Consider the following 132,019-nt stretch of genomic DNA (forward strand, 5'->3'; position numbering starts at 1 on the left):
TTGGCACCGAGATACATAGGTCCCTACGAGATTGTGGAGAGAGTAGGGGGTTACGGCTTATCGTTTGGCATTACCGATGGAGTTGGCTTGGTTACACGGCGTGTTTCATGTTTCTATGCTTCGGAAGTTCGTGTGGGATTTGTCGCTTATTCTGGAATCGGAACCTTTGGAACTTTCTGAGAATTTATCTTACGAGGAGACACCGATTGAAATTCTTGATTGGAAGGAGCAGGTTTTACGTTTTAAGGTGATACCCTACGTGAAAGTATTGTAGCGGAATCATAAGGTTGAAGAGGCTACGTGGGAGGGTGAAGAGTCGATGAAACAAAAGTATCCACATTTGTTTTAGTCAGGTAATTCAATTTCGGGACGAAATTTTCTAAAGGGGGAGGGGGGGAGTTGTAATACCCGCCCCGGATATTTTGGTATTTCAATTACTTTTAATTGAACTATATGTTTTGGGAGTTAAAAATCGTAAACAATAGAACTTGCGAGGGTCTTGTGGGTGATTTATGATTAGAACATAAGTTAACAATAGGCCTCGCTTGCACATGATAATCTTTTTATAGGTTTACAAATATCGTGGAGGAGATATTTATCCCCATCCTTATCTCTTGTACATGTATAGAGAGAGAGAGAGGGAGAGAAAGAGAGAGAGAGACGGGTGAGAAGGGGAGAAGAGAAACAGGAAGAGGGTCTGTTCTTCACGAAATTATTCAAGGTAAAAAGCCGGTCATTCGGGAGGTGCCGAAACTTTAGTTTGGCATACTTCGATCGACACAAAGGTGAATGTGTTTGATATGATTATGTTCAATAAGGTATTACATGGTGGTGATTGTCTATCATGCTAATTGGGATTTAGTTAATGATATGTATTTGTTGGGTGTTGATTGTACTTGCTAAAGGATTGTGGAGTGAGTCACACTATATCGTTGGTCATGCCGTCTAATTAACGGTGAATGGAAATGTCGTGTGCGGGACACAATACCTTGGGTATATGGGATGTGGCAGACTTGCCACTATATATTGGTGTTTATACATGTGGTTATACAATTGAGTACTTATGTTGAGTTTTGTGTGGTTTACATTCAAGTGAGATATTCCTTCGGGTTCTGTGGTATTTTATTGAATGTATTCTATATCTCACACATTCTGATTTTCTTTTTTGGATTGCCAAGTCACAGATGGTCGTAAAGTTGGTCCACTACCGGTCGGCATTTTGGGGACACTTGGATTAGTATCGAGTGTTGGTTATTTTTGGTCGAGTTGGTTGTAATGGGTCAAACTCTAATTTTTGTTAAACTCATTTTGTGACTAATGTTGTCAAGTACTTTATGACTTCAAGTTTTTAATTATGTGGGAAACTCCGTTAATGTTTAATTATTTGTGTTAGGATAAGAGGCAACAACTTATGTACTATGTAAATTCGTAAAGTTGTTGACACCTTGTTTATATTAATGTTAAATCTTCCGCTAGGGTTTTACTCTGTTTCGTGTATGGTTTGTCGTTTAGTTGTTGTTCTTTTGTGTGGAATGCCACGTGGTCGTGTCGATGCGGGCCCACTTCTGGTGTCGTTCCAGGGTGGTGCGTGAAAGTAATGGTAACAATGAGTGGTGTCGGTGAAATGATAGTTGTGTAATTGTGGCATTATGGCGGCGGCGGCGGCGACGGTGTGGTAGTGGTGGTGGCAGTGTGGTAGTGGTGGTGGTGATGGAGTGATATGTGAGTGGGAGTGGGAGTGGTGGTGTAATGGTGGTGGTGGTGGTGGAAGGATGGTGGTGGTGGTGGCGAAGTGGTGGTGGTGGTGGTGGTAGAATGGTTGTAGGAGTGGTGGTGGTGGTGGGAGTGGTTGTAGTGGTGGTATAGTGATTAAATGCAAGTATATAAGAATTCAACTAGAATTAAGTAACTCAAAGCTACTTAATTTTTTTCAACTTTTTAGCCTACATTTTAAATAACACTTAATTTGTTAAGCAATATATAATGTCATTATCAAACTTACTGAATCACTTATTACTTATTTGATTCAGTTTTAAGTGCTGAATTTAGGTTATCAAATAAGTTATAGGTCTGTCAATGGACCAAATCCGATTCGAAAAATCCGATCCGAATCTGATCCGATAATGTCGATCCAATAATCCGATAATCCAAATAAGGATCGGATTAAATCCGTTATCAATCCGAATCCGAACTTTATTTATTTATTTTAAATTTTTTTTTAAAAAGTAAATTTTTTATTTTGAAAAAAAAATGTTTAAGAAGTTGTATTTTTATTTTTATTTTTTAAATTTTTTTTTGGAAAATATTTTTTTTCTGAAAAAAAAAATTGTATTTTGTTGAAATTTTTATTTTTATTTTTTTGCTAAAATTTTTGTAGTAAAAAAATTTTCGGATTCGGATCCGAATTACCACTATCAAATTCAAGTCTTATCGGATTTAGGTATTATCAGATCCGGATCGGATCCGTCCCATTAACAGGCCTACATAAAACAACTTGAAATGGGAAATTAAACATCCCCTCACAACTTCACTTTCATACCTCCCAAACCGTAGAAGTCCACACCACCGCCACAAACCCCACATATCTTTGCCTCCCAACTAATTAATTTAAAATCTAGAAGGAGAGGACTCAAAATTTTCCAATTTCAGTTACAAAAACCATTACAATTACTACCGATTTACAAGGAAACACTAATTACAATTACTACCGATTTACAAGAAAACACTAAAATAGATATCAACCTTTTGACCTTCTCCTTTTAAAACACAACTCTCCTGCCAAAGAAGCAAACTAATGTTACCTTTTCTTCTTCCAATGGTAAGGAGTGTCCGGGCCACAACCAAATAAAAAATACTCAAATAGAAAAAAGGTTACTCCAACCAAACAATAGCTGTGATTAATTCAACCATGTTTAAGGCCATCCTCCAACAGTACAATCGTGCCAGCCTTTAGAAAGGGGACCCCTCAAGCCATCCGAACAGAGGAAAGCAACACATCACATGGCCATGCGCGGGTTAGCAGGATATGCGCCCACACAGCCTCTCACTCTCTCTCATCTCCTTCTCTGTATTTGTCTGCGTATTTTTCTTCTGTGTTGAGAAGTTGATCCTTGTCTGCACTACAAATGTCTTGAGAGGTGGCCATCTCCTTATTGTTCTGCTCACGGTATACTTGAGTTAATCTCTCTATCTCTTTCCTTAATGCTTCTTGATGGGCTGCCAATTATGGCCAAAAAAAACCAAAAAAAAAAACCAGATTTTATTAACAGGTTCTCAAACAATTTTGACAAAATTGACACATTTCAATTTAGGAAATGAACCAACTGAGGCTAATTCGGTTGGTCAGGACTTTTGCATCTCACTAGGAAGTCAGGAGTTCGAATCTCCCTATCTGCGCGTGGGTGTTCTTCCCTTAGAGGGATTTTCCTTTCTTTCTTTGTTTCTACCTTACAATGAGTTTATTTTTTGTATTGGTTAAGTTGTTAAGCTTGGTTGTCTTGTGAAAAAATGTGGGAAATGCAAGACTCCTAAGTAAGATAATACAGTACTACTCCTACTAGAGACCCCCCCTTGTTGTGGTCAAGGCATTGAATACAAAGTAGTACATAAGAAGATGCCTCGAAGGTCAGTTGGTAGAGCAGGTAAATGACAGTTTATTTGGCGAGGATTCAAACCCCACCTCCGACTCTTCTTTCTCTAGGATAATATAGAGTAGGAATTTTTTTTATGCAGTCGTTCATAAAAAGAAAGAAAGAATGAGTAGAGAACATGATCCGGCTAGTTGCGACCACCCAAAAACCAAATCTGTGGGGTGCAATATTGAATGAGTAACACCTAAAAAAAACCCTCTCCCACACCAATTGATTTTAGGAGACTCTAGAAATAATCTAAAAATTAGTTTTATAGCTACGAGGCGGGCTGTGTGTTCGATTGCGGGAGAGCATCACAAAGGGATTGTTCAGAACACAATGTTGCTTCCCGTGGTCGCTCTAAAAAATAGATCGGGGTGAGATGTCGAATGACATATGACTTAAAGTGAAGTCCTCGATCCCTAACACCAATCAGTTACGCTACTCGATATTCCAGGACGAAATGATCTCAAGCTCGTGATATTTATAAATAAGCCCTTACCATCTTTGAAAATTTTGTCCTGAACAAGAGCAGCAATCCTTTGCTTGAGGGTGCTGTTGTCAACGTTAAGGATCAACCTTTGATGGTCGAAGAATGCAACTCTCGGAGACAATGCCGATACTTCAGACTTCATTGTGGATTGAACACCCAAAAACCAAAAAGAATGTTTGTAAATTCAAATTAATGAGCATATATGACTTAGGCTCCGTTTCGCTAAGGTTTTTATTTTATAGTAAGTAATTATTTTTCGTTCTACGAGACATGTCATTCTCTCACAATACATCACATTTAATTCAAAAAATAAGTAATTATTTGAACCTTAGCGGAACGAGGCCTTAGTAAATTCAAATTAATGAGCATATGACTTAGTAAATTCAAATGAAAAATAATGAATCAAACTAGATTTATATATACTATATATATATACACACACACACACGATTTGTTTTAAATGAGGGGGTCCTCATTTTAAGAGTACACGCGAGAAATTGGCAAAAAAAATTGATCGGGAAGGTCTTCATCCGAACAGTTTTTTATTGAACGGTTCAAATAATCATTGTTCAAATCAAGTCCTTCCTAGTCATTTTTTTTGTCGATTTCTTGCGGACACCCATAAAATCATGTTTTGATCACATTGAGCGGCTCGGATCATCGAAATTCGATCGAGAAATGGGAGAAATGGTGAGATCCGCATTTTAACTAAAATGAGGACCCCGTCATATGAAATATATGTACCTGTAATGAGGTAACACTGCGCTCGAGCTCTGAAATGTATTGAAGCTTCCTCACTCTGGACCTCTGAGCTGATTGTCTGTTGGCCAAAATCCTGATTGATGCATCCATTAACAACAATTAGTTGAAATGAAAAATGGCAAGAGTTATTATTGTAATGAACTGAAATTATAAGACGGGGGAGTGAGATGTTTATGTTAAAAGAAATCAAAATTCTTGATGCATGTCGCAGTTTTTTTCCTTTACCGTGGTTAAGGATTTTAGATTTACTAAAGCTTTTAGATGTACTGAAATATTTTTTACAATTACGAAACACTACGTCAATTATGTAAAGTACGCAACAATTGAATCGAGCTTTTCACACACCAATTGACTTATTCCCAATTGTTCGGTAAGTTGTTTTACCGATCAAGTGTTGATCATTCTGTTCAAGAAGGACACGCTTCTGTTTCTCAACATGTGCAGGCACCAATGCGACACATGTAGCATTCGTGCCTCGTCTCTTGCATTGCCCAGCCACGGGCATTCTAACTGGACCATTAGAATGGGTAACAACCGAACACCAAAAATTCAAGTTTAACAAAATCATTTTCCAGAAAATTGGTTTTCATGTAAGTTATTTTTCATGTAAAATATTTTACATTGAAACAAACGGAACCTTATTGTGACCACCTAAAATTTATCCAACCTCCACTCTTAGGGTTTTATGAATGGTGGGTCAGCCATGCAAAACTTTCCCCTTATGTGTAGGATAGGATAATGTCTACAATTGTACGTAGCATTTTTCTAGAGAAGTTTTAAATAGAATGACAGCTGCTTTTTGTGGTCCTTTGGTTTCAATCTAAAGCATCATTTTAGAGCATCCACAATAGCAATACTTCCTCCGTTTTAAAATAAGTGACCTTTTTGTGATTCCGTGTCATTTTAAAAGCTTATATCTTTCAATTTATGAAGTTTTATGTAATTTTAAAATTTTTGTTTAATAGAACTAATTAAAATCTATCAAACAAGATCTATATTATATATTTTTTAACACTCATATTGAAAGATATAAGCAGTTGAAAATGACAAACTTTCCCAAAAATGTTGCTCATTTTAGAATGGACAGAGTAATCAAAATCAATAACCAAAATGTGTCACGTCAATATTTGATTATTCATTTAGTCCATATCAAACTTAAACAATCTCTACCTCTATATTGGTTATTTTTGCATCTCTAATAAAAAAAAATCTGTAATACACAATGCACATTTGTCCAATCGCAAACGAATTTCAATCGCGCACTCGACCACACCAAATTATCAATGAGACGATTCCAATGTGGGGTGTTTTTGAGTTATTGAGTTTTGAGTTTGGTTATTGGTAAAAGTTGTTAAGATTGGTTATGGAATGAGTGAAATTTAGTTATTTGCTAAAAAACTTGTAATTTTACTTATTACAATGTAGGGTATTTTTTTTAGCATTATTGTTAAATTTGTTTATCCACACGCATTTGCTTATTACTATGGGGATGCTTTTAGATTAGTTTTTTTTCATATGGTATACATTAGCGAGGTGTTAGAATGTTAGTCAACGGGGGATTCAAAGGTATCCATAACCCTGAACACCAAATCTACTTTCCGTGGGACTCGAACTCAGGTCAATATTGAGGAGAGAAATGAGACAACTAACTTGACAAGTTTGGTACTCAACTCACGACTACTTGAAAGTTCAGGGGATAAATCAATCTTTAGTTGTTTCAATGTGTATGTCTTTCAAGTCAAGCTAACAATTAAAATCAAGTCTTTCTCACTTCACTATTCAGATTTCTTATCTTAGATTAGTTTTAACATAAAATTTATCGAAAGAAAAGAAATACTAGAGAGATTATTAATTTCCTTATTAGAGTTCTCGAGGAATTCTATGTTTGAGCTTAATATTTGCTCGCAAACTATTCAGTGAATCGTCGGTAAATCACCTTTTGATCCTCTTGGGATCGACGACGGTGTCGCCGCCGGCTGCATTTTTGGAAGGCTTGGTGGTTGGTGGGTCAGATTTGCATGAGCCGTCCTGTACCTCTCGTGGCTCTTCTTTTGGCCTCTTCTTCTGATGATCTTGTGGCAGCCGCGGCTTCTCCTCGTCATTGGTGTTATGATCGGACGGCGTTGTAGGATCAGACGACGACGCCGTTGGCCCCACCACCTCCACCGCCACCTCATCGGCAAACATGGACATGAGCTGTTCGTCGTTGAGCCGCTCAAATCCATCAGCACCTCCTCCATGCACGGCAGTCCTTGGTGGTGGTGAAGTTGGACACTCTTCAAGCAATGGGAGGAATGCAATTGAGTCGGTTTCCGACCTCCGGTAAGCGGTCCGCCTAACCGACGAGAAGTCGAGGAATTCGTCCACCCACGACGGGGGCGGTGTGGCGGCGGCAGTGGTGGTGGTATTGGAAGTAATCTGCATCATCTGGAAAGGGAGTGAATGCCAATTCTGAGTCATGTTTGGTGGTGCTTTGGGTGGTAAGTGCGCCATGCAAATAAATTTGCGTCTCCAATGAGAGAAACTCTTAAAGGAAGAAATACTACTGTGTGGTATGTTTTCAGTGATGCGCTTGAGTTATATGGTGTATGATACGAAGGAAGAAGTGTGAGGAACATAATCATAAGATAGCATCTCTCTGTTTTTAAATACTTGTTCTCTGCAAAGTCGTATGTTCAAATTTCACAAATGCCAAACATCGCAAATTTTAAGGCCATTTGAGGGTTTTTTCAATCGTTAACTCAGAATCGCGAAACTAATCGAAATGTGCATAATTTGACCTGGACAACTCGGTTATTAATAAAAAAAGAGTTGTTAATATTAAAAGGCCCAGAGGTTTGGGAGGGGTGGTGGGGGCACATGGTGGGGAGAGATTTTGGACAGCTAGCTACAGCTAGCTGTGGGATTGGGGCTAACTATTTTCAGTGGAAAGTCGCAATGAAAGAGTTTTAAATAACTCTGGAGAAAGGGGAATCAGCCACCACGTGCCGGTAGATGTGACCCTCTCCCTCCTTGGATACAAAAAAATTTTCTACTATACTATGGGATATCGATGAGATTATTTAGTCACCTTTACATATGCACCCACATTGAAAGATTTTGCATCCACCAACCTTGAATTAGCATGGGCAAATGAAAATTTCCAATTTAACCTGCTTATATACTCTCTCTTAGTGAGTGCGACGACGTGTCAATCTTCTTTTCTGGACATGACCTAGGAGTTTCTAGCTATCTACTTGCTGAGGAGTCTAAGAAGAGGATCGTAGTCGGATCCGATGAATCTAATAAAGCGGGAAGATAACAACCCATAAGTGCGTGCCAAGAAGAGTTTTGCAAATAATTAAAGGGTTTTATATTCTTAATTAAAGTAATTAACAATCAAATGGGTTGTGAGAGTTCCATTGATCACATGAAGATGGAATAGGATTTCATTAAGATTATAGGATGAGCTGGGATAGAAAGGGAAGCTAGGATTATAGGAGCCTGTAAAGAATCATGTCCTCCTCCTCCCCACCATGTGAATTGTTTCTAGGCACTTCCCCACCTCTTTTCTTTGTCCCCAAATCAAACTCACATGCTCAGTATATTCATGTCTCTGTCTCTGTCTGTCTCTCTCTTGCATAAAGTTTCTTTGTAACTTCTTCAATAATCAATGTTTTGTTTGGATGATATTTTGAAAAAAAAATTCTAATTCAAAAAACACTTATATAGTACTCTTATTTTTAATTATTGCTCTTATTTTTTTTATTTCTCTAATCATTATTTTCATTTCTTTCTTTATCTTTCTCCACTCATTACCCATATCTCCAATTATTACTTTAATTTATCTCTTTACTCATTACCGAAAAATCAAACTCAAATTTTTTCAAAACATCATCTAAACATGCACAAATGTTGGGAACTAAGGCTTTTTTTTGTTGATAATGCAGAGTGATCCGGACTAATTTGCGCACATTTCGGACTGTTTACCTCTACAATCCATCTCACAGTCCTTTCCATGCTTACACATACGGTGAGAGAACCGGGGGATGGTGTTGTGTGGGTGGTGCATAGCACTGTGTTGTGCATCATCCGAGCTGTTCGTTCAACAATCTAACGATCCAGATTTCATCTCGGCTATGAACTGCTCAGATGTTAAACAATGGAGATAAAATTTGGATCGTTGAATTGCCGAACAGACTGCTCGGATGGTGCACCGCACAGCATCATCCCCCAGTTCGTGGTGAGATGGCTCAAGAGTTGTTGACAATGAAATCGAACTTGAGACCTTTGGAGCTTCTTCTTTTTTTTGACTAAGGCTCGTTCCGGAAAGAAAAATAAGTACTTATTTTTTAAGAAAGCAATTTCAAGCTCAAAAATCATGTGCTTACGCAAATTATTTTCCTATCAATATGGATCTTGTTTGATAGATCTCATTGAAATTTTAAATACGGTGAAAAAAATTAAAAAATTATTTTTCATTTACATTATTTTTAAATTTAAAAATATAAAATAAATATTTATTTTTAAAAAAATTGTTCTGAAACGGAGCATAAAGAGACCTCAGGAGGTTGGGGACTAGAGTCGTAGGAGTATTATATAAATAAAATGCAAGTACTTAGGAGTGACACAAACAATGATTACTGGAAAGTTTAAAACAATGATTAAGTACCCTCTGTCACGCAAAAACTTGTCTAAATTCGGCTTTGATTCTTGACAGAGAACTAGGAAAAACATTTCCTCAGATGCAGACATCTTCCTGGAAAGCATCACCTTCGACGTTGTTTCTGATCCGAAAATGATATACCTACCGACTGTGTGTAGCGAAATCGTACCGACCAGTCGCGCCGGGTCGTCTCCGGTCACCGGACGGCCGTTCTGAGCTGTCTAAAAATTCTACAGTATTAAAAAAAATTGAGGGGCCCACACGGGAATACTACATATACATGAAAAAAAGAGTGTTTAAATCAAGCACCATACACACATCGGATGTCGTTGATTCCTGCGTTGGCTCCTCGATATTTTTTTTTAGAATTTTTGGACGGCTCAGAAAGGCCGTGCGATGGCCGGAGACTGCCCGACGCGGCCGGTCGGTACGATTTCCCTACAAATCTCCTTGGTACACATAGCATGACTCGTTTCTGATCCAATGAAAGTCTTATCGTTATGGTAATGACCTTGATTAAAAACCATTACAGTAAAAAATTGTTAGATTTTGCAGAGGGTTTCAATCTAAAATCAATTGGCAATAGGTGAAGTTAACCTCTAGAATATATTAACCAAGTTTAAGTGACTTAAATGAGTAATGTGGAACAAGTCTAACATTCTCTCTCACGTGCAGCCCGGATGCAAATGGAGGTGACAGAGACTTTCCCGCGGGAGGTGAGGCCACCCAATACTTAACTCTGATACCATGTTAGATTTCTTGAAGGGTTTTAATCTAAAATCAGTTGCAAATAGGTGGAGTAACATTTAGAATATATTAACTAAGCTTGGGTGGTTTAGATGAGCGATGTGGGACAAAATCTAACACTCCCCCTCACGTGCCAATTGGTTTTAGGTTAGAACCCTCCAAGAAATCTAACATGGTATCAGAGCTAGGTCTTAAGTGACTTCACCTCTCGTGGGAAAGTTTCTGTTGTCCGAAGCAAATCTCCTGGTCAGCTCAATTCGCACATTCACGTGCATCCGGGCTGCGCACGAGGGGAAGTGTTAGACTTTGTCCCACATCGTTCATTTAGGCCACCAAAATTTGATTAATATATTCTAGAGATTATTTCACCTATTGTCAATTGATTTTAGGTTAAAACTTTCCAAAAAATCTAACACAAATTACCCACTAGCTACGTGGAACTCAACTCGTTTTTTAGCTCAACCGTCTACGTTAGTTTGCGATGTAAACAAGTCAAATTCTTGCTCGAACTTGGCTCGATTAGTTTTGATGTTGCCGCTTTTAAAAGGATGCATTACTCGAGCTTGCCTTAATTGAAAACTCACTCTGAGTCTCTGAGATATGATCTATCCATAAGCTTCTATCTTTTGTGATGAAATTTCTCCGTAAATGCCGTTGGACATTCTTAAATGAATTTTTTGATGATAAAAAGTAGAACCAGATGCAGTTCCCTATTGAAATTCGTTTTTCTCGCAAATTAACCAATTTAGCATGAAAATCATACAAGCTCATTAGGATTTCAAGCAAAATTTAAACAAAAATGATATAGGTACCGACTAGGGGATATATACACGAAAAAATGGTGTTTAGATCAAACATGTTATACATATTAGATGTCGTTGATTTTCACGAAGGCCCCATCGATTTTTTTTTTTAGAATTTTTGGACGGCTCGGATCGGCCGTCCGGTGGCCGGAGATGGCCCGATGCGGCCGGTCAGTACGTTTTTCCTTCCCTTTCGGTACTCATAGCGATAGCATGACTCAAAATTAAAAACTTCAAAATTTTCAGCTTGTTGACGGTTGCATGGTTATTTGTAGAAAATTCAATACTTGGGATCCCAAAAAATTCTTGGGTAAATTTCGCTGACCTCCCCTGAGATTTCTGATACAAACAGATACCTCCCTTAATGTTTTTGAAATAACACTGCCCTCCCCTGCTTTAACTGACATTATCAACCGACCCCCTTGCTGTTAATTTGTCATGGATGGCGTTAAGATTTGCGAGAAAAGTACCAAAATTCCCTTATAACAAAGTAAATAGATTGCACAAACTTGATTCTTGGAATCACACCTCATCTCTTTCATTTTGTGAAATGAATCCACTTGAAAAGCATTAGGCATATTATTATTATTACTACTACTAATACTACTATTGCTGCTGCTGCTGCTACTACTACTACTGTTATTGTTATTATCATTATTTTTTTCCAAATGTTTTTGTTTTTTTCTATTTTTTTCAAACAAAATGATCAATGAAATTTTAAAAAAAAAGTTATATTAAAGCTGAAATTATGCAGCAAAAAATATTGCATTACTTGGTTTGTTTGGGCATTAGAGGATTTTACTTTTTGATGATTATAATAAATTTGTTTCCTTTATTTTTCCCACTTTTATTTTTAAACAAAAAAAAATGCAAAGATAATTTGTGCTTGGGGATTTATTTTATCATTGTTTACAAAAAGGCATGAAGGCACTCCATCTGTTGTGATTTAATTTTTTCCAATCTTTTTGTTGCTCTTATGTCGCCACCCACCTTATACCAAAATGATTTTTTCGCCTCTTAATCTCCACCACAACTAGCCCATTCACTTAGGCATGGTTTGGCTTAATAATCTTTTTTCATTTATTTTTATATCTCCATTGAAAAAAATGCCCTTGTTAATTCTGTGCAAATATATATATATATATATATATATATATATATATATTTTTTTTTATTTTTTTATTTTTTATTTTTTTATTTTTTTTTTTGCGGATGATTGGTTCACTAATGACAAAATATTCCAAATAGGCAGATATTGTGAATTTTTTTCATCTTTTCTAACTTTTTCTAATTTTGGTCCATGTGTGTGTGTGTTTTTTTTATCAAAATAAAACTCAGTGTTCTTTCAACGTGTTTTTTCTATCAAAAAATAATTTGTTGATACAATGAAAACTCATAATATCCTGGACTTCGTGATTTTAGAGAGAGAGAGAGAAAAGGAAGCATTATTGCACGTGGGAGGAGCATAAAAAAGACCCTACTTGTGTTTTAAAGCAGGGAAATGAGAGGCCTAAAGAAGAGGTACGTGGATATGAATTGCTATGCAAATAACAGTGGTGGGGGCTCACACCATTTCTGCTGGCCGAGAGAAGCAGAATTTCTTTTGAAACTGCAAAAAGTTTATTAGGAAACTCGATAGAGGACATCACGTGGGGGGAGAGGGTAATGTAATTATGAAGTACTTCATTCGCTACTTCCTAATGTAATGATACCATTATCGACACGAAACATTTTGAGTGGACATATGCTAATGGCCCTTGTTTCCTGCACTTGTCTGTGTTAGTCCTGTCACGGTCTATGCCAGCTGACCTGCTTAACTCTTAGGCTCCGTTCCAGAACATCTTCTTAAAAAATAAGTACTTATTTCACATTTTCAAACTCAAAAATAGTATAAATGAAAAATTATTTTTCAATTTTTTTTTCACCGTATAAAAGATCTCAATGAGATCTATCAAACAAGATCCATATTGATAGGAAAATTATTTACGTAAACACATAATTTTTGAACTTGAAATTGCCTTCTTAAAAAATAAGTACTTATTTCCGTTTACGGAACGGGGCCTTAGCCTAATTACGTGGTTCAAAAGATTAACTTCAAGTTGTATAGTAATTGCTCGCAATCTCTTATATATGGAATTCTCTTCCCACATATAGGCGATGTGAGACTCTACAATCTCCCTCTCTTGGCTACGTCTCCGTTGCTCCCCAAGATCCATTACTTCCACCCACCAAGTGTTGTGAGACAAGTCCCCGATTTAAACACACGATAAACACCTCAAGCTTGTCTCATGTGAGACCCGCTAAAGCATGACAAGCACCTCACCTTGCGCAACCCGCCACACACTTCCAGTCGGTGCAAGCTCTGATATCACCTGTCATGACTCGCACCAGCTGACCTGCTTAACTCTTAGCATAACCACGTGGCTCAAAAAATTAACCTCAAGTTATACAGTAACTGCTCGCAATCTCTTATATATGGAATTCTCTTCCCACATTTAGGCGATGTGGGACACTACTAGTCCTTAGCTGAAGCTAACTAAAAAGCCACTACATTACGCCCTAAAACTGACTTTTCCAGTTCCGGGAGCCTCAAATTTTATGTACCCTTTAATAGGTCTACGGTGGAAGATACTATAACTAAGCCTCCAAAACACAAAAGGGCTCAATCCAAGATGGAATGGCCCAAATACAAATACAAATACCAAAAAAAATTGGGTCGGCAGACTAAAGATGCTTGAACATAAAAATTCTTGAATGTAGGAGCATAAATCCAAACAGAAATGAGTCCAAAACCTTTCGATGCACCTGGTTTTCTCACGATAAGTGTGAAGCCCGCACGAATCGAATGGTTTCGAAAATTAATGTGTCCGATTTTGTGCACTTTGTCACAGTATTTTTTATTCCAAAGTTGAAAATTCTTGTACACCACTCAAACCAGTGCTCCACTAGATCTTACGCATGTGCCCAAATCAACATTTTTTGTTGTTTATGCCATCGGCCAACTATTTTTGTTGTTTTCCTTTTTTGTGAAGTGTTTTATTAATTTGATTTTACCTATGGAGTTTTTTTTCTTCCTCTCCCAAGAAGAGCCAAAATCACATCGGTTAGGATGGATTAAGTCAAATGATGGACATGTGCATGCAAGATCGCGATAATGAAAGTTGTTATTCAAAACCATTCTAAAGTATTAAAATTTGAGTGAGCGAGGAGTGACAGCGCAAGCGCAAACATAGATCGAGAACTCCTGCATTGGGGCTGATAGGCTCTCTGTGTCTGTTTTATATATTCACTGCCACAGGTCCGGTGGTTGGGAGGCCAGAGCTTACCTAGGACAATGGGTTGAATTTGTTTCAAAACACACCACCCAATCGAGTGATGTCCGACAACTTGTTCATTCTATAGGCCCCTCCATGTAAATCATTCAAGCAAAAAAAAACAGGTTGATGAGATATCAGTTTTGACTTCTAATCAATTGATACACAGTGAGAATTATAATAGGATTTTTTTTGTCAACGGAAGAAGCATATCCATTTAAAAAATCATATGACATCTACAGATTATTACTGGAATACAGATCAGGCTATACGGCATTTACAGATTTCCATTCAAATAAAGAGATATAGAGACACGGCCAAGCCCTAAAACTAACGATACATAGGAAAAGCAAAGAGATGAAACTGATGTCTAACGCCTAAGTAAGGGCCATCGCTCATTCCACACCGTTATCAACAAAGATCGGCTTACGTGGAGCCATTACCCAGACGCCAGATGCCTCGGGATGGCAGAGCTCTATATCAAAGACAGCATAAAAAACCGATGAAAATCAACAACCCGCCTGATTAAATCCAGACAGAAACCGGAGTATATTTACGAATGTCCAATCAATATGATTTGTCGACTGGATAATTTACATGTTTAAGGCATACAAATCGACAATTAAATAGTCAAACAGGCTGTGACGGTCACGTTATTATAAGAGATGAAATATGTTTGAAAGGTGTATGAATAAATTATCCTACATTGTACCGATTGTACGGGCATTTTTCAACTCAATGAGGTCACTTGATAACACTTGCGAAGCATTCCATCCGGCTTGATGTAGATCATTCTTTCATCTAATCTGATGAAAAGTATATTAGGGTATATACTTTTCATTTTTCTCCACATCTATGTAACCTTTTCTCTTGAAACTCTATATTTTGGGTAAGTCTTGAGGTTTTGGTCTTTTCTATTTTTTTTTTGTTCATTTGGTATAGTTAATTCTGTGTCTTGGGTCAGAGAAGTTTTTCAGTGCGGATGGGTATATTCCACCTGGTGTCCGTTCATACATTCAAGTCATCCAAAAGTGTTTTGGACGGTCCAGATTTTAAAAAAACTTTTTCAACAAAGAGTTTAACTTTTCTCTGAAAAAGTTTTTTTAAAATCTGAACTGTTCAAAACACTTTTGGATCGTCTGGATATGTCGAATGGACACCACGTGATACCCACCCGGCACTGAAAAATATCTCCTTGGGTCAAGTCTTGAGTTTGGCATAACCCATTAGGCTATACTCCATTAACCTTGTGTCTTGGGTCAAGTCTTGAGTTTGGCGGCATAACCTATTAGGTATATTGCAGTTTTTAAAGGGTAAATATCATTGACATCCCCAAGGGTTCCCTTAGTACAGACGCCCCATTACATTTGGAAAATGATTTTTGGCCCCTTGAAGTTTGGTATTGCAGTTCAATTATACTCCCACCGTTTGTCAATAGTTAGGTCAACTGTTTAAACACATTCAATTGTGTGGGATCCCAAGGTGGGTCCCAAACAAATGAACAGAGCAGTTCGATTTGTTTAACATTTTTTTTTACCAATCCTCATAAAAAATTAGCTTTGTCGAATATCGGTAAAGATTTGATCAAGTCATGCAATTTTTAGTCCTGCGAATTTAGAGACCAAAAATTGAATGAGTTGATCAAGCCATTAGAGATACCAGCCTGAGCTGTTTTGTTTTTCAAGGGTCTTTAAGAACAAACTTTAAACAAATTGAACGGTTTCGATCGTTTATGTGGGTCTTCGAGGTGGGGGTCCCACGCAATTCAGTGGGCATTTGGTGTACACAAAATGGTGTACACGTAGTTTTTTAATAGTTAAAATAGGCATTTCATAAGTTTAACAGCTAACCTAACTATTAACTAACGGTTAGATTTAATCGAAATACAGCACCGAACCTTAGGGGGCAAAAAATTATTTTCCAAACATGGAGGGGGCACATGTCCTTAAAAGAAACCTTGGGGGGTGTTAGTGATATTTACCCATTTTTAAAAAGGCAATAAATTTAATTTCTAATGATTCACGCAGTAATGCATTACGGAATGTAGTGTGCATTGTTGCGTTCCATCGAGATTTCATCATCGTAATCTGAATTTTTAAATTTGTATTGTTCATCGAGTATTGTATTTATATCAAAAACCAAGTTAATTAATCCTGCAACCACATGATCAAGATAGATTTGTCTCACCGTTCATTTTTCAAATTATACAAATTATACAAATAGTCCATTTTTTGCATAACAAATATCGTTGAATCAGGGGCTAACTGTACCCGATCAGGATAAAAAAAAACATTCCTCAATAATCTTTCCAACGAATTCTAAAAAATAATAAAAAACAGTTCAGATCACGATGATGAGATCTCGACAAAAGCACACCGAAACTCCTACACGCCTACAATACATTAGCACACCACGAGAACCCTTCGTCGCTCGAAAAGTAAGGGACAATGCTACTCGGATATCTGTGATAAACTGTGACTGCAAATAATCATGGAAGTAGCGACATATTTACAGAATAGCTCAAAATTCTAAATGTTATGCTTACAGAGTTACAGTGATTGATTCCCAAATGAGATATTCTTGTTTCCCCAAACCCGTGTCCAAATCGAGGCATTAGATAACACAATCAAAATTTGTGGACTGGAAAAAAAAACAAGAGAGAGAGATTTCTTCAGATTATGATTCCAACCGCATTGAATAAATGATACTGATATGCACTATTGTCCTTTGAACGAACCAAAAGGAATAATGAACCATCACACCATTCCAAGAACAGTATACCACTATCGGACAATAGCTTTTTCCATTCCTCTGGGCCAGCCGCCAGCCCATGCGGCGCATTGTATCTGCTTTAATCGGACCAGTTGTTAATTGACGGTGGATCAGTTGAGGTGCGTGTCAATTGGCATCGGTTTTAATCGGCCTAGTTGCTAATGGACGGTGGGATAAGGTCTCCGAATATCAATGTGTAAGGTGGTTCGGAGACTCGAGCTACCAGAGATAAACAAACTTATTTATCCCTCTGGATTAGGACTATCCTTGCAATCTGGGCAGTTCTTCACCAAACAATGGCTTAACTTCTTCAAGCTCTTGATCCCAGCAGCTTTCTCAAGCACCCTATTCCTGACCTCGTTCAATCTCCAATAATCCTCTCTGATATCCTTCCCTTCATCATCAATGACTTTGGAATGCAATATGTTAATCTCCTTCACAAACTTCAACCTCCCATCAAAAACAATATCCAGAGCATTACTAGACAGAGTAGATTCGGAAAAATCAAGAATTTGGAGCCCAGGAAACCCTTCTACTATGCTTGAGACTTCCTTTTCCATAATTGTCCCCTGAAGCCTGATCTCTTTCAGCTTCTTGCATCTATCAGCCAGTTGTGAAATCAGATGGAACCCGTTTTCCGGGCCGACCGGAGCCCGGAAAACCTTCAAGTTTTTCCAGTAAAGAAGGGAGACAAAGATTGCAAAATCCCCACAAACCCCAGAACTAGACAGCACAACAGATGAAACACTTGGAGTCCTCTCTGCTATATACAGAGTACCAAAGTATCCAAAAAGGTGTTTGGTGGGGAAATAGATGGAAACCCATCCATGGTATTGGTTCAAGGCCAGTTTGAGGAGGTGGGTGAATCTCAGCCGCTGGTTTTCTTCATCAAGGGTGTCGATCAGCCGGAGGTCAAGGCTGGAGTTTTTGAACAGGGTGTCCACGGTTGATGAGAGCCATGAACGGCAGACAAAAGGGGCACGGAATAGCTGGTCATTGAAATCAAGGAAAGAGAATATTTTCGAGAGGAGGAAGGGGTTTAAGTCTTGCCAAAGAGATGGGCTTTGCTTCTGCTTCTTCTTCTGCTTCTGCTTCTGCTTCTTCATCTGGGTTTGTGTGTTTAGTTTCTTGGAAAACAGAGGATGGTAAGACAACATAAAATAGGAAACATAGTAAGGAAAGAGAATATTTTTTAGAGGAGGGAGCGGTCAAGGTCTTGCCAGGGAGATGGCTTTTGCTTCTGCTTCTTCTGCCTCTTCTTCATCCGGGTTTTGTAGGTCTAGTTTCTTGGGATTGAATTGGTTTATTTATAGGAATTGGGGAAATTTCTGTTTGAAGAGGAAAAGGTTAGCATGGGCCAGGTTTTAAATAAAGGCTGTTATCTAACGGGATTTAGACTTTCGATACCGTCATAAATTTACGTATCGTTGACCGATACCGGCACTTATACCGGTAGATCTGTGACTGTATCACTGATACGGTTCCGTTTTCTGATACCACGGTTTAAAATCCTGAATACAGATAGATATACGGATGTATAGCTACCAGGTGGATGAAAATATTAGATGTAGAATATAACGTGTTCCATGCGCTCTACAAATTTAACGAATTGGGTTAAGATGATGTTGATGTGCGGTATCTGTCAACGGCGATTTCAGCCGTTCAAATGTATTTTGGACGACCCAGATTTATTCCTTCTCTTTTCTCTTCAACCGATCACTCTTTCTCCTCTTTTTCTCTCTCTAAAATTCAAACCGTCCAATACACTTTTGACAGACTGAAATCGCCAATGGAATACCACGTATGTGGTACCAGTCCGACACTCAAAAACTGTCTTAGACAGCGGTAGTGCGTCAACGCACTACGCAACCCTGACGCCGTGGAAAATTTGAAGAAAAATGCTCTACGGCAGCCCTGGCCCAGGGTGGCATAGTCTTTGGGAAGCAAAAGGACAAAGTAGGATCGTATAGTTTAGTAGTCACAAACTTATCTTGGGCAAGTGATACTGTGATAACAACGTGGACTCTTTGTTTTTTTAGTAGATTTCTGTTTTGGTCGACGGTCTGAGTGTCCTGCTTTGGTCGACTGTCTGGAGCGTCCAGATTAATTTACGTGCACATTATTTAATTTTTTCTCGGTCCGGTTGAAGACATGCAATCACGAAGGGATTAGAAAATTCACAAGAAATTATATTCGTGCGGCCTAACCCCGAGAATCGAACACTTGTTCATCGTGTGAGAAGCAAACCCATCAGCCAATCGAACTGATCCTTTTGAGCTGGACTTTTATTTTCTCACCGTTATTTAATTATTACTAGCAGTTGTATATATCTAAGCGAGCAGCCGACGGAGAAAAGAAAGGTTTTTAACACTCGCCTAAATAAAATAAGATAAGGATAAGAATATGGAGACTTCGTACTGTTCATAGTCATACTGTCTCCGTTACCCAAAAACTGTGTTATTCTTTGTATTGAAAATTAATTTAATTTTCTATATAATGGTTTTAAAAAATTTCGCACCAAATACACAATAACTCTGTTTACTTCTGAAAAACACAATACCGGACGTAACTGTATTCGGAGTCTGTTCGATACACTGTGTAATGCTCAAGTGTATCGAACGGTTTCGAACGGAGTTGTGTATCGAAACTCATTTATGGAAGATAGAGAACGTGAGATGATTCTCTAGCTGTATCCAATTCAGCTACTAATAGTAAGTTTTTTTTTAGTACTACTACTAGTAGTAACAAATAATCTTTACTTTTGATAGCTAAGTTCAACGGTTCAGGTAGTGGGGGCTTCCCCCTCATGATGGGCCCACATTGGCCAAACAACTAGAGAAGTTGAAACCCTTTTAATTAAATTGTAGTACTAGTCATTTTCGCTCTTTGCGTGTGATATGATATACGAGAAACAGACAAGAACATAAATGCGTACGAAAGTGTTAGGAATAAATTTAATGTTTCGCGTTTTTGACGCGGATGATCATTCGAATTTCCACCCTATCGACTTTTTCTAACCGTTCCTTTTGACGGTTTCATGACGACACATTATTCAAACATGTTTCTCTATTAACTTTTTTGACGGGTGCTCTAAATAATTCACGGTGTATTTTAATACTTGCAAGTATTGTACAACTTAATTTATATTATTGAAATAAGCACAATAAAATCTCAAAATAGCGCATTATTTGGTATTCGATATTGGTATTAAAGTTTTTGTTTGCATAGCATTATTTTTTATTTATAGGTGTCATTTGTGTGATAAATTCAAAAACAATCCAAGGGCTCGTCCTATGGAAAGGATAACTTTAAAGAATCGCACAAAATCATGTCATCTATCTGACCTTTTTCTTTTTCTAGGGCTTTTTGAAAGTAATTTTTTTTTAACCTATTATAACACAATGAAAGTTATAATTTTTTAAGAAATCATGAACGGCATTAATAAAGACACTGTCACGTGAAACTAATAAACTATAGGATATTTCACTTCTTTAAATACTGTATCATTACCATGTCATTCTACGGCTAAGTTCCACTAAAGGGTTTTTTTGGACTTTTTCTTATTTTGTCCTTACTCAAAAAAAAAAATCGTGTTTGTTAGATAGCTTTTTGGGTTTTATATATCGTGAATATTTCAAAAAATATTTAAGTAAAAGTCATAATTTTTAACTTTTCTGATTCGTCTTGACGAAGCGAATCAATAATTCACAAAAGTTAGGCGCAAAACTAAGAAACGCGATTTTTTTTTGAATAAAGACAAAATTTATAAAAAAAACCCAAAAATCTTAGCGGAACTTGACCTATATATCAGGTTTTGAATGGAAACCACATTGTGTAACTTCCCTTGAAAAAAAAGTCTATGAACACAATTCCTTCGTGGCCAATTGAAGCATGCGGACCCTTGTGCATTAAACGACTTCAGATGCATGCATACCAAGTTGTGTTTTAAAGTTGCGTTCGTAGCATTCCCCCGATTCTTGAATTTCAGGTGCACAGTATTTTGTGGCAAGTCCCGCTAAAAGCTACTAGAATTATAACTTGCACTAGGGTCAATCAATCGATGTGAATTTGTTTTTTTCCAAAACCGATAATAATATACACACAACAAAACAAAACTTAGTGTCTGAGTGACCTTTTAGCAGGATAAAGTGATAATTACAAATTGTTTCTCATTATCACTAAGGATTAGTAATTAACACTCTATCGACCTTTCTTTTACAGTGTTCATTCAGTTCATCCGAACATAATTTGAGTAACTAGGAGACAAAGCATGTTAGCATCATTCCATGAGGGAGTTATGACCTAACTGATGCATGGATCCAAATAGGACTGCTTTATCACCTAAGAGAGTCGGCCACTAGAGGTGCGGCCGCTTTAGACACCCTGAAAATTTACAAAAGTTAGGAGCCCCTCCTGCTGTAGTCTTTGTTACGATAGCCAATAAGAATTCCTTTATGATAGCCAATAAGAAAAAGCTCACAACTTTAATCTTTGCTTCAGGCCTTTGAAAAATCAGGATCTGCTGTGTTCCCGTACAAACTTTGCCCACACATGTAGAGAGTTTATAAAAAATATATATATGGATTCCTAGCCGTCTGAGGGTCTGTGCAATCTCGATAGTCCACTATTGTTTTTTATAGTTTAGATTTGTTGAAGATTCTTTTTAGTATTTTTAACCAATCTTTTATGTTCTTTTTTGAAAATCGTATCTTTAACAAATTTAAACCATTAATTGCTGCATGAGATGGGAGGTCGAGATGCGACTGCTTCTTGCCGTCTTTGTTTGGACGGTAGAGAAGTTGAGTCCTAATAAAAGTAATTGATGAAATACTTGACCAACAACTACTACAAAATAGTGGTGTGGAAGCTATCTTTATGCATCATTCTTTAGTATCATCTGATGTCATACCTTACATATCAATACTCTTGGAAATCAAGTCAAGGATGACATACATATACAAAACTTCCTATCCGGACCACCTTAACTTGCTAAAATGCGGATCTCCCCTTTCCCGATCAAGTTTTGATGATATTAGTTGTTCAATATGTTCAAAATGTGATTTTAAGGGTACTTGGGAGAAATCAGCAAAAAAAAAAGACCGGGAATGGCTTAATCTGTGTAGTTTTTAATAAAATAATTTCTGTCAACATTTATGAAAAACTGCTCAGATCAAGCCCTCTGCGGTCCCTTTTTTTTTCCGATTTCTCAAAGGTACACAAATCCAAACAGACCTTTCAAGTGAGTTTCGTAACATGGTACATCCAAAAACTCGTCTAAATTTAAATAAACGCGTAATTTGGTAATGAATTCTTACAATTTACTAAATCATTGCCGAATATAATCATACTAGTCTCAATACCATTACTGCTAAACGCGTTATCTATTGATCTTTCAGTCCTTCATGTGGTCAAAATGGGACCCGGGAATGCCACCGAGCACGTGCAGAGCGATCAATCCAGTTGTTTATTTTATCACGGACGAATTGGATGAAATATGAGCGCATACAAATTTAAATCTTTCATTGCTTGGTTAATATCCGAACCATTGATTACCGAACTGCTCTGCACCGCTCTACAAAAAGATGATCGGCAGCATCTCCTATTCCGTCAAAATGCGTGGATATCAACTTATCAATTTCATCAGCTTAAATAATTCGTCCATTAATAGTATTAAAGAAAACTAGAAAAGCTGACACAACTACTCCCGGAGAAGTCATACTCCCCCACGTCCCCAACTACTCCCGGAGAAGTCATATTCTCGCTCGTCCTCAAAATACGTGTTCGGCGTACAAACCTAAGTATTAAAGTACATGCATGTTTTTTGTTAAAAGATCTATTTTTTTCACAATTTAAAAAACTCATTGTTATCTATTGATTTGTGAATAAAATTTAATTTTTTAACGAAACAAATGTATCTTTTTAAAGGCCTAAATTTGCATGCCAAATATTTATTTAAGGACGGAGGGAGTACAAATTATGAGTTAATTTCTTTGGTTAGTAAATGGACCAGCAATGAGAAACCCTTCCTAGTCAAGGACGGAACCAGAGTTTCATAAACGCAGGGGCCGAACTATGAGCAACAAGATTTTAAAATTTCAATGTTGGGAATCTAATGGTTTGTTTGATTTAGGTTTTGAGAGATGTTCTTTGGGTAATGGATGAAGAAAAATAGAAAGCGAAATGAGATTAATTAAGAAAGGAAAAACTTATGAAAGACTGTGTGCTGAGAGAAATTGGGTATTGAAATCCAAAACGAACACATTCTAGATGTTTTTAACAAATTAAAAACACAACTAATTTTTAGTATTATAATTTGAAAAAAAAATCCCATAAACGGTCCCCGTACGCCCATACATGGATCCGTCTTTGTTCCTATTGGTTGTCTAGGAAGTTGGTTGTCACCACAGTGGAGGCGGATGTTCGAGCCCCACGGAAGGCGAATTTGGAGTTCAAAACTATGGACAGCCTCTGAGCCCATACTAACATCCACCCATTGATGTATACAATATTGGCCAAACAAAACAAAACAAAAAAAAAAAACAGACCAGCAATTAAAGACAATGTGATCTATGAAACAAAAGATAAAAGCCAGTCAAACGTCCACCAAACCCACCACCGTCGGCAAACCTTTTATCATACGGCCATAAACACAATTGTACTTTTCTCCGTTAATGGAATTTCTTACGCTTCCTAAAAAATGTAAATAAAAACACGTTCACCAATGGGCAATGGGCAGCAAAATAATCAATTTTGAAGTTTAGCCAACAACTTTTTACGTTCCACTTCATAAAAAATATATACATGGTGACATTATTAGCCCTCGATCCATGATCGAACAATCAGCGACAACTACGTATGTACGAGTTTAATAAACAGACATGCGGCAACAAAACATAGTTTTGAGCAGGGTCGACCCTTTGCCGGGTCTCTACGTATAAACAGAACAACATCGCCTCAACTACCTATATTCATGTAAATAATTTCGGAGCATAACGACAGGGAAGTGATTTTGAATTGATATTCCAGAAATCAGCCTTCTGTCAACGCCGAGGATTTGCAGATGGGGCAGGTGTTTTTGATGAGCAGCCACCTTTTCACGCAATCTACGTGGTACTCGTGTCCACAATCAAGTGTCCCGATTTTCTCTTGTTCCTCGTAGTCGGTCTGAAAAATACCAAATGGACATATACAAAAACACCCCATCAGTTCCAAACTAGAGCAATAACCTTCGCCTTGATTTAGATTTATGTTGATGATGACTATGGCAGTTTCTTGGAAAATCAGGCCAATTGATAAAGAGGGAATGGAAAATAGACTGCTTCAGGACCAGTTGATACGCCATAATCATGACAATTACTTGTAACTAAGAGGTCTATTCTTACTTAGACAAAAAAATTCATAAAGACTTCCTTGACTTGGAATCAGAAGACCATTCATAAAGACTTCCTTGACTTGGAATCAGAAGACCATTAAAGACTATGAGGGTAAAAACGCCTCAGCAAGTACTAACAGCAGACCACCGAGGTGGTAGTCCAAGTGGCTGAGGCAGCGGGCTAAGAACATTCCCTTCTTCCACCAGTCTCAGGTTCAAGACTTGGGACCAGATGGATGGTACAGGAGGCCTCAAGTTTAACTTGCATTTCAGTGGGATTCTGGTTACGTGTCTTGCGACATGGTAATGGAAAAATATTTCCTTCCCGGCCAGGTCAGCTATGACTCAAATCTGACCATTCCAGGGTGGGTGGAATCCCCATTTCCCCTATGGTCACACCTAAGGGGGTCAACTACGGACATCGCCCCAGCCCTTTTTACTCGGCAAAAAAAAGTACTGACTGCAGAAAACTCAGCATGTCAAGCATAGACTTACGTTTAGAACTTGAGGAAATAAATGTAGAGGAAGGAAAAATAAAAGAGAGAAATTAAGGAGAAAGTAGGTATTTTCCTTTGTTCGGGTTTTGTAAAGAAAAGGGAAAGAAAATGTGAAGAAAAATACTCTCTTGTTTGGGTTTGGAGAGAAAAGAGGAAGAAACTAATATGTAACGAGAGTAACAAAAAAGAGAGAAGAATATGAAGAGAAAAAAGATGGAGGACCACTTTCTATCATTCTTTGTTAGAATTTCTTACATTTTTCTTTCTTACCAAAAAACAAAGTAGGAGAAAAATAAAGGTTTTCCCTTCTGTTCCCATCTTTCCTCAACTTCGAAACAAAGGGCTTAATATTGGAACAAATAATTCAAAAGATGAGCAGAAGAAAACAAAGACGCGGTAGCGAAGTAAACTGTGAGAAAAACCATGTCTATAAAGGAATTTAACTTGATGGGTTACAGATGGTAAGCTGGCTGCCTAGCTCCTTGTTACAGGTGCCGTGTACAGGCGTGTCTAAGAGAGTGTATGTCAGTTTGCCCTTTGTTCATTCAGTATATTCGAACTTTTCGACCCATAAAAAAACATAAAGCCAGAATTATAACAATACCTGACATATGACGCAGAAATCAGTTTCCTGATCCTCACAAGGTGCATCTTCCAGGTTCATGGGAGTAGTGGGCAAATTATACGTTCTGGTTTTCATAGACCTAGAGATGGTCTCCTCCGACAATCCAGTGGCCACATAGCCAATTTGTTCTCCCAATGCAAGAAGCTCCTGGAATATAACTTAAGAATCACAGTTAACTTGTTTTTATAAGTGTGCTCAATTAACCAACTGATGGAAGTTAAGAAAATCGTATCGTTGATTACTTATTCTACTACACAATGATTTCTGTCATTCTTAAAGTCAGAAAGTAAATCCTCTAGTTACCTCATATGACATATGATCTACATCTAGGCGCATGTTTCTGTTATGATCAATGGAATTCCCTACTTCTAGCATCGCAACTTCCTACATGCGCAACCAACAATGTTTAGCCAATTTCCACATACGCGGTGAAACATAATGAATCATAATTTCATCTCGGACAAACTATATCATCGAAACATAGAGAAATATTTACATCTGCTGGGAGAAATCTCAAGTGAGGAAGGTCATGGTGCCTCACAGTTGCCTCAGGAAAAAGTGCCCTCTGGTGGGGCCGGTACATCCTAAGGCCTGTTTGTAGAAGAGGTCCCACATATCTAGGCCCCACCTCAATGCCATCTTGGAAAGGATGCATACTGGTGTTTGAAGTGCTATTTGTCGAAACTCCGTGAGAAGGTGTTGCTACTTGAGAAACAAAATTGATATTCTGGCCCCTCACTCCATGCATGGGTTGTGGTAAATGATGAAAAGTGGGGTGCCATTGGTATATGGGAGGAAGAGGGAGGAAAGTTGTGGAACTTATATTGCTAGCTGTCTCTTGATACCCCTGTGCACCCATTGTTCCTGCCTCTGTGCATCGATCATTAACACAGCTGCTCCCTGGAGAGAGAGAGAGAGAGAGAGAGAGAGATTCACAATTAGTTTCAATCCTGCTGAAGACCAATCATAAATACGGCAACACCACTGTACGATAAAATGAGACTATTTTCCTTGTTTTGTTTCATCTTACCACCGCTATGTTACATGGACTCGAGCACAATCCGGGTTTCCGTAAGTGTTGGATTCATCTTTCCTGGTATGAGATTCCTCAAGATCCAGCCCATTTTTTGGGCCACCCAAGAGGTTAACAACATGAGTTGCAAACTTGAACTTGGATCAATAATCAGTTCTTCATGTTACTTCTTATTTTCTAGAGTCAAATGGTTTTATAAGTTAAAATAGAGCATTCCATATTTATTGGGAGAGTTATATGCATAGTTTTATAACTTGAATCCCTAAATATGATATTTGGGATCATCCAACCGCTCTTATCCAACACAAATCCCATTCCCTTACCAAGTGTCATTGCTCTAAAGGAGTACATTACAGTCAGAACACAAGTAAAAGGAAAACGGAAAGCTTCTTCAAAAATTTCAAGGATAAAGAAGCACCGGAATGCTAGAGAATATGTCAAGCCCCAAAAAAGTTACCTTGCAAATAGGATACAGCAGGTGCCTGACTCCAGGGAGAACCAGCAGTCTGAAGAGCCTGACCTGGATAGGTTGCTCGAATAAAAGTATTCGAATTACGCGTCACAATAGAGTCCGGCTCAATAGTACCTGAACTGGCAGGTGGAAAAAATGTAGCATCCATCAGAGTAACCCCAGGTTGAATGGGCCTCGTATTTAAAGGGGCAATGGCAGAACTAGAGCCAGCCGAAGTATTACTATATTGAAAACTACCCGGGACCCCTTCTGCATTTTTTCTCTTAAATGGACTTCTGACACCATTCACAAATTGGTTGTTCCTTCCATAGTCATCTGTAGGAACTCCAACAATTTGATCATGAGACCCTTGGTTTATTGGAAGAGGGAACACTCTGGAACCGCATGGATTCATAGAAGCACCCAAATTGAGATATCTAGCGGGATGCTGCTGCTGAAAAGTGTTGTATTGTGATATTCCATAAAATAAAGCATTTTCATGACTGACAGGTAGATGACGACTATCAAAAGTAACCAGGGTCCGGGAAGCTGGCAATATTGTGTGGATGTTAGGCTGTGGGAAATATGCTACACTTCCAAAAGGAACACAAGGCTCCATACGGAGATGGTTCTGGCCTTGTTGATAAAGCTCCATATCAGTCATCTGACTGGTGCACATCACGTTCCTTTGTCCCATTCGTCGTATAAAATGAGTTTGGCCAATTCCTGCTTCAAGTGGAAATATCACAAAGTTCAAAAAAGCAATCAGATTTATCTCTTGCAATGGTTAATTATTTTCCAATAAAACATACTGCAGGAGATAAATAATTGAATGGTTGGTAGGTCTTATGACTCCTATTCACCAGGTTAATGATTGCAAGAGACCAGATCAAATTATTAAATAAAAGCTACAAAAGCAGAGACCATAACTGCACTTATATTTTACTTAAAAGGCCAAAATGAGGGATTTGGTTGCTTTTAATATCTTAGCACTGGTTAAACCAACCAAACCAGTGACTAATAGTTTGAGCGCAACAAACCGACAGATTCATCTTGATAGGAATCTTGCTGGTCCAACCAAACCACCCCTAGCTCTACCCAGTTAGGTAGTTAGTACCTAACTAATTTGTCCAACATCGAATACAGTTTCTTCACATTGCACCTTTACCATGCATAGAGCCCATTACATATGATATAGGTGGGACTACTCTATCCACTGTTTGTTCTTCTCAGTTCCATTAGAAGCATTTTGCCTCATAATTTTCTTTACAAGAAGCGATTTTGTATTTTTGTTTACTTACACAATTGTTCCTCTTCTGTAAATTATGCCATCCTCTGAATAATTATACGCATTTTTAGTGGTTAGGTGGAGATAACTTGTATGACTAACTGTTTTAACATGACTCTTGACATTATTGATAAAAATTTATCAACGTCTCATATTTGTTTGTCTAACAAAATTGGATAAATGGCAGAATTTAGAAGCATATAGCAGCTTCTCTCTCTAATGTGACTTCGAAAAACCAAGCTTATGCAAATTGATAGATAGACGTTTAGGGCTATGCTTTTTTTAGAGCGAATCGATTCCGCACTATTCTGGAACTACATTAAGGTAGACATTCGCCTTTCTTTCGTGTGTAAATCATATCTGCAATTTTTAGTACTTTCATATTTTTTAATGTTGCCTTGGTTTTAATTTGTTCTTTAGTGAACTCTTTGACGGTTTGTACTTTGTAGTGACTTCGCAAATGCACACAAAAGAGAATTTCAACAGAGCTAAAACTTGAGTTCAAAATCCCTAAAACTGCCAATAAGAATGGAAATATTCTCATTCCCTGGATCTTCAACCTAAAACAAAAATCCCCCGTTTTCAGGTCAACAAGACCTGCTATGAAAAGTGAGAATATACTTATGAGGTACAGAATCTCCAAAGCCTAAGAACATTTACTAGCAAAAAAAAAAACTACAATTATACTAATTTGTTAAATGATATATTCATCCAAATAAGGAAAGACATACAATCCATCAAGACATGACTATGATTCCCACAGCGATATTTCTAGTGGTATATACTTTGAATGCGATACAGCCCCAAGAGGGTATGTAACTGAAAGCAGCCCGAGGGAACAAGTTTTAATGCAATGGTTCCAACTTCCAATAACATCCAATTACCGCAAAACTTTAAACGGAGCCCAAATTTTGCTCTAGTAGCAACAACCCGAGCCTGTTTGTTAGGGGGAGAAGGGTGGGTGGGGAGAGCTTAACCTCTTGGAGGGGTCTTAGCTAACACCACCCCCCACCCCCCCAGGTTAGCTATTCCGGGTGGGAAAAAGACCGAATTACCCATCAACCTCTTTTGTATTCTGAGTGCAATGGTTGCAATTTCTCACATTATCCGCTCTTTTCCACCCATATCAACTACTACTCAACCCAAGTATATGCTAATCCCCCCACCTTAACTAATCACTTCTTATAATATATCCACCTCTTATCCACCCTTCTTCCTTAACCACCCAAAACCTTATCCAGCCAGCAAACGAGCTGCTAGTTGTTCCCTTTTGGAAGAAGTTTCGACCATATATCAAGAAGAAATGTGATTAATAAATCTCACATACCCATATACCATAAAGCACCCATTACCCTGGAAACTTCACATATCACAATAACTCAAGCTGAAAAAAGAAATCCCACTAAGTTATCAACAAAAACATCATCTTTTTGCTAGACAATATGGTGAAAATAATGTTATAAAGATCATATAGAAGAACAAAACCTGTTAAAGTCTATGAGATCAAGAAGGAGATGAAAATTTAACAAGATACGTTAACAAAAAATGAACGAGTGAAAAACTGGAAAAAAAAATACCTTTTCTACATAAAAAAAAATAATAATCCAAAGCCTTAAAATGTCAGCTTTGGGTATTTCCTGGCAAGGGTATAAAAGATATCACTCCTGCAAAAAAAAAAAAAAAACCCGTCAAATTTTGCATAAAAAATAAACTTGGATCATCGGAAATCACAATCTCTAGATTACCACAACTAAATTTATCAAGGAAAAAAGAAAAGCCCCATAACTAAACTTTCTGTCACAAGATATAGTAAATGTATACATAAACAGGGAAGATTACAAGAAGGAAGAAATAAATAATCTTCACAACAAAAATTGGGTTTTGGGAAATTTGAGAAGCATTGGGAGGACTAACCGAATTGGGGTTTGATCAGCGAGAATGGTCGAGGGATCTGGAGGAGACAGAGAAAAAGAGAAGTTCGTGAAAACGTATTTATCGAGAGAGAGTTCAATCCGGTGTGCCATGTTCTTGTAATTGTTTTTTTCCTACCGTTAACTGCAAAGTTTGCTGTTTGGTTTTGCGGTTAACCAGTATTTTCTTCTTTGTTTCTTTTTCCTTGTATGGGAACTAAGGGTGTGTTTGGATATAATTGATTTCCTCTGAAGACACTGGATATTTTTGTGTTAACTGATTTTTTCTGATTTTCATTGAATAATAATTGGTCTCAGAGAGAGAATTTTAAAAAGCACAAAATATTAATGAGAGTTGAAAAAAGTTCTAATGAGACGACTCTAAAATATGTGAAAGCAATCTTTTTCAAGCAAAATTCTCATTAGTTGACTCTCTTGGGACTTTTGATTGTAGTTTTTTTTTCCGTTCTTCGTCAAGATGAATGATTAATCTAACAAAATGGTCACGAATCTGACATTTTAAGCTGAATATTTATAAATGGCATTTTTATCACCCTGGTATAGGCAATCGAATGAAACTAGCTAGCTAGTGAAGAACTCAAAACAAGTTTTTTTTTTTTTTTTGGGTACAAATTGAGGTTTACTTAATTGTCAATTTCACCGTATCGATTGAAGTACAAGAAAACTGTAAAATATATGTACTTGTTGTGCTATTGCGAAACTATTTGATAGAATTATGAACGATCAAAATATATAGAACTTGAAAAAGTACCGCATGAAAAAAGATCAAGGCTAGCATTAAGACGCTATGTCCTTAAGAATGATTCATCATGTTATGGTGCATACGAAATCTTTGACGTCTATATCACAGGTTATAATCCCATCGAAGTAGCACTACAATTGATGGATCTAACAAACCAACTAATGTTTTGTTCCCTTTCGTATGAGGACTCAAGACTCAGATGAACATGGAAAATAAAATTCAGCAAACTACTGATGGAAACACACGCATATAGGCGTGTTCATGAGGAAACACGATTGTTCATCCAACACAAGTGTCAACGAATAGATACATCTCTAAAAAATAAAAAATAAAAACTCATCCATCACAAAAAATTTAATCGTTATTGACTTTCTTCGACCAATTATTACATGGAGATCAATGGAGTCAATTTTCATTTACTCCTAAATGGTTTTGAACAAACCAAATATAAATTCCAAAATCATTTTCCAGCAAAAACTAGTCCGGACGCCGAATTACATAAAATACGTAGTAGTACACTAGCAGGAGTATTTGTATTCGTCCTTTTTTGGCAAACAGATCCCAATCAACCCAAGCCTTAGTCCCACCCTTCATCCAATTGCCACCACTACAACTTTTCATTGGATGTGTATACAAGTTATCACTTTTTTCTATTGCAACAAAATTGGTACAAATCTTTTCAAACCACGTGCATTGATTTAGTACTAGTTTTTTCAAACCACAACAATTAGGCTCCGTTCCGGAAACGGAAAAAAGCCCTTATTTTTTAAGAAGGCAATTTCAAGCTAAAAAATGAGGGGTTTATTGAAATCTAAAAATATACATTATGGATCTTGTTTGAAAGATCTCATTGAGATCTTTTATACGATGCAAAAAAAATTAAAAATTTATTTTTCATTTACATTATTTTTGAGTTTGAAAATGTGAAATAAGCTGTTTATTTTTTAAGAAGGTTTCTGGAACGGGGTCTTAGTAGTACTAGTTTTTAATACAAGGTGTTTTGGGCCAGTCTATGCGCACCTCGAACTAATCTCTTCAGCTCATTTCGCACACCTCGAACTAATCTCTTCAGTTCATTTGACAGTCGTTTCACACACTTACGTGTTAGGGTGAGGTAGGCCCAAGAGCTATTGACGAAGAGAATTGAACCTGAAATCTTTAGATGAAACACACCCCTAAATCTCAGATAAGATAACTTTTGATTTTGTAATAGTTGTTAGCTATCATATCAAGTTGGTACAATCTTCAAAGATCACATGCCACATGGATGATTACGCTCCATTCCAGAATATTTTTTTAAAAAATAGGTACTTATTTTATATTTTCAAATTAGAAAATAATGTAAATGAAAAATAATTTTAAAATTTTTTTTACACTGTATAAAAGATCTCAATAAGATCCATATTCCTAGAAAAATTAATTACGTAAACATTTTTTTTTGAGTTTGAAATTGTATTTTTAAAAAACAAGTACTTATTTGGAGTGTTCTAAACAAATCCACCGGTGGGCATTAAAAAAATTCTCCCAAGTGATCGACACAAATCGATCACAAGTGGGTTGACAACTTCAGGTATTTGTAGTACAGTAACTATCAACACATAAAGATAATCTGTAAAAGAAAGAGGGATAAGGATAGCCGGATAGGAATAGTAGGAGGTGGGGGAACTGCAGTTCTTTTAAGAAATAGCAGCCTGCTGTTTCGGTCAAATGGGGTCTGCTTCAGTTTTACTTTGATGATCGGAAATGTTCACTTCGTAGAGCTCGTCGAGTAGAACAAGTGTACCAAAAATCAGCTTGAACGGATATCATTAAAAGCCTTATCAAAACAGTTTTATCTTGAAAAAAATAGATCCGAAACACGGGATCAAAGCTATTGGAACCCATTATTGACAAGTTATACGTGTTTCAATTAAGCACTTAATGATATCCGATTGAACTAATTTTTGATACATTTGTTCTACTCGACGAGCTCTACAAAGTGAACCTTTTCGATCATTGGAGCGAGACCTGAGCAAGCCCTGCTCAGCCGGAACAACAGGCTACTGCCCCTTAAAGAGACAACAACTCCCCTGCCTCCAAGATAGCGACAGGGATAGGGATGAAAGAAAAATGGGCGTGACAAGTTGATACACAGATTCCGTACATGTACAAGGGCCCGTTCTACTTTCTCCAATTACCTTCTTTTTTTTTTAAAAGAATGTAATTTTAAAATCAAATATAATAAAAATTAAAAAAATTATTTTCAAATTTTTTTGCACTGTTTAAAAGATTTCAATAAGATCTATCAAATAAGATTCATATTAGTAAAAAAATTATTTACGTAAACACATAATTTTTAAATTTAAAATTACCTCATTTTTTAAAAAATACTTTTGAAAGTGGAACGGCTCTTAATATCTAGCCATATATATATGTGTGTCTATATATATATATATATATATATATATATATATATATCAAGTTCATTATGCCTTGTTTGGACCAAGATTTGGAAAAAAAAATTCAACCAAAAAAATACTCATTATTCTTACTTTCAATCTCTACTCTTCATTCATTACATTTATCTTCAATTATTATTCTCATTCCTCTCTACATCTCTTTCCACTCATTACACCCTAATTTCAAGTGGGTTGACAAACTTCAATTATTTATAGTATAGTAATTATCATCACATAAAGATAATCTGCAAAAGAAAGAGGGATAGGGATAGGGATAGGGACAGGGGGAAGCGGGGGGCTGCTGCCCAAGGGGCGGCAGCAGCAAGCTGCTGTGTCAGGTTTGTGAGCCCACCCCGGTCTTGCTTCAATGATCGGAAACGCTCATTTTGTAGAGCTCGTCGAGTAGAACAATTATGCAAAAAATCAATTTAATTGGATATCATTAAATATCTGATCGGAGCCCATATAACTCTCGGTCCATGGGTTACAGTGGATTTGATCCAGTGTTTCGGATCCATTCTTTTCAAGATAAAAAAGTTTCGATTAGGCACTTAATGATATCCAATTAAGCTGATTTTTTGCAGAATTATTCTACTCAATGAACTCTACAAAGTAAACGCTTCGGATCATCAAACCAAGACTGGGGTGGACTCACAAATGGAGCACAGCAGTACGTTGCTGCCCCCTTGGGGCAGTAGCCCCCCGCTTCAAGGGACGGGGATAGATATGAAAGAAAAATGGGCGTGACAAGTTGATATACGGATTCCGTACATTTACTAAGGGCCTGTTCCACTTTCTCCAATTACCTCATTTTTTTAAAAAAAGAAGATAATTTCAAATTTAAAAATAATGAAAATGAAAAATAATTTTTTAATTTTTTTGCACCGTTTTAAAGTTCTCAATGAGATCTATTTATCAAAATCCATATTGGTTAAAAAATTATCTACGAAAACACATGATTTTTAAACTTAAAATTACTTTCTTTTTCAAAAAATACTTTTTTGAAAAAAGTGAAACGGCCCCTAATTTTCAGCCATCTATATTATATTGTTGGAAATTATGAGGGCCACTGCTAATATCCTGGCGGCCGCCAAATAACACCACGTCATGAAAGGCTTTAAAGAGGCAATGCATTAATCTCTCCCTAGTTTTTTTTTTTGATCCGCAATCTCTCCCTAGTTTATTGATGTTCAAAAATGAGTTAATATACAAATAAGCAGCTTCCCGTATCCATCTTTCGATAGTCAAATATGGGAATAACTTCGGTGTCCCCGGTCATTTTAGGGACACCGTAACTTTTGACATAACAAAATCATTATGAGTATAACCAAAACTCATTACAAGCATAATAGAACCAGAGCAAGGCATAACCAAAACCATAGCAAGGCATAACTTATTTGTTATGCCTTGGTTGGATTTAGTTATGCTTTGGTTGGTTTTTTGGATATTCCTCGGTTATGCCTTGTTTGGGTTCTGTTATGTTTGTAATTGATTTTAGTTATGCTCCTAATGGTAAAGTTATGCCATAAATTACGGTGTTCCCAAAATGACCGGGGACACCATAGCATCATCCGTCAAATATTCCTCTCAAATGTTATCAACGATCTTCTTCTTGTAGGATGATGCTATGGTGTCCCCGGTCATTTTAGGAACACCGTAATTTTTAGCATAATTTCATCATTATGAGTATAACTAAAACTCATTACAAGCATAACAGAACCCAAACAAAGCATAACTAAGGAATATCTAAAAAACCAAACAAGGCATAACAAACAAGTTATGTCTTGCTATGGTTATGTTATGCTCATAATGGTTTTAGTTATACTCATAATGATTTTATTATGCCAAAAGTTACGGTGTCCCCAAAATGATCGGGGACACCGAAGTCATTTCCCTTCTTGTGTGTGTGTGTGTGTGTATATATATATATATATAGGCGTAAAAGTATAACGACAAAGGCAAAAATATATGTAGTTAATAAGATCATGCAGATCCTTAGTAAGTAAAGTAAACTGAGTTTAGTAGATTGGAACCAAAGATTAGGTCAGTTTGACCTAAACACATGATCTAACTCGATTGCAGGTACAAATTAGGTGGACATATACATGACATCGAAAGATTCCTCTCTTTTTTCTTTTTTCTTTTTGGTACGTTTTTCTTGAGAAATTATTCGTTGCCCAAGGGCAATGCCAGGTGGTGCCTCCCACCCTTTTTTTTTTTATTTTATTTTATCCGCAGGTGCCTTCCACCTTAAATATCTATTGATACGCATTTTCTTCTCCCCTGTCCCACCAGACACAACTTTTTCTTCAAAATTCAGTGTTTCGAATTTCAATCCGTTTAAATGGGTGAGAAGATTTTATTTTTTTATCATTTAATTCTAAAAGGTCATAATTAAATTTTGATTATAGGGCTCTCGTTGATTAACCCTAAGAAAGTCGAAGAATCAAATATCTCTTAGGACTAACCAACGAGAGTCCTAGAGTGAAAATTTAATTATGACCCTTTAGAATTAAATGATCAGATAAATAAAATCTTCTCACTCATTCAAACGGATTGAAATTTGGAACACTTAATTTTTCGACCTTCAGTTTATATATTAAAAAATATGGTTAAAAAATTAAGTGCTTTAAATTTCAATCTGTTTGAATGGGTGAGAAGATTTTATGTATCTGATCATTTAATTCTAAAGGGTCATAATTAAATTTTGACTATAGGGCTCTCGTTGATTAACCCTAAGAAAGTCGTAGAATCAAATATCTCTTAGGACTAACCAACGAGAGCCCTACAGTCAAAATTTAATTATGACCCTTTATAATTAAATGATCAGATAAATAAAATCTTCTCACCCATTCAAACGGATTGAAATTTAAAGCACTTAATTTTTTAACCATATTTTTTAATATATAAACTGATGGTTGAAAAATTAAGTGTTCCAAATTTCAATCCGTTTGAATGGGTGAGAAGATTTTATTTATCTGATCATTTAATTATAAAGGGTCATAATTAAATTTTAACTCTAAGGCTCTCGTTGGTTAGTCCTAAGAGATATTTGATTCTACGACTTTCTTAAGCTTTATCAACAAGAGCTCTATAGTCAAAATTTAATTATGACCCTTTAGAATTAAATGATAAAAAATAAAATCTTCTCACCCATTCAAACGGATTGAAATTTGAAACACTTAATTTTAGAGAAAAGGCTGTGTCTAGTGGGACAAAAGAGAAGAAAACGCGTGTCAGTGGATATTTAAGGTGGGAGGCACCTGCAGATATAAATAAATAAAAAAAGGTGGGAGGCACCACCTGGCATTGCTCTTGGAGCAACGAATAATTTCTCGTTTTTCTTAATTATCAAATAGTTTACCTTTGATTTTGGTTATAACCTACATTGACCAACCATGAATCCGCTTTGATTAAATTATAAAGAGCATACAGTTCATGCAAAAGGCATGGCATGCAAGAATTGTTTATGCTTCTAGTTAAGCCGCCAATTGTCAAATGTATAAGTAAAAGTTATCTTCAGTTGTCCAGGATTTTGACCTGCTCTTACAGGAATGGTTTTGCCTCCATTGCCTATCGATAGAATATATTCAATCCGATCCGAATCCGATTCAAAAAAATTCCAAATTCAGTAACTTCAATTCCATAATTTGATAATCCGAATATTAATCAGATCAGATTCGGAGCCCAAGGGTTTATTAGAACTTGTGGAAGAGAAAAAAAAAGTAAAAATAAAATAAAAATCCTTCCATATTGTTTGATTATACGAGAAAAAGATGAGAGAAATAACGAATTCTAGTATTGTAAATAGTGAAATTTTCTCCTATGTCCCTCTCATTTTTTCACGTATTTTATTTGCCATCACTTTCACTAAGGCTTTGTTTGTTTCAATGTAAAATGTTTTTTCAGAAAAATAAACTTCAAACTTTTATTTTCCAGTATTTGGTTGGCGCATGAAAAATATTTTCAGAAATCGACCAAATAGTGTAGAGGGAGAAAGAGAGAGAGAGGTCTGAGAATAAGGAAATTGAATGTGGGTGACGATCAAGGAAACTGAGTAGTGAAAACTGCAGTAGAAAACAACGGGTTTATTTTGGAAAATAACTTATGAAAGATTTAAAAGTAAGTCAATTTCGTGAAAACTATTTTTTATACAACAAAACACAAGAAAAAATAGATAGAACAAATACCGGAAAATATTTTATGCCCAAACAATCAGAGCCTAAGGGCATGTTTGGATGTGGGATAAAATTGGAGGTATTAGTTATGAAGGAGATAAGATAATAGGGGATATTATGTAAAAAGAGTGGGCCCACATTGATGTGACAAGAGGGATTAAATAGTACTTGATTTGGATGAGGGTTAAAATAGGAGGATAAAGTTATTTTGTAGTTGAAATGGAAGAGAGATGGGGTATTATCCGGGGGTATTATGTAATAACACCCTTGAACCTCCTCATAAATAATCCCCCCCCCCCCCCGCCAGAGGCATTATGGGGTACAAGAAAATCTAGAGCTTAGCTAATACTCGGCAAAATGTGTTCCCAAACCATGGCTTAACTATGGGCCCACGGTCTTAGGAGAGGGGTATTACTAATATCCCTTTGGTAGCCCCCATCCAAACAGGCCTAAGTTCCAAACACAGCGTAAGGTGACAGCCCAGCCCAGCCCAGCCCAGTTTTTGGCCCGACTCTATTATATGTTTGTGGTTTCGAAATCCAGTTCATATCCGTATGAAACCGGCCCAAACAATGCCTTTGGGGATTTCTTGGAGGGGGTTTCCAAAATGTTCGTTGAGGGATGGGTCACGGCCCATATTTATGGCGCTCCAATCCTAAATGGGATTAGAGAGGGGTTCACTGTAAATCCTATAGTGCGCGGGTGAGAGAGCACGAGGATAAAAGTATTTTTGCAAATTTCCCAAACAATTTTATAAATTTGTGAATGCAAAGATAGAGAATGCAAGCGCAGAATGAAAATCAACCGTAGAACGGAAATTAAGAGCGGGAGAAAATGCTATTTTTGAAGAATTATGTGACAGACCTGTTGATAAGCGCGTAAATGTGCACATTAGTGCCCTCTAATTTATCTTTGTTAAATTCCATTTATATTATTATTTGGAGTTTAATGCTTAATTATTGTGATTGTAGATATTTGGACAATTTTATACAAAAAGCGCAAAATTGAAAGTACTTGAAGTTTAGCTCTTGCCACGACGAGCATGAGTACAGAAGAAAACGAGTAATACTTGCAAGTCAATTGGCCAAAGAATTAGGCTGTCGCAGGAAGTAAAAATAAGAATTGGACTTGAACTTCTATTAGGTGGCCCAAATAGTTCACATTTAGTTTGACTAAATGATGGGCCACGGCTGGGAATTTAAAAAGTAGGAGAAAGGTTTTTTTTAATGGGTGGGCTACAGCACTTATCCTAGGGCTTCCCACGGTACAAAACAGAGCAACTGAGCTGCCGACTACGGGGGTACAAATAGAGGAACGGGACTGCCGACTGAGGGGATTCCGAATTTTATTTGACAGTTCTAGATTGATTTCTTGTTTTCTTCTCTCTTTCAAGTTTGAAGCTTTGTTCAATTACTTTCTCTCCGGTAACTTATTTTAATTTATGCTCTTCATTAAAGTTATTCGTTTGTGTTTGTTTAGTATTGATCTCTTGTTTATTTTTCATCTCATGTAGTAGAAATCATGTTTCAATCTAGGGCTTCTTCTGTTTCTTGTGCAATGATTAGTGAGTAGTTGTATAGGTAAGGTTGCGGGGTGATTAGCACACCGTGCCCAGGTCGGACATGTCTTGCTCCTATTTTAAAATAAAAATGAAAAGGCAATTTTAGGTTATTAAAGAACATTCGTTAGACGAACCCAGGTATCGTTGGAGCCCATATGAACGGGAGAACGGGGGTCCAAAACCCATTCTTCGCTGCGCATGGGTGAACGGCGACCATAAGGATTCGCATCTTTCGGGGTATCTTTTTCTCTCTAAAGTCGAATGTTTTTAAGAACACCAAATGGAGCAGATTAATCCGGACTGGTTGCGAGTGCTATGAACCCTACGACTGTACCTCCTTTTAATTATCTAAAAAGTTCAATCAATTTCCTAGGTTTAGTTAATCTTTCATCAATCAACAAGGGGTGGCTACCTAAGAGCCCATTTAAATTATAACAATCCGAATTTTTAGTCAGCACACATCACCGTCTTTGTGGATTCGACTCCGGACTTACCGGATATTACGCTGCATCGGTCTCCGCCCTACGCTTGGGGCAACCCATTATTTTAGGACTAGGAATCGGTCAAGCACCTGTTCACAGGGAAGCAAACGAATCAAGTTGCTTGTGGCTCAGCTCGGCTTGATTCGTTTAGTAATCGAGCCGATCTCAAGCTCGAGCTTTGGCTCATTTGCTGAACGAGCTAAGCTTGACACTCAAAAGCTCAACTCTTTTGTATAGAATCGATTCGTTAAGTAAATTAATCAATCTCAACTCATTAAGAGCTCTATTCAATTACAAATAAATTGAGCTCGAACTTGACTTTTAGGCTCGCTAAGGAAACAAGTTTAGACCGAGGAGGACCACACAAAAATTGAAGTTTATCGTTCACAAGTCTGTTCGTATAAATATCCCTTCGATCCTCTCTCTCTCCCTCTCTCGCAAACACCCACACCCCTCTTCTGAAGTTGGGAACTGAGGATAATTCAGGTAACGCTTTCGATTTTCAATTGCTTCGTTTTGCTGTTGGGTGTTTGTCCCCTTTTCATCCGTATGTTTAAAGTTCTTCGTAATCTAGGGTTTTCTCTTGTGACCGCCGACTAATTGATCGAGTTTTTCCTGTTCTTTCAATATTAGGGTTTTATACGATACTCTTGTCTGCGACCTCTTCAGCGTGTTTTGTTCTTCGAGTTTTCTTGAAATTGGAGTTATTAGGATTCATGATCCATGTTCACTCTGCGTTTTTTAGGGCGTAAATTAAAAATTAGGATTTTACTAGAACCGCTATTGTATTTGCTACTTTTCTTTTTTTTGAACGGCGACTATTGTATTTGCTTCTGAGATTGAATTGTTAACTATTGGCCTTTGAGGAAAAAGTTTACATAGCTTTGCTACCTTTATTTTACCCCTTGTAAAAAGCGGCGTGGAAACTTGGATGTAGTTGTCTTCCTTTACTTATAAGTACCGAAACCCAAACGAGTCTTACATTCCAATCAATTGGGTTCAGCTACATAAATGCTGTTGTCTCCGTTGGATTCATTTCAGAAGGATCTAACAGGGTTGTTTTCTACGTGCTGGTTATCAGCTATCTAACACATAACCCTCCTACTTTACCCGGGCTTGGGGCCGGCTATGTGGCTTATAAGACTCGAAGCATGACACAGACAGTTCTTTATTTTCTTAGTAGATCTCAATTTTAATTTTCATTTGCACTTTACCTTTCTAGATTTGTGTAAAGGAAAATTATCTGTCATCAGGAGTGTCTAATGTCGAAAGCATCTCGGTGTACGTATGGTTAGCATGTGGTAACTAATTGGTTTATGAGTGGATGCTATTCTATTAGATCTAGAGAGCTTTTTATGCCGTAGCAAGGAGGGTCTTTTCTAGCGTGGATGTGATAGATGCCGTTAGACAAGTCAAGTTTGATGTTGTCACTTGTTTAGTGATATTTATAATGGTCTTAGAGTGAGATGCCTCCACTGCCGGAAAGAACCAATTGCTTTGAGAAGATCTTCTTGCTACTTATTTTGCATGAGGAACTAATTTAAGATGTGCTTTTGTATGAAGCATATGCTATATTCTGCAGATAGCAATTTATGTGGATCAAATGCTGTTTACAATGCATATACCTCAGTTATTGAATCCTGTAGATGGTGGTGTTGAGTTTGAAGTTTATCATTTTCGACCCAACCAATGAACTCATTAATTTTTTATCACACTGAAGGAAAATAGTTGAGTGACAACAGATGGGTAAAAGGAAGTCGAAGGCGAAGCCACCCCCAAAGAAGAGAATGGATAAGCTTGACACTGTTTTCAGCTGCCCCTTCTGTAACCATGGAAGCAGTGTGGAATGCCGTATGTAAGTGTCTATTGAAGAATTTTCCTATGATCACCAGTTCCGTATGCGCTTGGAGTGTGTTGTGCTTGCATGGCAATGGCAATTGATTATTTTGTACCTGCTATATGTTCCTGTGTCTCAATCTTCTTTGTTAGGAGACTCAAGTGACCTTAGAGATAGAGAGATTATCAAAATTCAGTTTTGTTCTTGTTCTGTATTTGGCTTGTGGTTTTTGGACTGAAACATGAGATTTTTTTTTGTTTACAGTGATATGAAGAACTTGATCGGGGAGGCTTTATGCAGGATTTGCCAAGAGAACTTCAGCATGACCGTGACAGGTATATATGGATTTGTTTATTTATTTTGACCTGTTTTTTGATATTAGAATTTGGAAGTTACTTAAATCATAAAAGAAAAGAAGAATGATTGGAAGTGCTATAGTTTGTGATCTGGACTCTGGAGTCTGTGATATGTTGGGTTCGGGCAGGGGCGCAAGCAAGTTTAAGGATTAGGGTATGCAATGAAAATTTTAGTACCAAAGATGTATCATATTGCAATAGGCCCGCTTAAAATCTACAAGGCCCTAAGTCAATGCAATATAGACAAACTGTATACTGACTTAATCCTCCTAACGGCGAGTGTTGGTCTGATTGGTTATGTTTTCGTATAGAATTTTATCATTCATTGTACTAAAATTGTCATAGTTCAATGATAAACTTGCAATGAAAATTGAGGAGTATAGCAATAATATCAATTGTTGAAAAATCTCTCCCGAGTTTGGGCATCCCAAAAACAAACTCTTGGGTCTGTCCCTTGGATCGGGTCTGCATTCAACTTGTCTTAGAGAGAAGATTTCTTCAAACTTGTGATATGAAATAAATCAATAAAGGAGAAGAAATGGCAAAGCCACAAAAGTATGGAGCTTTTTCCGGATAAAGGATGGTTTGACTCTTGCACATCCACATACACGAACACGATCATATGTTTGCCCATATTTTTCCTCCCAAAGGTTTGAGATGCCGATATGATGGCCTACACTAGTTATATTATCATTATCCTTTACACATACGCATGCACCAACACGTACAAGGGGATGCACGTTTTTTTCCTCCAAAAGGTTTGAGATGCTGATACAATGGCTTTCACTTTATCACAATTCTTTCATTCTTCTTAGTTTGAACTGACATTGAATTTTTTATTTTTTGCAGCTTTAACCGAACCTATAGACATGTAAGTTAATCTCTATTTGATGCTCTTCCTTCCCCCACCCCCCCCCCCCCCCCCCCCCCCCGGCATTTGCGGTGTATCCGTGTAATTGACATAGTTGTGTGGTCCACAGATATAGTGAATGGATCGATGAATGTGAACGGGTCAACAGTGTTGAAGATGATGTTGCTTAGAAGGGTTGTTCGGACCTTCAGATGTTCTGGTTTTGTCGTCATGGGGAAAACTAAAAATAAATGTTCTTCTTTAAGGCAGACTTTGATGTATAGAAATGCTAGGCTTGTATCCGTATCAATATCAGCATCTCTAAGGCTATTTATGGTATGTGGTGCAATATGCCGAACGTTGCTGTCCTAGGGAGGGGAATGGTTTGTATTTGAAATATGTATGCCTTTTCGCAATTAATATAAAACATGTATTGAGTATCAGATGTAGTGATCAAATTCTCAGAACTGGGTTTGTCAAAATGAATGTTTCTAGGAATTGTTAGATTTTCATCGAGTGCTTGTAGTTCTTATTTTCCAGGTTTGCAGGGTTCAAATCCAGATCCTATTCAGGCAGCGAGTTTTGGCACTATGCCAATGGGAGTTTACCGAAGTAGAAAATTTTTGCAACAAAGAAGCAGCCCCTTTCTAGGGACTCGTGAGGAGTTTTTTTTTTTTTTGATCCGCGACTCGTGAGGCGTTAGTTTGATCATTTTGCATGCAATGAACGATGAGAATAGAATGTGGGTGGTGGCTCAGTTGGTCGAGCACCCTTTGCCCCATTTCTTTGTCCTGGGTTCAATTCTCCCGACTACCACTCATGTGGTGGCCTCCCCTTTCCCTTCTCTCACTAACCTGCTGACGTATGACCCCCCCTCCAAAAAAAAAAAAACCCGATAAGAATATATTCATCTTTGGAACCTATACTGTTTTTTTTTTTTTTTTTTTAATAAAACTGTTTGGTACCTATATTTTAAAGTGCCTGTTTCAGTAAGCTATCTTTGCAAAATTAATTGGTGGTTTAAAATTCTCAAACCAAATAGGTATTCTATTTTTCCCAGAGCTGAAAACCAACACTCCATTTTTATAACAGGTTCCCCATTTGTCAATCTCCTTTGTTCGAACATTGTATCTCATTTGCTGCTGTGTTCCTTCCATGTGTAAAAACGCATTGCAATTACTGAAGTTTTCGGAAAATGCAGTTTTTTTGCCGTTCTTTTGAATTTTAAAACCTTTTTCAATAATTTTTTTTTTCATACGGTATACATTAGTAGGGGTTAGTATGTTAGTCAACGGGGGTTTCAGAGGCTATCCATAGCTTGAAATCCCAAACCTGCCCGCCGTGGCACTCAAACTCAGGTCATTACTGGGGAGAGAAATGAGTCAACCAACTTGACAAGCTTGGTTTCAATTTGGACGGTATTCTTTTTATTTTTCTGATTTCACTTATCCAAACAAATAATTAATCTTAAATTTTTTTGAAAACAAATCGCATACTAAAATATGTAAAATATTACTAACTACTACATATGGAAACACTCCTAGAATATGAGGTAGGATCTTCTGTGTCGAAAATTTCTGTGCCAAGGGATTTTTTGGAATAGTGAAGATTGGACCCCTAAGGCTCCGTTTGGAACTGAAGGAAAGGAAATGAAAAGAAAAAAAAGAAGGGAAATGAGAGAAAAATGGACTATTCATTAAACTTAAATTTTTTTATTTTCTTCTCTTTTTCTCTTCCAATCAAATAATTTTCTCTTTCAACCAAATAATATAAGGAATTTTTTTTAATTTTTCTTTCTTTTCTTAGATTTCAAATAGAGTTTTTCGTATTTTTCTGACATTCAGAAGGCCCCACAAAAAATTGCAGTAAATGGTGCAGTGTAACGACACAGTTTATGTATAGCATTTCTGTATCAGAAAACCGTTCCTTTCCCCAACCCCAACGGCCCAACCTCCATCTCTCTCTCTCTCTCTCTGCGCGAGTGTGTTTCTTTTCCCAAACCTCCATATCTGTGTGTGCGTCTCTGTCCCTGTGTTGGAGTGGATTGCAACTCTCGGAAGAGGACGCCATGGGGAGACCACCGAGTAATGGAAACCCCACCTTCCGCTTCAACCAAACCGAGGTTTCTATTTCCTCTACGCTCCTCTCTCCCTCTCTCTCTGAATACTCACCAGGTCACCATTCAAACTCTCTTTAATTCAATTTTATTTTGGTTGTTATATTTCATAACCCACACCCTAATTTTAGCAAAGATTTGTGTGGTTTTTTTTCTTCAAACAGTTGCAACCAAACCCCTCAAATTCTCGCGCTAACATTGTGTCTTCTGTATTGTATTGTGCTTTGTTCCGGCTTTACTTAGGTCCTGCTATTGGATCGTAAGATTGGTCCACCAGATTAGTCGGGGCGCGCGTGAGCTAGCTCGGACTGAGTTATCGGACAAAATTAACATTTTGCTCCATCTCAGAGACACACACACACACACACACACACACACATATATATATATATATATACACACACACACTCACTCCGTCCCATAATATTTGTCCGGTCTGCAAAACGGAGACGTAAAAATAATACAATTTTTGTAAGAAAAGTTGGAAAAAAATTCAACAAAGATCTTGACGAGTTCTTTTAACTTATGAAAAAAATTTGAATTTTTTCTTGAAAGAAATACATTATTTTATAGTCCTTGTTTTGTGGATCGGACAAATATTATGGGACGGAGGGAGTATATATATAGGTGTCAAATGGGATCCGGCCCATTTAGCTTCGTGCCAACCGTAATTCGTGCCATGCTGGCACGATTATTACGTTTACCTATCGAATAATCATGCCGGGTTGGCGCATTTACTTAATCATGCCGTGTCGGTTTTCAATTGTATCGTGCCGTCTCATCTCCAACTGAGTTTTGCCAGAAAGAAAAATTGTGTAACAACTAACAATTTAGTATTTGCCGTGTCCCTCGTCCTGTCTAGAAATGTGCCGTGCCGTGCTGTGACTTTCGTGGTGTGCCCGTGCCAGGCGACTGTGCTGTGACTGGCCCACTTCCGTGCGGTTCCACATTTAAATGTGCCGTGCCGTGTCAGCACTACCCGTTTGACACCTCTACATATATGCGTTGATATCTAGATGCACCACTGTAAATGTATACGTGATGCTGTGACCTTCTAAATGAGTTGATTCAAAATTTTGCAAGCTTGAAAAAAGGAGATCTAATTTCTCCTGATTAGAGGTTGGGTAGTAATTTCATGTATGAAACTTCGAGAAGGTAAAATAGTTGGATTTTTTTAGTGGTTTCATTAATAATTACCTAACTCTGTGATGAATTGATTCAAGTGAAAGTGTGTCCGATTATATTTCAAGATTCCAGTCATAAATAAGATTGCCTGATAGTTGTTTCTTTGCATCTTTCATCTTAGAATTATGGTCTTTGATTGTGGAACTTCCAAGTTGATAGGATTATTAGGTGGTTAGGTTTGGATGTTTGGGTCTTTTGGCTTCATTCTTTTGGTTCTGCAAGGAAGGTCTCTGCAGTTGTATGAAGCATATTAACGTTCAACGACACTAGGTCTGATGTTCAATGCAAACATCAGTTTGCCATTTGTGTATAGCATATGTTAATGCTTCTATAATATATAATATGACTTAGTTGAAAATATTATTGTTTATGATTGTTATATTTTCAGGGTTTCAGATACTTTTGAACAATGTCAATGACTTAATTCATGTTGTTTGTTTCTTAAGGTTGCGGAGATGGAATCGATTCTCCAAGAACACAATGCTCAGATGCCAACACGTGAACTTCTTGAAGCTCTTGCTGAGAAGTTCAGGCATGTTGTTAGTGCTATTAATTCAGTAACTCACATACTGGGAAAATTCTTGCTTGCTTTTTACCAGTTTAATTTGTCAGGTCTGACATGGTTGTCTTTGGTTACAGTAAGTCGGCAGAACGGTCAGGAAAGATTCTAGTTCAAATGAAACAAGTAATACACTGTCCCTTCCTGTATGTTTCATGACTCACAGAGAGCCTTTTGCTAATTTAGATGCTTTGACTAGGTGTGGAATTGGTTCCAGAATAGGCGGTATGCTATCAGGGCAAAAACAGCTAAGGCTCCTGGGAAGCTAAGCATATCGCCTATGCCTCGGGAGGATTCAAGTGTTGTGAGAAATGTTTCTCAAGCTCCTCAATCTGCAACTGTTCCGTCTGGTATAATTATAACTCTTCCAGCTTCCTTTGTAGCACACTTGCCTAGTGAGCACCTTTCCAGTTTGTATCTGGAATTGATGGTTCTATAATTCTAGATGGTAGACCCTTCTTTCCATCCTTGATAGCCTGTGGGATTCTGTATCAGTGTAAATGCCAGTAGTATCACACCTTTCATTGGTTTGAAATGGATGAGTTGTCTCTCTGTTGCCTATCCAATTATATGATTGCGGTTAATAATTTTGATAATAGAAAGGGGAAAATGCGTTTTAAACCCAAGGGTTGGATGCGTTCCCCACAACCCAAGGGGTCTAACCACGGGGTTTGATGTGTAAGGTCCATTTTTTTTTTTCATATTAGATTCCTGTACTTGTTGGAATTATAAGAATAGTGAGGTCTAATTAGTTGAGAAATCAAACGTGAAGCAGCTAGTAGTTGCTGTGTTTAAGGTTGCGGTGATGAAGCACAGGGTGAGTATGTAAGAACTCCCAAAATTTCTGTGGTTCTTGAATGAAATGCTGGTTGTAACGGCTCTCTTTCAATGGATTGGCCATTTTTTTTTAAAATGATGAGAGTTAAATTTTTGGGATGAGACTTGCAAGTTGGTGACTCTTTTGCAGCCAGCCTCTCTGGTTCCGTCATTTTTTGTGCCAAAACAATTAGGAATAGAGTCAATAGACTATATGTATGAACGGTTTATTGGTATGGCCGTATGGGTCCACTTACTCGGTGTAAAAGCATTCTGCCTGAAGTACAGTCCTGTGAGGCAGCCTGCTCGTCCTGTTGCTCTTACCAACTTCTGATTCCTAGTATTACTTTCAGAAGACTTATTTTCTTTCTTTACTGTTTTTGTTATTTTTCAGCTTTGTAATCTTACTTGAATTTGGTTTTGCTGTCATTATCTTTTTCAGCAGTCCAAAGTGCAGGAAGAACTGTTTCCGATAATTCTCAGATGGAGTTTGAAGCTAAATCTGCCAGGGATGGTGCATGGTTAGCATCTCTGGTCTTGTGTTTTTATAACTTATGGGTGCTGATTATTTGATGTTCCTTTCTGATAACAGCTAATGGTTATTTAATCACGTTATTATTGTTGTTTTGCCTTCCTCAGGTATGATGTTGCAATGTTTATATCTCATCGATCTCTCGAAACGGGGGAGCCGGTAATTCTTGATGTTGATTTCTCCTTCATGCGATAATATAATTTGTAACAACTAACAAGGAAGAATGAGATTGTGCTAATCATGTGTTTGATTCAATCATCATGAGGAGTGCTCTCATTGTTTATTTGGGGCACGTGTTACAACACATTATGTAATGTTTTAAGGATGTATAACAGATTCTGTGCAAGTATGTGAAGAAAAAGAGAGAGACCAAGTACGAAAACTACACCGAAATACACTTCGTGTGCATCTCAATCAATGGCACACTTCTTGTTATACCCTTCATGAACCATCTGGTTCCACCTTTTGTAGGCCGATATTGTACAATGCAAGGAGGGAAGTGTGCTTATACTCATGTACAAGTATGGTGAAGAGCTACACCAAGTGGACACTATGTGGCCATTTCCTTAAATGGCACACTTCTTGTTGGAACCGAAGTACCGAACTATCAGGTTCCACCTGATATATTGTATTCAATGCATGGAGTGAAACTGCCCTCATTTTAGGAAGTTAGGGTATGGTACATAAAGTTTGTTAATTCCTGAAATGGTTGCAATCCCTCAGGGACACCCCATCAGCTTAGGCTGCATTATTCCAAATAAGCAGACATGTTTTCAAATGGTGCAGTGTTGATGGGCAATACCTGCAACCAACTCTTGAACTCCAGAAATCCTTTACCTGGAACACTTGCTAGAAGTTAAGAACTACAGTTTCTTTACAAAGTGCTCTTTGTCTTGGGAACTTCTTCTTTCTTGACTGTCAGCCTTTTGTATCCGCATGATGTTTTCAACACTGCTGGCCATTTCAGGATGTTAAGGTTCGGTTCGCTGGTTTTGGACCTGAGGAAGATGAATGGGTTAATGTTCGCAAGCATGTCAGACAACGGTCTCTTCCATGTGAATCCTCAGAATGTGTTGCAGTCCTTCCAGGAGACCTGATACTCTGTTTTCAGGTGTCATTTGTCTTCTTAGAATTGTCACATAGAATACCCCTACATCTTGACTCTAAGAGATGATGGAGTTTTGATCTTCGTAATCCTCTTCTGAAGGCTTTACGTAACCTTTTCAGGAAGGGAAAGAGCAAGCTCTTTACTTTGATGCCCACGTTCTTGATGCACAGCGACGGAGGCATGATGTAAGAGGTTGCCGCTGTAGGTTCCTGGTGCGCTATGATCATGACCAGTCTGAGGTATGGAATTTAGTATGTTCTTGACCTGGACTTTTTTTGGTTCAATTCTATCATCTATGTCCTCCTTTCCTTTCGTTTTCCCTTCTGTATGGGTTTGGTAATTATGATTAGTCTGAGGTACGTTTTTTAATATGTTTCTTCTGTGTTTTTTATGTTTTAACTCATCTTTTCATCGTCCTTCCTTTTCACCCTTTTCACTCTTTTTTCAAGGTAACCTATGTCGCAAACTTCACATTGTTTTGTGGTGCGAGTACAATATAAGGGCACTTCACCCAGCTAATTTGATGGTGGCATTTGTTGCTCATTTTTGTTGCTATTGTTTGGTGGAATTGGAGCACCTGTTACCAGCTTTTCCTCTATTCCTCTTTTTCCCCCCCATGAACTTGTTAACTGAATGGAAAGTTTTAGGGTTCGTTTATTGGAGTGGAGGATACTTCTAAAAGAACGCTAAGTTTGCTAATAGTTTCAAGCAGTAACACGCACAGTTGACTTATGTTGTCATGGGTAAATGTCATGGGCAAAACTTCTATTCATGTTGTCTCTTCAAATTTAGTGAAGTTGGGTCTCCCAGGAAGCAAACTTCAGCCAAAATCAGCACTCCCTCCATTAGTTGAACTGACAGAACCATGAGCTTTCTACGAGGAACTTACTTCAGCCAAAATTATCAGAAGTGCAGAAAATGATGGGGTTGCTTAGCTTTTCATGCTAGGGAGGTGTTATTGTTCCTGATTCCAACTTGAAATGGGATTTGTTCCTTATTCCTTGGGACAGCATTTTGCAAATTCTCATTGTTAGCTGTTGACAGTATTGAGTTTGGTTTCTTTTTGCACATTAACTTAATATCCTTGCAGTTTTGCATCTAATGCTGCATGCGCCCATTGAAGCACATGCTAGTGTGGTGTTTAAACTTTAAACCAATTCTATTCACTGCAGTTCAAGGTGATTATGTTCATGAACTTCATGTTCGATAATGCCTATTTTGTTCTTAATTTTTGTGGTCCAGGAAATCGTGCCTCTGAGAAAGGTTTGCCGGAGACCTGAAACAGATTACAGGCTGCAGCAACTTCATGCTGTGAACGATTCTGGGTCCGTGAACCAGCAAAAGAAGACATCTGGTCCTCATACAGCCAACTCTTTGCGAGTGTATCCGCCTACTGAAACAACGCAGAAACAGCCAAAAGTAGAGGTGGTTGCCCCTGCTCCTCAGGCTAATGCAACTGTATCTGCAGAAACAAAAGTTCTACCACCCAAAAGTTCTGAGATTAGCACTGCGGGTAATGTGGGAACTCCAATAGCCCCACCACCGAATGTTGCTTTGACAAGTGGTGCAGCCACAAGCACCATCACCAGCGACTCTGGTCAAAATACGCCACAAGGATAGGAGTCCGTAGTTTGAGATTGCTTGTGTCCTGATGATCTCAGAATTCCGTAGTTTGAGATTGCTTGTGTCTTTCGGATTGTTTTGTAGGGCTTTCGGCCTTGGGCCTTCCACGTTAATGCTTGGATAGAACCAAAAAGCAAATCTTGTTAAATATTTTTCATCAATGTAAATGATTTCTTTTTTTTTTTTTATCGGCAAAAGATGAATTTTATTAATAAAAGGGGAAAGGAAAAGGGGATCCAACAAATAGTTGGATAATACACCATAAGGGCATAGCCCATAACATCCAAAGGTCCACCAGGGTCCACAACAGAAGAAATAATAAAGAACAACCAATACCCAAATTAAACAAAGAAAACCCAAACCCAAATCCAGCCCAAGCCTGAATCGGCCTACCCAAACCATCCCACAAAACCCTAATTATACCGGCAGCCACTATCTTTGCCACTATGTTTGGATCATGGGCTAGGGGAGAGATTTGCGTGGTAAAAGGAAGCACTAAAACTATGATCGTATGTTTGGATCATGGGCTAGGGGAGAGATTTGCGTGGTAAAAGGAAGCACTAAAACTATGATCGTGTATACCGAATTGTGTAAGACCCACCTCGGAATTCCACACAAGTGTTATGTGATAACTATGGACTAGTTTAATGTCAGTGCTAATTTACAAGGGAAAAGAATGTGACCGCTGCTCATGTGCTTAGTTTTAGAATTGGTAAACGGAACAAGCTATTTGAGTTTGAGTTCGTATTTATTTTTTTGAAAGCTCGTTCAAGATTGGTTTAGAAGATTGATAAGCGCGAACACTTTCATTCGAAGATTGTTAATTTTTCGATTAAAGCTTGAACACGTTGCAACTCTTTCGGCCTATTATCAAGAAGATTTTGGCATTCTAAAAATTGATGAAAACTAAACTGCTTAGATAGTCGTTTTGGAGTGCTAAAATCAATTTCTTATTAATAATGCATAAAAATTTTAAAATAAGTAAAATTAACTCGATTGAAACTTGTTTGAGATTGCTCGGCAACGAACCAAACACGATAAACAGTTTTACAATTATTCAGAACTTAATCGACACTGTGACACGTTCACACCTCAACACTGAACCCTTCTCCTGCGGATAAAATCACAAACACGTCCTCTCTCTCTCTCTCTCTCTCTCTCTCTCTCCATTTTCGACATTTCTCCCCTTCCAACTCGCTCACCCCTAACGACTCACTTTTCTGCTTGCATTCTAAAACTTCTGATACATACCTTATATAGCTCTTGTGATCGTGCTTACTATTACAAGATGCGCTTGTTATCGAGATACGGTGGATTACGAAGAAATGCGGCGGTTGGAGGTGCCGATTCGGAGTGGTACTCGCCGTCGTCGAATTTGAATAGGCTAGGGTTTAGGCACATCGTTACGAGTTGCAGAGCCGTGGTTTTGCCACGGTTCGGTGGGCCCGAGTTTCTCGAGCTACGTGATGACGCCAGCGTTCCTGATCTTAAGCCCAGCGAGGTCCTCGTCCGCGCTCGCGCTGTGTCCGTTAATCCTCTCGATACGCGAGTAAGTTTCTCAGTGTTCGCAATCAAATTAATTACTACTACTACTTTCGATCGTTTTTCAAATTAATTACTATTTTCTCAGATAACTTAAAAAATAATTGTGCGGAACTTGTACAGCTAGCTGAGATAAGTAGTGTGCGAAGCTAAGTTGTGCGATTTCTCATTGGCTCCAATGAAATCGCTTATGCATTTACGATTGGACCTTTTGCATGCCCTGTGATTATGGGACAACATAAAAATTGTGAGATATAGGAGTAATATCTTTGTTAGCTGCTGAATGTTTTAGGTGGAAGAATGTCGTTAACCCTCTATTAGAATGCATTTCAACAACTATTTTTAATGCTTTATACTTTGCACATTTTGGCAACAGGCGATTAGGGTGTAGGGGTCAGTGAGACATAGGTCAGTTCATGTTTGCTGGGTTGGACTGGAAGATGCTATCACTATGAGACCTGCTCTTTATATATAACTTAGAGAACTGCGCTGACATCCTTCACCTGTTGGGTGATAAAGATGGAGACTAGTCATGTTTGAGATTTGATCATTGACCTAACCATGCTACAACTTATTTTGGTATTAGTTGGTGTAACCAAATAGCAGAAGAATGTAAGCATCTGGACATTATATCAATAATATGTTTGGGAAGGTTATACATGGGGAAAGCCAAAGTATCGGGGCATGGCTATGATTGGCAGTCATTGCTCTTTATGGTGGGTGAAGTAAATATATTGATTTGGTAAATGACTAGTGTATTAGTGTTTGTATTTATTGAAGCCACAAATTTTAATATTTCCAGATGCGATCAGGCTATGGTCGTTCTTTATTTGAGCCTCTTTTGCCCATCATTTTGGGCCGTGATGTTAGTGGTGAAGTTGCGGCCATTGGAGCTTCGGTACGATCGCTCACTGTAGGGCAGGAAGTGTTTGGTGCACTGCATCCAACGGCTGTGAGGGGTACTTATACAGACTATGCAATTCTTTCAGAAGACGAACTTACTTCAAAACCAGTGTCAATCTCACACGTGGTACGTTCCAGAGTATTTTGTGAATAGGAGTGCAGAACAATTTCCTAAACATGTTCATGTGAGCCATTGGTTTTTGTATTGAGATTATTTGATTTTGTCTCTTAACTGGATGCACACTAATTTGTAGCTAGTGCATACTTTCAGTTTCTGCAGTGGCATACCCAACAACACGTTTATAAAATTCCAGTGTTCTAAAACTCGCTACTCGGTAGTTGCTCGGCCAGGCACCTTGGAGCGAGTAGTCGGCGAGTAAATGCCCACCGAGTAGGGATTAGTCCCCTCAGCCAGGCACCTTGGAGCGACTACTCGGCGAGGAATACCTTGTTTTAGAACACTGTAAAATTCAACTTCCTGTCCTTTTTCACCTACTTTTATGTTCTAGTTCCGTAAAAATTATATACTGGTTCAGCCTAAAATTCTCTTCTTGTAAGTTACTTGTATGCGTTCGACTATGAAATACAATTTCATAGACTTTGATTATAATATTTGGGCGATGCAGGAAGCAAGTGCCATTCCTTTTGCTGCCTTGACTGCCTGGAGAGCTTTAAAAAGTACTGCTAGGATATCTGAAGGGTATGCTTGTAATCCTGAAGTACAATTTTGTTTTTGAGGGAGGTGTCTTAAACTTGTGAAATACGTGAAGTGTATACATTTCAGCAATTATGTCCCACTTCTCTAAGTTGTGTCAATTATTTTAAAGGAATTCAGACATATTTATCCCAAAAAATGAAAGAGAGACAACTTAAGGGGATTCAGATGTTCCATTTCGTGTTGGTTTACCCCTCAGCATTTGGGAAGACATTCCATTACCTATCTTGGAGTCCTTGAATTCCTTGAAGTCATCTTCATATCTTTGAAGAGTCATGCAGATAGACATTTAAAGTTTTTGGCATAGAGTAAGCTTATTGTCCCAGTTTGTTTGGAGCCAAATGAACGACTTTTTCTCATATTTGTTAACCGTTAAAATACATATCCTTTTGGGATATCATTGATGGTGACCTATCTTGTCAGACTAACAGGTTTCTCCACTATGCAGAGAGAATTAGAAGACACTAAATCTATTACAATGGTTCTCCAGATTTTTATACCAATGATTGTGCTTTTGGTTACTATTATCCACCCCTTGCATGCCTTGTCCTGTCTTGGTGGTAAATCATGTTGTCATCCCAAAGGATGAATATGAGATCCTAAGTTCAGATAATAGATTTGGTAGATCATGGAAAATTGTTGCGTATTAATGTATTTCCTCATGATTGCATTTCCACTCTTATCTCTACAGACAAAGCGTGTTGGTGGTTGGTGGAGGAGGAGCTGTCGGTTTTGCAGCAGTTCAGCTTGCAGTTGCTGCAGGGTGCCATGTGTCAACTACGTGTGGAAGTGAAAGTATAGACCGGCTTTTGGCAGCTGGTGCTGAGCAGGCTATAGACTATACTACTCAGGTGATGAACACACTGAAGTGTGGATCTGTACTGTTCTACGGCCAATTGTTGATTATGCATGCCTTTGTATCATTCTAACATTTTGGTTTGGCGCTAAACTTCTATTTTGCGTCATTGAGCTAACATTTTTCTTTTCTGTACTTGATTTATAGGACATTGAATTAGCAATAAAACGGCAATTCGATGCTGTTTTGGACACGATTGGTATACCAGAGACAGAAAGAGTAGGCATCAATCTTTTAAAGAGAGGTGGACACTACATGACATTGCAAGTGAGTAATAAAATCCTTTAAACATATTTTTCGCTAATGTTGAATCTTCAGATGCTTCTTCCGTCTGGGCTGCGATATTGACTTTGCAAAAAATAAATTTGACTCTCTTTTCATGGAGGGGGAGGCAGCATCACTGACTGACAGGTATGGGCTGGCTATAGGGCTCCCTACTGCTACTGCTATTTTGCTGAAGAAACAGATTCAATACCGGTACTCGCATGGAATAGGTACGGAACCTTGTTATGACATTATTTGGTGGAATTGGATGAGCATGGCAATCATGATTAATTGCAATGGATTTAGTTGAATATGATCCCTTGTTTAGATTGTCTTGTTTGTCTTGCACACTGGTATTTAGGAAGGAGGTTCTTGCACTTATTTCGCCTTACATTATTTAATGGGTTTGCTGTATAAGTATCTCTTCATTGGCCTTGTGGAGTAACGGCAACAAGAATTTGATCAAATTCTCAGATAGTTGCAGGATGCCTTAACCAAAAAATTGGGTGGCATTGATTTTTATTCAGGCCCCATATCTGTCATAGTGCCTGGTTTGGAAAACCCAGGCAACCCACAACACTGGTTTCGTAACTCGTATGTCAACTCTTTGTTTTGTCATAAGCTCTGCAACTAATTTCCCTTAATATGTTGTGGCCCACTTGCACTCCATCCTCCAGTTCTACTAGATAGACAATCCTCATGGTGGTTTGAACTTTGAACCAAAAACATAGGATACTTTTTGGTTGTAATGGATCTTTTTAATTCACAGAATCATATTCTTTAGTTTGGGGTGTTTGGATGCCCAAATGACTTTGTCTTCTGTTGTGTTGTCTATGAAATCATTTGTTTCTTTTTTGTCGGTTTCATCTTTCAGAAACTGATAAGTATGTTTTCGTTATCACCTCGATCTTTAGGTGTTATTCCGCTGTCTGCATGCATTGAAATGCCATTACCGACCAGAGGGTGGATGTAACTCCACATGCCTCCTGAAAGTCTCTCTCTATTTGCCACTATATTTCCTCTGCTTGTCAGATTACCAAATATATCCCTTTTATTTATGGTGCAGAATATTGGTGGACTTTCATGAGGGCTGATGCTGAGGGTTTGGATCAGATCCGTAGGCTCTGTGAGGTTGGGAAGTTGAAAATACCTGTGGATAAGACATTTCCAATTACACAAGTGAGAGAGGCTCATGAGGCCAAAGATAAAAGGCGCATTCCCGGCAAAGTTGTGCTGGAAGTTGATTGAATAATATATAGAGAAATCCTTGAGCCTCCCAAACTGGTAGTCCACGGTTAGAATGAAGAAACTTTAACCTTCCATTTTTTATTTCGTTAGAGACTAGGCTACTTATGCTGGTCCTCCCTCTACAATAAGTATGAGCATTTTGTATAGCAATCTGTAAAGTTTTGGTGTCCTCTCTTGTGTTGTTTCCTAAATCCTAAACTAGCGAGCTATCATCCTCAGAATTCACTGCTCCAAACCCTTTATTCACTCAAAACAAGGAGCAAATAGTTGCGGGTTTTAGACTTCTACACTTGCTAGTATAAAGTCAACAGCATTTGTGTGTGTGTATAAGTTGTCTGTGTTCCTACGAACTTGCAGAACCACTAGGCTGTGTTTGGATATTCGATTGTAGAGGGGTTAGATAAGAAAAACGTATGTGATTCTACTTCATTGGATTACTCTATGCATTGAAGAAGAATTCTTTATGTTTACTGTTTCCCTCGACAAATCCAAGATCCAGAGGCCAGAGTGGAGGTTAATGGAGTACTTGATGGCTGGGTAGAGAAGAGAGTAGGATCTGGGGGCCTTCGAACGCTGAGGCACTCAGGCAGTGTGAATGTCTAAATGCTCGAAGTCTAGACATTCATCACACTTTCGGAGGAAGAATCCGATGAATCATTTGCTCCTATGAAATCTGGCTGAACAGACTCCAATTCTATAACTCTTCGTTTCCCAAAAGTTTCTGAACACAAAAATCAGTTATTCCTGTATTAAAAATTGAGAAAGAATAACAGATTCAAAAATCTCATGGTGGTTAGGAACCCTAAAATTACAGTGTGGTTGACAGTCTTGGTGATGGGAGTGGAGTTGGTTTCGTGAGTTACAGGGCTTGTTTTTCCTTCGCATTCCAGAACTTGAACGTGTCCAGGAAGCTTCTTCGCTCCAATTTTTCCAGTCTCAGCTTCAAATTCTCCACCTCTGTCGCGAACGCTTCGTCTTTTTTCTTCGATGCCTGGACATAGCCGAAAACCAATCCCCAAAATAGTAAAAGGGCTTTTGGTAAACACTACTACCATTTATCAAAATGCTAGTAATTTAGGATGAAAGTGAATTTAGTATATACCTCTTGTTCTTGCTTGCGAAGTTCCTCCTTCCTAGCTTCTGCTCTTGAGTTTCTTTGCACCTCGTAGATCACAGCAAGACCCGCGACCTGTAAGTAAACTTGAATCAAGTTTTCGCTAGGAAGTATGCCCAATATTTAGCTGTCTACTAGTGCAAATAAAACCCGGAGAGATACAGTGTGGTGTCTAAAGTTTGTCGAGAATCAGTTGCATTGTATCATGGGATTATTCAACTCAACCCCTTTGTCCAAGCAGCCAGGGCTTCATGGTGATTTGGCCTACTACATTTGAGTCTCAGCTGATGTTGATGTGACGTTTTGATTGTATCGATCAAATGTGTTATATGGAACCTCCTACGCAATGCAATTGACGTCACCAAGGCTCTTCAAGGAAGAAGGATTTTTCTCAAGGAGCAAGCTTTCTCCTTCTCGACCTGGAATCTCTCTGTATGTTGATCGTCGTACTGTGTCTCTTTTCCAATTGCTGGTTTTCTGTCTCGCTATGACCATTTCTGGAAGCCTTTAAGGGCCTTTCCAACTTTTATTCGGGACTTAGTTTTCTTTAAGGGTGGATAATACGATACACATGACAAAAAGACAGGGATCCCTTGCCTAGGGCCCTGCACTGAAGTTGCTCTCCATTCCAAAGAACTGAGGATATTGATAAAAGTGACCTTCGTTCCGCTAAGAAAGATAAGTACTTATTTAAAAATATATTTTTTTGAATTAAAGATGATGTATTGTGGAAGAATGACACGAGAATGTCTCGTGAAGCGAAAAATAATTACCTTTGCGGAACGGGGCCTGTGCATAACCAGATTCACCCTCTCATCATCATTGAAGCCAAAATGCAGCAGGGTATCTTTGACACAATCCCAGGAAATCCTATTACTCGAATGTGACAACTCTAAGACTACTTTCAATTGCAAAATAAAGAATCGAAAAATGAGTAGTTATCCATAAGGAATGATGCGACAAGTCTGCATTTTAACACTGTAGAGCAAAAAGGGTAATTTATCAAGCCTTTCTCTCTCTAAAAAATCCCCTCTCTCTCCAGGCGACCAAAACCTTATCTCTTCAGCTTGGGGGAGGGGGCTGCCGCCTCCTCCTCCCTCCTCCCCCCTCTCTCCTTCTCCTCCTCTTCTCCTTTCCGTTTGGTGTATCTATTTTGGGCTGTTTTGGCAAGTGGTTCTGAGTTCCAGGCATTCAGTTTCTCGGTGCTCGGGCTTCCGGCCGGAGTTCGGTGGACTTGTTTTCGTCTGGAATCAGCCTTTTCCTCTCAGATCCGGTGAATGGTGGCCGGCGTCGAGGTAATAATGGGGTGTTGGGGTTAGGGTTTTCCCTTTCTGGAAGGGTTTTTGTTTTGGTTCTGTTTCACCGGCTGTTTTTTCAGTCCGGCTTTGTTTCCGGTCTGGGTTTCCCCCAGATCCGGAGGGTGCGGTGGTGGACAAATAACTTTGCGTCTGGTTAGTTTTTGTCCTAGTTTGGTTGGTTGCTGCCTCTGATTGGTTGTCTGCCCGCCGTGGCCGCGGAGCTGCGTTGATTTTCAACGGTTGCCCTTCTGCGGCCAGAACTCCGCGTGCCAGCGGGAGTTTGCTCTTTGGAGTGGCGTCCATGCCTGTGAAAGAAAATCACTTTGTGTTTTTGTTTCGCGGTTTTGCCGGTGTTTTGGTTTTGGATTACTGTATTGGGGATGACAGATTTCACTATGCTGCACTGATCACTATGATTAGGGTTTTGTTTCTCGAAGGGAATTGTTGTCTGGATTCATACTCCACGTGTCCCGACCCTGCCTTTGAGTAAGTGGCGGTGTGAAGAAATTCCTGGTCTTAGGCTACAATTAGTCCTTCCTGCTCTTCTTGTTGTTCCTTTTCGTGGTTTTGTTTTGAAATCTGTAGATGCCGTATGACGATTTATTTATGAATGTGCGGATCAACAAAAAAAAAACACTGTAGAGCAAAGTACTCACCGATGTTGCTGAGTTGCTCATAATATAGGGTTTTAAATAAGACTTAAACCTCTGATGCCGTTGTTATGTATCGGCTGATGGGGTCTGATATTGGCCCGCTATCGAACGAAATATGGCTGTATTACGTATACCGTTACGTTTTCCGATACTTCAATTTAAAACCGTGTTATAATCTCATATAAAAGTGATGAAAACAATCATCGTTACATCATTGTAGTAGAAGACTGTGTATAAAAATCTCCTCAAAATTTTGACTTCCCATTTAATTCCACTCACCGAGAAGAGAAACACTTCACCAAGGATATCAGAGGCAGATTGAATAGCTCTCTCCTCGTCCAGAGGGCGGATCTCAATCTCGGTCGAACGTCCGTAAACCCGCCTTTGCATTGTCGTCGAGAAGCGATGGTGTGCCTGCGCGCAGCAGCCTCCAAGATTAGAGCACGCACGTAAATTCATGATAAACAGAGAGATGTAGAATGTTAAACAGTAGTAGTACTCCAGTAAATCAGAAACTAACCTGGGCAATGTTGAGGATGAATTGACGAAACTTGGGGTGCAAGCCAGCATCTTTCTTGAGCCTATTAGCGATGGGTTTGGCGAGGGTTCTAAGGGTTAGGGTTCCAAGCTTTAGAACTGGAAAAACCACCATACTGCTCTCTCTCTCTCTCTCTCTCTCTCTCTCTCTCTCTCTCTCTCTCTCTCTCTCTCTCTCTCTCTCTCTCTATATATATATATATATATATATATATATATATGTATGTATGTATGTATGTATATGTATATATGTATGTATATGTATATGTATAAGTATCGATCTTTAGAATGAATGAGACCTCAAACTGGATCAGTTCTTGGATTTCTTGATCAACTGATAATTACTTATGGTTTCTTGACAAGGAAGAAAAGCACGTGACTATCACGTTTTGATTCTCTCCTACTACTCCTAGGGCATTATTGCATGATTCGCATCCTTCATCATGGATTGGACCCTCATCCAATCGGCTTCTCCTAGTGTTGCATTGGCAGAGGTATTTTGAGAATCCAGTGCTATTCGTTCATATAGTGGGGCCTAATTTTTTAATTTGTTAAGGAAAAAAAAAGAATTTCATTTTTGATTAATCAGGTGTATTCCGAGCCAGCTTATGTGCAGCTCGACTAATTATGGTGACCCGATCCCACCTAATCATGGTGGTCCGATCCCACGGCTCACTTGCGGGGAGACCCATTCAGTGGCGGCTCCAAAATTATTTCGTGTGGTGTTCATTAAAGACTCATATACTACTTGGTTTATCCAATCATATGAGGTGTTTAATTTGGACTTTTTTTTTTCCTTGTATCTTCGTTTTTACTCAATTTTTTTAATTCTTCATAATTTTTTTTAAAAAAAATTTAGTGAAAGAATTGATCAATAAACAAATGTTAAGTTTATTTATTATTTCTTTAATGTTGAACATCAGTATAACTCATTTGTGTGGTGGATGCCTGGATGGGGTGTTCTTTTTTCTTTTTCTTTTTTAAACGGCGTAAAAAATAATTTATTAATTAATTGCAAGGATTACAATAGATTAAAAGGCAAGAGCGAAAGCGCATCACAATGCGGGAAAAACGTCCTACTGAGATTGACACCCAAACCTTGCGACAATCATTTGCCGCTCGAGCCTAAGAGGATTTGGTGTTCAATGGATGTTTTAAAAAAAAAAGGGTGTTCAATGTGCTGGGCTAAATCCTTTTTTTTTTAATCATCATCTGGGCTTAATCTTGATATCTACATTTTGTACTGTATTTAGATTACCTGTTTTCAAAGTCAGAGTTGTGCTCCGTATGGGACCTGTTCACAAACACGTATGCGCAGATTAGGATTACAAATGAACTGAGTCGTACGTTCGCAAACTATTCCAACTTCAGCTCATTTACAGCCCTAGTGTAGAAAGATAAAATTAAAGCGCCTAGAATGCGCATCTACTGCTTCCAAGAGACTGATGCCTAATCAAAATTATGCGCTTCTTAAATTTAATTTGAAGATGGTCAAAAGAAGTCAAACACTTGTTTAACTAGATGGGTGCCTTAGTAATCCTCATCTTTATTCGTTGATTAAGTTCAGATTTATTGGCTTTAGCTATAATCCAACAAGATTACAACAGCTCAAATGTACTTAAAATATTTTAATGATAAGATTCATACAATATAATGCATTCGAACAAATTATTTTAGAACCCGAGGACCATGCTGTCCCTTGGGGGAAAGCATGGGTGTTGGCTCCCATTCGAACCGTCCATGCGTGGTAATGGATGGCTGAGATTTCACTACAGCTGGACGATTGAGATTTGTTCGGTCGAGATGAAATTCGAGCCGTCCATTGCCGAGTATGGACGGCCCGGATGGGGCCAATACTCATGCTGACAGCATGAGTCCCACATTTCCTTATTTTTGCTACATATATAGGACCAAATCATATTGCATTCTAAAATATTTGAAATGCTAGCTATCCGCCCATCTCAATATTTCCTAAGCAAAAAGTAATACAAGCTAGTCAAAACGTAATCTATATATTAACAACATTCTGCATATTTATTAATTAAAAAGTCTTTTTAGTTAGGAGCCTTACTTGGATTACTTTTTTTTTTTTTTTTAAATAATGTGTGTATACTACAAATTCACTGAAAAAATAATAATTTCTAAAAGTAGATCTGGAAAACTTCAAGTGCTGGATCTTTATTGGTCATTCATCAATAAATTTCTACATTTATTCGTCACAATCACATTTTAATTTAAACTTGAAACATTTAGATGACATCAACATAAGCAATTATACAAATAGTAAATAAAACCATGGTGCAGCCAAATATTTTTAAGTAGTGGGATCAAATAAGATTGAATTTTAAATTTTAAATGCTATCGATCCATCCTAATATTTCCTACAAAAGGAATAAAACACGTCCAAACGTATATAGTGAAATTAAGATACGAAAAAATTCTGGTAGATTGATGTCGTATTGCATCTTCTTAAATTTAAAATGCTATCCTAACTCTATTAGGGTTCAATCTACGTATCCATCCCAATATTTCCTACTCTTTTTTAAACTCACTCTAATTTAGTGTGGAATTATTTTTGAAACGTAAAGTATTTTACATCTATTATATAGGACTCTGTGACTATCTAGCCATTGTAAAATCCCCAAAAGGATAATTGTATCACCTTACATATATATGTGCGAAGTTTTGAAATTAGTAGAGATAATTTTTTTTAATTAATTTTATTCTGTATTCACACTTTATTTGACGTTGAAACGCCGAACCCCTTTTTTTCTATGTTGTATTCACATTTTTAAGGGATGCTACACGTGAAATATATATATTGCATTCATACTTTCTCCGCGAATAGCTTGTTCTCTCTTATACCTTGAATATATATTAGTCTTCTGTTATCTTTATCAAAACCCATATCATTTCTCATTATTCAACAATTAATTTTCAGTAGCAAAATAATTTTTTGGGGAATGAACTAAAATGTGCAAATTTTCAACATTAAAATCAGGGTTCAAGCCTAGCAATCCCTTCGGTCCGACTTCTTGGTATCTTATGGTCAAGTCATTGTCAATCCAGGCACAAAAAGTAGTGATTAATTGCATGGACCACCTGATCCTTTGGCAGGTTCAAGCTAGGTTTATTAACATCTACTCTTAAGTAATTATTGAGTGATCTTGGGATATTGCTACGTGGTATCCGAACACTCACATCCATCATACATTTCTGCGGGTCCATACATTTTATAATATATTTCACGTAAATATATGGTGGATAAGAGAAGAACAGTACATGTTGGCTTAAAAACTCAAAAAATAAATAAATTCCGTTCTGAAAACTTGTTGGTTAGGATTTAATCACAAAAAGGTCGGTTCATCTCTTCGATCGTAGTCGTCTGTGGGCTACATGCATGTGCTTATTGTATATGCTGTCAACAACAATCAAACAAACAATAAGCGGGATAGGGATTCGACTTGCACAGGCGCGTATGCGCTTCGGCACTCTTGACAGACATTTGAAATTACTTATCTGCATATCTTTTTTATTTTTAAAACTGAGCATTTACAATTTAGTACTCTTTTAGGTTGAGTATTTTAAAATTTAAATTATTAGCTTAATTAAGAAACTTGAAAGAAGCTAGTATAAATTTATTTGTCACAACTGTCTATAACTTTTGCAAAGGATATTTACACTTCAACCAATATGGAAACACACATGGCCAACAGTACTAATTAAAGACACTTGGATACTCCCAGAATATCAATAATTAAAATTTGATGGCTCCATTTTCACTTGGGGAAATTTTTTGTACTTTTGTTTTGTGTCCAAACATTTTTCAAATAGGTGAGTTTTTTTTTTCTTCTTTTTTTTACAGTCTCATTTTTTTCAAATAGGCGAGTGACTCATTATAAAGTGGGTTCTGTACCATGTTCGTTTTGGAATTTTGATTTTAGGTAATGAGTGAAGATAAATAGATAAATAGAAAAATAACAGTAATAATTGAGAAAGAATTTATTGAAAATCATGGATAGAGAGAGAATCTCATACCCAAAATCCCAAAACGAACACGGTCACCTGAATCCAAAGTCATCCAATAGACTGAAAGGCAAGCAACTATTCAGTGGTTCTGAGGCACTACCCCAACGCTGCTCAACACCATACATTTTTACGGAGTCTATATTCTGAGCGGTGGACCTTAGAAAAATGTGCAGTGTTGAGGGCAATCCAACATTAGAACACTACGTGACGGTGCCGAAGACCACCATATAATTTTTACCCAAAGACTCACATTTAATATTCATAGGAAGGATGAGTAGTGAGCTCACTAGCTGTCCCTTTGACTGCCCCAACAAACAAAAAGTGCATTTTTAATGTTCTTTTGCTTAGCCGTTCAATAGTTATTTTTGTAGTCTTGTGTTTAATAAGTAGTAGTACTAGACTAGTAAAAATGTTTGGTCAAAGCCCTGCTTTTGAAACAAACCTTTTGACAATTTTATTGCTTCTTCCAACTTTTCACCGCACATGGGAGTTTTATGTCAAACTCAAAATTAAATAGCAAGAAGTAAAAGAAGTCTCAACATTATATTAAGTAATCGTACATTCCATTTTTAATAAATATGAGACTATATTTTCTTAACATTTTTTCTCATGTGCAATCGCGTTTAAGGTCTGTCTCGTGTAGCTGCGTTTGAGGTCTTCCACGTGTAGCTTCTTTTTGGGTTTTATTATCGTGCAACTTTTTTGCTGATCTGTTATTGTGAATTTATAAAATGTGGGATGGAAATGGTCTCCGCTCTAATACCATGACAATGAGGAGAAAGATTCTAACATTTTATTTAGTGATTATTCATTCTACTTCGAAGCAGTGTAAAACTATATTTTCTAAACAAAATATGTAGTGGTGGAGAGATCCTAGAACAACTACTCCTCCAAACTTTGGCAATAAGTATATCTTACTCCATATTTATGATGAATAGAGTATTGTGATTATTTTCAAAATCTTGATAATTTTACTTTCATTTTTTTAAATTTTTTCTATGTAATCTCTGTCTTATGGACATTTCACTTTCTGCGATCGAAAATGGTCATATCTTATCCTCGAACCAAATTGAATTATTTTTTTGCCAATCGGTAGAAGAAATCATTACATTATGTATGAAGTACATAGTACAAATCACGGAACACTACATCCATCGTGTGAGAGTTCCCGAGATAACCAAACCCAATAACTGAACCAACAGGATAAATAAATCTACCAAAAGGACTACAATCACTATGAGCCCAACTCAACTACAAGCCTCATTAAGGAGAAAAATAATTCCAATAAATCTAAAGAAAAGAACACTCACGCCTAAGTGGAAAGACTCGAATTCCTAACTTCTAATACGGAGTATGATTCTTGCATCAATGTATCTTGTGATTAAATTTTTTTATTATTTTGTTTTCTTTACTTGTATAATTTTTTAATTTCAATTATCACCAAAATTGAGGATAAAAATTGAAGGGGTCCCACCTCCATCGGCATCAGCTTGGCTAGTACTGTAGTGGAGTTTAGGCTCCGTTCCGGAAACAAGAATAAATACTTATTTTTTTAAAAGGTAATTTTAAGCTCAAAAATCATGTGTTTACGTAAATTATTTTTCTATCAATATGGATATTGTTTGATAGATCTCATTGAGATCTTTAATACGATTCAAAAAAAAATTAAAAAAATATTTTTTATTTACATTATTTTTAAATTTAAAAATATAAAATAAATATTTATTTTTTTAAAAAGTTTTCTGGAACGGGGTCTAACTCCTGTCCTCGGAGGAGGGTCTAGTCACGTGTCTCTCCTTTGGATTCTTCTGATCTGACCGGACCCTAGTCCCCTATCGAGTCGAGCGGAGTAATGAATAAGGAACAGAAAAAGACAACCCCACCCCCCATGTGACATATTTAATGGGCTTCATATATTGTGAGTACCCACAACTATTTCTTTTTTTTGATCCGCCCCACAACTATTTCTACATGCACTATTTTAAGTGGGAAACGGTTAAATGGATTTTTTCGCAAACAATGAAAATGCAGGTAATGGTATAGTTACCCTCATGATTTCCGTCCCGAAGTATTGCACCATCGTATCATACCATTATTTATAAGGGGTCTCATCGCATCTACATCGGAACCAAAGCTATAGGGACTTAAACCTGAGTATTGTCCACCAAAATCCAACCACTGAACTGAAGCACCCCTAATTGCCAATCAATGGTTAAATGCATAGAAGATCATGCATGTGGAGTTATTTGGCTTTGTTACGTACTTATGCGTGTGTTCTCTTGATAAGGAATCATGCAGGAAAAATTAAAATTCGTTACTTCTCGGCTGGATCTATTTTGCAGTGAAGCATTTCCTAGTTGGAAAATTAAAATTGTGGATCCCACTTTTATTTATTTATTTATTTATAATTGAACATACAGAAACTTAAGAAAAATCTCATCATCATTTTTCATTCTCTCCATGCATGTAACCGAACAGGACCTTTGGGTAACTGCCCCACTATCAAGAAACGAAAACGCAATAAGGACTACTAAAATCTTGAATTATTTCATCCATTAAACTGAAAATGTTAACTTTTTTTTGTTTTGGTTTGCATCTCCAATAGAATTATAGAAATGTTAACTTCCAAAAAAAAGGACAAAATTATGCCTGGCCTTACAACAATGGGTCGCATGCAAGTCACCTAACCGATTGTCAAAACTCCCTGATTTTGATTCAATTCTATCCTCTATATCATTCCCTTCCCCGAATTATTGTTTAGGGTACAATAATTTTCAGTTTCGAACACAAAGGGATAAAAATTATTGGGTGATGGAGATCACCACAAGACAGAAAGTAGTAGTAGTAGTAGTCCCATCTGTTCTCTCTCTCTCTCTCATCAATCCATTCTCTCTCTCTCTCTCATCTGTCTAAATCTAATAATCCAATAATGTCTTGTTGCTGCTGTCAATTTTTTACTATGATCTGGCCACGTTATAATGGAGTACGCATGCATTTTGTTGCAACTACTACTAGCTAAACAGTTACCCAGGGTGCCTTCGTATCCCATGATCTTTCTGATTCTCCAAAGCCTGCGACAAATGGCTAATGTCTTCGTTTTTATTTCTAAATTAAACGCGTTCCGCATGCAATTTTTTTAAATGGCTGGACGTCCGAACTAATTTTGCGCATATCTCGATTAATTTTAAGACCCTTGAAATTTTTTCAATTTGTGCTCATCTCGATTAATTTTGAAGTCTTCAAGTTGATTATCGGGTAAACCCTCTAATGACATCAAGATTTGGAATGTATGACCTCCGTTAGGTTCAAATATACGACCTCAAGAATGAGAAACATTTATTTACTTTTCCATTATTATCATTTGGCCAAATCCATTGGGTCGTTAAGTATGCTTTTTCAACATGTTGAAGTAGGGGTGGTGAAATAATTAAAATGGTAATCACACTTTCCTTGGGATCAACGATCGATACGAAAGACATAAAAAAGAAAACTTAGAGTTGAATTCACTTTCATTCTCTATCTATAAATAAAAAAAACAAAGAGAAATTTTCATTTGCAATGAATTTTTTTTCAAACATTTTCAACGATTACTAGGTAGGCCAACTAGAGCAAAACTTTTGAATGATTAATAATAGTTTTTTAGAACTGCTTTTGAATGATGGTTAGATGAAGCAACTTGAGGATTTGAGTTAGAAATAGTAAAAATTAACTTAAGAGATCATGAAGAACAAGCTTTCATTAGGATTGGGGAGGGTGGTGTGCGTGGCACCGTACCGCGCACCTCTGAGCCGTTGAATCGTGCATCCGACGACTCGAATCTCATTTCGGCAATGAACGGTTCTCGATCGTTGGTTGTAGAGATGAGATTCAAGCCGTCGGATGTACGATTTGATGGCTCGGAGGTGTTGCGCATACTACTGCACTGCACCCACCCGAAGTCTCTTTCATTAATATAATCAGTTGGTAATATCTATAATTAGGTGGAGAGTAGCACATCTACTTTAGCTCAATTTTAGAAGTTGGACGAACGAAACTTGAATTTAAACCTTGTCTAATCAATGTTTAATGAATACCAAGCTTGAAATTAAAACAGTAAAGATTGTGGTACAACAAAATGTTGTACAGCAGTGTGTACAGATAGGTTTTGCGCCCGTCTCAGGTCCCACAAAGATGATCGGAGCCGCTCATTTTGTTCAAAACATATTGTTTACGGTCCCTGCAAAAAATCATCTCAATCCGATATCGGTAAAGATATTTACGAATTATCCAACTTTGCTTCAAAATTTAGGTGATTTTTTGAAGCAAAGTTGGATGATTCGTAAATGTCTTTACCGATATCGGATTGAGATGATTTTTTACAGTGACCGTAAACAATATGTTTTGAACAAAATAAATGGCTCCGACCATCTTTGCGGACCCGAAACGGGTGCAAAACCCATCTATACATATTGGCGCTGTACAGCATTTTGCTGTACCATTAGCACTGCTCTGAAATTAAAGCCTCCAAATGAGATACAGTATAAATTTAACTACTGAAAAAGCTTGTATGAGTACCATTGTTTGAATGTCCAATAATAAAATCAAAAACAACAGATAAGCTTAATGGGAAAATGCCGAATCTGAGTAAAGTTAAAACAGAGGCTCGAGTTCCATTTCTTTAATAGACGAATCAAACACAAACAAACGAGTCAAATTTCAAACAATTCTTGAATGGCTAGTTTATTTGCACCCGTAACCACATCAGACTAAAAGAGTACCCAACGAAATGAAATCGTTTATATAGGAAAAATAAATCAGTGTCCTTGGAGTCAAGGATGGGATCGGAGGGTTTAGTGGCGGCGATTGCCACGACAAGAATTTTAAACAATGCAATTATTATATGTAAAAAAAAGTTATGCCCAACTTATATAGTTTCACTACCACTAGATTTTTTAATATACATTTCGCTACTGTTAGAGTAAAATCCTGGTTCCGTCTTTACTTAGAATACCGTCAAGTGGCACAAGTCTCCTTTTCACCGCATATTTGTGTGGAGCTCAGAATTAATTACGTACGTTCCACATTAATGTTTAGAGGGAAAGAGGCTTGGGACATCACGTGATAGTGCTTAGGGCTGCAATTGAGCCAAGCTTTGAAGTGTTTAAGCTCGACTCATTTGAAACTAGTCTAGCTCGAGCTTCGGTCGGTTAGTTACCATTAGTATCAATGTGTACATACTGGTTCATTTATTGAACGAGCTTTTATAAACTAGTCGAGCCACCACAACCGAGCAAAGTTTTCAGCAAACGAACCGAGTTACAACTAACTCGAGGTCGAGTTGCTGACGTAACTGCATTCTTTTGGCCTTAACTTAAATTTGAAAATTGTTTTTATTTGAAATTTTTTCACATTTTTTAGTTTTGCGCCAAACTTTTTTGAGTTATTGATTCGTCTCGACAAAAGAAATCGGAAAAGTAAAATTTTGTCACTTTTACTCAAGTATTTTGAGAAATAACCATTTTTTAGCGGAAAAAGTAGTTATTCTTTAAAATACTTGGATAAAAATTAAATTTAAATGAGATTAAAACTCGAGGTCGAGTTGCTCACGAACAACTCGGTAATTGTCTGCAGACGTAGCGTTACCCAGCGGCACCGGATAATCTCTCCGTTCCTAGACCATAATTACTACACTACTGCCCTAGAATTACCAGGGTCCTTAGCAATACAGGTCCAAACTAGGGGAGCCAAACTTTCTACTGTCCGAGCTTAGCTCGTCTTGTTTAAGGGTTTGCCTCCTTTCCGGTGTCTTCCATTCAGTCTACTGTCCAGTTTGCATTGTAGGCCCATTTTGGGCCCACGTCGTTAATTGGAACTGCATGTAGAACTTGTTGAGACGAACCACCATACCAAAAATCATGTCCATCAAATTTTGTATAGATACATGTTCGAAACACTATTTTTATCAAATAAATGTGTTTCGAACATGTATCTATACAAAATTTAATGGACATGATTTTTGGTATGGTGGTTTTGTCTTAACGAGTTTTATATGATGAACGGTTTCAATTATCAACATAGGCCCGAAATGGGCTCACAAATTGCAAACTGGACAGTAAACTGGATGGAAGAAAACTGGAGGGGAGGCAACTCCCTTGTTTAACGAGTTAAGTCTTATTCATTTACTAAATGAGCTTACACAATCAAAAGAAATTTTAGAGTCTTTAGATTGACTCGTGAGCTCGTTTACTACACGAACTTAAAATTCGAGCTCAAAGCCCTGAGCCTTACGAACCTAACTTGCAGAACACCACCCAAAAGTGCCATTATGGCAAACAATAATTCTATGAGTGTGAGTGAGTGTGTGTTTGGGTTTGAGTGTGGTACTAGCACCATTATAATGCAAAATGAAGCCCCCAAAGTAACTAAAAAATACTTCCTCCATTTCAATTTATTTGTTCCGGTCCTATTCTAACTGGATTAAAAAACTAGTTATATCTTTAAAGTGGTAATGAATTTTATATTCTATATGAATCTTGTTTATAGATCTCGATTTATTCTATAATTTAATATTTTCAAAATCACCTAAAACATTATAAATTATAAAATATAATTAATTAAAAAATAATACAAATTTCTAAAAATAACAAGTAAATTGGGACAGAGGAAGTATATACAGTTGCGTACCACTAATATATCTCTCTCTCTCTCTACCTCCTACGTGCATCTGTATTTCTCTGCACCCGCAAGTCACAACCCACCATACTGCTAGCAATCAAAGTTTTCTCTCATCATATCTCTCTCCCTCTCTCTGCCCCCACTTAAAAATATCACACCCCCCTTCCGTGGTGGTCAATGGCCGAACCAGAAACAAAATGATGGATTCATCAGAGACCAGACCCCACCGCACCACCACCACCACAACCTCCCTCTTCATCTGCTTCACCTCTCGCCCCTCCTCCTCCTCCTCGATGAAGATCCCCTCCACCAGCCCAGGCCGCGCACGCGACACACCCGCCTCGCTCTCCGCTTCCCTTAGCCGCCGCCTCAAGTCCAACGGCAGCCTCAAAGGCGGCCACCAGTCCCCCATGTTCCCCGTCGCCGGAGGCGGAAAACGACGCGGTTTCGAAAACCCAGAGCCCTCTTCCCCTAAGGTCACCTGCATCGGGCAGGTCCGAGTCAAGACCAAGAAACAGGGCAAAAAGATCCGCACCCTCTCCAGGCGAAGAACAAGAAACAGTAATGCTTTAAATTCGGGAGGTAATCAGCCGGAGAGCGGCGGCGTGGCGATTCACCACAGGAACCAGAGGTGGGTCCACCTGCCGCTGACCATCTGCGAGGCGCTGAGGAAGGGGTTCGGGGCCGAATTCAGCTGCCTGTTTCCGTGCCGGCCGCCGTCGTGCTTGAGGTCGGGGAAGGAGGGGAGAGAGAGGGGGAGGAAGGGGTCTTGCGGGGTCGTGCTCGTGTCGTTGAACGAAGAGGGGAGAGAGAGGGAGGTGGCGGAGTTTTTTGATAACTCAGGTGTTCGGGGCAGCTTTCGGACACCACGACTAATTCTGGGGGACCAATCCCCAGAGGTGGACGGGGTTGAGGAGAGGAGAGAGATTAGAGAGAGGATTAGCTTGAGGAGGCATGTGGATGATGAAGAGGAAGAGGTTGAGATGTTTGAAGGTGAGAAATGTGAGGGAGCAGGGGGGAGACTGAGCATTTGTGCTCCTCCGAAGAATGCTTTGTTGTTGATGAGGAGTAGGTCTGATCCTGTTAGGGTTTCTGCTCTTGCTGCTCGGTTCTGGGAGGAATCCACTGCTGCTGATAAATGTGAAGAGGAAGGGGATGATTGTGATAAGGACGAGGAAGATGATGAAGCTGTAGGAGAAGGTGAAGTAGTGAAGGTTGGTTTAGGGTTGACAGTGGGTAAAAAGGTTGAAGAACCTGAGAAGTCGGGTTCGATTGATCAATTTTTTGAAGGAGAAGAGGAAGGGAAGGCTGAACCAGACGTGGGTATGGTGGTTGAAGAAGGCGAAGGTGATGAAAACACAGAGGAGGGAAAGTTGGAAATCAATGAGCAGATGCGGCTAGAAGCAGATGAACAAGAAAATCCAGAATTTTTAGAAGAAATCCGAGAATTAGAAGCAGGGGAAGTTAATCAAGAATTTGTAGAAGAAAATCAAGAAGCTGTTGCAGATCCAGCGAGTGTTGAAACTGAAGATGCTCTCTTGATTAGAGAAGGAGAACAAGATGATGCACTAGTGCAAGAGAGAGGAGAGAGTAATTTTTCGTCAGTGCTTTCTCTTCATTTATCTTCAGAAGTTGAAGAAGAAGAAGAAGAAGAAACAGAGGAGTCGACATTGAATGTAGAAGAAGAAAATGCACTTGAAGAGATGGAGGCCCAAGATTCTCCATTGAAAGTGGAAGCAGAAGAGGAAGAAGAAGAAGAGATATTGACCCAAGAGAGGTCCGAATCAGAACAAACCCAGGAAGAAGCAGCTGCTATCTTCTCATCAGAGGAGAGAGAAGAACACCAAGAACGAGAAGAGAGAGAAAGCAAAGACGTTACACAATTGTTACCGGACTGCTTGCTGTTGATGAGGTGCGAGCCGAAGCTATCAATGGAGGTATCGAAGGAGACATGGGTGTGCACCACCGACTTCATCCGGTGGCTACCCGGGAGGCCGCAACCGAAGCCATCAACCGACGGCGGTGGCGAGCCGAAGAAGAAGAAGAGGGTCGGTAGTACTGACTCCAATCCGGCGCCGTACCAGCTGCCGAGGTCCTCGTGCTCGCTGCCGGCCGCTCAGGCAGGCCGAGTCTCGACGGCGGCGAGGATGGAGCAGCAGAGGGCGGTCAACGCCGCGGTGGCTTGCGAGCCGTTGGTGCTGACCCGGTGTAAGTCGGAGCCGAACAGGACGGCGGCGGCCAAGCTGAAGCCGGAGAGTTGTTTTTGGAAGAACAGGAGGCTTGAGCCGCACAGCCGAGCCGTGGTTGGTGTCGGCGCGGCGGCGGGGGTTGGGTTCTGAGCCGAGGTGATTGATTGAGTTGAGGTACTATACTTGGGTGTGGGCGGTCGTGTGGGGAAATGTGTTCTGGCACACTGCACAGAGCTGTCACTGCAGCTCGAATTTCTGTACATTTTTATTTCTTTAATGTGGAGTAATTGTTTATTTTAAAATTTCGTTTTTTTAGTCTCCCAGGTTATAATAGTAATTTTGTAGTTGTGCATATAGGTCGATCTGAGTATGTGTGAGAAGCTTGTATCCCCCCATGTTAAATGTATTTTTGTGAGCTTATATTGCTTTCATCATGTGTTGTGTTGTGTTGTAATAACTACTTTAGCTTGAAGTTGCACTTCGAATTCGGTACATATTAATTAGTAATCGGCAATTAATTGTTAGTCAAACCTAATTGGATAAGTTTTGCCAACGATTAATTTCTTGTTTCAGAACACTGATTTTTTGCGATGTTTGTTTTGCTTTTGAGGTGAAAAATAGTTTTCAAAAACTGATTCCAAGAAGGGTCGTAAAATGTTTGACGATTTTAAGGGTGTCATTCACTAACTGTAAAACAAGTACTCCACTACTTAATTTTTTTTAATTAAAGATGATGTATTGTGAGAGAATGATTTATATCATAAAGCGAAAAATAAGTACTTAAAAAATAAAAATCTTAGTGGAACGGAGCCTAAAATTATTCAGTACTTTTGGTGTATTATTCCGTGATCCTGCACAAATGTGTAGTTCAAAGACTCTTATGTTATGTAGCAATGCTCAAGGTGCATATACTAATTTCTCCAGGATCTACTCGCAACAGGTTAAACTGGAGAGAAAAACATGATTGAGGACAGCTAATAAAAAAAAAAAAAACAAGTTGAGGATCTGTATATAATTAGTGACATCAAGAGTTTGACTTATAATATACCAAAGACCAACATATAAAATACTACTCAAGAATGAAATTATATATTTATTTACTTCTTCTTTTTTTGGTACGTCGGAATATTATATATTTATTTACTTTGCCTATATAGTATAGCAAACCTAGCCACGTGCCCCGGATGATCAGTACAACAAACAAAAACTTCTACGTAAAATTTAATAATAGTAGGAGACAAATCTTGTGTGTTCTCACTTACCAGCATCTCTAAGATTTGCAAGAAGTGCACTAGAAGAGTATAATATGGCCAGGGACAGGTTGGTTCTCTGTGATAAGTCTATGGATGTCTGTAGCACAGCGCTTTAAAATGAAAGGTAAAATATAGAATAATCGTTGCGAAATAAAATCCGGAAAACCCAAACAGAAGCACGGACAAACTTACCGGCCTCGCGTACCTCCAGAGATACGTTTAAAATGTGTATGTATTGTCCTTTCAACGTGTTGCTATCGCGTCCGTAGAATCGGACGTTTAAGAAAGACACGTATCAGCGTGTCCGTTTCCGTGTCGGTATTCTTTATCTATATATGCTGAATCAACTACTACTTTCGATTCGAGCAATTTTAACCCCAGCCTAAAGACACGGAAATTTCATTTTCAGAGCAGGACAAAGTGGGGACACATCTTTTTACAGAGATTCTAACCTTTTCCAGCCCAAAGTTTTGATCTTGATATCACCTTTTGGTTCCTTTTTTTGAATTAACACAAGGACAATGATCGATGAAAGAACTGAAGACCCAAAATGAGAGAAAAGTTGGATTTATACATTTGGCTTTATAGCATCACGTGGTGGGGCTGAATATATAATACTGTAGTCTTTTGGGCAGCGTCCCCATGGAGTCATTTGCATGAACACATAACTAGAGTTATTTTACATCCGAAATGCAATCTGTTTCTGGATCATAGGAACGAAAGGTGAAATTTGAGCTGCTAAATGAAAAAGCCCGTAAACCCAGACATCCGAGACATCCCGAATTTGAAACTTGGCAATCTCTTGGGGCAGGCTGTAAGATTAGAGAAATCTCTTGTGAATTTCCTAGTTCTAGCGTGGATGACTTGCCGTTGACTGGACTGAGAAGGAGAATTGTCGAGGTGTACGTAAACTAGTTCAGACACCCTTGACTCTGTCAAACCAAAAACCATTGAAAAGGTCCGTGAAATATACTAACTATAAAGAAAGCATTATTTGTCAAACCTTTTCCCCTTCGTTTTGCGGCAACCATTTGAAACATATTCTGATGTGTTACATCCAGCTAACTCATTCCCAAGAACAAAGGTCCAAGGCACACGAGACCAAATTAGAGAAGAAGCAGGAGAGTACGAGACTGCATGAAAATATTCACTTTGCTACCCAAGTAAGGGACATATGTGATTTTCTTTCAGTTCTTCTCAAAACTTCCAAAAGGATATATACACAGAAATATGCGAGGACAATGACCCTCCTATGAAAAATTATTCAATACTTTGAATTATATACTTTGCCTCTTTCACATGTGGGGCTCACATGTGAGATCCACACGGGGTCAACATGTAGGCCCCACATGCTACGTGAGGGGAGGGAGTATACTCCCGGAGTACTGAATAGTTACCTTGCTCCAATGGGCCACCATAAACCTACTTTTGAGTGGTTGCAATAACGCAGCTTCAGAATGGTGGAAATCATGTCACGCATGCACAGTTAACCACTGAATTTCTACCACAGTTCTAGGCATTGCTTAATTATTGAATTTATGAACCAACTTATTCCGCCATACTTTGCGAAAATATTTATATTAATTATTGAATTTATGAACCAACTTATTCCGCCAAACTTTGCGAAAATATTTATATAATGAGCAGGCCGGAGTTCTGGTTTGTACGTACATAGTAGGGTCAAATATCTAGAATCGTTAAAGGTTTCATCAGGTTTGGCAATGATAAAAGACAAAAATTGATTTTCAACAGGGTTCTTAAGATACCATTTTGATACTTTTTGCTGTGGAGTCAATTAATGTGTCTAAACACAAAAATGATGGCTATTTTTAGTTTTAACGGATTTGTTTATGAATGTCCACTTAATATGGTGAAGAAAATGGGAAACCCCATCTCATTTTTCTTGCGAGGACAAGGCGGCATTAAGTCCATCATGATCCCCCACAAAAAGGGTGGCATTCAATAAACATATATCAACAAGAGAAACTGTATTCTAGGCTGAGTGTTTATCTCTTTGTACTCACAGAAGAAACAAACCCCTCGGGGTTTGATCAAGCGAGCATGAGAAAGCTAATAAGTGTTTGTTTTTTATGAGATCGCATGTTCGAATTTCCTGGAGGCCAAACATTTCAAACATTGAAGCCGTTGGAGGGTTTGCCCCGTTGCCCGATTATTAACTTCAGAGCCTCGAAATGTGGCAACATTCGTCCAAGCTGGCCGGCCCAGACATCCGATTATATAAAAAAATTCACACAGGAGACAAGAACATGCATGTGGTTCAACTATAAAAAAGAAAATGGTTGAATTTTGTTCAAAGGAGTACAGAAGGACAAAGAATATAAAGAACTACTGGAGTATTCATTAAACAAGGAAGAGCCCTGTGTCATGTTCCCCTTACTAATTAAGCCCAAACCATTTCTGATTTCTTTAGTGAAATACTATTAAACAATGTCACTGGATCCACATGAATGGGTAGACCTTGTGTTTGCAGGTTGTCATTTTCTCTCTTGTCTCAAGCTAGCTCATCCACAACTAGAGACAAAAAAAATTCAAACGACCTCTATTTTACCAAATTCACCATCGAAAAAGTCCTCTCAAATTGATTTTGTTTTATAATCCAGGGGTTCGGTCAGCTTACGTACACATCGACTAATTTTCGAGGACTAATTCTACCGTCCAATAGCGAGACGCCCGACTAAAAACTGGACAAAGTCCCGTATGGATTGACCCTACGACAAAAAATAATACTCCAACCTAGAGGGTTTCGAACCTAAAAAATTGAGTAAATCTTTCAAGTCTAGGCTGACAATGATTACAGCCCCTTGGGTTCTTAGATTAATTAAGTTGCTCCTATTTACCTTAAAATCAAGCTATAAATCATCATAGCTATTTGTTACTACTTCACAAGCTCAGATTCAGATTCAGAGAGAGAGAGAGAGAGAGAGAGAGAGAGAGAGAGAGAGAGAGAGAGAGAGAGAGAGAGAGAGAGAGAGAGAGAGAGAGAGAGAGAGTTGGGCTTGGAGAAAGGAGTAACTGGATAGTTTTGGCTATCATTTCTTCCTTTAATGCAGATGCCTAAAAGTTCACCACACCACAGTCGCTAGCTACGAAAACCATTGCAGGGTTAACCTGGGCTGAAAGCTACATTTAGATAGAGAATTTGGGTAAGAAAAATAGAATAGAAAAGTTGAAAGATCTAACAGCTGCCTAACTCTGATGTTCCTGTACGATAAGTTGAGAAGGCCGTGATAACGGCTACTACATTGTCACTGTGGCTTTTTGTTCCAACTCCAATGTTTTTTTTTTCTTGTGTGGGTATGGTTTGGTGTTGCATTATTTGGACTCGAATTCGACTCCGTTGCATCAGTTTAAACCACCACGACGTTGAAAACTTTTCAAGAACATGGATCGGGAAATGGCTTCTGTGAGTTCAGATGTAGAGCAGCACCATGGGAGGCCACTAATCATGGCCCTAAATGACCACTCAGTGATAAATGAGGTAGGGTTGCGCCAAAAGGTTTCGCACTTCATTTGCCAATTTAGGAAATGACAACGGCATAACTTGAGAAAACCAGACATGTTTTTGTGTGTGGTATATTACAGTTTGCTATCACAACTATTATGCGTAGTATTTGGGTAACAAATCCTTATTTTGTAGATCCACAAAAAGTAGACCCGAGAAACGTTCATTGCCGAAATGAGACCCAAGACATCAGATGCACGATCCCACGGCTCGGATTGTGCACAACACCATCCCCCAATTAATTCAATAAAGTATACGGTAAACTTCAAAGTTGCAAGGTGACTAAACTTAGGATAGGGGTCACCCACTGTTTACAGCCAGAATTTAAAGCATGATGGATGCCTTAATCATCGGACACCCAATACTCATTGAATGGATTTGTGATTTGAAAACTCATCCACCAACCAAATTTTGTATCCCCTCCTCCATTCATAGTTTGCCTCTCATTTCACTTTCTTTCCCATTTCTATTCTTATCTGAAGCAATAAAAATTGAAGGGGGAAAAAAAAAATAACTTTGAAGGTTCTCAGATCATCCAAATTTTCCCATCACTTTGCATTGCAATTTTTCGCAAAGAAGTATGATCTTCATGGGAAGAGCTTGAAGGAAAATCCAAACTAGAGAGAAGACAATTGAAAAATGGCTAAGCCCAATGACTCAAAGTTCCACATAGCCATGTTCCCATGGTTTGCATTTGGCCACATGACTCCATTCCTCTACCTCTCCAATGAACTCGCCAAAAGAGGCCACAGGATCTCGTTTTTGCTCCCAAACAAGGCCCAACACCAATTAAAACCCACCAATCACCACCCCGATCTCATCACCTTCCACCCACTCGACGTCCCGGCCGTCGACGGCCTCCCGAAGGGCACCGAGACCGCCTCCGACATACCCATTTTCCTAACCACCCACCTCGCCACCGCCATGGACCTCACGCGCCACCAAGTCGAATCCATTTTGATTAACTTGAAACCCGATTTTGTTTTCTACGATACCGCTCATTGGATACCGGAATTAGCCTCGACAATCGGATTCAAAACCGTTTGCTACAATGCAGTTTGCGCGGCATCGCTTGCGACCGCAGTGGTCCCTGCCCGAAGAGTTTTCAAAGATCGGCAGCTCACGATGGAGGAACTGGCGGCGCCACCCCCCGGATACCCATCAACCACCGTGGTGCTCCGCCAACACGAGGCGCGTGCATTGTCGTTTATATCATTTGAATTCGGCAGCGGAATAACGTTTTATGATCGGGTCAAAACTGCAATGGAAAAATGCGATGCGATATCCATTCGCACGTGCCATGAAGTAGAGGGAGAATTGTGCAATTACATAGGGACCCAGTTTGCAAAACCCGTGTTTCTAACCGGACCAGTGTTGCCCGACCGGGATAAAAATCCTGTTGAGGACCGGTGGGAGAGGTGGCTGGGCCAGTTTGAACCTGAGTCGGTTGTGTTCTGTGCATTTGGGAGCCAGTGGGTTCTTGAAAAAGCCCAATTTCAAGAACTTGTCCTTGGGTTCGAGTCAACCGGCCTGCCCTTTCTGGTGGCTGTGAAACCGCCGACTGGGGCAGCGACGGTGGAGGAAGCGCTGCCGGAAGGGTTTGAAGAAAGGGTTAGAGAGAGAGGGGTGGTTTGTGGATGGGTTCAACAGCCACAGATATTGGGCCATAAATCCGTTGGGTGTTTTGTGAATCATTGTGGGTTTGGGTCAATGTGGGAGGCATTGATGAGTGAGAGTCAGATAGTTCTTGTGCCACATTTGGGCGACCAAATTTTGAACACAAGATTATTGGGTGATGAATTGAAGGTTGCAGTGGAGGTGGAGAGAGATGAAAATGGGTTGTTTTCAAAGGAGAAATTGTGCAAGGCTGTTAAGTCTGTGATGGATAAAGACAGTGAGGTGGGTGGGTTGGTTAGGAAAAACCACGAAAAGTGGAGGGAAACCCTAGCGAGCAAAGGGTTCATGAGTGGTTATATAGATGGGTTCATAGAGAAGTTGCATGAGCTCAAGTGTCAATGAAATTGAGTTCAAACCCTCTGCGCTCTATTTTGCTTGTACCGGTTTATGGCGCATCCCATTGAATAACGTGAAAATATTCTCATCTCTAAAAATTATTGTATGGTAAAAAATGACCAGAACATAGGTACAGATAATATTGGATACAGAGGTTTTGAGGGGAATGTAAATGAGACGACAGACAGGCTTGTATGGCATCAGTAAAAATAGGCTAAACAAGTGTCTAGTCTGAAACTGAAATGATAGATTTTTCCTTTACTTGACAAGGTATTGCCTTACGGTATGCCAATTGTATACAGTGTATTTTTCTTATGCTTTCATAAACTTATGAGAGGTGCTATTCACACAGACAAAGGGGGCACAGATCGTGCACAGATCTTGATGTGGGGCCCACTATGGGTCCAACACAAATGATCCCAGTCGTTCATTAAATTTGAAACATTTTTTCAAGGGTCCCCACAAAAAATTAGATCAATCCGATACCTATAAATACTTGATCTAATCATCTAACTTTTCATTCAACTTTGAACTGAATGAAAACTTATATGACTAGATCGAGTACTTATAGATATCGAATCAAAATGATTTTTCATGGGAGCCTTTGAAAAAATGTTTTAAATCTAATGAACGGCTAGGATTTTTTGTGTGGAACCCGTAGTGAGCCCCACATTGGGATCTGTGCACAATCTGTGCACGCTTTGTCTGTGTCAACAGACTTACGCTAAACTTATTTACTCACCAAAAGCGAGAAGGAATGACGGAAACTCATTCTTATATAACTTTCTTTCAATGTTGCTGTGGCAGTTCCTTGAATTATTTATCACAGCAAAAACTGACACAGCCATGCTGGTTAATTACTTAATTCCTTTTCAGACCTTTTCATGAAGTGAAGGTGAAGGTGAAACCAGAATGAAACTAACCTCATTTTCTATTGCATGTGAAGAAGAAAGTGATGAAAGATACAAACCATATCAATACCCAAAGCATGTTTCAACATTGAAGCTGCAAGTCATTCTTCATTGAAGTGGCACCAGGAAATCTACAAAGATTAGGAATTACAACTCACATAGACTCTATGGACACGAAAAAAAACCCCTACTTTTTTACTGCCTATCTCACAATCCTGGTTGAGGCCATCCCATCAGCCTTACGAGGAAGGAGAAAGATAAGTTTGTGTTTTACGCAGCGTCTATAACTGAAATCATGGAACTCGTGCCACTTTGCCCGCACATTACTTCCAAAATTATATTTCTCATTCCATTGTAAGCGCCAAAACTAGGAGAAATGCAGACAACTAGATATGAACCTAGTCCAGGGGTCGCAATGGAGATTTTCATAATCATGATTTCCGTGTCGAAAATATGAGAGTAGTTCTTGTTCCTCATCAACCAGATTCTTCGTCATCAGTCGCAGTGAAATCTTCAACTACATCAGGCCTAGCAGATTGTTTGTTCAATAAACTCATTTCCTCAATTTCAACAAGTAACAATGGGTCACACACCACTCTTTCTGCCACCAGTATTTTTGGGCAACCTTAAAAAGGATTGAAAAAATAGTCAAGGCTAAGGGCAAGAGGCAGCAGTGAAAAAGAAAATTAACAGGAAATATTTTTAAAAAAAAATCCGAATACCTGCTACAGGACATTGAGAGTGTGCATGCTTGGACCTTATGTACTGCATAATGGCGTTCTGTTCATATATGTGCTTGCAATCCAAGCTACACCAATACAAGAAAAAGATAAGTATGAAAGACATATATTGCAAGATTCACATGAAGGGAGGATTAATGTTCCAACTTTATTTTAAAATTCAAACATCTGTAATGATGACCTTCACAGAGTGATGTACGAGCAAGAGATTGAACTTTATTCTTTGGGCAATAGTTGATTTATCATTCAACCAACTAGACATACATCATGCTCCATTATAGGACACGGGTTACTGAAACAAGTTATGTGCACTGACATAATTTTTTTCTACATAACAGGTTACTACAAGAAAGCTTACTTTTTTGCTCCTTTAAGAGTGTCCCCAATGGCATAACCAAAAGTAAAAGATCTCTAAAGTTAGCAACGTTGGTCAAAATATGGCTCACAATGGTATAACCAAACTTAGTAACCCTTTAACTAATAACCAAATTTTGGCCGTTGGATTACCAAAACCAGTAACCCTTTCTCTTTGGATAATCAAATTTAAATGGGACCACACACTCTCTCTCTCTCTCTCTCTCTCTCTCTCTCTCTCTGTCTCTCTCTCTCTCTCTCTCTCTCTCTCTCTCTCTCTCTCTCTCTCTCTCTCTCTCTCTCCCCTCCTATCACTATCTATGGACCCACTCACTTACATTTATTCTCAACTCTCTCTCTCTCTACTGAAAATGAATTTTTGATTATGGACCATTGTGGGACTTCACATTTTTTAATCTTACCAACCCCTTAAATGGAAAACCAAAAGATAATGTGGCAAGTTTTGACTACCCAATTTTGGCTATGCCATTGGAGAAACCCTTAAAGAGTTATAGAGGTTAAAGGGAATATACACTACCAACGCCAAGGTTACAGGTACAGCCTCTCAGGCCTTTTTTTAACTAATAGACTTGAATAGTAACTTGCGACAGTAACCTGCTGTCGCAACATAAAACTTTTAAGTTACAATATAGTGATATACCCATACATTCATGTTGAAAATGTGGTTTCTTACATCTATGGAGGCAAAATTGACAAACATATAGCAGCTAACCATGACACATAAAGAAGATGTTAATATCCACTCCAAAATGTTAGGACCTTGAAATTACTAAAAAAGATCCACTTTTACCTGCGAACTGGATTTTCCAGTTCAGTGATAGGCTTTCCAGTCAATGGACAATTGACGTTCAGAATGTTGCTTTGTGTACTGGTCATTACGAGATCCTCCTGCTCTTCACCTGGCATTGGCTGTCCTGCATGATGAACTCTCTACAGGAGAAAGAAAGAGCTACATCAAATTAGAAGGAAAACATTTGGGAAGTTACATCTTAGCAACAAATTAAACTCGAAAGCACCAATGCAACTGGTGGCAGCTCATATATTTATGGGTACACACATGTACTCATACACACATGTGGACATACACACATGTACTCATATACATGCAGTGGTAGCGGCTCTCTTCCACATAGATTTATGGGTACATAAACAATCTGTGGAGCATCTCTTGCACAACGGTAATAACATACCACAACTAAAAAATGAGTCAGATGCACAACTGAATTAATTGTCAAAAACAACATTAGGTGAAAAAAACTTCACCAGCAAAGCAATGTTTTGTGAAAAGCACAGAGTCTTGCCGTATGACCTAATCCGACTTTCTTGAGCAGGTGGACTTGATCCATAGATCAAACCTTAACATGGTCTCAAAGTCAGAATAGTGTTTATAAAGCCTCAGCAAGGCATCCTACTCAACTCACGACCACGAGATCGGAGTAAGGCTGACGCAAGGCAAAAGTGCCTGTTGTTCTGGCAGAAGACCAAGAAGAACAATGCTATAGTATAAACCTTAGTTGCAGGAACCTCCAATGTGGGTGGCGAATCCATCTCGGAACCTCGCTCCCGCGCTCCCAAGTCAGGAACCTCGCTCCCGTTGAGAAGGAACCCGCTCCCAACTAGGATAGAACCTCTTAGGCATATAAATCCCAAAAGAAACAAAAATAAAAGATACCAAGCAAGATAAAAGATAAAGTAATGATAAGATATTAGAAAAATATTAACTTAAATTTGCTCAATTAGTCAATTACATAATATAACTATAATATTACTTAGTTACTAAGGCAATCTTTGCAATTGACATGATTGACGCATAATAATATTTACCTGCATTATATATTTTCATGTATTATTCTTAAATGCTCCCAGTCCCGGAGAGGAGCTCCTATAATTCTCCACCACCGATCCCGCTCCCGCCCTCGCTTTGTGTAACTAAGATATGGAGAACAACTGGAATCACATATTAAAACTATATATATTTTTATGTTTTGCATTTTAAGTGGTAGAATAATATTTCTTTTTTGACATCTAACTACATTAAAATACATAAAAATAAATAATTTTTCCTAAACGCTCCCGACGGCGCTCCCACACTTCTATGATCATCCGCTCCCCCGCCCCCGCCCCCGCTCCCGCTCCCGTCCCCGCTTCCGCTTCGTGCAACTAAGGTATAAACTAATCACGGTCATGGCCTTTCAAGTTTTAAAAATGTTCTCAGAAAGGCAGCTGTCGTATTGCTCCTGACTAGGTTGATACTTGTATCCTCTTCTCAATCAACGTGCGGCTACAGAGAGAGGTCAGTGCATTTGCAGCATAGACTACTGGAAGAGCTTCCATCCGGCTAACTTTCCCTGGTTACCTCATTTGAATTACCATCCAGCCCTTTCAAGTAACTAAGAAGGGTTTGATAAACGAAGTCCTTCAGTAAATACTCAAAAGTTAAATCCTAAAATTCCAAGTACTAGATGACTGACCACCGTATTTGAGATCTTTTGCATTTGTCCCAAAAACACCAGGAAAAGCATTTTTTTCAAGTATGTTGGTGACCACATTACAATTTCTGATGTCCTCTAACTTACCTTGTTTGAAACAGAAATCATCAAACTTACTTTGCCATCATCCACAACCATCAAATCCTATTACATGGTTCAACAAACTTATAGTACCTCAACTTGCATTGACCCAACAAGCCTTAATCCAAATCACTTGGACTTAGCAAAGTGAATTGCCTACCGTTGTTAATGTCACTTGAACCATATCCTATTGAAAGACAAACGCAATGATTCATATTTATTTGACCTTAAGTTCAACCAAGATTACCCTTGAATCTCTTCCGCTCCTTTCACCAACCCCAACTTGGATCAAGTCACTCTTCCTAATGCAGTCCATGACAAATGCAATGGATAGTTTGGTAGTTCCAAAAGATCCAATGTTTTGGGTTGATGTGTATTCCATTAGCTGGATTATTTAAGGTTGTGACGTTTCATTTAGGGAAGTTTGACCACATACCCAATGTATGCAACCATTAGATAACACATTCATCCTACGTAGTCATCTAGGGAATAGGAACAGTCTTTGGTATTAGTCACATTAGCAGCCTATAAATTGATGTACTTCAAGAGTTTGACATATAAATGATTATATGAAAATTCCCACAGCTTTAAGCTTTCAAGATTGTGTAATGCAATCCTATTTCTTTGGTGTGATGTTAAAGAGGCCCTAGGTGTGATGCCTAAGGTTGTCTAGGTGTGAGGCCTAGAGTTCTTTTATCTATCTACAGTTCATACACGTTATTCACGGCCTCAAAACAGCCCTTTCCTTGTGTTATTGATCATCTTAATCTTCCGCACTGGTGCATGGACTTGTCTAGGTAGCACTTTGTAAACATGTCAAAATACTCTTTCCTCATTTTGGCAACAATCCGGAACATCTAGATTTTCAATTAGGCATTCAGTTCTTAAATATAATTTCTTCACACAGCAGTAACTATTTAAACATTTTTACACTTTTGGAACCATAACTTTTGACTTCCGAACATTTAGCACCATCCTGTTTGAATAGACATCATCTGACTTCCCCTAATGTATTTTGACCAAACCCATATAAAAGATTCCAATTAAAACCCATATCTATCCATTCAAATGTAAAACATTGGTCCCTATTGGAACCAAACAGGAAAAGACTCTCCAAAGCATAAGAGGGAAGATATTCTGGAAAGTACAGCAAACATGCTGCTGTTGGTGGGTTGGGGGAATCTATGATTAGATGAAATGCAATCAAAAGCCTAATCTTTTTCTTTGTAGAATCCGGCAAGGAAACATACCCAAATTGCTTCCCTAAACTGGCGTAACAACATATGATTTTGGGGAACTGAAGAGGAATTAGCCTTGGACTTTGCAATCTCATCATCAAACAACTTCGTAAAATCCGTTGCCTGCATTTTAAACATCAGAATAAAATATATTTTATTAATGCGTATTTTTCCACAATGATGGGAATGCAAGTCCAAGTTCACACAATCTAAAAGGAAAAGGTGAAAAAATAGTTCTAAGGCACCTCTTCTCTTGGCTGATAACCATTCCCAACAGATTGAATTGCTGTGGATAAATGTGTACAATCCTCAGAAGCTGCCAACAGTTGAAGCACACCATCTTCAAGCTCTTTTACCTGCAAAAACATTCAGAAAAAGTTTCAAATTAAGTCATAGATATATATTTCAAACCAAGTGATTGGATTCAATTTTGAGGCTTACTTATTGAGGGCTTGCAAAGCTAGAGTGAAAGATGGATTTGATGCCCAAAAGAGGTAGGAGTACATCATTGGTATCTTTGTATATTTGTTTAGCTAACAATCCTTAACAGGAAAGATCTCAAATCACTCCAAACAAATAGTTTCTTCGAATCCATTCTCATGAAGCGTTCAAACTCTACATCCTAATATTCAAATTTCCAAATCCAAAATTTGAGCTATTCCTTTTGTTCATTAACATCAAATCTCTTCATTGACACAGATATCCAAATGGAACCTTAGGTCGCTTACGGCTTATCATCTACCAAGGCAAAATATTTACATTAAAACTTGATTCTCTATTTCTAATAACTGGGTATCCGAGCCAGTTAGCGATCACCCAAACCTCCAATGGTCCCAAGTTTTTATTTATTTATTCATTTATCCTGGCGATGTGAGTCAAACTTGCAAGTTCGGGAACTAAGCCCTTACTTAATGCCATACTTCCACTCGACTAACCTTGGGGTTTACAGTAAAACTAAATTGACATGTTATACTTTGAAAATACCAACATGTTATACTTTGTCCCAAATTGTTTGAATTTCACGAAAAGTCCTGTAATTTTTGAATCAAAAATAAAATACTTCAGTGCATAATTTTTGAATTTCCTTACACCATATCATGGAACGACTTGTGAAGTACTTTAATTTGGTGTAAATAAATTCAAAATATTCTGCACCGAAGTACTTTATATTTCTGATCTAAAAATTGCACGTCCTTTTGCAGTTGGACAAGAATTTGAAACAGGAGTACTAAATTTCTTTCTTCCTTTATCCTAGGGTTTATCAGTAAGTACCATCTGGGACTCATTCTCTCTCTCCAAATCGACACCCACATCCTTCATCATCGTCACAACTTTCCGGATTTCCTGAAACAAAGGGGAACACCAAATTCAAACCACTAGCTTTAAACAGGGGTATGGTTCGAAGAAGAGGTGGGCTGAACTTACAGCGAGGAGTGACTGATTATCGGAAAATAACGTCGTGGCGGCGGATTTGATTCTTCCGGCGGCGCCACCGGAGCGAGAAGCTGAGGTCGACGCCATTTTCGACTCGTTTTTCCAAGCAGAGGGATTGCGTTGGGACTGAGGTCTCTGTGGGGGGTTTTGGTATTTGGAGGGAAAGTGAGATGAGATCCGTGGGATGGGTCGGGTCCGGTCGGGCAGAAGAAACTAAAAAAACGTTCTCGGTTTTTTTGGCAACCGGACCGTTTGTCATTTAGAATCGGACCAACCCGGCCCAACCAGACATGCGTCATTTTTTTTGTCTCTCTCTCAAACATTAATTTTTTTTTTCATACATCACGAGAATTACAAGAACAAAGCGGAGCGCTACATCAATCATGTTAAGGTACGCAATTAAGTTAAAATGTGATAAATAAGAATTCAAAAATAATCCGACTATATAGTATTTTCTTTATAAAAAAAACATTAATCAATTTTTGTTTTTGATAAAATTTGACTCATTGATCTCTCAGTTAAGTGTGCGCAAGTGTTTACAAGGCGCCTGCTAGGCAAGCCCAATTTAGATTAAACTTGGGTTGGTTCTGATTAAAATCCCAATTTCACATTATTTAGAAAGTTTACACATATAATCCAGGAATAATTTTAATTTTAATTGAAAAACTTTAAATCGCCTCATTTTCTATGTTTGATCTCTCAATCAACAACCCACCAATCAATATACAAACCAATCGTATGAAAGAAAAAAAACAATAAACACAATGATATAGGTGAAAAATCCCTAAAGGGTAAAAAATACACAAGAAGGAATCATTGCACTATGAATATTGCTATGGTCTTTGAGTAGAACTTGGATCCTCTCCAAAGGAAGAACGACGTCGTGTAAGTTAGGGACTCCAAACTTTGGGCTACGATTTAATCTAGGTCGTCCCTTCAATTCATTAATGAGGTGACATGTTTTGGTGAAAAGATGTGGTAGATGTAGGAAAGGGAATATGCGGAGAGGATCCGAGTCCCACCCTTTGGACACCCTCGCTGGCCGTATCCCTCCGGCGCGCCGCTGTGGGTGTCGGCGCAGAGGGATTTGGAGTTGTGAGAAATTGTATGCAGATGGGTTTTCTCCTATCTAAATCCCACAGGTGGCGTTTTCGCCGTTGTGGCCTTGTGGGTGCCGGTTTGTTTCAAGAAAATGGGAAGTTATGATTTTTTGTTTTCTAGTCTGGACTTCTTTTCGTGCCAGTAGTGTTCTTTCCCATTAGATTAGATGAATGGCAATGTGGTTCTTAGATTTCAATGCTTAATGTTGGAATTTTTTTTTTTCCATTTTTTTCTTTTCCATGATAATGCAGAAATAATCTACGAGAAATTTATGATTTTCCTAGTAGATTATGGTTGTGATTGTTGAGCCTCAATTTCTATGATAATTTCACAAAACTAATCCATAAAGAACATGGTCGGTTTGTTATATACTCCATGGTTCGATTAATTTTGAAGAAATAATCCATCAAAAACATGGTCGTTTGGGATACATGGTTAATTTTGCAGCAATATATCATGACAAGCATGGTCGATTTGAGTGTGTGTATTTCAAATTGTCACATCGTCAATTTTGGTGAATTGTTGATTTCTTGGGCAAAAGTTGGTCCTTAATTTAAAGTTTAAAAAAAAAAGAGTAAAATTTGAAGAGTTCCTGGGAGTACATAACCCTCCAACTTGCCACATGGGCCGCCAAAGTACATATTCAATGTAAAATTTTGCTTATTCCCGTGAGAGCATCTCCATATAGTATAGCAATATTGTAATTTACCTTTTTCATTGAGCTTTGAAGCCTCCGCATTACATTGTTCCTATCTCCTACAAGCAAGCATGGCATTTTGAGGAGTATTTAGGAATTGATTTTCCGAATACTCAACCTATATTGTTTGTGTCATTTCTCGATCGAATGCCACTTCAGTTGTGAACAAATGTGTTTTATTATTCCCAAAAGGTTGGGGTTGGAGGCTGAGAGCCTAGGCCATGGCTGAGAAAATGACGAGAGAGGGGCACGGTTTTCCTCGTGAGCGGAAATTTTCGGTTTGAGGATAAAAAGGGCAAATAGAACAATCGTGTCGTGGCACTAGGACTGCAAACGAGCCGAGCCGAGCTTTACAGTGTTCAAGCTCGTTTTTTAAGTTTTTAACGAACACGAGCTCGAGCTCAGAGAAACTTAACAAGTCAAGCTCGAGCTCGAGCCGAGCGGGCCTTAGCTTGACTCGAGCTCGAGCTTGTTCACGAGTCTCAACGGACCAATGAAAAATGTATATATATATCATCGCATAGGCCTAATACAACCAAAAATATTTTGATTGTGAAGGTATATATCTTTCATTTTCCTATGGAGCGGGGGTATACTGGTATGTGTGTGCTCTCGCCTCCCTTGGTTGACTGGAAACTGAAAACGGAAAGAACAAATTATAAAATAATAATAAAAATCCTAAACTTAAGTGTATATACCCCGGCTCGCGAGCCGAACTTATCCTAGCTCGAGCTCGCTCGTTTACAAAACGAGCTAAAAAAATTGGCTCGAGCTTGTTCATTTAACTTCCGAGCCAAGCTTGAACGAGCCACTAACGAGCCGAGCTGCGAGTTGCTCGCGAGCGGCTCGGTTCATTTGCAGCCCTACGTGGCACTAAAGAATCGTGGCGTGGCATTAGGGTCTTCCCCTTTTGTTTGTTGGAAATTGATATTCGCGCTCCACTTTTAAATGATGATGCTCAACTTTGTTCATAAAGTTATTAGTAACTTCACGTTAAAATTGGAGTGCCATCAGTAAGAAGTGGACCGTGAAAATCAGTTTCCTTGTTTGTTTTCTAGGTTTTTGAGCATCTCATCAATGTAAACAGCTCTTCCATCGCTTCTTCTACAAAGAAAATTTTGCCACAATTTGAACCTAATTGTAAGCAGCTCATCAATGAACGGCTCTCGGTCGTCTATTGTCGAGATGAGATTCAAGTTGTTGGATGCACGGTTCAACGGCTCGGATCGTGCACAAGGGCACATCACACACCCCGGGTTCATTACAAGTCCATTGAATTGCCTACAACTTTTGTTTCTATCTTTGCTGATACCAAGGAAATTAGAGTACTGCTATATACACCGACCATTTTGGACCGAAACCGTACCGACGGCCGCGCGCGGCCGTCTCCGGCCACCGGACGGCCGATCCGAGCCGTCCAAAAATTTTAAAAAAAAAAACCGAGGGGCCCAACGCGGGAATCAACGTCATCCGATGTGGATAGGGTGTTTAGATCAAGCACCCTACACACATCGGATGACGTTGATTCCCGCGTTGGGCCCCTCGGTTTTTTTTTTTAAAATTTTTGGACGGCTCGGATCGGCTGTCCGGTGGCCGGAGACGGCCGCGCGCGGCCGTCGGTACGGTTTCGGTCCAAAAATGGTCGGTACACATAGGATTTTCGAGGAAATTATATGTTTCTTCAGGCCCAGACTAAAAAGAGAAAAGCTTACACTTGAAATTCAGTTGAACAATTTTTTTTATCGGCGAAATTTAGTATTGTTAGAATAGATTAGCGAAAGTTGAACTCCTGACCTTTTTTCACTTAACACCTAAGGAGTTAAAATTCAGTTGAACATTGATCTGATTTGCGGTATATGGTTCATTTGCAATTTTGCATCATGTCTAATACCAATTTTCACAGCAGCAAACTCTGGAAATCCCACAAAAAATGGTAATAGAAGGAAGATCGTAATACTGATTTTGTTTAAACCCTGGAAAATAGAAAGGAGTATTGTAACAAGTTTCAAAAACTGTCATCTTTCACGTTTAATGACACTTTTAAACCATCATCTTTTACAATTAATATTGTAGCAGTGGGTCGTAGGGTTATGGACAACCCACAGATCATTGAGTGACGAAAGCTTCAATATTGATCGGTTTTGATGTTTTTCTTTTGAGATTCCTGGCAAATTAAAGACTCAGCTTATTCCCATGAGGGAATAAAATTCAAAAAAAAAAAAAAAAACTAACGAATTAATAAAGTAACAGCAACGACGGGCCACAAATTATGATTTCCGACTTGTATCGATCCCGTATGATGTAAATTCAGATTCATGTAGCAGTTAGGAGGATGGCGGATAAGGGCTCCAAGTTGTTAATTTCCACAATGGCGAGCTAAATATATATAACTCTCTCTTCTCTTTATTTAATACTCCACTAGTAAACACGCGACCCAACGTTGGCAAAAAAAGAGAGCATAGGATTTGATTGGGACCGAGCCACAACTCAATACCAACACCAACAATCATTCAATTAGAAAGGGCCGGCAAGGAATGATCATTCTTTTCTTTTCTTTTCTTTTCTTTTTTTTGGTGAAAAACTGAATTGTGTTTCCGTTCCTTCCCAAAGTCATTCCACGAATTAATTAAACACGGCATGATGATAAAACTATTTTTTAGTCTAAATAGGACGACCCACGAAATACATTTTCTCAAATAAATGACAATAAAAAGGAAAAGCATTTGTTAAGCACATGAATATAATTTAACTTATTGAAATTAAGGCGGCTAAGCATATATACATTATTCGCATTGTTTTCATTGATGAAGCATTAATTATATGTTGAGGTATATCGCTGCCTCTCCATTATAGTAGTACATCCTTTCTTAGAGGATTTTATCAGTAATTAGGGGAACCATTAGGATTATGTGAGGTGGCAACCACTGGCGCAGCTTTGGGCGCAACCTTTAATATTCATATTCGAAGCAAAGATTCCAAGTTTCTTCGAATCTGCAACAATAACCACCCACATAAGTATCAGAAAATGCACCAATATTACATTGGTATACGGTTAAAATTCTTATTGTTCAACTTTTTTTCACAAATTTAATTCGACCAAGTAGTTATCGGGATCCGATCAACCAAATTTTCTCTTTGCATGAATGATTTACACATTGAAGTCTACAAAATTAACCATTCGAACTATCAACATGGGACCCATGGTGGGCCTAGTTTTATCGGCAAAAAGAATTTTATTAAAAATCAACCGATAGGGTACATCAAGAAAAATATATATATAACCCATGATATTGATACATGAACTAGGAAAAGAAAAACAAGAACTTTCAACAAAAAGGTTTTTTTTTGTCATTCGTTAATTCTAATTTACTTTATCCTAGAAAAGTTGAAAAGGAAAAAGCAAGACAAGAAAGAAAGAGACCAAAATAGTAGAGGGCCCCATAAAAACACTACAGCTACTAGGACTCAGGTTTTTCTTAGAAACTAGAAAATAGCCAATGCAGTTCCTTAACTGGCATGAGATCATAATGGCAAGTTCATCTCTTAGCCCTTCAATATTTAGGCCTCGTTTTGCATTAGAGAGAGGGAATTCTCGTTCGAAGTGTTGACAACACTACAAAGGATTCAAAAGCAAAATTTTATGGTAACAGAATATCATGCATGTATATCAATCAAATGAAAAGGATGAATATATGGATAAGAGAGATGATAATTAAGGTTGTTTCCATTCCTTACCGGCTGCAAATTTGGTGCACTTTTCTTTAGCACAAGTGAAAGCACATCTACTGGCTGCGGTAGAAACAACACTACCACCATGTCGGCAGTCACATCCAATGAAGCATCCATATGGATCGAAAAGACCAAAGCATTTGAAAAAACATTTTAATTCACATGAAATTGCGCTCACCTCCCCCACAACTAGACATAGTATCATTAATCCCATCCAAATTCCAACAACAGATGTTTTATCCTTTCCAGACATTTTTGTGTGTAAAAATTATTGGTGTTTGAGATAATTTTTTTGCATAGATTGATATCCTTATTTATAGGCTCTATGCCCTTATCTAAGCAAATGAGCATTAATTATTGACAATTTCTGAAACATTACATGAATAAGATTACATCTACAAGATTGCATGAATAAGTTTATATATAGGCTTTTTGACTTTGAAATGACAGTTGCAAAATACTTCAAGGATTACAACTCTATCACAAAAAGGTACGCAATACCATACAACTCATATTCAATTCATACTCTCTTCTAAAGCAGATCGACTGACTTAGACATTGGAGGGGTGATGGCAATAGACACACCAGTGCCCATAGCCTTTCATCTGTTGTGCAGGTAGTCGATCGAGCACGCCCGAAAACCGCTTCATCATCCATTGACAAAAGTGTAAAGAAAGCTAAAACTCTTGAGTTGGATTGTGACCCATTTTCAAGATTACTCAACCAAATTGAATAAGCCAAATATCAAGGTTTATGGATACCAGCTCATTTATTTATATTCACAAATCAATCGGTCACCATTTTTTTTTCACGAAAAAGCATACCTATTCAATTCATTCAACGTACCAAGCATTTTTTTTTTTTCACAAAAAAAACATACCCATTCAATTCATTCAAATAAGTCATACAACATCTATAAATAATACCCAGATATAGATCAAGCCATACAACAGCTACTGATAACCACATATAAACAGAGAAATAGAAAAACAGCCAAACCCTGAAAGATGCAAAATTAATGTCGAACTCCTAGGCAGGAGTCATTACCCATCCACAATGTAATCTCGAACAACAAATGTGAAGCTAGTATCCAAACACCGGGCGTCTCGGGATGGCGGAGCTCCATATCAAAGACAACATTAAACCTGTGGAAATCAGTCAAAATCGACGCATGTCGCACTGGACTAAATCCGGACACAAACCAGACTAAATCCAGATGAAGAATGAAATAAAGAAAACCCTAATCCTAACCATTTGCCTTCACGATCCAGCCTACACATGAAGCCACCATCATCATCGGCGAACAGATCCAACCACCATTAGAGTACCGCTGCCCGAAACCCCACGAACTACATCCCACCACTGTCAGCCGCCACCGATACGAGTGGTAGCACACGAACCCACCGTCCACCCAAACAAACCAGAGCAGAATGGACGACAACATATTTGATCGGAGAACTGAACCATGCTATCAAACAGAACATTGTGGTGGAGAAATGAAAAGAAATAAGCAGACACCTAAGGAAAGGGGGATAGGGGAGAGAAAGAGAAGAGGGAGAGAGAAAAAGAGGGAAGAGGGAGAGCGCCCCCCTCCAGAGGGGGGAGATGAAGATGTGTGGCGGCGATAGCTAGAGTTAGGTTCTAGGGTCACCATCCAGATGTTTGCTTGTCGCTTATTACTTCATTTCTTCGATATATCAAATAAGATCACCCCAAGCGTAGGGTATAAGCGTCCAATTGAAGCATAATAATCTGGAAGACCGGGATCATACCCAAGGGAAAAATTAATACGGCTTGGTTGGATTTGTAGATGTAAGCAAGGGCTTTCGGCTTTTAGACAGCCAACTTTGTTTTACGTTTGCGGTGGAAATAAAAAGGCTAAATTAAAAGCGAATAAACTAGGATAAAAAGCAGGTTAGGTCTGGGAATCACTAACACCCACGACTCGAGTTAAATCACATCTTTCACCCAATTACACGTTCAAGATACCGAAAGATAAGATGATTCAATTGCCAAGCTAGCTCTAGAATTTATTTAGCAAACACTTCGAGCGACAGAGCTCCAAGCATCATGTGTGGTAAGTAGGCAGTGCTCTTACCTACACATGATCAAGGAGGTTAACACCTTAGCAATTTGACGAATAAATCCGAACCCCACGTTGATTTTGAAATCAAAGATTAAAACTTTATTGGTGAAAAACGCAATTTTTACTCAAGTCATGAGGTGCTAATCATTCCATGACCTAACCCTAGAAAACTACTCACGCATATCTATGAAGATAAGAGCAAGCAAAAATCTACTTAGCATAATTGACATAACAACACTAAAAGAAAATTAGATTAAACGATAGATCGGAGTAATGGCTACAACTTTAATGAAGACGAAAGCAACAAAAACTAACTAATTAAGGTAGAAAATTAAAGATTCAAAAGCTCGAAATGAAAAACAATGAAGAACAATTCAAAAAGCAAAGTAAAATCTAGGCTAGATCTAAATTATACAATATATCCTCTTTTGTACAATGTGACATCACGCCTTTTATATCCTCCAAGTACGCGCACAGAATATTCTTCAAGATGCTCCAAAGACGCCCTCCGAAACCCTCGGTATCGATCTCGAAGGCCTTATGCTGCAGATGGAGCTCACTCGGTACCGATAGAGATTTTTTTAAGGGTACCGATACCGAAGTAGACGAGGGGCTGTTGCTGGGAGCTTCGGTACCGATAGGAATTATTTAATAGTACCAATACCGAGCCTGCTTTGACTGATTCCCATTTAAATCCCTCTGGTACCGATGGAAGAGAACTATATCTATCGATGCTGAGATGATTGTGTTCCAGAATTTGTTTCTTTTGCTTCTTTGCCTTGGCTATTCGTCATCGGGTCACCTTCGGTCCTTGAATCTTTATGCTTGGATTCCGGTGATACAGTTCTTGGCCATCTTTAACAAGCTTTGGCTTTAAAATTCCTGATTTAAATGGTTTTTCCCACAACACGGAACTCAAATACCTTACGAGCAAAGACAATTAAAAATAAAAAATTAAACGATAAAATTAACTAAAACTAGATAACTAGCGCACCTTACATTGCATTCTCTGGTACTGCTTATCACTTATTTTTAAATATTGTCGAATAAGTAGAAATTACTTTTTAAAACTTCTCCAAGTTCCCCTAACTTTTTCCTGGCAAATTAAGACTCACAGCTTGTTTTTGAACGGCAAATTTTTTTTATTAATCCTTAGAATAAGGGATGATGGCATCAAATCCTAAACACAGCTAAGAATTATCTTCTGCCCACCCGAAACCCCAAGAGAGAGGAGAGTGAGAGACGCCCGGGAAGAGTGAGGAGAGTAAGACTCACAGCTTATTACCATTAAGGAATCAAATTCAAATAAACTGGACTAATTAATAAAGTAATGGCAACAACGGGCCACAAATATGATTTTTCGACTTGTATCGATCCCGTTTGATGTAAATTCGGATTCTTGTATTAATCCTTCGGTTGAGTATGTATATATATGGTTGATCAAATCAAACATTGATTTTGGCCGCTTTATAAAATTATTTATAATTCAGACACCACATTTAATTCGTTTGAAATACTACTAGTTCAATATAACTGGAATGTTTGATCAAGTATACAAAGGAAACTCATCAATGGATTTCGGAACTGCTGACTGACTCAAGTCTCTTCATACTGCTTAGAAACTTCCACAAAGGTCACCGGCCTTGTCGATCAGTTCAACTAGATATACATTCTGGACAAAGTTCAATTAATGCTCTTCGTCTATTTTTTTCTAGATAATAGTACTCCACTGGTCTAGACGCGTGGACCCAACGTTGGCAAAACGCTCCGAAAAGCATAGGGTTTGATTGGGAATCGGGCCACAAATCAATACCAACGTACAGTACCAACCCCTGATCCATATCTCTCGAATACTCCTTTACACGGTCTTGTTGTGTTACTATGATTAGCCATGCATCTAGCTCAGTTGGTCGTGTACCCGGCTCATACTTAGGTATGTTTGTGAGGTTTCGGGTTCGAGTTGATTGGGCAATGTCGCTATATATCCCTTGTAGTAATCTAACTTTTTTTTGAAAGGCAAAAAATTTCATTAATCATTGAAATTGTTACAATGATAATAAGAACAAGGAGAACGACATCATATTCCTAAAACTAAGTTAAGAACAATCATGTACCCAGTCTGAGACTCAATCCTCGACTGGCAAGAAGTCAATCCAGAAAACCTTGTACTAATCTAACTTAACTAATATACTAAGTACATCCTACCGTCTAGAAAGAAGGAAAAAAAACGTCTTGTGTTGCTATCATAAGTAGTTGTTGCCTGGATATGTATATCTCGCTCATTGGTGATAAGTCGACCACAATTAATAAAAATAGGTATCCAAACACCCTTAGGTATATTCCGAAATGAAAATGCCAAAGTAGAATTTGGTCTAACAGTGTGAAGTGAGAATACAATGACGATAGTCTCGTGCATTGAGTTAATTTGCCCTTTTGGTGAAACCTGAACTGCATTCCCTTCTTTCCCAAAGTACATTTTCTCAAATAAATGACAATCAAAAGGAAAAGCATTTGTTAAGTAACTAGCACATGAATCTAAACTTATTGAAACTAAGCATATTAAATTCGCATTATTTTAATTGATGCAACATTAATTTTATGTCGAGGTTTATCACTGCCTCTCCATATAGTACATATAATAATTTCTCAGAGGATTTCATTAATAATAAGGAACCACTAGAACTATGTGAGGTGGCAGTCATTGGCGCAGCTTTGGGCACAAACTTTAGCTTTCTTCGAATCTGCAACAATTAATAACAACCCGCATAAGTACCGAAAAATGAATCAATATATATTACCGATGTGCTAGGGAACCATAAATTAAATCAGTTCTATAATTCAAACAGTAGATTCCAACGAAAGAAAAAGAAAAAAAGTACTTTTTTTTTCCGAACCCGTATATGGATCGGATCGAAGAGGGGGATTTCTCGCCGCTGTGCATCAGGTGGTGCCGTGGTAATTGTCAGTTCTCACAAATGATAGCTATTGCTCAAACTGGACATTCTATTGGCGGGTAGAAAGCCCATATGGTCTTGCCCAATGGGAAGTTACCACGCTGGTCACCTCCTCTCACCCTTTTTTATTATCAATAAAAAAATTTAGCAATTGAAACACGAATCGAGGTTGACTACCGATGGTTCGTTTACAATACTCCGTACTATGTAACTTTTGGAACAAGGGGGTTCCCTCCTCTATAATAGAATGGAGCTCACCACAGTCTCTTTCATGTTGGTGATCCTAATCGTTTAAGTTTTTAGGTCCAGTTGTGTAACTCATTCATGCACAGAATTATTGGATATCGGTAGACATTTGACCAAGCAGTTATCGGTATTCACTCAACCTAATTTTTCCTTTGCATGAATTATTTACACATTGAAATCTACAAAATTAACGGTTCGAATTCTCAACACGGGACCCACGGTGAGCCTCGTTTTGCATTAGAGAGAGGGAATTCTCGTCGAAGTATTGACCACACTATATAGGATTCAAAAGCAAAGTTCTATGGTAGCACAGAATATCATGCATGTAGATCAATCGAATGAAAAGCATCAATATATGGATAAGAGAGATGATGATTTAGGTTGTTTCCATTTCTTACCGGGCGCAAATTTGGCGCACTTTTCTTTCACACAAGTGAAAGCACATTTTGCGGCGGCGGTAGAGACAACACTACCGCCAGGTCCCGCGTCACCCTCGCATTTGCCCATACAGGTCTCGAAGCATCCATGATATGGGTGGAGGAAAGAAACGCATGAGAAAAGGCATTTGAAATAACATGATGCTTTTGCATGTACCTCCCCGGCAGCTAGACATAGTATCATCAATCCCATCCAAATTTCAACAGCAAATATTTTATCCTTTCCAAACATTTCGATCTCTCTGTGTGTGTGAAGATTATTGGTGTTTGAGATAATTTTTTTGCATAGTGATATCCTTATTTATAGGCTCTATGATGCCCTTGTCTAAGCAAATGGGCATTAATTATTGACAAATTCTGGAACATTACATGAATAAGATTATTTCTACAAGATTGCATGAATAAGTTTATTTATAGGTTTTTTGACCTTGAAATGACAGTTGCAAAATAGTAGTTCAAGGATTACAAAAGCATTCTTAGATTCATACGTAAACTAACACGGTCGTTTTGTATTTTACTGTCTTCTTTTGTTTTAACTTTTGTTTTTTTTATATCTTGAGCTTGACTTAGGAATTTGAAAATACTAATTGCTTTCTCTTTAGTTTAGATGTCCCCCTTTTCTTTTCTTTTCTTTTCATCAAAATTTTTTTTTTTTGCTCCTTTCAAAGTGAAAAATGAATTGAATCAAAAAAAATTACTAAAGACATTGAGGGAAGTTTAAGGAATTGTCAAGTAGGAGAGTGAATTCGTATAAAAATATCATGTGAACTACGGGTGCTTTTAAAACGGGAGTATAGCATTTAGGTAGATTAGGCCCTGGTTTTATAAGCTTAGGATGAGTTTACTCTAAGTAGTTTCCACGTATATTCTTGCGTTTGAGTTCTTTAGATTTATTGCTATTGACTTTAGTTGTTAGATTGTTATAATAGCATGGAACTTGGTTAATCGATTAAAATTGGAGGTTGCACGAGTTTTTAATTGATCGTCCTATTTACCCCCCTCTAGGACTCTTTTAATACTTTATATAATTTCAACCGTAGTCACATATATAATTACTTATCATATTTGTAGAAATGAGTTTCCCAAAATCATATACATGAGGATTTAGTCATGCGGCGGCCGGGTTATGTGCATCGGATCAAATTATATCCAATATGATTTATGAAGTCCGCATTTAAGATCCTTATTTTAAGATTTTTATTAAAAGCTCACTATATACACACATATATAAGTGTTTAACCCGCCCACAATAGGAATGATGTTTACATCATTGAATGCGACATATGAGCAGCTAGAATATTAATTGCTGTCACTGAGTATAATATGAACTAAGTTACCAAAATATCTAAAATGTGTAGTACTGGTCAAAGACTCTTATACCACTTTGATTGCAAAGGATAACATAAATAAAGAGAAAAAGAACAATCTTTCCCGTTCTGCTAAGAAAAATAAGTAATTATTTTTCAAATTAAAGATAATGTATTATGAAAGAATAACATGTCTCATAAAACAAAATATAAATACTTAAAATATAAAAACTTTAGTGAAACGAGACCTCATCTGTTGTCACTTCTGAAAACCAACCTTATGGCATTTTTTTTTTTTTGTTTTCTAGGTTTTTGAGCTTCTCATCAATGCAAGCAGCTCTTTTGCCGCTTCTTTTTCATGAAAATTTTGCCACAATTTGAACCTGATTACAAGTCCATTGAATTGCCTACATCTTTTGTTTCTATCTTTGCTGATACCAAGGAAATTATTTGTTTCTTCAGGCACATACTTAAAAAAAAAAAAAAAAAAAACTTACACTTGAAATCCAGTTTAACAATTTTTTTTTATCTGCAAAATCTAGTATTGGTAGTAGTTAGATTAACACCGTGGAAGGAGTTGAACTCTTGACCTTCTTTCTCCTGGCATGCACCTAAGGAGTTGAATTTCAATTGAACATCGATTTGAGTTGCAGTATACGGTTCATTTGCGATTTTGCATCATGTCTAATACCAATTTTCACAACAGCAATCACCTCTGAAAATCCAACACAGAATGGAAATAGAAAGGAAGATCGTAATACGTACTAATTTTAATTTGTTAAAAACTTGGAAAATGCTATACAAATGCTTCCACACTAATACTGATTTCTAAAATTTAAACTAACGAAAAGTTGCCACCAGGCTCCAGCACAATTGGCATCTTCAGATCCTCCCCATGTGGGAGGTCTAACTAGGGTTCGAGCCCCGTTGTGGGTGTTTGGGATTCAGAACTATGAATAATCTCTGAAACTCCTGTGGACTAATCTACTAACACCCGATGATGTATACAATATTGGAAAATTTTAAAAATAACTCATGAAAAGTTATACAAACAGAAACTTCATATAGAAATTTCGTACAGCTAGAATGATAGTATTCGATTCGAAATCAAAGTATAGAAATCATCAACAACTTTCCTGTTTCGTTAGAATAACATCACTCATCCAACACAAGAGAAAAATAAATCCAAGAGGAAGAAGAAGAATAGAATTTTCTTGGCCACTTTTAGGCACAAGTAGTAGAACAATTTGCACCCATCAAACAAGCATAGAGATCCTCAAGCTGCAAAGCCTCATTATTGTTATCCACCCAAGAACAACTCATGACATGATCCTGATCATGCAAGCTAGAACTCCCTCTCTCATCACAACAGCTAGAGAGAGAAGAAACATCCATGGGAGGAGGAGGATTCGAAAATTGCCTTAAAGAAACCAAAACCTTGTGTGCCTTTTCCAGCTCCTCCCGAAGCCGCTCGACCTCTTTCTCGAGCTGTTTTTTCTCGGCCGTTGCGGCTTCGAGACGGAGCTGGAGGGCACTGTGGTCGAGCTCGAGGCTCTGAGTCTTCCACCGGGCTCGCTTGTTCTGGTACCAAATGGCGATTTGTCGGGGAGGGATGCCGAGGTCGCGAGCCAGCTGGAGCTTGCGCTCCGGCTCGAGCTTCTTGTTCGAGCCGAAGCTTATTTCCAGGAGCCTCACTTGGTCTTTCGTAAGCCTCTTCTTGTGGTGCTTGGATGAGTGCTGTTTTTGGCTCTGGTAGTTGAAGAGACTCATGGTTTGTCGCTTCTATGAGGTGGAGAGACACTAGCAAATGATACTTATATATATAGGGAGAAATTTAACTGGTCAACAGATGGGGTTTTAAGGAACTCGTCAAATGAAAAAAGAAAGAGGAATCAATTAATCTCTTTTAATTACTACCATTTGATTCCTTCACTTCAATTTTTTTGTCTTTTCTTTTCTTTTTTTCTGATCGGCAAAAGAATTTTATTAAAAACTCGACAATGGTACATCGACAAGGAGAGGGCGAGCATCATAAGGCAATCATGTGACAAGCATTCGAAAAGATTCATTCGTTTAAGGCCTGAGATTTAGAAATTTACTTTCTCATGTTCACGGGTTCGAAATCCTTTAGTGTTAGTATATATCAACTCTCATGGAGCCAATTCATACGAATAGGGGTGTTTATTGTAGTTTCCGAGGCCAATTTTCAAAATTTTCTTTAAAAAATACTGTGTCAATTTGCTCTTCTCCTTCTCTTTCTTCTCTCTCACTCAACGTAACCTTTGTCGAGTTTCATTAATACTGTAATATTTTTTCCGTGTTTCAAAAAAATAAATAAATGTGTCAGCTCGCTTGTAGGCAAAATTAGAACTTCTCAAATAAGTTGGAAATTTGACCCTGCAGTTATGTTACTTGTAACTTCCCGTTTTAGCAGAACTGGCTTTTACGAGAGAGAGAGAGAGAGAGAGAGAGAGAGCTGACATATGGTATCCATCATCCATGCATGCTCGTGATATTCACGTGGGTCTGGTCCTACCGATGCAACAAAAAATTATTTATTGGGTATATAAAATATAAATAATACGAATGTATGCAAGTATACAACCTTATCTTTTAATGGATTAAGTGATCATACTATATATAATTAAATAAAGTAGTAGATAAGTAAACATTACCAAACAAGCTCCGGAGGATCCTTGGACTTGGCCATACCTTTTGTTGCTCCACTAAATTAGGGTTCCATTCTGTCATTTGTTGGTCACATGTGAGTGCAATTTTGTTCACCATCCCTTAAAAGAAAGAGGGTGAACATTATCCTCTTTTTCATTGATTGAAGTGATGTGGACCCCACCACAAAGTGATGTCATGCTTACCATATAATACACTTTTTGATAAGCATGATATCACTTTGTAGTGAGGTCCACATCATTTTAACCAATAGAAAGGAGAGTAATGTTCACCCTCTTAAGTAGAGGGTGAACAAAACTCAACTCATCCGTCTTCACATATATAGTACTTATTATAATATGGGTTCTTTGATTTTCTATCAGAAGCTGATAGACATCAAAAGTGGTTTATATATATTTGTAGAAAAAAAAGGAGAAAGTAAGGTAAGGAAAGAAAAAGTGGTTTATATTGAGATCGTCAAGAACATCAACCACTGTACGTGCTAACTAAAAATCATCTTGATTGGTTTCGAAATATGATCTCGGAATACACTTACCTTGAAATTATAAACTAAGACTAGACCATGCACTGAATCGGGATTTATTTACCTGAACATAATATGTTTTGCGCTCATTATTTCTTGGTATCCGATTCCACCCCTTGTCCCATATACCGACGTATGCCTATACCTTTATTTCTGTACATTTTCAGCCGTAGAATTGCACAAAAAACACTTCAGCTGAAATTACACAGGAACAGGGGTACAAAGACAAACAACTTGCATGTACAAGATAAGTTTCTTGGATGATTCCTTGCTAAGTTTTCCATACCATACAGAATGGGTCAAATCTTCCCCTTTTTCTATCATTAAGAGAGTGAGAATATTTCAAGCTTGGCAACCCTTTGATCTCGAAGTTTGCTACGAGGATCAGGTATTAGCTGTTCTTGGAGTTGATCAGGTATCAGGTCATCACGGGGATAAATTTTTCAAGTTGATCCAAATTAGCTGTTCTTGGAGTTGTATCAAAGCTACAACATACTCATTTGTAATTTCGATTTCACTAATTGTTCATAGTAACTCCATTACTTATATATAGTCGGATATCTGGGCTAACTTACACGCACTTTAAATAATAATTTCGAAACTCTAAAGTGCAATAGAAAATATTGAGTTTGGATGACTTCCTCATAATATCTCTCTCTCTCTCTCTCTCTCTCTCTCTCTCACACACACACACACACACACATCAATGGACGAGCCCTTTTGATTTCCATCTATACAATCTGTCACAATCTCCATGACCATGCATGAAGGCAACAACAGAAAGAGTACACTATTTGCTGATTTCATCTGCAACCTCAAACTAGTCTGGGTTAAAGCTGAACTAATTTTGCTAAAACCCTATCACTTTTGTTGGTTTGAAAGGGTACACATGGCTCCCACACTTTTAATGCTACAATTGGAGGTTAAGATAGTTGTTCATGCACCTGTGATGTCAAGATATAAATGTATAGAGTCCGTTTTAGGTGAGGGATTCCGCACACTTTTTGCGTGCTGACTTATAATTTCAGCCGTCGGATGATATTCGAGAATCGAGAGTAATAGTCTGCACGTAAAAAACATCCGAGATCCCTCACTAGAAGTGGGGTGTGTGTATATATATATTCATTACAAATTCTTTAATTAATTCATTTTAGTTAATTATAAAGAGGAAGTTTTTGGTTTAAAATAAAGATTTGCACATTCCCACAGTGGCCTAGCTAATCAAAGTTGTAGGCCCTTTCCTTTTCAAGTGCATGAACATTGACTAGTCGGGTCAAGAAGGCACCCTCTGCTGTCACCTCCAGAGATATGCTTTCTTTGATTGGACTATTACACAAATTAGGCAACTTGGTTTGACTAGTTAAACAAATTCTGCTATTGAGAGACATTTCTATCAAAATATTTCATCTGTTCAAACTCATTTCTATCAAGGGAATTGGGAGGAACCCACTTCTTGAAGGCTATTTTTCCCACCCAAAGGATCCTCAAAAGGAACAAAATTGAGCTCAAAGAAACAGCTAGAATTGTTGTTACAAGAGTATAACCTGCCTATATATCGTACCCACTCGGTAGTTAAAATGGTCAAAACTTGAAATTGGAGCGGTAAGCTCAAGCGTTAAGCAGCCTGGGGCTTGGTCACGTGATTTTAGTCTTTAGAACCGCACAATCATGCAGAGAACTTACAATACAATGATCAATTGTGAGCCCTACATGCGTAATATATAGTGTGGTTCACAAGGATTTCGAGATGCCATGTTGCTATTTCCCAAGAGCCTCCAATAATTTTCCTCGCCTTCATCAATTTTAGCTCTTTATTCGCTATTCGGCTATATATTGAGCGGAAAATCGACCAAGAAAGATTGTTCATAATTGGACAGAGTTTCCAACAATAGAAAACTATGAACTTGTGACCTATTTGCATCCATATACAGAGTTTCTTTTTCTTTTTCTTTTTTATGTTAACTTATTCCCTTTGAAATCACAAATTTGAGATACGGCCCACATAAATTTGGGGTTTCATAGAGTGTTATGACCCACATAATGTTTAAGAGTTAAAAGCCCGGTCGGGTCCTTGCAACTTTGCTAAAAGGTCAAGATAATCTCCCTCCTTATGTGTCTCTATTTAGCATATTATTGTAACCGATGTTTTTTTAGACGATGTTGCGCAATTGAACATCGACAACCACATGTTCAATATGTTTGTGAATCTTCACGAACCGAGCAACAAAAAGTGCATTTGCTAGGAAGTTAGTAAATCTGGCCGTAGTAGTGCATAAAAAAAGCTAGAGCCTCTATAATAAAGCAATAACTAACTATTCAATTAACAAATGAATAATTCTCACATGTACATACATACTCTCTCGTGTACTAATAATCATCTCTAACTAATTTACTGTGGATAGTGCTTGTACAAATGTGTCCGGCACATGCATTCATTGTTCAAAACGCGCGCTAACATGATCGGAAGAGGCTGCGGTTGGCGGGATCGGTTTTGGCTTATATCATGATTAGCACGGAATTTTGTCAATGAACCATTGAATCACGTTCACTGGAAGCTTCAGAAGTGTAACTGCCAAATTTGCAATTCCACTGCAACATATGCAACATGGACACAGGCAACTCAATACCGTCCTGCCATTCAATAAGCCAAAAGCCAAATACAAAAGAAGTAATAATTGTTAAGTTGCCTTAACATGCTATGTAATTAAATTTCAAATCAAATTAAAATATTCTAACAATAATGGCTTTCGCCGATGACAAAGGAAGACATGTTTGATGCCACAAAACGTCTTGCACATCCGTTCTCTCCAAAAGTTGCAACGTAGGTATGTCCAATCCAAAGTCGTCTCCAAGAAACTTGGAAACCTGTTGTGAGTTGGGGATACAATAGGGTAATATTCTTTCAGATGATACTCATCTTACTCGGTATTTGTTGTGCCCCCATTATTTGCCCACACACACAAAACACCAAAAAAAAAATGTGGTTCCTCAAAAGGTGTCCACTAATGGCCATTCCTGGCTCGGCTCGGGTAGACTAGAGGAGAGGAATTTCACTATGGGTAGATACAAATACAACGGAGGAAGAGCACCCCAAACCGGAGCTCAACTCAACTCACCTCTCCCTCTCTTGCTCTCACCCTCACCGGAGTCCTGGTTCAACTCGACTCTCTCCCGGAGGAGGAGCCTCTCTTCCTCCCTTCTACACCTCTCAACTCTCTATCTCTTTTTCCTCAACAATACAAGAGATCGAGATCACATGCTGGCATGCATATATGTCTAACGTATACATAGTGACAAGGCACTCAACTCAAAAGCCCTCCTTCAATTCCTCTGATTTCCTGCAGCTTCAAGAAGGCCTTATGTCCCATGAGGCAGGCCAAAGGCCCAAAACAAATGGGGTGGTCCAACAGTATTAATTAAGATTTAAATTTTTCATTTTGTTCGACTTGTGAGTTGGTATCATGCAAAAAAAAAGGAGATGATCACCACATTGCAGTTGCAAAAAAAAAAAATTTAAATAAATAAATAAAACAAGAAGAAGAAGAAATGAAATGGGACCCCCTGGCGATTGACATAATCTAGAAATTAACCCTAGCTTGAGCAATGATATTAAACAACCATCAATCAGTGGAGAAACCACTCTCGATTAAGGAGTTCATGATTCGGAATAGCCTTAATTTAAGGCCTTTCCTTGATTAGGTATAGCTTTTTTTGTTTTTTGTTTTTTATTATTATTTTTTGAACTGTAGAGCTTTTTTTGTTGGGGCTGTAATATTATGCACATCTGTTACAAAATCTTTCGTTCGTTTAGTTTATAAAAAGGTGGTGTTAATACTAAAACTGTTTTTGTTAATGTCAAAATTATTGTGCAAAAATAACTTGTATCATGTGCAAAGTACAAGACTTTTATGCACAATAGTCTTGGCGTTAATAAAAACAGTTTTGACATTATCATTTCCTTTGATAATATTCCAAAGTACCAAAAAAAAAATTAAACAACCATATAAACCGGTGATAAACAAGGATGGGACCAAGGGAGGTCTAGTAGCGGCGATCGCCATGACAAGAATTTTAGAAAATGCAATTATTATATGTAAAAAAATAAATTATGCCCAACTTATATAGTCTCGCAACTACTAGATTTTTTAAGTATACATTTCGTCACTGCTAAGGTAAAATCTTGGTTCCGTCCTTGGTGATAAATGATATTCAAAACAAGAAAACCATGCATGCATGCATCAAAGGAGCAGACATTGTATTGAATAAATTAATCCAATCATGCATGAAAAGAAATGTCTTGCAGTATTTGGGGGGGGGGGGGGGAGGGGGGGGGGGGGGGGGAGAAGAAATCCAAATGAAAAAGAAGTAAGGAATATCAAAGAAATAAGAATGAATGAATAAAACTAACCCGAGAACCCAAACAATGGCACCGACGAGAGAGAGAACCAAAGCAACAAAAGCGAAAGGCAAGCCAATCAAGAAACCCAATGGCCTGCAATCCCCCATTTCTCTCTCACTCTTCCTCTCTCTCTCCAATTTGTTGACTCTCTCTCTCTCTCTCTCTCTCTCTCTCTCTCTCTCTCTCTCTCAACCTTTCCTTTTTTGAAATGGAGGAGGAGAGCCTTTGCCGGTGGGGGAAAAAAGTTTCCTGTGATTTATTGAGAAAGGGAGAATCGTTTGTTCCTATCAGGAGAGTTGCAATTTGAACCGGAACGGGTCCCTACCCAGTATCTGTGATGACGAGAATACCCCATTATCATATAATAGGAAGTGGACTTGGGATTTTTTTTGAACAAGGGTGTTTTGGGCAACTGAAATAACTAGTCACGAGCCAACCATACTCAACGTTGTTTTTATTAGACTAATGAGATGTTTGGAAACTTATTTTTTGGTTTTTTATTTTCAACTTTTTAGTTTTTTGGCCTTTTGAATTATGGTCAGAATATATATTGAATTATGGTAGAGTATTTGAATGATATGTTCAAAATACATTTTGCAATAAAAGTAGTGTTTGGGAGATATATGATGAAAATTAATTATGAGCGGCTTTGTTCGGTTGTTAATTTAGTTTTGTTTTAGTTTTGTTTTTCAATCATTATCGTACTTCTTTCTCCAATCATTACCCTATTTCTCAAATTATTATTTTCTCATTTCTCTCTGTCTCTCTCCAATCATTACTCATATTTTCAATCATTACCATATTTCTCTCTCCACCCACTACCTAAACTAAACTATCAACCAAACAAAGCCGAATTAATTTTTTACCATACGACCCCACATAACAAAAGCCTTATCGATTCTATGCTATTTCCAGAGAAAGAAAGAACGAATAACTACCCCACTTTGCTTGGTGTTCAATTTTGAGGGGGGGGGGGGGGGGGGGGAAATTATGTGATGAATAAAAAAGGGAGTGCAATTTTGTTCACCCTCTTCAAAAGAGGGTAACATTACCCTCCTTTCTATTAGTTGAAATAATGTGGATCCCACTAAAAGTGATGTCATGCTCATCATGCAATACACTTTTTTGGTAAGCATGATATCACTTTGTGGTGGGATCCACACTATTTCAATTAATAGGAATGAGGGTAATAATAAGTGGAGGGTGAACAAAACCCAACTCGTAAAAAGAGACAGAGAGAAATTTATTGAGAGCCATGCAGAGAGTAAAATTTCTCAAAAACTTATAAAAGAACAAGCCTGTAGTTTATTAGTCTCACTCCTTAATCGCACTTAGGTGCAGTACCGTAGTGAGTTTTACTCAAATATTTTATAAAAAAAATTGACACCCTTTGTTGATAGGTTGAGCTAGGTAGATAGTAAAAATTCTTTTAATACATGACAAGTTCTAATATCTGACAAAAGGAGGGGGTTTCGATTCCCAGAGATCTCAGGACTTTTTGCAAACTAAAAAGAACGTTTGGTTTCTATGGTGGTGGGTTGCTATGCTAGACTCACCCATTTCTCATTCACGAAATGGGAGAGACGGATTACCGGAGTTGTCCCAACTTTGGCAAAATTGCTGAGTCAAAACGGGATTTTTCCACCCAACACAAAATGAGCTCTCTGCTGCAGACATGCATACGCACAAAAACAAAACAAAAACTCGAAATAACGAGGCCAAATAAAGGGGAAGAAAGCCAGCAATTTAAAGCATAATCATCCCTATCATTGATACCTTAACTTTTCTTTCACGTTTCCATGTCCAACAACAAAAAGGAACTGAGCTTTCCCTGCCCACTCTAAACTGATCCTATTCATGATAATCATACCATTAGATATGATTTTTTTCTTTTATCACCATACTATTAGATATATATTCGCCGGATTTAGCTTGAACTAGCATACCAATTTCAAACCATCCATTCTTTCAGTGGGGAAAAACATACTACTGCGCATTTTAGGTTTCTAGTCTTCTTATATATCCATATCCTAGCTGCCAAAAGATCACAATCACTCGTCCGCAACATTCACCAGCTCATATTCGACAAGGGAGAGATTGTTGTCCTCTTTCACTTCAAAGGAACCAGGTTCTGTGACCTCGACACGGCCCCATTTGTCAACTGCAAGCCTCATGGATCCCTTGAACATGTCAATCTTTGCATTTCGAAGAATGATAGTTGCACCAGGCTTCATCAAATCAACTGGGAGACGGAAAAAATTAAAAGAAAAATCATTATTGAGTGGAACATCATAAAAATTCGGAGCCAGGTGATTAAAAGGAATGAGAAAAAGGAACCAACTCCAACGACAGGACAGATCTCTTCTTTTTTTTTTTGATAAGTAATTTTGTTAACAATGTGCCATGCCCAAGGAGCAATTGAGGTAATGGATTGCGTTTTCAGTTTTCATCCATTTTACAAGCTATGGCAGAGAAGGGATACAAAAAGAGGATAGTCGTTCAAGTGAGAGAGACGAAAGCACAACAATATGAAAGAAATTGGCAGCTTGGATTAAGCCATAATAGAACAGAGGACATACCTCCCATTCCCAAGCATTTGACTACAACCGTTTTCAAATTTATCCTATAGAACAACAGTTGCATCATGCATGCCAAACTTCAAGACAAAATTCTGAATGTATCAATAGTGAAGCAGAAGAAAATTTTGAACAACTTAGTCACTTCAGACAAACAGAGATATTGCATCAGTATACGCTCTGTTTGCTTCAAGAATCATCCATAATAATATGCCAGGTCAACTAAGCCATAAGATTGGTCAACGTTTGCTAGAATTGTTTTCCAAGCAGATGTCTTTATATTTCTTTGACGTCCTATATTCCAACATCCTTAGATTTTCCACCATACCAAAGTATTCCAGTAGAAGAGATTACCGGTGTCATAAAAATAAAAAATCAAATGAGGACTGTGGGGTTTAGTGGTAAATGTTTGTGCTGCTAGGAATATACAAGTTTTAGTAGAGGCTAGTAGCCACTCAAGGCAATCTACAATTTAAAAAGGTATAAATCCTGGAAATCTTGTATACGACTACCCTCCACAAGACAGTTAAAATCATTCTTGTGCAATAGCAGCCAATATTGGCCATTAGTAGCGAACTAGCAATTTATGTATACAAATCTTAGGGACATGTCAGGTTTTAAACACCCATCTGCAATTTTTAACTAATATTACTGCCCATAAGCTATTATCAGTTATTAGCACAATATCTTCTAAATCAACTTGTGTCATTCTGGATCAACCAAATGCATTAGACAGTATGAAATGACAATGAATCCCTCTAGTCCTCCACTAATTCCAATGCCTCCTTTTCTTCAACATTTTGCAACAATGACACTGACCTACAACTTCTGATCTCCCATTGTTTAAAGCAAGATGAGACAACCTAGGGAGTGAAATAATTCAATCATACAAAATACAGAGATTGTCCAAGTATTTCAATGATTTCATAGATCCGTTGAGAATACAAAAAAACCAATGTCTAAACTTTAAACTAGACCTTCACACAATAGATAAGAATGGTCAATCCATGAATCCCTGTGAAGCACGACTACTTTGAAACTAATCACGCATGGGTATTGAACACGTATCGGATACCAACAAGCGCCCGATGCACCCCGATACGTATCGGATACATAAATAAGTATCTTGTATTCTAATTAAATGCTTTTAATTTCAGTTATGTGAGTATACATTAGGGGATACATTCATACATCAGGGATAATTTTGGAAAACGGCGGGGATTAAAATGAAATTTTTTCCAAGATTCTGCAAGTTAAAATCACAAGGGCAAACTGTAAATACAGCAGATGCACATAAATACTCTCGATAGATACACAGATTGAGGAGCAAGTCAATCAACCCATTCACGTCGAAGTCGATAAATTCATCCAACTCTTCACAAGTAGTCTCTCTCTCAAACACACAGTCACACACTCACAAAACACAGAGTCACACTCACAAAATACACAGACACACAGCGATTGCCACAGAATATTGTTTACTTTTCACACCGTAGTTTCAGTTTTTTATTATATTTTACAGATTACTTTTTTATAAATAAATACTGAATCACTGATACATACAATAGTACCCATATGTACATATGAACGTCTTTTTTATGCCTAGAAGATGAATAACTATAAAATGGATAACTCGTTATCCTATTTGTTTTGGGTTTTGTCGTATCACGAAACCTGTGCTTCAAAGTCCACAGATGCGTTCACATTCCAAGCTGTAAAGAATAACCGGAGATGACATCCAATGATCGAACCACTAATCCATATATAGGGTTCTAAACAGATCAGAAACCATGATATAGTAATACACTCATATACCTTGATCATTTCTCGCGGTGAAGAGAACAGTACCGGTCTCATCCCCGATTAGGCACTCAGCAATGCGTGACTGCCGGGCGGGGTTCAGAGCCCCCGATCCCGACCCGCCCTTCTGAACGACGCCGTTCGCCTCCAGAACCTTCACGGTGAGCGTGTGACCGTACGTCCCGGGCTTCAGGCTGTCGACCTTGACGAACACCGGCTTCCTCAGCCCGGGTTTCGCGGCGGCGCTAGGCTGTGCATCGGTGGCCATTGAATGAGTGGGAACCCTAAAAAGCGACGGAGATGGCGTGAAATGTGTTGTGTTGCGCTGTTTCTCTCTCTGGAATTTGGTTTCTCTCTCTCTTTCTCTCTCTCTCTCTCTCTCTCTGGAATTTGTTCGAGTGATGAGTGGCCTTTCAGTGCCCGAGTCCTACTCTTCATTGCTTTGCTATACTTAGGAATCTCATTTAGGAATCCACTCATTCCTTTCGTATTCCGATACATGTTTTTGGAGCGGTTCACGAGAATGTTAAAGTGGGTGGGGGAGGGAGGGAGGTGGGATCACCTGGGATCGGGACCCCTATTTATTATTATTCTTTTTGGTGAGTTCGGGACCACTGATCGATTTGCTTCGATTACGCTATTTGACAAACACAGTTTCTAATTCACTTTTAAAGGTACTTTAAATCAGAGCCGTCCACGTGTAATGCATTTTTTTGTTAAGTTCGGGACCACTGGGACATTGGACTGTTATTAGCATTTTCAAATACTATATTTAAGCGAGACTAGATTAATTTTTCTTGTGGGTAGGAAGTATTATTGCCTTCTACAGTAATAAACTTTTGTCAGAATTTTTTTAACAAAAATTGGTATGATTAATTTGTTCGTTCCTGAGAGAAGAATAAAAAAAAAGTTATAAATAGAAGTGAGGAAAAAAAATGAATATAAGACACCACTCGGGACTCGGAGCATATGTTAAATACGCCTATCACAATTTTTATTTTATTTTTGTCTGTAGTTAAATTTTTTTTACCTTTAGTCATATTTTTTATATTACTTATTGGATCCATCTTGTCAAGACCCTTTTGGATTTTGTGAGTGAGTATTGTAACGAAGATTGGCTATCTCAACCTAGGTTCGCTACCCTGCGCATATGTGCTTTGGTGGCTGTTTGATGATTGAGAACCCTAAAAATGATGGAAATGGTGTGATGTGTTGTGTTGTGTTATTTCTCTTTGGAATTTGGTTTCTCAAACGATTTAGGGATTCGCTTACTCACTTAACCCTGCTTCGAGTAAGGCCCCGCTAGTAAACGGTGCACGTAAACTGCCCTAAACACTTGCTTAAAGGAAAACTGGCCCTGCTCATTTTGGTTTCTCTCTCTTTGGCCTTTCAGTCCCCGACTCCTACTCTTCACTGAATCAGATTTGGTTCATTCGTTTGAAATTCCAATACCAATGTTTGGAGCGGCTCACGGGAATGTTAAGGGGATCTGTGATCACCTGGACAGCTGGGCTGGAGACCATTGTTTGTTTTGACCATATGGTTTAAAGTAGTGATTTTCATAATCACTCTTTTTTTTTGTCTTTTTGTGATTTAAATTTACAATATTGTCCTTTCAAGTGCAAAAGAATATACAAATAAAAAGTTAAAGTTTGTAAATTCATAACACAATAGAGAACAAAAATGAGTAAAAAGGGAAGTGTGAAAATCAATTACCTATGATCTATGATTTGTCGGTCAAATATATTCACACCAGGTGAATTTGGGGACCCTATATGTAGAGATGCACTAGCATTATCCCAATCGTTCATCTCAACAATCAATGATCCGGATTAAAAAACAGTCTTTTCTAGGGAAGAGGTTGTAGTGAAGAGATGCACTACAAATTCTCACACGATTTCTGAGTTTTAACTTTCTCTCCCTCTCTTTTCATATTCTTTCTAGATCCTATTTTTCTCATGGCTTTGTATCTAAAAATTGGTGGGTTAGAACATAAAAATTGGTGTCCATAGCCTTGATGACAGCAAGAAAAGTGATTCGAAATGACTTGAAAATGCAAGAGACTATTTCTTTAAGAGGGTCCTAGTAAAAATTAATATGGCCTAGTTTTATCTATTGAGAAATTGGTTTTCTTGTTTCTTAATTTCACTCTTCAGAAATGACAATCATTTGACTATAAGGCTGTTTGGAGATTAAGATTTGAACCATTGACAATGTTCCAGATTCTAATGGCAGATAAATTTCACATAAAGCAAACTTGCTTCAAACATATTGTTGATGACTTATTTTCCAACGTTCACAAACCCGAGAAAAGAAAAAGAAGAAGAAAGCAAATTTACAAACGCCGGCCGGGCATTTTACGTACTACTGTAAACAATTAAGTAACAAACAAGATTATCAGAGAATGCGGCTCCCCGATGCAATATCATGCACTTGTTCAATAACGTCTTCATTTGGTGAATAACTTGGAGTTTCTGCTTAATAAGGAACAGATAACCTCTGAGTTTCAGGGCCTGCTACCATATCTTCCCAAACCAGATCCGAAAGCGCCATTGTCAGCTCTCCCACCTTTCCTGTTACAACCGTAAGTACATTGAAAAATCAGCTATAGTCAACTTGTGATAGAAAGGAATTCATATGTTCAGTAACACCTTCTCTTTTTTTTTTTGAATATGTAACACCTTCTTTCACTCACAAGAGATTCACTGAAAAATCAGAATGGTTGGACCTGGCATCTCAAATTTTTATTAGGCAACTAATCTGGACAGCTCGTGTTGAACCATGTCCAATAAGCTAACCTGACCCGGTTGGAAAATACGATTTACCATCATATACCATACGAGAAAGAGTCAACTAAGCATTCTATACTTTTTCTACCTCATTCGTGTTCTTTGTTCATCGCTGATTTTGTCGAGTGATCATCAAAGGAAGACAAACAGTCGGAATCCAAAGATATATAGTAACTTTTTCACTTTCTATTGTTCTCCTATCTTTTCTTTTTCCTGAGAACCTCTCCATTATCCCCCATGATCCCAACACTTCATTTAATGAAGTGGTGATCTGCTCATAGTGTCAAATCTAGGGAGGCATCCAAATCATCAACTTCAAAACTGATAAAGAAAATGGAGGAGGGAGGTTAGTTACCATCTCCAATGGGTTTGTCATCCCACATGATGATAGGCAAAACAGGAAGCGTGCTTCCAACGTACATCATTTCAGCCGCCCCTTTGGCTTCCTCAACCGTAAGATCGCCGGTTCGCACACTTTTCAAAAGCCCCTGCTCAACCAACTTGGGTGCTAGTTCAAGAAGCCTCAAGGCAGTGCACCCACTGAGGATCTTATCAAAGAAAGGCATAATGAGCTCCTTATCATGGGTAATAAAAGCCACATTGACATTTGGACCCTCTCCAATATAACCATTATCATCAACCCAGATGGATGCAAATGCCCCTGTTTCTTCGGCTTCCATTATAGAAAGCACGTTTGGTAGGTAGTTTACATTCTTCATGGTGGCAAAAAGTGGTTGCTTCATGGGGATAGTAGATGTTATTACTTTGACCCCTTGTTTGCACTGCAAAATGTTTTCCTTGATCACTACTGCATAGAATGCAGACTTTGGACATCCAGCCGGTGAGAGCAAGAAATTACCAGGACCCGCACTCAACCAGTATCGCAGGGATCCGTTTCTGCACTTTGATGCTGCCGCAAGTTGGATAAGAATGGTTCGGAGGGTTGATCTAGAGAAGGGAGATGAAATCTTGGCTTTCGATGCGGATCTGAGGAAACGCTCCAGGTGGACCTCCAGCTCATACAGGTGTCTAGAAGAAGCCCCAGTCAATACCAATAACACTCGTGCAAAATCAAAATAAAAAGTAGCGGTCTTGCACAAAGAATAAGTGGCTAACTAGAAACACAGGCTTAAAGTAAGGAATCCACTTGAAATCAGTTTGGCTGAAACATATATAATAAGCTCATCACTCATATCAGAAATAATAATAATAATAATAATAATAATAATAAGCTCATCGCCATACTGTTGCACAAGTTGTAGAGTACAACAATTGTATAGGGAAACTAATACTCCTGGAATCCATCCAGAGATTGATAAGTTAGGCAAACAAATGCTTTTGTACCAGTGAACATGAGCAAAAGTTCCGCTCTGTATCCATCATTGTGACAAATAGTGTTTCCAAACATGAAGATCAAGAGCTGTTATTATGTATGCCACAGAGAGTTGCTGTGCTCACCCATCAAGGAGAATAGCTGTATCGAACACACCATGTCCTCTGTGAACCATATGATCATCAATGGGGATAACCATCATCGCTGGATCAAGAATAATTCCACCATAAACACTAGAATACATAGCTGGGTATGGTTGCTCCTTCCCTGAATTCCAGTTTTCATGCAGCTTTTCGAGCAACTAATTGATACAAGGAAATGAAAAGGAAGAAGAAAGTTTAGTAAAAGGTTAAAACCATATTAAGCACAGTAATGATTTCAAATTTGGCCCTCCACGAGCAAGAAGCTGAACTAATATGCCAACATATTTTTTGCAATTGCTAGAATTCTAAACTTCTTTAGTGCGTTGGAAGTTGAAACATCCTTTTAACCCAGAAGTTTTTCATATTTTGTTTGGTCAAGTTAGCATGAATTTGTAAACAGCATTTTTATGCTTCACTACACGAATATGAATCGACACAAATTCCAAATTCATTCCTGTTTTACACAATAAGAAATCAGAACATAACCATAAATCATCTTGTACATATTTATTTCACCAAGGGATCAGTATGTTTTAATAGTAATCCATATGGACCATATCCATTAAACCTGCACCACATCCGTAAAACCACACACCACATCCTAAAACAAAATCAGATAAGAGGACAACCTTCCCCAATTAGTTTCAGAAGATCATGAAAACCGTGGATTGTGCAATTTTCTCATGGTGTGTTAAAAGTCCAAGGGGGGAAAAATATTGAAACTGGGGACAGAAAACTTAGTTCCATCTGTTCTTTGTTTGGAATGTCGATAAATCTGGAAATCTTTGATCGAAACTCCTATAATCTTTATCCTTTAACAGACGAGTACAACAAATAAGTGTTGTCCCTGCAATTTATCTTGTTCCTACTATCAAACTATCATAGCAAGTAGTTACCATCACTGTCATCACCTTTACTTTTCCTTGTTATTTCTTCCCATTTATTTTTACCACCATTAATCTAATCATGCGCTTATAACATATATTATTGACCCATTCCTACCTAGATGATTCTTCTAACTTTCTTAGAAAAAGATGTAACAAACAAGGGTCTTCATATCCCAACATGGGATCCATCCCCCATCCGATCATCTATCCTCCAGTCCTCTCCAGTTTTGAGACTCGGTCGGCCCACCTTGGCTCACAAAGATTATCCAAAACTACTCATCTCGTAGACCTTACAAAGAAGTCCATAATCAATGTGGTCGGATAACAATAGTTATGCTAAAGATCCTCGCATTTGCCAGAACAAATGGACGGTCTGTGTTTAAAATTATTTTGTCCGTCCATTTTTCTTGCAAAAGCGTGATTTGTTAACGCAGCTACTAATGTTCAATCAAACTGATTTTAGGTCAGATGAGTGGTTTTAATCATCTTTGTGGGTCCGGGATGAGCCCACGAGCTTGAAAACCGGAGGAGACTAGAGGATTGACTGTAGGGGAGCTGGACCCGAGTCATATCCACAAATAAAAAATCAGCAGACACAGATATATGGCCCACAAAATTGTGAAATTTGTTCAATTTGCAAAAGTTTCAAACTATCGCAAGAAATTGCAACAATTCAATCAAATGGAAATGAAAAAACTGCTCATTTGAATCAGGGTGATTAGATAAACAACTGATCTAATCGCCTTGATTCACTTTGAAAGTCAACCGCTGCTGCAAAATCAAGATATCAACCAAAATAAACAAGAGGGTATTGGTATATAACCTCTGTTGATGATGAGAACACGTGAACTTTGACGTCTTCGCCATTGTCAACCGCTGCTGCAACCCACAAAAACAACACAAGACAAAATACCTCTGAAGAAGTGTCATTAAATTGGTTCAAATTTTTCAATAAGTGTACCCACCTGAGTTCACATCGGAATAAGGGTCGTTGGTTGCCATTTTGGTGAATCAAATGAGGTACAGTAAATACTAGCAGTGAATTTCAATGGGTTCTGAGGTTATGTAGAATCAAAGAGTGTTCTATTCGTATTGGACTGCTTTTGGAAAAAGAACCGGAGATGGGTCTGACGAAACAAGACGAAAGACAGGCTTTACCAACTCTTCTGCCTATTTTTAAAATTTCCTCATATTTAATGATTCAGCAGTGCGTTGATTAATCAGTAATGTTATCTGGTTAGATTCCCACATTGTAAATTAGATAGCGCTTTAATGAATTAACCATACAGATTAGAGAATATCTTAATAACCGGATGTTGAGGTCGATTTGCATGCACTTTAGCTATTTTTAGACCTCAAAAATTGATAAATAGCAAATTTTTGAACAATATTTACTGGTGCAAACAAGCTAAGTCGACACAAACTGAACTTTAGGTTGTTTAAGTTTGGCTCGAGTTCAACTATCATTTGATATCTCGAGCTCTATTTTTTTGAGTACTAAACAAAGTTTCCAAAGCTACCCAATCTTATCTTGACTAGTTAAGATACGTTTTGCTTGAACTTGACTCTTTTACTAAACAAACTAAAAACCCTATTTAAAATCAACTTACTTAAGCATCTCCAATCCATCCAAAATAGAGGATGGATGTAACACATTGAGGGGAGATTTTGTAATTTATTCCACTTTTTCTTCACTTTTTGTACTTTTTTTGGAGAATTTTTGAGGGACCCACCGTCCTTTTTAGAGTTTGCAGGAATTTTGTACTCCAAATTTACTTTTGGTCCTCCATTTTTAGAGGACCAAATTTACTTTTGGAGGACCAAACTCTAAAAAGGACGGTGAGTCTCTCAAAAATTCTTCCAAAAAGTACAAAAAGTGAAGAAAAAATGGAATAAATTACAAAATCTCCCCTCAATGTGTCACATCCATCCTCTATTTTGGAGAAATAGAGGTGGATTGGAGATGCTCTTACATAAATAAATCGAGCTGAGCTTCGAGCTGCGCACAAACGCCGAACCGAACGGATCGATTCATTTGCAACCTACCCGAAAACCATGATCCGACGGTGGCCATCAAAACAAAATGACTGGATGGGCCGAAGCACCAAACAAAATGGACCCTCATTGCAGGCCCACCATGCAAGATCTCTGACTTGGACAAATTTCTACAGAAACTCAAGGCCCAAATTACCCGCCCGGCCCAACAACCATCAATGAAATCAAGCAATTTCAACACGTTTTGGTTTCGGCTTTGATCAGAGAGCCGACAAGTGACGATACATTAGGATGATTGGACCTGATTAGACTTATCAAATACCGGCCTACTCCCTACCCCTAGAGGTTTTTCCTACACGGTTTGTAGATGTACATTTCGGTGCCCATTTCGATAGATCCTACATCTTCTGTCTCAAAAATTGTGTCTTTGTGCCAAAGAGTTTCTGGATCGTTGGATTGTATAAAAAAAAATTTATGTTTAAATTTAACGGCCAAGAAATCTATAGGCATAAGGGTATTCGGCACAAAGAATTCTGTCTCAGTTCGATGATACGGTAGTATTTGGAGTTATGTAAATGAATCGATTATCTCATAATTGGATCCACTAGTGAGGGCTAGTTCCAAAACAACTTTTTAAAAAATAAATACTTATTTTTATATTTCAATCGACCCATTATTTTTTAGCTTTAAATTGTCTTCTTATAAAATAAGAACTTACTTTTCGTTCTGAGACGCGACCTGGGCCACCATTGTCCAGAAAACAAAACATACTTAGCTTTTTCTGATAAAATTTAATGTACACCTTTTTAACACCTGATGAAATTATGTGTCTTTTTTTTACTTATGCACAAGGGTTTGTAAGTGGCTTTACAAAATGAACCCATAGAGGTGAAAGTCGGTAATCCACAATTAGTCGTCGACACTCCGCTTGTTTGATACACTTTGTTGACCATTAATTAGGATTTAGGTGGGCTAATTGGGTAACTCAAAATGCGAATACAAGTGATGATGCCAACTGCCCAGAGCCAACCAAGAAAAGCTGGAAGAAGGCCAAGCAACAAGGAAACAAATGAGAATAGTGACTTCTTTTTTTCATTGGAAAGGATCGATCATATCATCATGCCCCTTTGATAAAAAACCAGTACATTGTTGCAGTGGCATATTTTGGTGATAAATTTGCTTTAAAAAAAGAGAAAAATTAAAGTCTTGATGAGATGTGCAGAGGGTGGATACGTCCAAGAAGATGGAATCAGATCATCATAATGACATCCCAAATCGGGGCATGCATCCTGTGAAAGAGGAAATACAGATGGTTTTTTCTTCGGACCCAAAATTATTATTATTTTTTTTTTAAAAAGATGGTTTTTTCATACCCAAAATCTCAGAGTCATTTTTTCCTCTTTTATATAAAAGTTGTCGAATGAGTCATTATGTTTGATAATGTTGGTTCCGTATCATATTAAGAGACCTCATTGCAAGGATGGATCGGTGGTCGGATAAGTCTAGACGATCATCTTTCTCTTACCTACATTTTCTAATTTTTCTTCATATTACGATAGTAGTTTTTTTTTTTCCCGAGAAATATTAAAGTTATAGAGATTCGCCCGCCAAAGATCGTTTTGAACAATCAAACACTCGCCCAACTAAGAATTTCTATTAGAATAACGATAATCTCACAAAAAAATACTTTGAGTTTTTGTACTGCTATTTTGCTTTTAAAATTAATAAATATTGAATCATTGATGCACAAGATTGTACTATGTGGTTACTGTAAATACAATATATGTTACAACAGTTTTTTGGTTCTATTATTATATTTCTTATTTTGTCTAGGTCATTTTTTGTCTTTTTTAACTAGTCTAAATTTCCTGGGTACATGTGTCTTTCTTATATATTTAAGATTTTTGGTGGTCAGGTTTTACGGCCTATATAAAGACATGTTAAATTTTTTTTTAAAATGTATCCTAGTAATTGAACAAGTTGATCGAAAACATATATGACAAACTTCATAGCGTCTTTTATTATTATTTGTAAAAACAACTTGTTTTTGAACTTTTGCTCGTCAACCACCTTGAAATCCTGCGTCCGTCCAAGTGTATGTGTAATTGTGTATGGTTCTAGAATTTCCTCTAAAATTACAAACCACAAATGCTGACTGGCCTTCTATAGGCTAGCTCATCTTTATTTTGACATTTTGTTTGGTTTAGATTAATTATGGAAACTTATAATGTCACTTTCTAAATTTATAATGTCGCTCTCAAAAGAGAGGAAGTGCGGTTATCAATTTGGGGAGTAACATTATCAGTGCCCTTAATTATATCGGTCTTGATATTGTCAATCTACTGAACTGATGATAAATACATTAAAAGACAAGAAAAACACGTATTTCTATTCATTTTTTACACTCTTTAATACATATTCACACATTTACTATTGTGAGCTCATTGGGCTGAGGCCCCGTTCCAGAAACCTTCTTAAAAAATAAGCAATTTATTTTACATTTTCAAACTCAAAAATAAAGTAAATAAAAATAATTTTTCAAATTTATTTTGCATCGTATAAAAGATCTCATCAAGATCCTCTAAACAAGATCCATATAGCATATTTTTAGATTTCAAGAAGACCATAATTTTTTAGGTTAAAATTGCCTTTTTAAATATAAAGACTTATTTTGATTTCCGAAACGGTACCCAATTTTAGAATTTTTCTAATTATATATACACACACTCCGTATACGATGGTAGAGTAAATAGAAACAAAAGAGCGCACAAGTATCTAGGCATGAGGAATGGGGCGTGACGACAATATTGAGTCACCCCCGCCGCCCTCCGTCTACGGCAGGCTTTCATGTAGTGCTACTCCGCTGCAGTTGCGTTGCGTGCTCACTTGGTTATATATAAAATTATATAAACACTAGTAGTATAATTTTGCATTTCAATACCGCATGCTACTCCGAAACTCTGATGGACATGAACTCTATCGAACGACCTGTTTGGATGGAAGATATGATTTTGAGTGGATATAGAAGGAGGGTGGATATGAAATGAGGAGTGATATGTAAGAAGAATGTGCCCACCTCATAAGAAGGGTGAATTTGTAATCCAGTATTTTGATGATTTTTTGAAAATGGGATATGAAAGGTGGATATGAAGAGATAAGTTATCAAATGACTTAATTGCCCCTAATTTACTATTTTAATGGAAAATTAGGTTAATTTCATTAAAATTAGAAAAAATACATATTTATTGTTAATTATGAGATAAAATGAATTTATTTTATCTTACAAATATTTAATCATATTATTTATTAAATAAAATATTATTTTCCAAAAGGTAATCCGGAAAAAAGAAACCAATTAACCTCACTTTTTCCCCACTGAATACATTGTGCAATTAGAACAAAGCAAAACCCATTTTTCAGTCCACCACGGTTCATCTTCTCCGGTTCATCTTCTCCGGTTGCTCTCTCTCTCTCTCTCTCTCTCTCTCTCTCTCTCTCTCTCTCTCCGTCCGATCTAAACTGCGGCTCCTCTTCCTCCTCTGTTTTCCCTCATCACCGACTTCGACCTCGCATCACCCCCCTCTCTCCTCTATGGCCGCCGTCGACTTCTTGAGGGGCTGGAGTTCGGAAATGGAGGGAAGAGAAAAGACAAGGGCAGTTAAGTAATTGATAAGCACCCGAGAATGTAATGTAGGGTGCGCTAGTATCTAGTTTTAGTTCAATTTAATTGTTAATTAGTTATTGTTAACGATGTTTGCCTGTAGAGTGTGTTGGTTTCGTTTTGCAGAAAAGCCACCAAATAAGGAGTTTTTAAGGCTAAGGCATGACTCAGGCCACGGTAGAAGCAAAACAGCTCAGGCAGAGCCAAGGTAGAAGGTACCCAGCCAAGGTAGAAGTTACCCAGCTAAGGCAAGGTCAAGGCAGAGCAGAATTGGCAAGGCAAGGCAAAATCAGGCGAGGCAAGGAAGGCTAAGGCATGACTCAGGCCAAGGTAGAAGCAAAACAGCTCAGGCAGAGCCAAGGCAGAAGGTACCCAGCCAAGGCAAGGCCAAGGCAGAGCAGAATTGGCGAGGCAAGGCAAAATCAAGCGAGGCAAGGAAGGCTAATCGCTAGAGATAACAGCCTCGGCATCGATGGAATATAATCCTTTACATCGATGCCGAGCCCCTTAGCACCCCAGTTCCTTACCTACCTCGGCATCGATGGGATGTATGAGCTTACATCGATGCCGACCACCTTAGCAACGCAGCTTAAGCCCATTGCCAAAGATGCCGAGGGCCTTAGGGGGCGAATCTTCAGAGCATCTCGCAGTATATTCTGCGCGTGGAGCCCCGGAGTATAAAATGTATGTCATCATTTTTGTACAAAAAAGTAGAATAGATTGAGTAGTACAATTTTTAGATCTAGAATAGATTTTGAATCTCTTTGCATTGTTCTTGAGTGTTCTTCATTTTCAACTTTAAATATTTTAATTTATGCATTTATTTGTTAGTTTTTGATATTATCGCTTTAATTAAAGTTGTTGCTTTATTCTCGATCTATCATAATCTCTAATTTTCTTCTAGTCTTGTTATTTCATTATGTTAAGTAGATTTTTGCTTGCTCCTATCTCAATAGATATGGGTGAGTAGTTTTCTAAGGTTAGGTCATGCGGTGATTAACACCTCATGGCTCAAGTAGAATTGCGTTTTTCACCATAAAGTTTAAACCTTTGGTTCGGGAATTGATGTGGGGTTTGGGTTTATTTGTCAAATCGCTAAGGTGTTAATCTCCTTGATCATGTGTAGGTAGGAGCATCGCCTACCTACCACACATGATACTTGGAGCTCTGACACACGAGGCATTTGCTAAATAAATTCTAAAGCTAGCTTGGTGTTCGAACCATTCTATTTTTCCGATTCGGGAACCTTAATTGTGTATCCTGAATTGCGTATTTGGGTGAGAAATGCAGTTTGACTTGAGTCGTGAGTGTTAGTAATTCCTAGACCTAACCTGTCTTTTATTTTAGTTTATTAGCTTTTCAATTTAGCCCCTTTTAATTTTCACTACGCACGTAAAATCAAGTTGGCTGTCTAAAAGCCGAAAGCCCTTGCTTGCATCTACAAATCCAGCAAAGCCGTATTAATTATTCCCTTGGGTACGATCCCGAATTTTCGGATTATCATGCTTCAACTGACGTATTAGGCCCTGCGCTTGGGGCGTTATCTCTTATATCGGAGCGAACGAAGCAGTAATTCCACCACCCCGCATAACCAACGATAGGGATAACCCCTCTCGTTACATATCCACCCGCGGGGTGGATTACAAATCCGGAGGCTCCAAATCGGGGCCAAATCCGGCTGCCATTTTTTTGCAGCCAAAGGCAGGAGATAGAGGAGGGAGGGATTGCAACTCCGTGCGCGAGCCAAATCCGAGTGCAAATCCCCCAGCCAAACAGGCTGTAAGAGTATAGATTCAACTATTACCACACAATTATTTTTCACTCAAAATTGCATTGTGAAAAAGACGGTCTCAACCCAGCCGTGCTAGCTTTGAAAAGTAACTCACAAAACCTGGTTTCCAATTTTCTCTCTCTTAATCTTATCCCAATTTTCTCTCTCTAACAACCCTTTATCGTTTCCAGATCTGGGGGAGGGGGGCCGCCGCCTCCTCCTCACCCCCCCCCCCCCCCTCCCTCCCTCCCTCCCTCCTCTGCCTTTCCTCCCCGTTGGTGTATCTTTCATGGTTTGGGAGCAAGAGTTTGCTGAGTTCGTGGTGACTAAGCTTCAGGTTCTCCGACCTCCGGCCGACGACTTGTGGGCTGTAATCGTCATGTCTCCACTTTGTCTTCCCAATTTCAGCAACAAGTGGCTGTCAGCGAGAAAATAATGGTGTGTTGGGGTTAGGGTTAGATAAGTTAGGTTTTTTTTTTCCCTATTTTTTTCTATTCTTTTTTCTTCTGCCGGTTTGTCCGGCTTACCGGCTGGAATTTCCAGTTCGGGTCTGTATCGGTCTGGTTTTCCCAGATCCGATGGGTGTTAGTGGTGGGAAAATAAGGCTCCGTGGTTGGAGTTTGGTTCGTTGTTGTTCGTTGGGTTTCTCAGTGGTGGTTCTTAGTTGCTATGGTTGCTTCGTCTGTCGCGGTGCTGGTCCACGACCGTGATGCCGTCCAGATTCCATTTGCGCCTCCTCGGGTTTGAGCTAGGATCCGTTGGGATTCTTTACTACCTGGATCTAGATTGGTTCTTAATCTAGACGTTTCGTCGGTCTTGCTTCTGCAAGGGGTGTCTGTGTCGAAGTCTTGGTAGTTTTGGTTCATTCTTGTATCTTTAATAGAGTCTGTATTGCCTTCGGGCTTGTTATGAAATGAATCTGACATTTTCAAAAAAAAAAACCAGCCGTGCTATCCACGCAGATTTCTGTGCATATATCGTGTATAAATTTTAATGTGGATTCCACTAAGGATCCCATACAAATAATCTGAGCTGTTCATTAAATATAAATATTTTTTTCGAGGGTCTACGTGAAAAAAAAATCAACTCAATCCGATACTTATAAAGGCTCGATTTAATCATCTAAAATTTCATTCGAATTTTGAGATAATGAAAAGTTAGATGATTAGATCGAGTATCTATACGTATCGGATTGAGCTGATTTTTTTTGAGGGCCCGTGAAAAAGTGTTTTACATTTAATGAATGGTTCGAATTGTTTGTGTGGGGCCCATTAATGGGCCCCACATAATGATCCGTGCATGATATGTGTATGAAAAGTCTGTTTTGGTCTCAACCCGGCCCCGTTCTGAAATGAAAATGTCAATTAAGACAGATATACGAGAATAAATTTTTTACACAATCGGTGTAAATATTTATTTCCTCCAAATCAATTACATCGCGTCACGTTGCAAAACAGTGGTCCTAATTAATAGAACATGATAACGTGACGCAATATAATTTATTTAGAGAAAATAATTCTTTACACTAGCGGTGTAAAGAATTTAATCTATATAAATATGAGAAAGTCTACAATACACACTCCATAAAAGGGTGTACCATATGCACCTATTTTAAGATTCATTCATAACATTTTAGTGTGTTTCGTAACTTTTGTTCTAGAATTCATAATTTTTCAACAGTACAATTCGTAATATTTTCATTTTGATTCATAACATTTTAATGTATCTTGTAACCTTTATACGCTTCGTAACTTTTTAGCAATACGATTCGTAACATTTTCTCTACAATTCATAATATTTTGGAGAGTGTATATGATATACACCCAAATAAAAGGTGTGTATTGTAGTCTTTCCCTATATATATATATATATATATATATATATATATATATGTGTGTGTGTGTATATTTGCCCCATAAAGTCCAAGTTGCCAAATGAGCCAATAATAGTATCATGAGATCGGGGGTAGGATTTTTTTGGCCTGTTTGGATACCTGCTCTTGGGAAGTTAACCAGAAAAAGATGGGCACGGAACCCAAACCTTGGGGAGAGAGAGAGGGGATCAGGATTCTCTAAGACAATTGCAATAGATGAGTACCTCGGTTTAATTCACGAGATCGTTCATTTTGTAAATTCTGATACGTACGTTATTTAATTTTAAAAAAAAAAATAACAGATTGATCGAATATTTGTATCAAGTTGTCATTTGTTATGAAACAGATGTGATTAATGAGTTTTTTATATATAAATACCATTCGATTAGTGGTTGCGTCGGCAACTTATGTATTGTCGGACCGTTTTTTCACAATATCTCCTAATACCAGATGGTGTTAGGAGGGCTTTGATTAAGCCTTTTATAGCATTCGACATTGCATCTACGTACAAGTCCTTTTTTAAAGCGATCGAAGAAAGTGACATTATGTAACCAAATTCATAAGAACTCTCATGGGTTTACACATATTATGTAAGACAGAAAAGGAAGAACTCAATAGTGAATTTTATGTTGTGTAACGTGAGAGATCATTTCAAAAGATGTTCTCCTTCTTAAAACTATATAAAATTTGAAATTTCTCTGATGTTATTACTCACTCTTTTGGAAGATAAAATTGTTCCATCGCCTGGACGCGTAAACTGAACCAGACAATCGAATCAATATATCAATAAAAGAACGGTTGTGCTAACATCCGTCCAGTAGGCGGAGGATAATATACGCATAATTCAAAATAAATTTGAATATTAATATATATCTCACAGATATTAATATATTTTCATAAATATCAATACATCTTTTTAAAATTTTATGCACCTTTCAGTTATTATCCTACGCTATTTTGACATGGGTGTTAGAATAATCCATAAAAGAATGAGAGTGGGTTAAGAACATGCAGATAGATGAGGTGATCGAGTTGATGTAAAGCCTGAGGTGCGCTTTGGATCTCAAAATTCGAGCATGAGGTGTCTTTTAGAAATCCGGGAGCTAGTATATACTACTCCTATATCATCAGTAATCACACACACACTCTCTCTCTGCACATCGCATTCTCGATTCTGATGGAAAGTGAGGGATAGGTGGATGGATGGATGGGATTGATGAAAAGATTCATGCATGAGATAGAAATGATTTTCTAAGTTGACAAATACAAAAGGATTGGCACCTTGTGTTTTGTTTGTTGCGAAAATCAATAAAAACCCGCTTTAAACCCCTTTTTCCTGTGCACTCGTCATCCCTTTTGGGATTATTAATCCCACGCACAAAATGCTGTAGGATTAAGCTCGTTTCGGAACTCAATATAAGTATTTATTTTTTAAGAAGGTAATTTTAAGCTTAAAAATAATATATTTACGCAAAGAATTTTTCTATCAATATGGATCTTGTTTGATAGATCTCGTCCAGATCTTTTATACGGTGCAAAAAAAATTAAAAAATTATTTTTCATGTACATTATTTTTTAATTTGAAAATGTGAAATAAGTACTTATTTTTTAAGAAGGTGTTCTGGAATGGAGCCTAAGTACAAGTACATTGATACTCGAGAAAAATGTATTAGTAATATGGGTAGTGGTTTTCCTACTTCTCTTTTTGTTAATGTCACTTTCTTTTGTGTCTTAATTAGATGATTTGTTATGTATGAGAGTGACATTAACAAAAAGGAAATGTGACAAAATCAATTCTCTAGTAATATTTGTGAAAGTGTATTAATATTTATAATATATACATTGATATCCGAACATATTTGAAATTATGTGAATGTTATCCTTTGCCTACTAGGCAGAGGTTTTAAGTGGCAATAATTATATAACCACACACATGCTCACATCTTTTAATGGAGCCTACACACTAGTACATTGCTGGCGACACAGCAAAACTGTGCACAGATAAAGCACAGATTGTTATGTGGGCCTATTACGGGTTCCAAATAAATGATCCGAACTGTTCATGATGTTTAAAACATTTATATAAGAACTCCTGCGAAAAAACAGCTCAATCCGATACCTATAAGTACTTGATCTAATCGTCTAACTTTTATTTCATTTTTTTGGATCATGAAAAGTTAAATGATTAGATCAAGTAATTATAGGTATCGGATTCAGCTGATTTTTAGAGTGAGACTATGGAAAAAAAATTTAAACATAATGAACGGTTAGGATCATTTGTGTGGGACCGTTATAAGCCCCATAATATAATCTGCGTACAATTTTGTTGTATCCGTAGACTTTCCATTTTAAGTTCGAAGCTTACGATATTATTGCATGCAGAAAAATAGGAATATGTAAAGCTTGTTCGGTTCATTGAGAGATATTTAAATTTTGACTTGTTTTTATAAGAAAAGGAAATGAGAAAGGATGATGGGGGAATATGACTTCATAAGTCAAACAGTTATTTATTTTTTTGTCTTTATTAAAAAAAATCGTATTTGTTAATTTTGTGTTAAATTTTTGTAATTTATTTGATTCTTCTGGGCAAGTGGAATTGAAAAGGATAAAATTTTGATCAAAATTTATAAATTTTTTTAAAAAGAAAAAAATAAGTAAAAAAAAGAGAGGTTGTTTTTTTACTTGTTTTTGTCTTTATTCAAAAAATTATAAATTTCGATCAAATTTTTTTATCTTTTCGATTCCTTTCGTCGAGATGAATTAATAAGTCACAAAAATTTGACGCAAAATAAATAAATATAAAAAAAATTAAATAAATAAAAAAATTATTTTATTTTTCAATCCAAACCCACTCGACTTGGGAAGAGTTCTTCGTACTGGTTTGAGAAAACAATTTGCTGAAGTGGTACAATGTTATGGGTCTCCGACTCCGTAAATGATAGGACGCGCACAAGGACGGAACTAGAAAACTAAATTATATATATCTTGTGCTGACCCAAAACATATATATATATCAAAAATAGTTTTACAATTAGCGTTTAGCAAATTTGCACATAAATACGTGAATGTTCAAAAAAAAAAAAAGTACAAAAAAAACATACACAATTAAAGTTGTGCCATTTGCTGTTTCAGAAAGTAAAAATCATTTATTACTGAATCTGAGTCAATATACATCTTCAACAAATTTTCTTGCACTAGGTTGGGCTACAAAAAAAAAAAAAAAGGTGTGCTAAAATTTATCGGGCCAAAATTATGTTGGAAATTTACGGAATTTCGGATGAATGAAATTGGGGCTACTGGAGGGTCTCCTGAGGCAATCGTGCATGTCTCGGGTTCATTGTATCTGGACGCACCACAATCAATAAACGTATTGATGTATGAATCCTGTAACCCCCGTAATCTCTCCCCGAGTATTTAATCTTGTAACCTTCCTATTCATTGGCAGAATCCATTCACCTGTTAATGGCAACATTCATCTCCGGGAGTTACATAGGCCACCCTCACTCTATAAAAGGGGCTCACGTTTTGGAGAAGGCACAAGCAAATTCACAGCATTCTAGCATACTTTGATATTCGTTCTTGAGAGAGAGAGGCAGGCTGCAGTCAGTTCACCAAGGCAGTCGATAGTGGTGTTCCGACGGCTTGCGGTTTAGTCGAGCCAATCCTGGGAGGAATATGCCGTGCAAGATCCTACAACACCCACGGTAGGCGGCGAATCTTTCTTAAGGAGACTGTGGTATCACACTGGACTCGGTTATTGATCCAAAAATCTGTTTGTATCTTGTCTTTATAATCTGTCTACTGTTATTGTATTTTGCAACTTGATTCAATCTTGTAATTGTATCGTTGTTAATGAAATTGTTCTCTGAAATATTATGTAATTGCCGAAATTTTCCCAACAAATTATACATATAAAAAACTAAAAATTTCAAGTTTACCTGGGCTATAGCCCAACCCAGCTTAACTGTACATCCGCCCTTGGACACATGTCTCACAAATAGATGGCGGGATTGATCTCCCAAAATCAATCGTAGTGTGCGTAAATTAATCCAAACACCTTAATTATAAAAGACGATGGGATGTTTAACTGTGTAGAACATAATCTCACAGTATAAAAGAAGATGCATGGGCGAAATCCTTTTTTTTTTTTTGGGTAATATTTTCTAGGTCTGAGAAATTACATAAAAGAAGATGCATGAACATAATTACCCAGACTTTATTTTTTTGAAATGATTGATCAAGTATAAGAATGACAATAGATAAAGACTTATTTTTGGAGCTCGTTGGAATCGTTGGATCTGCTAGTAATTCTAGAGCAAAAGGTAAATGGGTATATAGATGGATGGAAAAATCAGGAAAAAAAATAGTCACATTACAGAACCTTTCTTAAAAAATAAGTAGCTTATTTTACATTTATAAATTTAAAAATAATGTAAATGAAAAATATTTTTTACATCGTATTCAAACAAGATCCATATTGCATATTTATAAATTTCAATAAGCCTATAAGTTTTGAGCTTAAAATTGTCTTCTTAAAAAATAAAGAATTTTTTTTTGTTCTAAAACGAAGTGAGGCGAGGCGAGGAGAGGAAAAGAAAAAGAAAAATTTTAAAATCAACTCAATAGACTGACAATAATAAATGTGTAAATATATATTAAAAAATATAAAAAATATATAAAATTACATATTTTTATTATTTTTTAATATAATTATCGTCAGTTCAGTGAACAATGAACTGAGAATAATCATACCGAAAGAAAAAATGATGGGCATGGATTTTAACCTTGTCTATTTGTCCATCTGACAAAATAATTAAAATCTTGTACTACGCTGACAGAAGAGATATGAATCAGCTTTATCGATATCAATGGTGAATTCCCACCCCCCCCCCCCCCACCACTAGTATATTGTTTTTTTTTTTCAACATCTTTCTCACACACTTCCTATTGGTGTACCCCCATAGCTTCCTACTCTCTCTCTCTCTCTCTCTCTCTCTCTCTCTCAACAGATGAAGAGATCACACACCCTTTTCTCTCAAAAACAACCATTCTGTTCCTTCTCTTTCATTTTCTCCACTGACAGGGAATACCTGCACACTTCCTCACGCACGCACGCATACTCGAAACAGAACCCACCCCCACCCACACTCCATCCTCTCTCTCTCTCTCTCTCTCTCTCTCTCTCAGTGGCGCAGCAGAGTCCAGAGAGAGATCAGACACATCAGGACAAGATCAGAAAAGGAAAAAAAAAACGCAAATTTCACCTTCCAGAAATTATTAGGAACTTTTACCCATAACTTTTTACACTTTGGGACAACTCAAAATAAATTATTACCTCCATCCAAAAATATTTGTCGGTTAGCAAAACGAAGACTCAATAATAATAGCGGACGGTTTAAGGGACACCTCAAAAAAATACCTCATAGTTTCAGATCAAATTTTGATAATTCAAGCTGCTCAATATGACCAGAATGTGATTTTAAGGGTACTCGCGAGAAATTAGCAAAAAAATGACTAGAAAAGACTTGATCTAAGCAGTTTTTAGCTTAGATTTAATGAACGGTTCAATTAAAAACTGCTCAAAACAAGCACTTTCTGCTAATTTTTTTGCCGATTTCTCGCGAGCATTCTTAAATCCACGTTTTGCACACATTGAGCGGCTCGGATCATCAACATTTGATCGGAAACTATGAGATTGAGATTTTGGATGTTTTCTTAGGGATTTTTTTAGGTATCCTTTGAACCGTCCCCATAATAATACATTTCTTTTAAGAAAAAATTTAAATTTTTTTCATAAATTAAAAGAACTTATTGATATATGGTGAATTGTTGAATTTTTTTTTGCAAAAATTGTATTATTTTTACGTTTTTATTTTAAGAACCGAACAAACATTTTGGAACAGAGGTAATAATAGTAGATCATAAAAAAAGGAACGGAGGTTTTTTCAATACTTTTTAGCACTACACATTCTTGTAATGTTGATATTTTTTAGGCCACTTCACCTCCATACTAATATCCAACCAAATCCCTCAAACTTCATTTTTTTAAGGCCCCATGATGAGTTCGTAACAATAATCTGAATCGATTATCTTATTTGTCATGTTAAGAATAACATTTGAAAAAACCAAGCTTGGTCGACCATCAAGTAAATACTTAAACAAATAAATCATATAAAATAAACAGTTCAGGTTTAAAATCATGTGAGGATCGGTTTGGATC

At 37.9% G+C, this 132,019-nt stretch overlaps 16 protein-coding genes across 24 annotated transcripts; 5 read left to right on the forward strand and 11 right to left on the reverse strand.

Moving 5' to 3' along the window:
- Positions 1-2,626: 2,626 nt before the first annotated feature.
- LOC131331555 (basic leucine zipper 61-like) lies at positions 2,627-7,679 on the reverse strand. The gene is made up of 4 exons (XM_058365579.1): positions 6,821-7,679; positions 4,867-4,957; positions 4,132-4,258; positions 2,627-3,216 (listed from the first exon to the last, which is right to left on the reverse strand). Exons 1-4 carry the CDS (start codon positions 7,375-7,377, stop codon positions 3,044-3,046), a joined length of 948 nt encoding a protein of 315 aa, XP_058221562.1. The 5' UTR covers positions 7,378-7,679; the 3' UTR covers positions 2,627-3,043.
- Positions 7,680-17,407: 9,728 nt separating this feature from the next.
- Positions 17,408-18,271, reverse strand: LOC131328710 (uncharacterized). Its single transcript, XM_058361617.1, has one exon. It carries the CDS (start codon positions 18,269-18,271, stop codon positions 17,408-17,410), a length of 864 nt encoding a protein of 287 aa, XP_058217600.1.
- A 5,623-nt stretch (positions 18,272-23,894) lies between these two features.
- Positions 23,895-30,493, reverse strand: LOC131331556 (probable E3 ubiquitin-protein ligase ZFP1). Of its 4 annotated transcripts, none has more exons than XM_058365582.1 (7): positions 30,346-30,493; positions 30,018-30,095; positions 27,150-27,872; positions 26,156-26,559; positions 25,963-26,043; positions 25,639-25,806; positions 23,895-24,329 (listed from the first exon to the last, which is right to left on the reverse strand). In XM_058365582.1, the coding sequence occupies exons 3-7, from the start codon at positions 27,838-27,840 to the stop codon at positions 24,195-24,197; spliced, it is 1,479 nt and encodes a 492-aa protein (XP_058221565.1). In that variant the 5' UTR covers positions 27,841-27,872; positions 30,018-30,095; positions 30,346-30,493; the 3' UTR covers positions 23,895-24,194. The 4 variants fall into 4 exon arrangements, with proteins under 4 accessions (XP_058221565.1, XP_058221563.1, XP_058221564.1 ...); XM_058365580.1 differs by having other exon boundaries at positions 27,150-27,869; positions 30,009-30,095; XM_058365581.1 differs by having other exon boundaries at positions 30,009-30,095.
- A 9,604-nt stretch (positions 30,494-40,097) lies between these two features.
- Positions 40,098-43,249, forward strand: LOC131331557 (transcription elongation factor 1 homolog). Of its 2 annotated transcripts, none has more exons than XM_058365584.1 (5): positions 40,098-40,249; positions 41,484-41,618; positions 41,865-41,935; positions 42,806-42,827; positions 42,937-43,249. In XM_058365584.1, exons 2-5 carry the CDS (start codon positions 41,506-41,508, stop codon positions 42,995-42,997), a joined length of 267 nt encoding a protein of 88 aa, XP_058221567.1. In that variant the 5' UTR covers positions 40,098-40,249; positions 41,484-41,505; the 3' UTR covers positions 42,998-43,249. The 2 variants fall into 2 exon arrangements, with proteins under 2 accessions (XP_058221567.1, XP_058221568.1); XM_058365585.1 differs by lacking the exon at positions 40,098-40,249 and adding an exon at positions 40,289-40,310.
- Positions 43,250-44,722: 1,473 nt separating this feature from the next.
- On the forward strand, positions 44,723-50,942 carry LOC131331558 (protein SAWADEE HOMEODOMAIN HOMOLOG 2-like). Of its 2 annotated transcripts, none has more exons than XM_058365586.1 (9): positions 44,723-44,928; positions 46,554-46,643; positions 46,751-46,792; positions 46,866-47,016; positions 47,925-48,003; positions 48,122-48,173; positions 48,982-49,125; positions 49,242-49,361; positions 50,365-50,942. In XM_058365586.1, the coding sequence occupies exons 1-9, from the start codon at positions 44,875-44,877 to the stop codon at positions 50,740-50,742; spliced, it is 1,110 nt and encodes a 369-aa protein (XP_058221569.1). In that variant the 5' UTR covers positions 44,723-44,874; the 3' UTR covers positions 50,743-50,942. The 2 variants fall into 2 exon arrangements, with proteins under 2 accessions (XP_058221569.1, XP_058221570.1); XM_058365587.1 differs by having other exon boundaries at positions 47,928-48,003.
- Positions 50,943-51,844: 902 nt separating this feature from the next.
- Positions 51,845-56,604, forward strand: LOC131331559 (uncharacterized). The gene is made up of 7 exons (XM_058365588.1): positions 51,845-52,294; positions 53,090-53,317; positions 53,817-53,890; positions 54,597-54,756; positions 54,909-55,028; positions 55,147-55,255; positions 56,092-56,604. The coding sequence occupies exons 1-7, from the start codon at positions 52,034-52,036 to the stop codon at positions 56,271-56,273; spliced, it is 1,134 nt and encodes a 377-aa protein (XP_058221571.1). The 5' UTR covers positions 51,845-52,033; the 3' UTR covers positions 56,274-56,604.
- Positions 56,605-56,742: 138 nt separating this feature from the next.
- On the reverse strand, positions 56,743-60,045 carry LOC131331560 (OPA3-like protein). The gene is made up of 4 exons (XM_058365589.1): positions 59,859-60,045; positions 59,618-59,752; positions 57,376-57,462; positions 56,743-57,264 (listed from the first exon to the last, which is right to left on the reverse strand). The coding sequence occupies exons 1-4, from the start codon at positions 59,988-59,990 to the stop codon at positions 57,133-57,135; spliced, it is 486 nt and encodes a 161-aa protein (XP_058221572.1). The 5' UTR covers positions 59,991-60,045; the 3' UTR covers positions 56,743-57,132.
- A 10,544-nt stretch (positions 60,046-70,589) lies between these two features.
- Positions 70,590-73,181, forward strand: LOC131331561 (uncharacterized). Its single transcript, XM_058365590.1, has one exon. It carries the CDS (start codon positions 70,756-70,758, stop codon positions 72,895-72,897), a length of 2,142 nt encoding a protein of 713 aa, XP_058221573.1. The 5' UTR covers positions 70,590-70,755; the 3' UTR covers positions 72,898-73,181.
- Positions 73,182-77,880: 4,699 nt separating this feature from the next.
- Positions 77,881-79,862, forward strand: LOC131331562 (UDP-glycosyltransferase 79B6-like). Its single transcript, XM_058365591.1, has one exon. The coding sequence runs from the start codon at positions 78,163-78,165 to the stop codon at positions 79,540-79,542; it is 1,380 nt and encodes a 459-aa protein (XP_058221574.1). The 5' UTR covers positions 77,881-78,162; the 3' UTR covers positions 79,543-79,862.
- A 665-nt stretch (positions 79,863-80,527) lies between these two features.
- On the reverse strand, positions 80,528-86,953 carry LOC131331570 (E3 SUMO-protein ligase MMS21). 2 transcript variants are annotated; one of them, XM_058365602.1, is made up of 7 exons: positions 86,796-86,953; positions 86,643-86,714; positions 85,616-85,726; positions 85,383-85,493; positions 82,353-82,492; positions 81,170-81,255; positions 80,528-81,072 (listed from the first exon to the last, which is right to left on the reverse strand). In XM_058365602.1, the coding sequence occupies exons 1-7, from the start codon at positions 86,889-86,891 to the stop codon at positions 80,924-80,926; spliced, it is 765 nt and encodes a 254-aa protein (XP_058221585.1). In that variant the 5' UTR covers positions 86,892-86,953; the 3' UTR covers positions 80,528-80,923. The 2 variants fall into 2 exon arrangements, with proteins under 2 accessions (XP_058221585.1, XP_058221586.1); XM_058365603.1 differs by lacking the exon at positions 85,383-85,493.
- A 2,213-nt stretch (positions 86,954-89,166) lies between these two features.
- Positions 89,167-117,678, reverse strand: LOC131331569 (D-amino-acid transaminase, chloroplastic-like). 3 transcript variants are annotated; one of them, XM_058365599.1, is made up of 6 exons: positions 117,465-117,678; positions 117,323-117,378; positions 115,595-115,770; positions 114,492-115,165; positions 113,804-113,920; positions 89,167-89,178 (listed from the first exon to the last, which is right to left on the reverse strand). In XM_058365599.1, exons 1-5 carry the CDS (start codon positions 117,499-117,501, stop codon positions 113,826-113,828), a joined length of 1,038 nt encoding a protein of 345 aa, XP_058221582.1. In that variant the 5' UTR covers positions 117,502-117,678; the 3' UTR covers positions 89,167-89,178; positions 113,804-113,825. The 3 variants fall into 3 exon arrangements, with proteins under 3 accessions (XP_058221582.1, XP_058221583.1, XP_058221581.1); XM_058365600.1 differs by lacking the exon at positions 89,167-89,178 and having other exon boundaries at positions 113,569-113,920; positions 117,323-117,375; XM_058365598.1 differs by lacking the exon at positions 89,167-89,178 and having other exon boundaries at positions 113,569-113,920.
- Positions 91,325-92,610, reverse strand: LOC131331574 (uncharacterized). Its single transcript, XM_058365607.1, has 2 exons — positions 92,338-92,610; positions 91,325-91,593 (listed from the first exon to the last, which is right to left on the reverse strand). Exons 1-2 carry the CDS (start codon positions 92,582-92,584, stop codon positions 91,508-91,510), a joined length of 333 nt encoding a protein of 110 aa, XP_058221590.1. The 5' UTR covers positions 92,585-92,610; the 3' UTR covers positions 91,325-91,507.
- LOC131331575 (uncharacterized) lies at positions 96,962-98,322 on the reverse strand. The gene is made up of 2 exons (XM_058365608.1): positions 98,016-98,322; positions 96,962-97,158 (listed from the first exon to the last, which is right to left on the reverse strand). Exons 1-2 carry the CDS (start codon positions 98,284-98,286, stop codon positions 97,100-97,102), a joined length of 330 nt encoding a protein of 109 aa, XP_058221591.1. The 5' UTR covers positions 98,287-98,322; the 3' UTR covers positions 96,962-97,099.
- Positions 100,449-101,165, reverse strand: LOC131331571 (homeobox-leucine zipper protein ATHB-52). The gene has a single exon (XM_058365604.1). It carries the CDS (start codon positions 101,129-101,131, stop codon positions 100,586-100,588), a length of 546 nt encoding a protein of 181 aa, XP_058221587.1. The 5' UTR covers positions 101,132-101,165; the 3' UTR covers positions 100,449-100,585.
- LOC131331577 (signaling peptide TAXIMIN 2-like) lies at positions 104,860-107,139 on the reverse strand. The gene is made up of 2 exons (XM_058365609.1): positions 106,981-107,139; positions 104,860-105,203 (listed from the first exon to the last, which is right to left on the reverse strand). The coding sequence occupies exons 1-2, from the start codon at positions 107,076-107,078 to the stop codon at positions 105,080-105,082; spliced, it is 222 nt and encodes a 73-aa protein (XP_058221592.1). The 5' UTR covers positions 107,079-107,139; the 3' UTR covers positions 104,860-105,079.
- Positions 108,717-111,841, reverse strand: LOC131331572 (uncharacterized protein At4g28440-like). Its single transcript, XM_058365605.1, has 2 exons — positions 111,363-111,841; positions 108,717-109,213 (listed from the first exon to the last, which is right to left on the reverse strand). The coding sequence occupies exons 1-2, from the start codon at positions 111,613-111,615 to the stop codon at positions 109,023-109,025; spliced, it is 444 nt and encodes a 147-aa protein (XP_058221588.1). The 5' UTR covers positions 111,616-111,841; the 3' UTR covers positions 108,717-109,022.
- Positions 117,679-132,019: the final 14,341 nt, after the last annotated feature.

This window comes from Rhododendron vialii, chromosome 6a (assembly GCF_030253575.1).
Source record: "Rhododendron vialii isolate Sample 1 chromosome 6a, ASM3025357v1".
NCBI lineage: Eukaryota > Viridiplantae > Streptophyta > Magnoliopsida > Ericales > Ericaceae > Rhododendron > Rhododendron vialii.

Coding starts and splice junctions, on each gene's coding strand:
- LOC131331555 (XM_058365579.1), bottom strand. CDS start 7,377: ATGGCGCACTTACCACCCAAAGCACCACCAAACATGACTCAGAATTGG. Junction 4,958..6,820: donor GATCCCAAGAGGATCAAAAG/GTGATTTACCGA, acceptor TGCATCAATCAG/GATTTTGGCCAACAGACAAT. Junction 3,217..4,131: donor GGACAAAATTTTCAAAGATG/GTAAGGGCTTAT, acceptor CATAATTGGCAG/CCCATCAAGAAGCATTAAGG.
- LOC131328710 (XM_058361617.1), bottom strand. CDS start 18,271: ATGAAGAAGCAGAAGCAGAAGCAGAAGAAGAAGCAGAAGCAAAGCCCA.
- LOC131331556 (XM_058365582.1), bottom strand. CDS start 27,840: ATGGGACAAAGGAACGTGATGTGCACCAGTCAGATGACTGATATGGAG. Junction 26,560..27,149: donor TGCTGTATCCTATTTGCAAG/GTAACTTTTTTG, acceptor CTCTCTCTCCAG/GGAGCAGCTGTGTTAATGAT. Junction 24,330..25,638: donor ATTTCTGCGTCATATGTCAG/GTATTGTTATAA, acceptor GGTATTTTTCAG/ACCGACTACGAGGAACAAGA.
- LOC131331557 (XM_058365584.1), top strand. CDS start 41,506: ATGGGTAAAAGGAAGTCGAAGGCGAAGCCACCCCCAAAGAAGAGAATG. Junction 41,619..41,864: donor AGCAGTGTGGAATGCCGTAT/GTAAGTGTCTAT, acceptor TTTTGTTTACAG/TGATATGAAGAACTTGATCG. Junction 41,936..42,805: donor CTTCAGCATGACCGTGACAG/GTATATATGGAT, acceptor TATTTTTTGCAG/CTTTAACCGAACCTATAGAC.
- LOC131331558 (XM_058365586.1), top strand. CDS start 44,875: ATGGGGAGACCACCGAGTAATGGAAACCCCACCTTCCGCTTCAACCAA. Junction 44,929..46,553: donor TCCGCTTCAACCAAACCGAG/GTTTCTATTTCC, acceptor TTGTTTCTTAAG/GTTGCGGAGATGGAATCGAT. Junction 48,004..48,121: donor TCTGCCAGGGATGGTGCATG/GTTAGCATCTCT, acceptor TGCCTTCCTCAG/GTATGATGTTGCAATGTTTA.
- LOC131331559 (XM_058365588.1), top strand. CDS start 52,034: ATGCGCTTGTTATCGAGATACGGTGGATTACGAAGAAATGCGGCGGTT. Junction 52,295..53,089: donor TTAATCCTCTCGATACGCGA/GTAAGTTTCTCA, acceptor TAATATTTCCAG/ATGCGATCAGGCTATGGTCG. Junction 53,318..53,816: donor CAGTGTCAATCTCACACGTG/GTACGTTCCAGA, acceptor TGGGCGATGCAG/GAAGCAAGTGCCATTCCTTT.
- LOC131331560 (XM_058365589.1), bottom strand. CDS start 59,990: ATGGTGGTTTTTCCAGTTCTAAAGCTTGGAACCCTAACCCTTAGAACC. Junction 59,753..59,858: donor TCATCCTCAACATTGCCCAG/GTTAGTTTCTGA, acceptor TGCTGCGCGCAG/GCACACCATCGCTTCTCGAC. Junction 57,265..57,375: donor TTCGCAAGCAAGAACAAGAG/GTATATACTAAA, acceptor GGCTATGTCCAG/GCATCGAAGAAAAAAGACGA.
- LOC131331561 (XM_058365590.1), top strand. CDS start 70,756: ATGATGGATTCATCAGAGACCAGACCCCACCGCACCACCACCACCACA.
- LOC131331562 (XM_058365591.1), top strand. CDS start 78,163: ATGGCTAAGCCCAATGACTCAAAGTTCCACATAGCCATGTTCCCATGG.
- LOC131331570 (XM_058365602.1), bottom strand. CDS start 86,891: ATGGCGTCGACCTCAGCTTCTCGCTCCGGTGGCGCCGCCGGAAGAATC. Junction 82,493..85,382: donor AGTTTAGGGAAGCAATTTGG/GTATGTTTCCTT, acceptor TTTCTCCTGTAG/AGAGTTCATCATGCAGGACA. Junction 81,073..81,169: donor CTCTCAATGTCCTGTAGCAG/GTATTCGGATTT, acceptor ATCCTTTTTAAG/GTTGCCCAAAAATACTGGTG.
- LOC131331574 (XM_058365607.1), bottom strand. CDS start 92,584: ATGTCTGGAAAGGATAAAACATCTGTTGTTGGAATTTGGATGGGATTA. Junction 91,594..92,337: donor GTGCACCAAATTTGCAGCCG/GTAAGGAATGGA, acceptor TTATTGTTGCAG/ATTCGAAGAAACTTGGAATC.
- LOC131331575 (XM_058365608.1), bottom strand. CDS start 98,286: ATGTTTGGAAAGGATAAAATATTTGCTGTTGAAATTTGGATGGGATTG. Junction 97,159..98,015: donor GTGCGCCAAATTTGCGCCCG/GTAAGAAATGGA, acceptor TAATTGTTGCAG/ATTCGAAGAAAGCTAAAGTT.
- LOC131331571 (XM_058365604.1), bottom strand. CDS start 101,131: ATGAGTCTCTTCAACTACCAGAGCCAAAAACAGCACTCATCCAAGCAC.
- LOC131331577 (XM_058365609.1), bottom strand. CDS start 107,078: ATGGGGGATTGCAGGCCATTGGGTTTCTTGATTGGCTTGCCTTTCGCT. Junction 105,204..106,980: donor GCCATTGTTTGGGTTCTCGG/GTTAGTTTTATT, acceptor ATTGAATGGCAG/GACGGTATTGAGTTGCCTGT.
- LOC131331572 (XM_058365605.1), bottom strand. CDS start 111,615: ATGGCCACCGATGCACAGCCTAGCGCCGCCGCGAAACCCGGGCTGAGG. Junction 109,214..111,362: donor CACCGCGAGAAATGATCAAG/GTATATGAGTGT, acceptor TCCGTCTCCCAG/TTGATTTGATGAAGCCTGGT.
- LOC131331569 (XM_058365599.1), bottom strand. CDS start 117,501: ATGGCAACCAACGACCCTTATTCCGATGTGAACTCAG. Junction 117,379..117,464: donor TTATTCCGATGTGAACTCAG/GTGGGTACACTT, acceptor TGTGGGTTGCAG/CAGCGGTTGACAATGGCGAA. Junction 113,921..114,491: donor TGACAAACCCATTGGAGATG/GTAACTAACCTC, acceptor CGGTTGTAACAG/GAAAGGTGGGAGAGCTGACA.